At 40.8% G+C, this 121,896-nt stretch overlaps 2 protein-coding genes across 2 annotated transcripts; both read right to left on the bottom strand.

Moving 5' to 3' along the window:
• Positions 1 to 24,277: 24,277 nt before the first annotated feature.
• LOC141002057 (calcitonin gene-related peptide type 1 receptor) lies at positions 24,278 to 51,668 on the bottom strand. The gene is made up of 13 exons (XM_073473216.1): positions 51,561 to 51,668; positions 33,334 to 33,442; positions 31,931 to 32,084; positions 31,413 to 31,523; positions 30,606 to 30,718; positions 30,077 to 30,168; positions 29,848 to 29,974; positions 29,415 to 29,568; positions 28,666 to 28,726; positions 28,429 to 28,495; positions 27,154 to 27,372; positions 26,470 to 26,511; positions 24,278 to 25,131 (listed from the first exon to the last, which is right to left on the bottom strand). The coding sequence occupies exons 2-13, from the start codon at positions 33,406 to 33,408 to the stop codon at positions 24,913 to 24,915; spliced, it is 1,434 nt and encodes a 477-aa protein (XP_073329317.1). The 5' UTR covers positions 33,409 to 33,442; positions 51,561 to 51,668; the 3' UTR covers positions 24,278 to 24,912.
• Positions 51,669 to 53,683: 2,015 nt separating this feature from the next.
• tfpia (tissue factor pathway inhibitor a) lies at positions 53,684 to 97,795 on the bottom strand. Its single transcript, XM_073473217.1, has 7 exons — positions 97,681 to 97,795; positions 73,246 to 73,446; positions 61,588 to 61,764; positions 60,605 to 60,682; positions 59,438 to 59,500; positions 55,630 to 55,818; positions 53,684 to 54,489 (listed from the first exon to the last, which is right to left on the bottom strand). The coding sequence occupies exons 1-7, from the start codon at positions 97,766 to 97,768 to the stop codon at positions 54,410 to 54,412; spliced, it is 876 nt and encodes a 291-aa protein (XP_073329318.1). The 5' UTR covers positions 97,769 to 97,795; the 3' UTR covers positions 53,684 to 54,409.
• Between the last annotated feature and the right edge of the window lie 24,101 nt (positions 97,796 to 121,896).

A 121,896-nucleotide genomic window follows, 5' to 3' on the forward strand; every position in this document is an offset into this window, starting at 1 on the left:
CCTTGTGGACTCGTCAGCAGACAGTCGGCACCATGACCGCTTCCTTCCTCTATCGACTCCTTCCCTTTCTTCAGTCTCCTCACTGATGTTGTCTGCAACATACGTTAACAATGACATGTTTTTAAACCATCTTCAAAGTGGAAAACATGCTGAAGCTCTGTCTGGCCAGCTGACACTGTCTTGCTAGCATCACCGCAAAAATGTATGAGCATTTCCTTCTTTTCCCCTCGGTTTCCTGTGTTCTCAAAAGGACAGAGTGTGGGTCTTCAACCCCATTTCCCACTTTAAAAAACAGACACACCCAGAGTTTCTGTCTAACACAGTCTCTCAAACCAGCAGGAGACAAAAAGAAAGAACAGGAATAACTTACACACATTCTTCTTCTATTGTTCTGTCTTGTTTTCCCTTTTCGGCTAGTTTGGGGACAAGCATGGTCATTCATAATACAAGCATCACCCCGAGCAGTCACGGTGCCGTCTTAGGCTGAGAAGGACCAGCAACAGCAGAATGTTTTAATGTCTGTGGGTCAGCAAGAATTGGGAGTGACTGCAATGGATGCCAGACATTTTAATTTAAGGTTTTGGTGGCTACTTTCAGTGCCAGTCTTATAAACTTTTATGTGAATACTCTTTAAAGTTGCTTTAACGGTTGATAGGCCAGAATTTTAGTTAGTTTGGTTTAAAACATTTTAAAAAATGAAATAACATTATCAACAGTCTTAAGTAACAACAGCGTTGACATGTCAAAGTGCTGTGTTGCAGCGATATCTCCTGAAATTAGCAGGCTAATTAGCTAGTCCCAACATTTCCTGTCTGGTAATACCACTTTGTCCCTCAAAGGGAAATAGTGGGAGATGTAAACAAAATAAACTCACAAAATTCACGAACACAAGTACATTACACCCATCTTCCTTACTAAACAGAAAAAATACAATCGTACATCGTGCTGAAAGCCCCGTTGACAACAGCGTCTTCCCTGTGATCCCCGCAAACCGCATAATTACAACGTCACGTGATGGCCTGAAAAGTCTTTTTTCCATAAGCTAACACTGTGAAAGAAGCGGCTGTAAAACAGTAGATACATTTGTTTGAGCATCACAACCCTCGCGAAATGACTTGCTTGACTAACATAATTTGAGCCATTCGGAAAGTCTAGAAGATCTGCGAGATTAAAACATTTTATCTCTATTCAAGTCGGCGGGAATCTCAAGTGTGCACGCTCTATGGGCCCCACAATGAGGAAGATCAGGGTAATTTTATAGCTGGGAAGTTGAGCCATTTTGGCTTCATGCACCACTGAGCAGCTTTCATAGGAATTAATTGGGCTCCATGTCCAACACTGTATCCAGGATTTAATGTAACATCCTTGAAGCTAACGACAGCTACTTACAGCCAAAGACAGTGGAGCTGGTGGTTACTCTGGTGATATACTGGCCCCTATGGTTTTGGAGCTACTTTGAGTTTCCAGCATGCACAGCAGAGCAGTTAAAATATGTTATTAATCCTGTCAACCACAGCCATAATATCTCTCTGTCTATGTTTTTAGTCACATTTCCTGTCATGACTGAAAAGTTCTATTTTAGGACTTTTCTGTTTCAAAATATTGCCATGGACATCTGTGTTCTGAGCAAGAGTGGATGCACCTGTTGCTGAGGAAGTTGTAAAAAGACTGCTGATATTAACAACTGAGCACCGATTAATTTATAAAGCCAAAGACAGTGGTTTCCTCTAACTTTGGAACACTCTTCCTCTTGGAAAAATGGTGCTCTATTTTTATCAACATTTTTGATAAAAACATTTTTTCAAAAACAAAATGATATCACAGCTGGGAGAAGGAGAGAAGTGCCAGTTTGGCCTTGGGAGACAAAAACAGATGGTCGAACTGAACTGCAGCAACATGCCTGAGAAATGCAGTCATTAAGGTCCATTTCATTTCTGAATGTTACGTCTGAACAAAATCGTTTCGATGCGAGAAGTATTCTAACTTAACATCAACTAAAATGTCTTGTCTTTAACATTATTATACCAATTGCAGTCGTCTACTATGTACCTTTGATATGTGACCAACCATGCAAATCTTTCAACATAACAAATAAAATAAAGAAAACTTCTAAAACTCACAGGCCATTAGTTGAAGGGCTGTAATATGATCATGTTCAGTAAAAAGCCAAGATATATTCTGCACGAGCTGTAGACAAGACACAGATAAGCAATGGGTCTCAGCTGCAGAAAGCACAGCATGTTGCACAACCAGCGCCAAACTGCTCTTTATTACCCAAGAGACAAACAACAAATTTGTAGCTGTAATACTAAAGGCATCAGTTTTCATTCAGGCAGTACAGACGCTAAATGAGCATTAATGACAACAGAAGAAAAGGGAATCCAAATACTAATTATATGAAGTCCCCTGATAGTCGTTGTTAGGACTGTTCAGACAGTCTCGGATTCATATTGTCGATACGCAGATTATCGTCTTCATCTTCGTTACGTTTATCCGGGGTCGGTCAGATTATTATGTGAACCGTAATCATGTGTCTGGTCATCCTTATAGCAAGGCGATGTCACGCCCTTCTAGTGGACCACCATGGGACCTTATGTCAGAAAAAAATTGTATGGTAGTGAATGGTGAGAGAATATAAAAATGTAGTACTCCCTCCACATGATTTTCAATATATGTCAACACATGCTCCTTACATAAGGGATGTATTTTTGTGCGTTGGTGTTGTTATCCACTACCTCTTCAAATGTCTGTGCATCGCCTGTGACACATTTTATCCTTTGCCAAAATCCTCAAAATGAAACTTTGAACAATTTAACTAGAATTGTTATTAATGACTCATTTTTTCTGGACTCATGAATTTCAGACTCATGACTTCGGGGATAAGAGAAACGGTGCATAAGTCAGCCAGTGAGCAAAGACAGTTCTCAGCTGAGAGCTGGTCTGAAAACACTGACTGCATGTTATATAATACCTTTGCTTCATGTCTTGTTAAGTGGGAATTCATGCACAAGAAAGATAACCATAAAAAATGGCATGTTGTCACTCTGAGTGGGTTTTTCCCCACATCTTCTGCTTAGTAATTGGACTTCACAGCTGTGGCATAAAAGAATTGACCACATCTGTGCACTGGTGCTCATATCCATGTTCATTAAATGGATTAAACTGCTGCTGAAAATAGTGTGGGAAAGAAAAGGAGTGATCCCAAGGGTCAGAAAACCTCATGCCTTTTTTTTTCACATGACTGTACATTGACCTATGAGCTTGACTTGACCTAGCTCAAATACTAGATGTTTATCCTCCTACTTGTTTGAAGGGGAGGGTAAAGTGAGGGGCATTCAGTTGGTCGTAATCTGCAACCTCCCTGCAAGATGCCATTTAATCCAACACACCGGGCCCTACAGTCGCACCACCATAACATTGGCTATTTGTTGACGTTCGAATGAATCAGCTAGTGGAATGCTACTTGCTTCAGCATAGTTACATAAGCTATGGAGGGACTTAGATAGTCATAGATGTTGATTGGCGTTTGCAGTAGTCAATAGCGCTAAATATGTGTAACGCCCCCCGCAATGCAACGAGCAGTCTGCCAACTCTGGCAAGACTAGCAACTCCCAGTGAACATGACCAGAGGAGGCCAGTTTGACGACACAGAATTCAGTACCAAGGTGATTTCTTTTGGTAACCCGGGGGTTGAATCAGCAAATACGCTAAGCTACATTTAGCAGGTTGCGATCACTTGGGCAACAAAGCTAGCAGTAAGTTCATCAGGAATCATCTCAGTACAGTAACTGGCCTCCCTCATTCTGCTGGTTAGCAGTAACGTAAGTTAGCAGTTATTTTAGCAACAAGTAAAGCTATCTGTCCATTTCAGGCCGAGGCAGAGCAGCCACAGGACATCAAAAAATGCTTTTTCCATAAGATTTGATGCAGTTTCACCCAAATCAGGCTAAATTCAACTCTGGCAGAGGAGGTGTAGAAAGCATCTTGACCGGAAACATCACAAAAGACTAGACTACGGCTGTAGAGTCCTCAAAAGTTGTATTTTTGTGCAGTCATCCCTGAGGACCAGTCCGCAAAAAAATTCTTTGGCAGCTTCACTCTTTTCATACATCCATGTCAACGTCATATTTCTTTAGGGCCTGGTTGCGTATTGGTGAAATGTGGAGAAAGATTTGATAAAAACACTTAACGCATATTAACTTCAAGTGAACTTTTAACAAATCAGTGACAGTTTAAATATTCAGTCTGCATGTACTTCAAGGTCAAAATCATTAAGGGATGGGGTTTAGCTCGCCATTCAAAGACCGTCAAATTGCTGATAAAAGTACAGTACATTGAAGCAAATTGGAGAAATAAGACTGACATGTTCCTCTGGATAACATTTTGTTACTTATGAACTGCCGTGACACAGCAGGCTTTCAAAACAGAGGTTCGGGGAAGCTGAGGGGAAGCCAGTGTTCTATGAAAAGGAGAGTTGGGGGTTGTCCAGTGTCGCCCAGGTCCAAATCAAGGGCACGGGAACTTTTTCAACATGTGCAGGAAGTTTCCACGGGCCATCCCCAGTGCAGTCACACCACTTAGGCTGTTAATTCCATTTAATACCACCACCAACTCCCATTTCCTTCCAACAGTTGCTGTGAGTTTGTTTAAGAGGTTGGGTTGGTTCGCTGTATCTTGTTTCACATGACACTCCACTCTGCTCGATGAGCACTTTGGGATGCAGTTAATCTCTGGGATGGATGTTGCGCAAAGTCCTCGAGTCCGGCTGAATGGAAGATATCAGAACATTTTGTTTCAGTGTTGAATGTGAGAGGGGATGTGTGTGGACCCGACAATTATACTGGCACACATTTTTTGGACCACAAAGTAAATGCTTTAAATTTCAAACAGCCACAGGAGGAACGTTGAGAGCATTTTGCACAGCTTCCTGACACTGATACCTCGTTGCCATCTAAACAATGCACTACACAATGCATACTGTGTGATGCAACAGGTTAAAAAGGGTTTTCTGACACAGATTTGACCTCAGCATGATGTTCAGTTCTGTTCTGTCTCAGTGTCTCCTCTCTCGTTTTTCTTAGCTCCACCTTATCCTTCCTGCCCATCCTACCGAGCGCCTTGAGGACACAAAACGTTCTCATCTTCACTCACCACACCTACATTTCACGGCCAAAGTGCATTCATCTTTCACGAGCCTCTGTGCAGCGGCGCTTTTATCATTTTTCCATTCCAGGCTCACCCGTATCATCATTTTGATGGTTCGTGAGTCTTTGACTTCCTCCTCTTTTTCGCCCTTGAAAGGAACACGGCATAAAAGCTTAGATTCAAGATTTATTTCCGAGAAACTGAAAATCATCTAGCGCTGTGACAGAAGGGAAGGGAAGTCAACCTTATCTGTTATTTTGTCCGTACTCTATAACACTATCAATAAAACAGGAATGAGAATGGTATAGGAGACCTTGATGTGTTTTATTCTACTGCTTTTACCTTCACTGCAGCTCTCAATTTGAAAGGCTTTGCTCGAAATGATACATTTAGCACGAAATGATACATTTTAGCACGCTGATTTACTGAATGGAAGAACATAATGTACATGGAAATGTGTAGAGAGGCTACACTCTCTCAAAATGCTATGAGAGAATGTGTAGAATATGCTGAGACTAATGTATTACACTGACAATTAGAAAATGCAAGTATCAGACCTGGACGGGCCACATTTATTTTTCAATACAATCAAGATTGTCACAAGATCAGCAAATCACAGAGGCAGGAAACAGATTGTGACAAACACAATGATGCTTACTGTAAATCTTATCGTGGCAGTTATTTGTGACAGAAAAAGGCATGAATAGGTTCATTGTCTCTTGTATGGGACTGAGTTTGGATGAACGTGACCTCCTCTGCTGCCAAGAACACAGTTGATGTAATCAGTCGATGGGATGAGGTGATATGTATTGCCCTGTAGCGGGTCACAGATGCTGACACACCAAAATGTCCTTCAGTGCCACACAGGTTACAGGTTGCACGGGTTATAATAACCTCGACAAGTCTTCAAATGTAACAAAGTAGGTCTTTTGAGACATTTGGCCCATTCCTTTGAGCATTTTTGAAAAGTAAAAGCTGCTTGTATCAATATTTTTTTTATATTAAAGCCTAAGTAGACAATTCTAGAGAAAGATGGTTGATTATTCAGTCTATTTCCCAGGTTGTCAAATACTGCCGCTTTGGGTTGGCGTCCAACCTGAGCTGCTAACCCGGCCCCAACTGGCAATGAGGACTAAAGGGTTGGCAGTGTAGTCTATTTGTTGGTCAGTCCACCACTTTGGTCCAAATGGAAGTATCTCAGCAAATATTGGAGGGATTGCTTGTACCATTCAATACATCATGAATCCTAATGTCTTTTGTGACCCCCTGCCTTAACCTAGTGCCACCATGGGATTTACATTTGTGGGGTTTTTTTGGTCGAAAAGTCTCAACAAATATTGGATGGTTAACCATGATTTGCTGCAGACATCACACCCCTCCCAGGATAAATTGCTAAGGACTCTGGTGATCTGTTAACCATCCATGTAGCGCCACCATCAGGTCAAAATCTGCCAAATACTTTGGTTTATGACTACATACCTGCAAAACTAACACAATCCCTAACAGATTCAGCCGCATTTTGTATTTATTGAAAATAGTTTAAAGCTTAAGACCACTGACCAAGCTGCAGTATTTGACAAGATGGACTTGAGAACATGTTGGCCTAATTACAGCCTCACAAAGCTGCTTGTACGGCTGTAAACTCAGTCTGTTAAAATTTAAAATATGACAAAACAGAAATAAAAAGAGTTTACATCTTCACATCTGTTTTGTTGCCCGCTTGTGGCTGAGTGGCGCAAAGCAGACGCTAAATCCGCCAATGCCCCGGAGCAGCTCTGCACTTCCTTTTAAAGTTGAACACAGTGTAATCTGATGTGGCAGCTGTTTAAACTCCAGATGAGCCTGACTGTAGCCTCAGGTCCTCAAGCAGTTTTTTGTTAACTGTTTTACTGGCTGTATATTAAAGAGAAATGATCTGGCCTTTGCCATTAGGGCCTGTCAAGATTAAAACAACTTGCATGAGGAACTCTGTGTCTGTTTCCGTTTCACAGTCTTTATAGTTTTTTCTACCTTACTTTAATATTTATTTATTGCCTTTTATAATTCTGTCCTCGCCCTTGTTGCTTTTACTACTTTGCTGATTTATATTTTTTATTGTTTCTGAAGCACCTTGTAGCTGTTTTGTAAAGTGCTCTGAAGTAAAGACAACAATGATGATCAAGGTAATGATTGCAATTGCAAATATATGCTAATACAGTATATTAAATGGAAAAAACAACATTCGTAAGCGATCGGTGAGCCAATATTTCATCAAGTAGAGGCATCAAAACAGTTGAACTACTCCATTATAATGACACACCACTTATTATTCCTCTCGTCGAATTTTATTGTGCTACTGCTCGTTTCAGGAACCCCCTGACTAGGATATCAACACGCCTAACTTCACAATGCAGAATTGATAATGCACATCCGCTGATACCATACACACAAATCAATTAAAGGACATGATTTCATATTTTGTGCATGAGCATTGAGTGGGGGGTTGGCTGCACTATTCCTGAAACCCCATCAAAAAATCTGTGTGTTGAGTGCTTGAATTCGTGGGTGGGCTGCGGTGCCTTTTTTCCATAATGCAACACTGTGAGAGCAAATTCTATTTTCCGTGAGTTGACTGTCACTTAGAGTGGGCTCACAGGTCATGTTAGTCATTGTTATGATGAGTCATTCATGCTGCAGTGCTGGAACTTACAGGACTGAAACACTGCGTCAGATACAGAGTTTATTTTCTGCAAACACTACAGTAGATATCTATTTTGGATATCATCTGTGAGTCTGACATTCATGGGCTCTAATGTATAGAGTGAATACATTTGTGAGACATGTGACACATCTTTGCAAAAGAAAATCCAAACTCAAATTCCATCAACTAACTTTTTCTGGAACATCACATGGTCTTTATCAGGAGATTGAGTTTGAGCAGTTGAGGTGGAGGTGGATTAGTTTATATCCAAGTTTAGCAGCTGTTATTGTTTTATCCATGGAGCTTTTAGGACTGTTGGTGTTGCTCCTAGAACAACATGATTAATGTTGTTCGTAGACCATCGTTTCTCATCACAAGGAAGTGACAAAGGACAGTTTTCAAGCAAGCTTTGGTGACTTCCTGGATTGAGTACTGAACTCTTTCCCAGCAAGCAGGTTTGAATTCCGATTGGATACTACTATACTATACTTTTCTACCGCTGTTTCGTTGGTCAGCTTTTGGCAACAAAAGTACTTAGGTTTAGATAACAACACTACTTGGTTAGGTTTAGGCAACAACCAAGTAGTGTTGTTAGGTTTAGGCAACAAAAATATTTGGTTAGGTTGAGGCAACAAAAGTACTTAAGTTAAGGCAAAAGAAACTTAGGTTTCGTCAAAAAAATACTTGGTTAGGTTTAGGCAACAAAAACATTTGGTTTTGGCAACAATAATATTTGGTTTACGCAACAGAAATATTTGGTTGGTTTAGGCAAAAAGAAAAAAGAACCTTTCACAATTTTAAACATGTTTCAGAGGATAATGTGTGTATTTTTCGAGTCCTTTTCTCTGAGTAGCACAGCTGTGACATTAAAAAAAACCTGATTGGTCAGTTGCAGTGATGGTCCTGGAGCAACATTAATCATAATGTTCCAGGAACAACACCAACACAACAACATTAGCTTGTGCACGACGTGATACAACTGAAAGCTCCAGGACAAACTGGTGGGTGGAACACCAACATGAACTTTCATGCATGACAAGTAATTTTTAATTTTAAATTTTTTTTGGAATCTATCTCATCTCACTTGTTTTGCAGGATGTTGCACACTTGTTTAATAAATAAATACATTTTTGATGGAATAAACTCTCTCAACTCATAACCTGGAATAGCAAATCCCAAACTCATGTGAAAAAATGTGTTATATAATCCTGTGTCTTTCCCGATCTAAATAAGATGTTTTAAAAGTCTCCCTAGAAGGGAAGACTACTTAGGATGAAAGCTGCTTTGGCAGTAAGTGGTAACATAGTGATTTATAAAGTAAGAAAGCTTCTTCAAGTACTTAAAACATAAAAGCAGAGCTATTACATGTTTAGTTGTCTCGGTCGCTGATAGGTTCTTGTTCTGTTTTCTGTTCTTACACTCACTTAAGGCTAAGAGTTGAACAGTCTGAAATAGCAGAGTGTTAGGGTTGGGATTAGATGAGGTTTTCCATGTAGTGCAGCATACCGAAAGCTTTAAAGACAAGCATCTGAAGGCCACTTTTGAGTGCATTTTTGTGAATCCTTACCTGACACGTTTACATTCTTCAGACTGCTAGACCCACAGTGAGTCAGACCAGAACTACTTCTTGTCTGAGGTTTTGAAGCAATGATGAACTTTTATTTTTATTTTTCAGTCTGTCCTCCAATACAAAGCCTAGCAGCCCTCCCACACTGAAGTCAACATTAATTCAATATCGCTTCCTTAATTGCATTCAGTTACGAGCAAAGGGCAAAAAAGGGAGCGGAGATGTTGTAAACAATCCATCCTGTGTTTACAGTAGTTTCTTATCTGGGGTTGTGCAGGAGAATAAAATTACATTTTATTTGTTTTGTTTAGGACTGGAAAAGGAAAAAGGATAGCAAGTCACAAAATCAGAAGGGTTTATTGTCTAATCTCTTAATTTCTGCATTTTATAAATGTTTACACTGTTAATGTACACTGTTGTAATGCAGCTGCTATGTTTTATTATTATTTAACCATATTTAAAGTTATCTTTAGCCTCACTTTAACATTTAACTTCTGTTTCTCTGCCTGATGCTTATCTCATGGGTAATGGTTCCCAAGCTGAGGGTCGCATGGTTGCAAGATAAATCTCAGTGGGTTGCAAGATGATTAACAAGACAGGAAAGAACAACACATAATTTATGGTTTTTTTTTTCCCCGGCTTCTCTCAATCTTATAATAACCCATATTCTGGCTCATAGACCACTTGTGATGAGGATTTATGACATAAACACTCCGGCAAATTCTCTTTTTAGATCCATGGTCTTCTTTCCTCAGATGCTTTAATCACTTTTTCTGGAAACACTTGTAATATTTCACTATTCCCAATTTCACTACTCAGTATCCCAGTGTTCTGTATTATAAGGGGAAAAAACTACAGTACATTGTATTATTTATTAAGTAAGAGTGCCTCTATTTGAGCTGAGCTTTGCGAGTGCATTCATGTGTACTTCATGTTCCAAGGTGCAATGCTCATTCAGCCGATTGCTGCACAAACCCATCACATTTCATTACCATGACTCGACAGTGTATTACCATGACCTGCTCTCACACTGGTACTTGCAAGTCCTGCAGCACAATTTCTGCTGCGTGGTAAGGTGATCTCTAATGCCACTAGCTTATACTGGTATGTTGCTCCTTTCTACCTGCAGTGTGCTGCTGCCACGGGCTGCTCTCTTGGGCTCAGATGCTTTGCTTCAGGCTGGATGAAGGATCTCTGAAGGCACTGCCATCCCTTTGTATCTAAATCCACTGCTTTTACATTCAAAACCCACTCATATTACTTTTGTATTTGGTTATTTTGCAGTGTGTGCGATGTTACACAGCCTTAAAGCAGCTACAAGGATCTTTCACTTTTTGTTGATTCTGGCGGCCCCTGTAGACAAAAGTGGTATGAGCTTGATCTTGATATCGTGTTACATTGTTTTCAAAGTGAATGAAAGAAAGAGGCAAAACATTTTTAATACTATTATTTTTGAAAACAAAGCTGTTTGCAGAATGCATGGTGATAAGGTGATGTATCTATTTAATAACTGTAATATGACGATGGTAAAACAAAAGAAACCTTGTTGTAGTGCCACAGATCAGTTTCTTTCCTCTGGCTGTGAGACTCCTCAAAACTTCTCCATGAAAATAGTTTTAATTTTATGACATAAGGGCATCTGTATTTGAGTAACACTGTCCGATAACCCATTAAGAGTTCCTGGAAGTTCCAGAAAACAGACTAGAAACCCTAAATAAATCTAAATATTTTCTGTTTGGGAACAGAAAGCAGTAAGTATGTTTTGCTGTCCCTAATGTATTTTTTCCCTTCAGTTAACTGCACTACGCATCGGTACGTGTTACAAGTGGGTGGGGAACCATAACTATCTTAATGCCAACAAGCAAAGAGAGAATACACACTTCAAGGCAGTGGTTCCTCACAATCGCAGGAAGAGTCTTGAGTGCTCGTGGCCCTCACAGTAGTGAGCAACCTGGGCAGTCATTTCCTAGTGAGATAGGAGGGCTACACACTTAGCGCGTCTCATTAGCAGACGTCCTGAGCAGTCGGCTCCACAAACAAGCCACTTCTTTAAATTGTTAAACTGTGGCTTGCTGAATGACAGACTTTAGCTGAAGAAAGCTTGTTTTGTCTTCATGAACAACCACTTAAGCCAAGGTCAACGTGTTGTGCCCTGATGACATCATCCGTACAGTCAAAGCCTGTCTAAAATAAAGAATAAACATGGGTTCACGTTGCTTTGGCCTCATTCAACTCAAGTGAAATCTGGTCTATACAACAATATGATCAGGCAACACAACATTTTTTTGCTACCTCTTACTCTATGCCAACAACATGTTGTCTACAGTGAAATCAAACAGAATGAATGTTCCCAAGTCTTTTGTTTGTTCCCAAATCTTTTTTTCAGTTCTACACAGACATAATGTCTACACAGAAACGCGATCCATGTGTGGGTAGAATATCTCTGGTGGAAAGGTTGTCACTCATGTGTACATGCAGTTGAACAAAGAAACAGCGTGTGGGTATTTCAGTGTTAAAGTGAATAAAATTAGACTCAAGCAGACATGTTTTTGGAAACAAACAGTCTTGGACTGAAGGCTAAACAACGCAATGAGTTATTCTAACTTAATAAGGTAGTGAAGTAATGCCACGTACATGACATAAAGACGGAAGTTTTGCCTAACCTTAACCAAGTATACTTTTCTTGCCAAACCGAACCAAACTGCAACTGTATAACAAAGGTTCGGTACGTGTATGGCAGTAATGCTGCATTGAGCATTTGTTTCAGGAACAGTGATACAGTTTACCTAAACAGTCCTTTAGGTATGAGGCTGTTTCAGCTGAATCCCAACATCAGCTTACTAACGTGCATGATTTCATGGAAATTGTTTCGCTCCAGATCGACGTGGTGGACCGACCAACTGACCGTGCCATCCCCAGAACCCTGCAGCTAACAAAACCAAATCTAGTGCTTGGTTACTCTTCTATCGCTACAAAACTGCATCAGCATTACCAAAGTACTCATGTCTCTGGCTTAATATCTTGGCTCATTCGTTTTGCTGAATACATTTAAAACTTTACAACTGGAGCTCTTGCTGATGCTGGTGGTGTCGGTTGAGGTGCTGATCTCTTCCGGGTTCCAGGTGACAGATTTAGCATGGAGTTAAATCTCTAACCTCTGGTGTCAAATCCAAGGGCACATGGAAGCTTGTCCGGGTGTATGTTTCATTGCCATGGACACAAATGCACAACATGCATGGACTGCAGAACTGCACAATATGACATTTTCAAGGAATAAACACTTGACAGAATTCCCTCTGCATCGCACAAACTTGCAACATACACACAATTCACATCATGCAAAGTTACATTCATGCAAAAGGGACACACACATGCACTTATGCACATACAAAGCTATCAATACACACACACGCAAAAAGCTCTGTCGCAGCTTATCTTTCTATTCTCACTTTCAGCAGCGTCCGTGCCACTGTTAGGATACACCTGTCATCACACTCTCCGGCGTCAGCTGCCAAGCTGCTTTCTGGCTGATGTGCTTTAGCCGCTTCCTGGAAGCTCTTCAAGCTGGATATAGACCCACAGACATAGCACAGTTTTTTTACAGATTGACCAATAAAGCTGCCAGCTGCTGACAGACGCTTTATTAAGAAAAAGCAGAGTGGATGTTTAAAATGAACTCTAAAGATATTCAACAGTATCCTGCCCTGTGTTTGAGACAACTAAAATTGAAATCACAACCTAAAGCACTAGCATCTATCCAACTGTGCTGTATGGTGCTTTGAATGCACAGGTGCAAAATTCATCCGGAAACGTATCTGCGGTTGATTACTCTGTCAGCATAAACTCACCTGGAAGTTAGCCACATTAATGATACTTTTTAAAGACACGTAAACACTTTATAATTCGAACGTGGGGTATTTTATGTCTTAGAACAAAATGTGCCGAGTAAAACTTTTGCACACCTGTGGATCAACAGGCACAGAGGAGAAAACCGAGGGCCAACACAATCAGGACAAAAACTCCTGCACACTGTTCGCCACACTTGAAGAATGAATTTTAATAACATTTTGGTACAAAGAGACCTGATGAAGGTCTTTGCACCAAACATTGTTATTACAATTCATTCCTGATTGCGAGTGAGGTGAACTGTGCGCAGGAGTTTTTGTCCTGATTTAGAACAAAATGTGAAAATCTTATGCTTGTGTAAACCACAGACTTATTTCTGATATGTAACCAAAAACCCATTCAAGAAAACCCAGTGACTTTGAGACAAGGGAACCGGAAGTTCAAAAATGCTAACTGATTTTAGCTCATTTTTAGGGCTCATTCCTGCGGCACTTTATTAAGACTCATATTTACATTTCTTGTTAGGGTGCAGCCTCTAGTGGCCATAGCAATTATTACAACACTAAAGGAGGAAGTCAGGTGGAGTAATATAAAGAGTGACATTGCGTATGTCACATAACTGAAGTTACGTATGTAACATTCGTTACTGAAGTCACGTTAGTAACGTAAAACAATTAAGTTGTCCTAAACCTAACCAAGTAGTTTTAGTGCCTGAAGCTAACCACAGCAGCCAGCCTACGTTAAACCCGATACACCTGTTGCTTGAACGCTGTAATGGCCATGTTGTTTTAGGAACGGTGATACATGTCGTCTTGGGTGTCGCTGGCAACCCACCTATTCAGTCGTCTCGGTATGAGGATGCGTTGAGATGCACTACACCCAGCCAGTGCAACAGTATCCTCTGTCACATTCTCCTAAATCCTAAAACAAAAAACAATCTCTGTTTCCTGATAAACATTGTACTCTTGCTCTCACTCAATCCTCCTCTGACAAAAGAATTCAGTTCAAATTACTTCTCAGCAAAGAGGCAGCTCTCAGTAACACGTCCTCTTCTTCCCTTACTGGTCTCCTCCAGCGACGGGTCACATTAGCTGGCTCTAATCTCCTGCCAACACCAAGCGCTTGACCTGTAGAAGCAGGGCTTTTTCCACTCCGTCTCAATATCTCTGAAAGTCTGTGCCCCCGGTGACTTCTTAACCAAGTAACCAAGAATATGAACGTTATCCCCCTCTTTATCTAAACTTTATTTATTCAATATGTTATTTTTTAAACTATCATCAGGGCTCAATTTGATTCCCTGGAACAGAAAACACTGCACTGCCTCACCGTTTCACGGCCTGTAAACTTAAGCCTCCCGGGGTGTTTCCCAAGGAATGGGAAGGCTTGGTGAACCCCTCACCCCACACACAGTGAGAGGGAGAGAAGTCAACAGCAGGACTCTCAGATATCTGCACCTGCCCGTGTCTTGATCCTAAGGAGGCCCCTGCTGGGAAGCTATGGGGTATAAAGTGAAGTTTGAGAGGGGTTCAGTGAGAGATGCGGAGATAGACCGAGAGCAGAGAAAAAGAGCCGGGAAGAGGTCAGACGGAGTCACTCTTAATTTCCTGGTACATTATGTTGCTCAAGTAATAACTCAAATTACCCAAATAGCCAATGTGACTGTGGCGTACAGAAACACAGACAAACAACTCAAAACAAATGTTGCCGTGAGCAAAGTTTTATTACCTCTTCCAGTGAATCTCAACCAGCACGTTACACAAACAGGATTTCTGGACATAAGAACTTGAGAGTTACTCATGTATTGATGTTGATACATAGACATCAGGACAGGGTATGAATCATGTAAACAGGTCCCACATATGGTTGACTTAACAGGCTTGTCAGACCAGTAAGGGACTAGGGCCACGCTACCCTCTGAGAGGCTGTATTTATTAAGCAGAGCGTGCTTTGAGCTAAATGCTAACATCAGCGAGCTAATGTGATCACGTGAAAAAAGCTGGCATTGGTTGATGTTTACTGGATTCACCAATAATACTAACATTACATTATTAGCACTAAAGCAAAGTAAGGCTGACGCTAATGAAAATGCTTTAAGTTATGCATGTATTTATGAGAATGTTAATATTATTACAGCAGTTTATTCTCCACCTTATTCTAGTGTCTGCTCAAGAACTACTTTTATCTGCTCACCTTGCGTTTCCCTTCAGTTTTCCCTCCACCATTGATCTCTTTATTGCACGCACACCGGCCATGTTGTTGTGGTACCGAACCAGGAGCACTAATGGGTTTTTAAAAAAACAATGGCATAAATAGGCCTACGTTCAACAGGAGGGGTGGCATCACAATCAGTGTGCATTTCCAGGCGCTGTGTGATACTATAAAGAGTCTTGTTTCTCTGTACGTACGTAGCAGGTGCAGGTATGTATGGATGTGTAGCGTGAGGGCAGATTGTCCACTAGTTAACCGAGCACAGATGGCGTCGTTCTCTCACACGGGTGAAAAAGTAAAAATAAAGTAAAAGGATATGGCTCCCAAAATATACTTTAGAGGCTGTTAATACACATGGGTGACCCGCCCAAGTAAAGTCTACGTGTGGGAATCACTATATCGTTTGGACCAACAAACAGACTGACTGCCATCCCTAAAGCCTCACTGCGAGCCAAAAACAAGCTAGCACGATTTGATTATTATTATTTTTTTAATTAACCAGCTTAAATTTGCATGTTAAAATATTAATATTACAAGCTCAAGCCCAGTACAGTCCAGATTTTGCCCTTGAGCAGACAAACAACAGTTGAAACTGACAAAATAAACTTATAAAAGAAAGGCCTAGAGCTGCAAGCCACACTTAAAGATGACCTAAAGAGGCTATCATACAGAAGATAATGCCACATTCCCAAGGCAATAACAAACATTCCCTTCAGTTACAAATTGCATTGGACAGCTCAAGATGGCACCTTTACAAATAAGCGTTATACAGACACAGTTGGTCGTGTCAGACATATCATAGGTTTTTAGGAAGGAGTAGAAGGAAGCCGCTGGGGAAAAGGATGTTTGGGTTGCTCTGCCATTTTGTTGGCAACATGACCCTGACCGAGAAAAGCGTCTCTCAAAAATCTGAATGAATGGATGAGCAGATGGATGGAAAGACAGATGGATAGACGATAATAGTAATAATAATAATTGTTTTAGGAAGCAGTCGAGTGTGGCCAAAAGGAGAATGAGACAAAAGGGAAAACCTGGAAGCAAAATCATTTTACAAATGGGGTTCATGTTTTCTCTTTGAACTAAGTGCAACATTATCCACCCAAACATTTGTGGGACAAGATGATCCTGATTACAAAAATCCACGGAGTCAAATTCAGTCTTGGTTCCCTGACTCAGATCAGCCCTAACCTCAGGCTACATTCTTTTGGATCCCGCCCCGTCTGACCTGTTGATAGTTAATTTCCGAGATTCCCCAGAAGGTAAACAATCTTGCTTGAGCGTCGTTCCAGTGAGGCTGGCTGTTCTCCTACATATACACAACAGCAGCTATCAGCACAAGACAGGGTAAATGTTTTCATTGAGCTAAAGGCCTCCCTTTGTACCCACTTCCTCTGCTGTCATGGAGGGGTGCTGGATGGGGTGATTAGATAGCGACAGGCACACACGTTGGCGCCTTCTCATCCTGTGGAGCTGTTTCAGTGCGGCGCAGCGAAGGCTTCAGTCTACATGTAGTGTTGAAATGAATCAGTTACCCCATGCACTCCTTTTTTCTCAATGGGAAACTCATGTGCTAATACTGTAACCCCTAGCATTGTGAGGAATGTAACCTCTCTCGTGGTTGCAGTGCATGTTGGTCTAATGACGTGCTGGCGGTTGCTCTCTTTCCATGTCTGGAATGCAAATTCCACTCATTTCTTTGAGCCAGTCACTGGAGTAGTTGTTTCAGTCTTGATCTGCTTGTTTCATTGATAAATCTCACTCTGATAATGATGACTGTGATGCATACATATTGTACGTTTGGATGGAGGAACAAATGAAACAATCCACATGATTCAGTGTAACAAGAATGCCTCTCTGCACAGGGGTAATGATATATTCAAGAGCCGGTGATCGGGTGATATTTTTCTTTTTCGACCGTCCACAGGAGGAGTAAAGTTCATATAAAACGCATAGTGAACCTCAGATGTGTTGTTTTTGGAAAAACACAAGGGCCCAAATTAATTTTAGATGCCGCACATCGAGGTGACGACATCTGGGGAGGCAGAAAACGCCTTAACTTTAAAATATTCGCATAAATATAGAGAAGACAGAAAAGGAGATCGCCGGGAGGAAAATAATAGAACGACAAGACAGAGTCTGATCCGTCACATAACAAGACACTCAGGAGAATTAGCTTGCAAGCTGCTCAGTGGCACATGAAGCCAAAAAAGTTACATTTCCGGGGTATGAAATTACCCGTGCATACTCCACGCTCCGCTAATGCGAATGGTGATAAAATGATTTAATCTTGTACAGTAGCTCCTCTAGACTCTCCAAATGTCACTGGCCCAGATGATTCAGATCCCGCGGGGGTTTGTGGCAACTGTATCTACCATTTTACAGCCACTTCTTTCACAATGTAACGGGAAAAGTCTTTTTTAGACAGTGTACATCATGTGACGTTGTAAATACACAGTTTGGCCCTAATGTAAAATGGCATCAGAGCCGGGTGATGTACCCGGGAGCTTGGTTGAGGATTATGTTGCAAGCGAGCTATAGCTAACGTGCAGTATGTACAGCTGGAATATCAGCTGTTTGGGGTGAATTAACACAAACTACTTCATGAGTGGCTAAACTGGAGCTCTGGTGTTTCCAGCAGACACACCAAAAAAAATCCATCCACAAATTTCATTCCACTGTGTCCTTTTTAAACCTGCAATGATTGTAATTTGGTAACTTGGGGACCACGAAAACAACTTGTGGTCACAACATTGACATATCATCACCTTTTCAAGTGAACGTGAAGTTTCCTTTTAGCTCTATTTTGGTCTCCACCAACTCCTGAGAGAAATACAGTATCTTTCAGGTATCTTTCTGCTGTTTTGTGCTAAGCAGGTAGTGAACAGTTGGTTTTAAGAGCTGAAAAAATCCACCTGCTGCAGCCAGAAATGACTTAAAAAGGCGTTAAGAGGGAACCAAAATGGTCCAATTTGCTGGGAAGATCCATGAAGCTGAGGGGAGCTGCAGTGTGTTTATCTGTAGTTCATCAGAGCAACCCTTCACATTTTGACATTGTCATTCAACACATTGTTATTTTAAAAATATTCATTGTGCCGTATCCAATAAAGCACAGATATCTTGGCCAAAAACATCCTTCAACAATAGCACGTTAGGGACAGGGTGGATCTTCTTATTTTTTAAAGGCACTCGACAAAATTACAGAACAACTGTTAAATGCTGCGCCTAAAGTAGCATATGTTGGATTAATTTCTGGTGCTCTAATCTATTATTTATTTATATATCAGTGTACAAAAAAAAACCTGTCTCACTCCGGTCAAAAAGTGTTAATGAGAGAACAATATAATCGCCCCCGTGTTGCACTTTGTGCAGTGTACAAATGTATCACTGCTTTTGAGGCTAAGTGCAGGCGACAGCGCCCTAAAGCAGCCTCTCCTCGCTATTTACCAGCCAGTGGTGTGCAGCCTTAGTTATTCAGGTCACGTACGAGGGAGACAAGCCACCAGCAGAAGAGAAAAAGACACGAAAATGTCTGTTCACGTAGAAACTACAGGAAGCGCCCTAAAACCCCTGATAAGGGTCATAAGAAATTCCACATGTCAGCTCAGGCTGGTTGGAGTCAGTGGAGGGGAAATGACCAGTACAGGGAGTTATAATTGGGATACAGAAGGAGGCTGTTGGTGGAAACATGTCTTTAGCCTCATGGTATTCTGCAGACTACAGTTAGAGAGTCTCAGAATGAACTTTTGAACTCGTCCGAGAGCAGTTTGTGAAATGACGGCATGGCATTCTTGTGGAGACTCAACAATAAATAGGAGGTTCGCGGTCCTGTGCCGGTGGACGTCTTTGTTTTAAAGCAGATACTGGAACAAAAGACAATCACAACAAATCATTAGGATCTCTTTGTGAATGTGCACATATGCCAAAGCAAGAGTTTCTGGAGCATGTGGATGGAGCACCCCTGGTGCATAATCAAGCAGTCCCGCTTTAATAGGATCTCGTGATTTCATAAATAATATTTCATCACTAAATATTCCATGAGGACCAGGCTCACTTCAACTCTTCATTAATAAGTTATTGTTTCAGAAGAGTATTTTATTTCACTAACAGGATTATTGATGTACTTAATGTCAAGCCACACAGTGTTGTGTGTTTAAATATAGATATCTGTTATACCACCCACCTACCAATGATGTTTTTTATTTGTTTTGACCGCCTTAAAAGGTCAACATGAGAAGATTATTTCAGATGGGATAATAAATGAGCACCAGAGACACAATATCACTAAACAGACATCTCATCATAGTCATTTTATATCAGACTATGTACTGATGTCATTCCACAACCTGTGTTATGACCTTTTTTGAAACCCCGTAAAAATATACATTTCACGTGTGGAATATGTCACTGGCTTTCATCACATTTATCAGAATTTCCATCAGACAGCTGCACACTCATAACCCCAATACACAAATGTAATCTAACTGCCTTCGTCCAGATTTTATCAGGTGTCTATTTCAACCCGATCGCCAGAATAAATGTTGGCTTAGTACCTTTCTGCAAAACCACAGATAAGAACAGGACATTTCTTTATGTTGCAACTTTTTTCGGTTGAATTTTCTATTTCTCTCTTGTCACACGCCTGTGTTTATACTCTGGTTAGGTTTACACACAAAAACCACTTGGTTAGGGTTGGGAATACGTCATGGTTTGGTTTAAATCCCTGGTTTTGTCGCCACATGATGTGAAAAAAAGCAGGTTTTGATTGCCACAAAAACGTCAGGAAATGTCCCCAGGCGTCCTTACAAACATGTGCTGGTGTGACTCGGATGTTTGACTTGTAATAATGTAACCTCCGTCCCCTACACATGTCAACCTTGGACATATCTGTGGTTGAACCGTGAACTGAAAATTCAGGTCATAATCCCCCGGTGTCACATATCTTTTAATGATTTATTTAATTGGGAACCTGAATGGTGTCATGGACAGAGATCAGAGATTCCCCAAGGTCCTGATGTGTAACAGAGATTTCTCCAGATCTAGGTCACAGGTCATCAGGAGCTATTGAGCGCACCTGTGATGTTCTCCCTCAGATAGAAGGGGGATTGTGTGTCTTCAGGGAGTCAACACCATCAGTCGGCTTTCTGTCTTTTCTGTTTGAGTGAAAATCTGAGTTGAGCGTGTTTGAGATTTTTTTCTTTTGGCCAGTTTCCATACATTTTGTTTCAGTGACTCCCACTTCACCTTTGGTTTTTGGGTCCAATCCTTTTGTTAGTCTATCACTTTGACAGAATCAGTGTGTGGCTGTGGGTTTTATTCCCACCGCCACCAAGGGGACCAGTTTGCTTTGACCCTTTTTGTGATTCGTGCAGTGCTTTTGTTAGTTTCCCAACCTGCGACCCCCTGTCCTTCAGGTTTTGTGTTCTGGGGAAAAGTAACAATGACAATAAATAAAGTGTGTTGGTTCTTTTTGACAGCTACTGTGGGGACTCTGCCATTATAACACCTGACCTCTGTCTCACTGAGAAAAACACAACAGATAGGACCTAAAAAATGAAAATAACTAAATGGAGTTGAGCTATTGGTCACTAATGCAGTAATAATTTTCCTAAAAACACATTAAACCACCAGCAATTCAGTATCCTTGGGCTCAACCAACCATTACATAAAGTCCAAAATGAAGAAAAAACAATGTGTGACAATATATTTAAAAATAATAAAGTACTAGTGATGACGGCTGGTGCTGTGCTGTACTGTATTAGTATGCAGATACACACTAGAAAGCATTATCTTGTCTAGTTCAGTGAAATAATAAAAAAAAAGAGACATTGTACGTAAATATATACTGTATATATGTTTTTCACATCCAGAGAATAAAACACAACCAGTTACATTCAAACAGCAGTGTGGAGTCAATGTGTCAAGACTACCAAAGTTAAATACAGTACAGTATAAACAAAAACTACAGACATTGTCCATAATGCTTTTTTGTCATACTTTACAACATGTCACTGGGGACTTCACAAACCTTTTTTGGAGTCATGAGAACATTTCACACATAAATACACAACTTAAATGATACACAGGAGTTACTACATTTTGACAAAAAGGCTTTTCCACAGCTACTGTAGCTTCATAAATGATTATGATGCATCACATGGTAAATGACTTTGTTTGCTTCATAATGCTGCCATCGCACATCACTCACTTGCTGTAAATCTGCACGGTGACAGTCATAAACGTGGGCTGAAGAGTTTACGATAAAATGGAGAAACTGTCCTGCAGATCTGACATGAAGCACAAAGTGGAAGTGTGGGAACGAAGCCTGATTTCACACGGTAACTGTTGCTTTGATTACTGTGAGAATGTTCCTGTACCTCAGTCATTGGCAGCCAACAGAACTCTTTCACAAAAATCATATGTTTTTAATAATATGTCGCTTTTTCTGTTCGGGTAGAATCGAGCACTTGAAGTCATCACAGTTGCATTTAAAGACTGATGAGAAAATTAAGATAAACAATCCAAAATTATCATAAAAAAATAAATAGCAAGCAATGTGATGAGTGTTTCAACCAGCAAAGATTAAATTAACTGACACTTTTGTTGGAAGGTGATACAGAAGAGGATTAGGTCCACTATGCATAAATATTTTGAATTCTGACTTTTTCCCGCCATAATTCTGCTTTTTCCCGCTGTAATTCTGCTTTTTCCCGCCGTAATTCTGCCTTTTCTCCCGCCGTAATTCTGCTTTTTCTCCCGCCGTAATTCTGCTTTTTCCCGCCGTAATTCTGCTTTTTCTCCCGCTGTAACTCTGACTTTTATCTCAGAAGTTTCAGAACAGTGGCCCTAATCCTCTACCGTACACCTCCATACTTGAGTCACAGCTTCAATTTAAAAAAAGAACAAACATTGAGAAATGTGTTTTTGTTTTCAATACTCTTCATTAAATAGTAAGAAAACATGCCCTTTGAAAGGTTGAATGTGAGCCTTCACACATCAGAAATACACCGATCGGTGTCAGGAAACATGTCTGTTACTGTTCTGCTAATATGGCATGGATAACTCACACAGAAGGAACTTTTCTCTCCTCACTTTTAAAACACAGGCAACATAGAAAGGTTACAGAATCTAAAAGGTGATGGCAAATCATACAGGCTGATGGACACAGCAGCCCCCAGTTCGTAACTGGCTCCGTTTCCCACCCCTCCCTTTTTTTAAAACACAGACGTAGAACAAACAACTTCTTTATCAGCGTCCCACACCCTGTCACATAAGACGGTTCATTCATGGTTGAATGCTTCAGAGTATAATGTACTCATAAATACTGTATATATAAATCATGCACACGCACACGCTCGCGCTCGCGCTCACACATTCAATTTATCCACTTTCAGAAATTTACAAAAATATTTACATCTGCTAATAGTGACTCATGTTCCCAGCATTGTGGACAATGTGTTGAAATGTTTAAAATAGAAGAAAGAGTAAATAAAAGTTTGGGGTTTGGGCTGATGAATAATGATTGAATGAATAAATGCTTCACAATGTTTTTGTGTTTTTTTTGCAGTATTTTTTTTTTGCACAGCTTCTTGTGAGACATGACAATATAATCACATGAATAAGGCTGTGTTCACACTGACATTAGCACTGTCTAAGAAAAAGTGCAGCTCCCTCATTTGTAGTGAGGTCATTGCTTTTGTTGCAGCGGGCTCCAGCAAAACACAAAAATGCAGGATTGTTAAACCTGGCTCAACTGGACGCAATGCAATCCAGCATCATTTGGAAATACCCTGCACTGACTTATCAAATACAAGTATACACTCCTCTTAACAAAGTCCGATTGGCTGATACCTTCGTTGGTTTGGTACACACTGACAAAGTTATTGGTCGCTATAATTGTTCTTGCTCTCCAAACTAGCTGTGTAACAATCCTTTTGTAGCTCCACAGTACATGATGGGAACCAATATTCCCGTTCACATCTTCAGCCAAAGCTAATAAGCCTTTAGCTACGTGAATTAGCCAAACAAGGTCGGCATCCTCTCAAGTCATGTATGTAGTATTCAGGGTTGTTCGAATGCCATTGTGTGGGAAATGCCTCAGATACTGCCTGAAATGATGGAATCGCTAATTTAACTCGTCTGAACTCGTAGTCTTGCACTACAAAAGGATTGATTAATGGCCAGCATGAACAGAAGACATTGTTACAGCCAGCTATAATTCTTTCAATCACATGTGAGTAGTGTATTCATATGGATTTATAAAATCCAAACCAATCTTTTTCAAAAGTCGTGGATGTATCACTCAAACTGGCCTCGTATTTCATTTTCTCACAGTTAACCACACCAACGGAGCCCCGTGCATTTCTTTAACACAGCGCTGTTTTCAGTCCAAACACCTGGAAATGCTTATGTATCGGCTAAATCTGCGTAATTTGAGAAGAGTAAGGCTGAAGACAGCAGTGTATGGGAATGTGATGTATATATGCTCAGAGCCAGGTCTTTACACTTCACTGTTACATTCGAGTGCAATGAGAAGATATCGGAGTACATGTAAATTCACGACGGCTTCACGGTGATGATGATATTGTGTTAACAAAGTTACATTACAGCCAACCATGTGGTTTAAAGGATGCAGTAAGGACCACTTTAACACGCTCCAAACATTAGCATGATGAAACCTCCTTAAAACGAAGCCCGCAAGCTAACGGTGTGATCTGTAAATCATCCTCACACATAGAAACAAACAAATACATAGAAATTTTTATGTGAAGCTGGCAACAAGTCTTATTGGTATTTAAATGACTAAATTTGACAAAAAAAAGTAGCATGTCAAGTTTAATAAATACTGTATGGTATTTATTTCATTTCATAAACAAGAATACGTTCAGATAAATTAAGTTTAACATGTGAAAGAGATAATATAGCTTTAATATATTATTACGCACCTGTTAGACATCCTATCTTCGTTCTGATTTCTGTACTGAATATTAAAAAAATAAATGAGGCAGGCAAGGATTTCTTGGTTTGGCACTAACCATGTCAAAATAATTTTTACAGTGTAACCAAAGGCTTTTTGTGCACAACATGACCCCGAAAAAAGGACAGTCAAGGAGTTAATACTCATCCATTTAAAGACAGAAATTTGTCAGGCAGAGAGATAGCAACTATGGTGTGATTATCAGAATGCGTCTTTGTCCAGGTGGAAGCAGTTCAGTTGCAAATTGTAGACAAAAAACAGCGCAGGAATAGTTGTATCGAGCTCACCGTACAGTACTGTTAAAGGGGCCTCGGTCCATGTGACAGACAATATCCTTCATGTGGGTGAAAGCCTGCGTATAAAATCCTTTTCCCCGCTCATTCCTTCCGACATTGTATCTATGGGAAGAGAGTTTCTCCCATGGAGCTCCAAACATGCTGTAGTTCATAAGAGGGGGGATGGGGCGAGCACGGCTTGGGGAGAGTGTTGGTGTCAGGCGAAGGGGCTGTCTGACTTTAAGATGGAGGCGTCTGCGTCGTGGCAGCCTTTGCCGTTCATGTGTTCTGTGTGGCTGTCGATGCTGTAGCAGCCCTGCACCTCGGTGATGGAGGAAGCCGTGTAGGAGGCCGAGCGCAGGGCGTCCGAGTGGTTTACACTGCTGCCAAACTGGATGTGATACTGGTTCCAGTGCCTCCTCAGAACTGCTTGGACCTGAGCAGAGAAACCACATATCACATTTTAAAGTTAAAGTTCATGTTTCTTTCTTTATTTAGGTTTGAGAAAGAACTTCACTTCATGCATTTAAGGTACAAGTTCATCAACTTGAATAAAAAGATCAATATCAGTTTCATGTCTGTGTGTTAGGCACTGAGCTACACCCAGGACGTGATTAGCCTAGCTTAGCATAAAGACTTGAAGCAGAGGGAAAACTGCTTAAAAAAAAAGTTATTGGCAAACAAAAGCGAGGTGGATTTTTTTTTTTACTTTGGAGAGAGCCAGGCTGGCTGTTTCCTCTCCTCCTTCCAGTCTTTATGCTAAGCTAGGCTAATAGCTCCCATGACACAAAATGTTAAACTTTTCTTTAAAGTTTGTTATTTTTACGCGTGAATGCCATAATAATCTTGTGTCCATGCTTAAAGATGATCCATTAGCGTAGCTTAGTATGAAGACTGGAAGCAGGGGAAGGTCATTAGCAAACTGCCTCTGTCCAGAGTAAAAAAAAAAAAAACTAAATACCAGCACGTCTAAAGCTCAGGAATTAACGCGTTGTATAGAAATCTCTACAAGTATGTTGGCTACTAAACCTGCCTACCTCACTGTGACACATTTCTCCTGCTAACAAATATTTACATTCTGTGTATATGGATTAAACAAAGAGATACAGCTCGTTATTTCTTCAGCTGAGTAGGCTTCTTTTTTCCCACTTCGGACAGAGCGAGGCTTGTTGTTTAATGTAATATTGTGTTCGATCTCTCTCTTGTCTGCTCTTGATGTACACATTTGAAGCTTTTGGACTCTTCTCGTCCAGCAGGTTTGAACACATGTCTTCAGTATTTCTCTCTGAAGCTCATTCTGACAACCGTGTTTTGATCAAAGACCTTTATACAGCACATTATATGTGCCTACGTTTCTATGTATAGGCACCACAAAGTCTGTTTCTTTGAGCGTATAATGATTATAGGATTATAAAAAGAGGTTTTATACAAACCTGAATCTAATAACATCAGATAGCAGTAAAGCTCCATCATGCATTAACCCTTCTTTATAGCATGGAGAGGAGGTTTCTAGTGGCTCCTGTAACACATTCACTTCAGGCAACAACAAGCTATTTTGTATGCAGATCAATCACCTGCATAATTTATGCCAATCGGTTTAAAGGCCGTGGCTTGTTGTTGACAGTAAATAATGTTTAATCCCCTGCAGATCCCTGGAGGACTGAACCTGTCAAGACGTTCCCACAGTTTCCCTGATCACACAGGGGAAGTGTTGATGAGTGTGTGTCTGCACATGTAACAAAAAACAAAGTGAAAGGGCATAACCCCATCTTACTTCTCCATTGAAAAAGCAGAAGATGGTGGCCACCAGCAGACCCTGAAATAAAAAAAAAGAGGAAAATATGAGAGGGAGATCATATACACCTAAATAATTGATCTTAACCAACAACAATGAGTATTTGTAGGTGATATTTTAAGGTCCAAGGTGCTGTGAGTACATTTTTGTGAGCTTTTCCCCTACGCTGCCCATGCTGCGACAGTTCAGGAGGATCAGATAACACCTCTCTAACGTCCAACTGATTTCAGCCCTTTCTAGCTCAGATAACGTATGTCTTCCTTCCTGCTGCTCTTCCCTGCACTACAGCATAAACAAAGTCAAGAGGCTGATGGGAATGGTTGGCTTTTACAGAAAGCCGGGGAAATAATGAGGTTTAAATCCCGGCAACAGTTCATTTTTAGAAAACTTAATGTCTCTGGCATCGGAGGAGAGAGCCACAAGCACATCATCTAGATTCATAATAAATGACAACCGGACTGCGCAGGGACACTGCAGCGCATGCAACAGACAGTAAACTGTGAATACCAGACTAAAAATATACTCTGGGCATGACATAATGTACAGCTGTTTGTGTGTTTTAATGGAAATGTTCCAGGAAGTTGGAAACAATCACTCAGCCACAACTCAAACACCTGTCACATCACATAAAATATACGATGCAACTCAAACCATCACACCGACCTGGTAATGCATCAGTATGTGCATGATGTAGTCGTATATTTCAGAGGAGACCCGTCCCTCCGGCTTGTAGGGAAGCAGGACGTACTGAATTCCCAGAAGAGGCACCAGGATGAGGGTGGCTCTCACGGCTTTCATGTAGAGACTCGACTCCGCCTGATGGGTCACCTTCAGCTTGGTGATGAGCACTCGCACGATGTTCAGGAGGAAGAACAAGTTGACCTAGAAGGGACAGCAAGAGGACATCAGTAAATCAGCACAAAAAAGCATATTGCTAATTCTTACATACTGCACCTTTAAGCCCCCCCCCTCCTGAAACGCCCAGTCTGCTCTGACTGGCTGGCTCTCACAGGCCTGAGCAGGCAGCACCCAACATGTTTCTGCCTCAGCTCTGCCGCCGTTGTGCAATCACGGCCAAGCTGGAGGCGTGGCTGAAGGCGGTGACTGTATAGTTGTGACATCACAACCTTACGGACGTCGTGACGGCTCATTTAAAGGCAGTTTCTGAATACAGGCTGTGTGCATTTATGTGTGGATTGAGTTTTTTGGTACTTTAACAGTATTCATAAAGCAGCTAGACTTGCTTTATAATCAAAAAAGACATGAAAATCCCACTTTCTACAATATGGGACCTTTTAATTCCTGAAGGATATGTGCCAGTGAAGCTACTTACTACTGAAAAACACCTCAAGCAGACAGTTAAAGCCAAAAACACCTGACACAAACTCCTAATATTCTGACATGAAACAAAAAAAAAAGCGAATTCTCACATAATTAAACATCTAAACTGTCCAGTGTGACGAAAGTTTAAACAAAAAATCCATTATGAGGAAACAAAACCGAGACGTTTCCTCGGCACTGAAACCTGAACAAATCACTGCAAAAGCTTGTGTTTAAGTGCTGAACATTTAGTCCTGCGAGAGCCTTAAGGGACCAGTTTTCTCTGAAGCGTGCCCGGCTGTGCTGATTAGGTGAATTCCTAGAATGCAACATGTTCCTGTGGACCAGTGGGTGGATCGTCAGAGGGGCAGATGCATTGATTTCACAAGATAAACACAATTATGCGTGCTATCAAACTGTGTCCTGCTTTCAGGCCCCCTACGGAGTCGACTCAGAAGAAGGCAAAAGCAGATTTTTTTTTTTTTTCTTTCCCCATCATTGCACAATAAAACCAGTCAACCAAGAGAAATATGGAACAGATCAGCTCAGTAAATAGACATGATTATGATTTACTTTGCTGTAATTGATCGGTGTTGGGAATAGGCTGAAACTTCTTACCAAAAGCGCAGCACAGATGGGACCGTGGATGATGTAGAGTAGTGATGTTTTGGAGCTAATCCAACAGCTGCAGCAGAGAAAAGAGGACGACAGTTACTGTAAGTTAACACAACAGTAGCTGAAGTAACAAGAACAGCATATCTTATTGTTGTTGTTTGACTGTCATTTAATAAACTTAATTTAAATCACCATAAGCTGTAATATTGACTCTAACAGATCGAGCACTTGAATGCTTACTTGTCGTTGTAGTAGTAACTTCGAGCGACAGCGTGTATGCAAGCAGGAATGAGAGGAAAGCCTGCAAACAAACAAACAAACAAACAAACAAACAGAATTTATGATAATTACAGTTGCAGTTTAAAGCCCCCCTCCAGTCACCCTCCTACAGTTGAATGTTTGAGCTTCAACATCCAGTGTTGAAGTGTAAAACATTTCTTACGTGCTCATTGAAAATCAGATTTTAAGGGGCGGGGCCTACGAACATGATTGGTGACATCACAAATTGTTTGGAAGTGTAATGTGGAAACACTGAGAATGGACTTTACAGTGAAGTAGGAGACATTTTGTGTCCAGCAGGTCAGATTGATAACATTTTTATGTAGACAATGTAGTTTTGTTTATCTCTGCGTAAGAATTCTGACAGTCGGTCCAAACCAAAAGTTTACAAGATTACTGAAGCTGAGGTGAACTCACAAGTGAATGGACCCCAAACGACAGTAATAGCACCCAGGGAATCTGTTTACACTTGTGCGATGTTTATGACGGGCAGCTTGGTTAATAATTTCACCTTTCATTTCCAAATGAGCACTGCTGAACCTTGATGATGGCCAAATTAACATAAAAACCGTCTCAAACTGTATTAATCTAAATATTTAGCCATAAGGAGGCATACTAAACATTATTTTCTCTGTTTTAATAAACCGGAATTTAGAGATTAAGTCAAACTAACCTAAACAGCATCGACTCAACACAGTATCCTGACTTACCCCAGCCTAAAAGGTAGTACCACATCAGGTGCTGCTTCTCAGCGAACACGGCCACCACGATGAGAGTGTGCAGGTAGATCCCTTCACACAGCATCCAGAAGTAATTGCATCCAAACAGGTACAGATGGATGAACTGGGACACTTTACAGCTCGTCTGAGGAACACACACACACACACACACACACACACATAATGACACACTTGGATGGTGACTGTTACATCACGGTTTACTCTGCCTCTGTTATTTCCCTGTGCAGTACTTTCACAGTTATGAGACAGAGATATCGTGATTTCATTTTAGCGATTACAGAAATGAAAATGAATGCCCTTGTGCAGCTTTTACAGCATATCTAACCCCAATTTATGATTAAATAGAAGCTATGATTACAAAAGAAATGTAAAAATTCATATTAATAAATCTAGATGAGCTCACTGGATTCCTCTGCACCAGCTCCTGGTTGTTTGCCACGGCTGTCAGCCAAATGATGGTGATCACGGAGTTCAGAACAAAAGAAAAGAAGAGGTTTTTGTGGAGGGTGATCCTTTGGCAGCTTAAACTCCTGCAAGGAAAAGGCGACATTACATCAACGTGATATTCACCAGTGCAAAGGAAAATAAGTATCTGTCTATCAAGCATGTATTGGTGAGGTCAGTCGACCCACTTGAAGTGGAAGAAAATCCCAAGGGAGATGAAGAGGGAGGTCAGTGACAGCCCGTGTCCGATGAGGGCCAAATAAAACAGATTCATCGCAGTCTGGAAGGAAAAAACAAGACACAAATGAGATCCTCTCGATCTCGTAATGACCAGCTCATGTTGTCAGACAATCTAAAAATGCTCTTGAAGAGGAATCATATCAAATAACGTCCTATTTTATGAAAGAATGACATTAAAATCATGTCAACGGGTATTTTAAGTTTTACATATGCACATTTTTAGCCCATTTCAGCCAAGATGGGCATGAAATCTGTGTTTAACTGAGTTATTTAGTTAAATATACTGTATGTATAATAAATAACGGTGTACTGCCTCCACAAAATGATGCATGTAATGCACATTAGTGACATGTTACTATCCTCATCACTGCAGATGTATAGTAACTGCCCAGAGGTTTATTAAAAGGTCGGTGCTAACCATGACTCACTACTTAATAATCTATGTGCATCCAGTGCCATTTACATAGAGCGACGTACCACTCTGCCTTCTTTGGTGCGTTCGTTGCAGAGGGTGTAGTTGGTCCATGTCCGGTTGCTCTCCGGATGCAGGAACCAGTGACCAGTGTCGGTGCAGATCTTTGTAACCATCTCTGCGGGTAAAACGTGACACATGGATATCATTTAAAATTATTTAAATCCTGTAGAGTCTCAGAAGATGTCTCGTTTTTTTTTTTTTTTTTTTACCTTCATATAATAAATACAAAGGGGCTGAACAAGTAACACATGAAAGGGTGCTCAAGTTTCCTTCTGGCAGACAGACTGCTGAAGAATAAGAAATTCAATAGTTGTCCCCCAAGTTAAAATAATGTTCTGAAGCTCGAACAAACAAACACATTAATCCACATGAAACGATTGAGAGCAGTGATTAGAGGGACTGAATCTAATTATTCGTCTGCATATCCTGTTGAAGGATGTGCTGCACTCGAGCTTTGGCTCCGAATCTTCCAGCACTTAAAACTAATTTACTGCTTACGTGAAATCATGCAGAAACACAACTGCACACATGGAAACAAATGAATAGATATCCATAAACACAAAGAGCTTGTTGCCATGTCAATTTCGAAGGGGCACTTCACCAATTTTACACGTGAAGATCAGTTTATTCCCATGTCGTACTAATAATCTACCACTACAAGCCTGCAGTGTGGGGTTCAGGGTCCAATAAAAGATGCTATCATACAGTTATTACATTGATCTGTCTCTGTCAAGCCCCACTAGTGCCACTCTAAAGGTAACCCCAAAACATGCTCGGTGCCAATACACCTTTGGAGCCGCAGATCTTACCTGAAGGATCAAAATCCTGGAAGTAGTCCGGGCAGTGCTGCTCTGAGACGATGCCCGACTTTGTGTCGTCCCAACACAGCCAGCCGTCCCACGTGCGATTACACATGGGCTCTAAAAAACACAGAGAAGGTAGTTTTTCTCAGGTATTACAACAATCAAATGATCTGCTCTAACTCATGTCCTACTGCTAAACCAGTCGCCATCTACAAAGTAATATGGCATTTGGAAGTTTCTTCTTCTCCTCTCGGGGCGGAAACAGCTGATCAGTCATGAGTTCGATGTTTACTACAACAGAACTTATTCAGAACAGTTGTTTCCATCTCATTAAGTGCTTTTAATACTTTTTCCAGCGAAACTAAGGAAGATATTTCGAATCATGCTCTTTCCATCAACCTTCTCCGATGCAATACTTCAAAACGTGCAGAAAAATACGTGGATGGAAACAAAGATTCATTAAGCCCAGTGTATTCAATGTAGTTATTGCTGCCATTAAGTTGACATGAAACATAACAAGCTACCTTCTCTGTTGTTGGTGTTGTCCTTCATTATCTTCTGATAGCACTCAAACTGTGCTGTGACGATCTTGTTCCTGGTGAGCCCCATGTCCTGGTAGCCGTTGTTTGCATGCTGCGAATGGGTTTCGTTCACCTCCTGGCTCGCCTTCACAAAAATCTGCAAGGAAGGAGAGAAAAAGGTGGGTTTTTTGCTCTGCTTTTAGAAAAGATTTGTCTAAAAGAGGTTCTGGCCAATTTCTCGCAGAAGATAAATGAGGCGTGAACACGACTGAACAGTCAAATAAAGCAGAGATAATGTCTGAGGCATTAAAAGATGTTTCTAAATCTTTCCAATCTTTGTGCAATTAAAGATAGAGGCAATTTATTTTCAAGATGAAACGTAAACGTTTTTTTGGAGCAAACACTGAGATTTATTTCAGAAAAAGCACCTGGTGCCTGGACCCATTTTTGGGCCGAGTCTTCTGACTCCATGGGGACGTATTAAAGTGAGACAGTCATAACAGCCTACTTAGGATGCCAGCAAAAGGGAGTCTCCATTAAAGACTCCATTAAATCCATTAGCTCCATGGAAAACATGACATCTATGCAGAAACACTGCCAACCATATATTTCCAGCTCTATTTATTATACAGCAGACACCAACCAGAAGCAGCTTTTTAATCCTTCACAAGCTGTCCAACATAAACTAAGAAAAACAAGTCTGAACAGGTCAAATGAAGCCACAGCTGGAGAGTAAACTACAGCATTTCTAACATTTGGATACGTGTGCTCTGTTACTGCAAGAATAAGCATTCAGGCTGCTAAATCATAGAGCATTATATACTGTGTATGCAGAAACCTGATTGGTGACCAGCTGGGCTTTACAGTAAACTATGTCAGTGCAGCTTCTCAGGAATTAAGATCCTCACAAACCATCTCATACTGTCATGTTTCTACAGTACTACCAAATACAGACAAATCTGAGGAGTCCTGGAAAGGCCATGAAGGGAAAAAAATATGTATCAAGGCCACATTTTACTGCGCTGATCATTCGAATTGCTATTGCATGTGCACAAGATACAATTCAAGTTTTGGTTAATTTATGCACACAAGATAATTGTGTATATACGGCACAATGGGATGTGTGGATCATTTTCTCTAACTGTTTATGATGAAACTTCGCCAACTGCCAAATAATCAAAAGTTTGGAAAATAGCAATTTGGTCCAGAAACAAGAAGTAAGGCCTGGCAAATCTTTCTGGGTGTCAACCCTCACTGATTACGCTGCAAAAAGCACACTTCTATAATTGTATTTACAGATTTTTTCTCTCTATGCTCACTCCAGGGCTCCCTACAAATGTGATTTCTTCAAACATGTTGCTTGGTTTTCAATATTGGCCTGTTTGATTGCGTGCAGGTTGTCCTACCTTTGTTAGATCACACAGCAGTATAAGTGCCACCACCCCGCTCCGCCCGATGCTATCCATCTTCCTTCTGGCCATGTCAGACCTGGTTGATGATTGACCAGCTGCAGATCTGGAAAGAAGAAGAGAACAATTAAGTCCTGTCATCGAGGTGAAATGAAAGCTGCTCATAAAGGCCACTTCACAGCACTTCTTATCTCTCCCGCTGTTGATAAATGTTTTCTCCCAGCAGCTTTAATCAACTGAAATGTTGCTACTGTATTTGCCATCACTGCCAGTTAAAATGAGAACATATTCTTGGACTCATTTACAATAACTGTCATTGAGAGTTGCATAAGATCAAAAACATTGGATTTAAAAATACTCTGCCCTCACTGGTCATTTGCACTCGCAAGATTAACTCATAAATGAGATGGAACCAGGAAATCATTGTCACTGAAGGCCACTTAAATTCTCTTTATAAGAGTCAGAAAGAAGCACAGATAGAATCTTAAAGCCAGGGAGAGCACGAATAGATGCAACCCAACTGTACGTGACTGTACCACAACAGAAATTCAAGAGTAAAACACATTTCCTGAAAAGCAAAGAAATTGATGATGGATAAAGATCCGGGTAACCAAATCTTTATCGGTTAAATATCTGTAGTAAACACAGATCTAAAGTAAAGTACAGATTTGGAATACAAAAGGTTAAGAAGTATAAAGAGAGACTAAGTCTGAACAGGGAGGACGTCAGGATGGATCAAAAAGACGACTCTCCACACAACTAGGGCTGCAACCGATGATTATTTCCATCACTGATTATTCTGCAGATCGATCGATTAATCGTCTATTAAATGTCATCTAGGTCATCAAATTAATAGTTTTGTACAACCAACTGTCTAAAACCCAAAGACTCTTCATTCACTAACATAAAGGACAAAGAAAAGCAGCACATCCTTTCATTTAAGAAGCTGGAACCTGCAAATATTTCACATTTTTGCTTGAAAAATAACTGAACCGATCAATCAATAATTAAAATAGTTGGAGATTTATTTCTTCTTGACCACAGGATTGTGGGGACACCTGTTACTGGTGCTCTCGTTCATTTTGGGAGTCATTGGCCTCTAGGTATGAGGACGTGTTGCCTTTAACAGGAAACATAAAACACAACCACTGACTGTATATGTTGAGTCAGTCTGAGTTAAGGTAATTTGGCTCGGCGATCAAAGACCAACACAGCTGACAAAATAAGCAGCCGGAACAAAACCCCATCAGTCCCAGAAGGTTCTGGTTCCCTGACAAAAGACTTGTAAGCACAGCTGAGACCTAACCCCCCCGTCCTCTCACTGCTGCCGTGTGTTTCATCGTCATATCTCCTCTGCACTCTATCGTAAATTCTCCAATGTGACAGCAGTTTTAAATCAGTTAGCAGAGATGTTACACGTTTCATTTTCTTTTTTAAAGGTGATGTTTGTATCTCATCAGAGCAGAATCCCAGACAGGTGTTTGCGGCGGCACTGCAGGCCACTGGGATTTCATGTCACTGCTGCTGCATAACAGATGAGACGAAATTCAGATGGAAGCGTTGCCCCGAGGTTGTACAAATCCGCTTTGCAAAACGGTGAGTGTAACAGGCAGGCTTAAATTATCTAAAGCTACCTGAGCACAGCTAATGTTAACTATCAGAGAGTTACAGGGCTGCATCTTCATCATTTCTTCCTCTCCGGGTGCCATATGTGCTACTTCAAGACAACTTTTGGTTTGCATTTCGACACCCATAGTCGCGGCTTTCTGCCAGAGCGCTCCGCAACTTGTCTTCAGATCTATTTCCTGCTTTTACTGTGGTGTTTCTGTCATGAATGCACCTCAGCACGAGCCAAAAGCTCCATACCGCCATCCAAGGGTAACCAGAAACAGGTTGTTAGCATTGTTAGAATACCTGACACAAATCTGGGTTCTCGTTGCGGCATTGCTTTCAGTGTGAAACTATGTAACAAGCATTTTTTACACCTCGCAGCTGTGAAATAAAGAGACTGGAAGGACGGGCGAGAGAGAGAGAGAGAGAACCTGAACCGAAGATGACATACATGTAGGTACATGGTATCAGGAGTGGATTACATCCCATTCAGAGGTGAAATATAATAATATCTTTCATGCCCCCAAAGGAACTAGGTCATCTGTATTTGTATCATCTCAAGTCTTATTAAATTTGGTGGAATGGAAAAGCTAAACCAACACTGCAACAGGAAGACGGTAAAATGCACTTAAGAGGCAATCAACGACAAGATACAGGGTCTTTTTTTAGCTACAGGTGGTTGCTGTTTATTGTAGCTTACAAGAAAATTAGTCGTCATCATGCGAAGCCCTGAAATATGATCATGTTATAATATTGTTAATGCATCCACAGCTCTGTTCCTGGCTACCAGACAAATCAACGTTCAATATTAACGGGGCTATTAGCTCCGACACTTATGACAAGATCAATATGAAGATCTGTTTTCCTGCTGTATGAATGAATGAAAAGGATGAAGGCTGTAGGTGGAAAAATGTTCAATATCCCAAGAAAGAAACCTCCTCTTCAGCTCTGAGTGCAGAATTGACCCCAGTTTGCTTTGAGTGATCCGGTTAGTGCTCTGAATTTTTAAGATAAGACAACCCTGACTGTTTAATGAGTGGTTTGAACATTTGTCTGGCTCTGTGATCAGTGCTTTGCTGATTAGTTTGACGAATCTTCGGAGTTTTAGAATTGGACTTGACAGCTGATAAAGGGTTGAATGGTGCCTTTGTGTTCATAGGAAAAAATCACAAAAAACAGTCTCTGTTAATGACCCTATGTGACAAATAAAATACACTCATTAAAACTTTTTGATACAGTTTGTATTGTTGGAGTTTCGTCTGTAAAAACTGTCGGTGTCAAATTAATTCACAATCACAAATCACAATTCCCCAGAGCCCAAAGTGACGTCTTCAAATGTCCTCTTTTCTCAGTCCAAAGTCCAGACAGTCCAAAAGCCAGAAACCTTTCATTCACTATCATAAACTAAAAGAAAAGCAGCAAATCCTTCAGACATTTTTGTTTTTAAAAAATGGCTAAAACGGCTTAGTGATTATTCAAAATAGTTGGCAAGTAATTCATGTTAACTGATTCTTATTCTGGGTATTACGAACTCATGCATGCGAACAGCAGAGTTGCGTACATGCAAATATAACTTCCGTACCCATTCGTCAGTGACATGGACGCAAGTCATTTCTCACTAACTGAAGCTGACCTCATGTCGTCAGTGTTGGTGTTGCAACTGCTGCAAGTTCTCCACAGACTTCAATGAGTCACGGGAGATCCAACAGACGTCACATAACTTTCGACTGGTAGATACGTTTGTGAGAACATGAGGATGATTGCCACATTTTAATTCAGCTTTTCCAGCATTTTTTCTGTACACTGCAAAACGTCAATAAATGAGTCATGACATTGTGTCAATGTGCTTTCTACCCTTCTGATCGGCGCCTATCCTCGATCGATTGTAAAACCTGGAAACCTGTGCATCATTTTTTATTATATTCATTGTTCGGTAGCCAAAACAAACCACTTTTCACTGACGAGAAACAACAGTCTTGCAACACACTGTGAGAAGAGTAAAAGGAGGCGATGCGGGGGGTCGACGGTCAGTACATCACTTTCAGATTTGACCCAGTCAGAGTCTTCCTGCAGCTCTATTACTGAGGCGACTGGCCCCGCGCCTCAGCGAGTCTGCTCGGCGTTAAATCTGCAGTACACTGGGGAGAGGAGGGGCTTACTGAAAGTGGGATTGTAAAACATTATGGTGATGTGCAAATTAGAAACAGCCAGGAAAAGATCAGCTGCTCTGTCACACATGCATGCGTGCGAACACACAAAAAATGCGCACACATGCACACAGATGCACACACGGCGACCTACTTTGCCAAGTTCCCGAGCTGTTTCTTGGCAAAGGCTGCGTTTCATACATTAGCAGAGAGATACAGAGGATATATTTTGTCATATGGAAACACAGAACAGACCTTTTACAGAGAGCTTTCGCAATAGCTGCCTGAATGTTGTTTAAGGCTAGTCCTGATGTGTTTCTTAATCCATTATTTTTGGCTGCTGCCTTATTTTTCGTGGTCATACAGCAACATTTTTCTCATCCTAAAGGTGGTGATGCACAAAAAAAACTCCTCCCATCTCAGTGGAATCCATTGGTCATGGGAATTTCCATCATGAGTTTGTTCACTTCAGCCATGAATACCTTGTTGTTTATGATGGAGACAAAATAAATCACTTACAGTCAATGTAACTGATAGCGGCTTCATCGTGATTGGAACCGACGTTTAAAGGCCAATAAGGAAGAGCATGATCCGGCCGGCTCTTTTGTGATCAAAGACTGAAGAGTGGATGTTCTTAAGTAACTCCAATCAATCTCTTTCAATTCAATACACAGAGAATATGGTTTCAATTCTATGTGTCCCACACCAACCCGGTCTCAGTGTGGAACTCATTTATAATCATTTATGTTCACTGGAAACATTTAGTTCTGGTACAGGAGGCCATGAGATGTCTCGGCTTGAATCTAACAATACTTTTTTACTCACTTTAAAGCTGCTTTGAACTAGTTTTGGCCACTGGGGGCAGCAGAAACTCCAAAACCAGCTGACACACATGCAGTCCTGACATATGATCACGTTATAAAATTGTTACTGCATCTACAGCTCCCACACTTATGACGAGATCAATAGAGGGATCTGTTCTTCTGCTAGCTGTATGAATGAATGAATGAAAAGGATGAAGGCTGTGGGTGGAAAAATGTTCAATATCCCAAGAAAGAAACCTCCTCTTCAGCTCTGAGTGCAGAATAGACTCCAGCTTGCTTCGAGTGATCCGGTTAGTGCTCTGAATTTTAGTCTGGCACAGAAGCTGATGTGGACGAAATGCTTCTCTTAAGATAAGACAACCCTGACTGTCACTGCATGTTTATGACTGTTAGTGGCTACCAGACAAAGCAACGTTCAATATTAACAGGACATTTAGCTCTGATTTTAGTCTCCATGACCTTCTGAGAAAAATACTGTATCTGTCTCTGACACATTTTGCATGTTTAGACTGAATGTATCTTTCACAGGGAATATTTCACAGATGTATTCTAAATAAAAAAAGGCACATCATCAAAAGTCAACAAGAAAAGTACAACTTGCAAGATAAAATTGAGCTGTTTCTGTTCACTTCGGAGGCCAGAGCAGGATTTCCATTTTCTTTCAGGATCTGTAGTCATGCTGGTTTTTCCTGGCACCAGAAAATCAATCAATTAAGAAGACTCATCATCTTTTCTATGATCAACAGTTATTTTCTACAGCATTCTGAAGTCAAAGACTTTTTTAATAAATCAGGTTGTATATCAGGTCAGAACTCTGCTAAAGCAGCCACAGAGAGAAACAAGCTTTTTCTCCAGCCACTCCACAGATGTAGGCAGACATTAGCAGCGATGTGACAGAATCCATAATGAATACACGACGGCCCACGAAACCAAAAAACTCTGAAAATAACAAGATAAAAAACCTCATCCTGCATGAATATTCTTTGCTAATTTCAGCAGAGCGCTGAGAGAACAGCCTCTACAGAGGCACAACAATTGATTATTGGTCTGTTTGGGTCAACTTCATCCAACCACAAAGCAGCGTGAACTGTGGGTGGTCCACTATTATCTGTAGCACCGCCGAGGGTTTCACAGAAGTGGTTAGTCATGTACAATTTGCACAAGAGCTGACATCACCTATTACATCGGCCAGCGTGCGGAAAGATACCTGGGAAAAAAAAAACCCAACAGCCTATGCATCACAGCTGTTGTCTTCTCACGCCGTGCCAGAGCTCGGCCTGTTCTTCACTCCCTCTCGGTCCATGCAGAGATGTTGTGCTGTGCTGTAAACATCCTTCTGCCCCTCACAGGATGTTCGGCGCCCCATACTCCGAGTTCCGCTCAGTGGCATTCAGATGTCCATTAGGCTGCTGAGAGCCTATAACATCATTACCGCCTCTTTTCTATGGCACGATACAGGCTTAACTAGAGAGGGAAGCAGCCATGAGCCAACTGATGAAGTCCCTGCATGTAGCAGCACTGACAATCAGTATGTGAAGTGTTTGCTGTTTTTTGCTCTGCGTCTCTCTTATTATTGTTCATGTTTTCAGTTCTCCTTCTCACCAGTACCACCAACACACATTTCTGCAGTTTGACGATAAGATAGATAAGACGGTAGTTTTCATTTTAAGGCTGCATTAAGCATGTTTAATATGCATGGTCCATAATTTTTAAATTGTGGCACTTCAACAAGAAAAATAACCATTTAAACCCACTAAATGAATATTTTCTCTCAGTACAAACACTAAGAAAAATGCTCCTCTTCACCAAAAACCACCAAAAAAGACAATCTAAACCGATACTACACACGTCCAGCAGCATCTGGTGATCAGGCAAAAAACAAACACTGAACTGTTTGCTCAATTCAGTTATCAGTCTTTGAAAGCCAAACACAAAACTGGTCACTGGGGTAAGTTTCTTGTGCGTGCGGTAAACAAAAGACAAGAAACTAGCCAGCACGGGAAATAGCACAGTTGTGCCTTCTGGATCTGATTACAAATGACCTGCAGTCTTATATCATCTCGATAAACAGTGGGAGTCAGAGAACCTTTGGTTCTGGGTCATGTTCCAAGCACAGTTAGATTTATATAAGCATATAAATATAGTATTTAGGTTTCAAGTACAGACTGCACCTCCAGGAGAATCCAACATGTATCAGATGTATATTTCATTGTCAAATAGGAAAAGGAAATTAGTTGCCAACAATGTTAGGACAACCCATTCATCGTTTCAGTCGTTTTTAAAGCAGAAATAGCAAACGCGGCTCGTTCAAGTCTCTTAAATGTGACGATTTGCTGCTTTTCTTTGTCATTTTTGACAGTAAGTGAAGAGTCTTTGTGTTTTGGGCTGTTGGTTGGATGAAAGATTCAATTTGAAGGTGTCACTTTGGGCTCTGGGAATTTGTCAGAGCCAATACCACCTTATTGCAGATGGATCTTTCTCGCCTACAATTTCTTGTTGACCAACACATGCACCAATATCGTACAAGTTTTTTAGGCAATTAACAAACAATGTCATCATTCGCCATTCTCTGGTACTCTATAGACCAAAGAACAAATAGATGAAACATTCGACAGATTAATCGACAATGAAAATAATCGTTAGACGACCTCTGCCTCACACCGAGTTGTTCAGTAATAGTTCAGAGGTCTACAGCTGGTGGATTAAACGGGGGGCACGGGTGGTGTGGGGATAATATCCGAGTTCAGATGGAGCACGGGTTCATGAAAGAGGTTGCATTCCAAACAAGACCAAGCATGACTGCAACATTTCTGTTTACAATGAAGCAACTGAAAGACATGACATGATGTTTGGGGAAAAAAAACTATTTGTATGTAAGAAACAACTATGATCAACTGGATAAAATGCGCTGATGTCAGAATGTACACCACCCATCTGGCGGTGAATGCTCCCCCTGAGACATTTCAACACTCTCTGTATATGTGTTCTGCATCCCATCACTTGGATTCCTTCCCTTTTAGCTTGGACGCTCATCGTCAAACCCTACGGCGACGACATAAAGACCGCTTCTCACCTCAGGATGTGATAAGCATCAGATCGAATGTGCCTATGCCAACACCTATCCACTGTTTCTCACCATTTTACTGTATCATGATGCGTTTACTTGACACTGACAGCCCAGTTTCGCTTTACAGGCAGCAGCACGTGCAACACGTGTCCCAGGTTGGTGTCTTTATCAGACAGGCTTACGTTACCTGAACCGCAGCATTTGTTGGGAAATAGCTCGAGGAGTGCAGGTGTTAGAGAAGCACATCATCCGGATCTAACGAGCAAAACGACATCTTGCATCCAGCTGAATTGTCTGAGGATACATATGTTTGCTTTTAAAATCACATCATGGAGATACTAGAACAATATTTATAACCTCTCTTTGACTCTGTCAGTGGCTGCAAATTTAAACTTTCAAGTGCCTTTACTTTAGTTTATTTTAGAAGGGATGGTGCAAATTATTTAAAGTCCCCTAGCTAATGATTTAAAAAGGATTAATAATATAAACCTTGTGATGCTTTCTTCTGGTTTTTTAAAATTTGTTTTTTTACTGTTTTCTTGCATGTATTAATTATTGTCTGATAAAAGCTTCCATCTGTATTTCCAGCCCGTTCTCACTCCCAGTGCATCAAATCCAGCAGCCTGGTCAGCGGCCCTACGCTTCAAAGCGTTCCTGTAGTGCAGTAGTATAACGAGCAAGAAGGTCCACATCAGGGGGAGTTGGTCTGGGTGGTTGGTTGGGCCATGTTGTGGACTTCCCCTCCGGAGACCTGGGTTCATGTCTTGCTTGTGACCAAGAGTGGCGTAACGTGAGTAAACATACATAAATGACATAACTGACATCACTTACGTTACATGATACAGGTTTAGGGCTGGGTATCAGTAAGAAGTTTTGAAACCGATACAGATACCTTGACTTCAGTACTGTTTCCTGAATGAAACTTTTTCCGATACTGGTTTTATGATCTGTTTTTAACAAAAGATTAGCACATACATGTAGTGGCCCCGTCTCTGACTGCGAAAATATTGTTTTTCCTGCATGCCTCGAGACAGCCAAACAACAGCACTGATCTTGGCACGACAAGCATGCTGCATGCTTATTACCTCACTGAAACTGGTGAGATTAAACTCCTAAGGTATTGAAATTTGGTATCGAACGACTAGACATTTTAAGATACTCGATAGTATCAAGGTAAAGAAGTTACACTGCTTATTTTGACCCATTATTTGACACATTGGGAGTGAGAATGTGTTGGTATGTAGTCAATTTCAGTTTACAAAAATTGTGAGTGATTCTGACAAGGAAGTCTTGACCTGGACGGGGAGGAAGGAACGGGTTCAGCCTCCAGCCAGCCTGGCCTCCTGCTGTTGTCCGTCATTTCGTGAGCACAATGAGAGCTGATGATTGAGGAGAGCGGATAGAAAAGGGTTCATGAAACAGGAAGTTCTCAGAAAAAAAAAGCCCTAGCTGTCTGCGAGAGATGCTGGGCGCGGGAAAACAAGAAACAGGAGGAGAAGCTTTTAAAAACGATGTGGAAACACTCAGAGCTTCCTCTCTCAATCAACAGCACCAAATATAGCTTGTGGACATTTCTCATGGGCTCAGCTTTACATTCAGATAATCTCTCCCATGTGACTGAAAAAAAAAAATATGTCTGAATTAGACTTTTAACATCTCAGCCAGTGATGTTACCAAGCCCAGGACATGAGAGCAGACCTCATGCAAGCCCTCCAAGTTGCCAAGGGCACCACCAGATGTCAGGGAAAACAATAACAATCCCACACAGATGTGAGGGAGGAGTCCTCCTTGTTGCATGAAAAGACCTCCTCGACGCTCAATCCACCCGCCCTGACTGATGCACGCCATATTCTTTGCATTAACATGGCAAGAGAGGGGAGAGTTGTGCTCCAGTGGTCGCAGCACAGACAACAACCCAGATGCCTAAGTATTCATGTCAGTGCATTCACGCCCTCATTGCCAGCATGCCAACGTTCTCAGGGAAATGCACACGGCTCTGCTTACAACTATGGTGCTGAAATGGGGGAAAAGACTGCATTCAAATACCAATGTAGCTCATGAAGTAAGAAAGGAGAGGCTCATGCTCGTGCTAAATACTGTTTGGTGATGTCAGATGTACAGCCGTTCACAATGGTCATTCAAGCCCTCGAGGCAGCACGGCTAAAGGACAGATGATGCAGCGCAGTATCCTCAGGACTTATGAATATTGAAAGAATCTGTCGCACACGATCTTCTTCCAAAGCCAATGTTCAGCGCCAGTACAGAACATACTGTGTTCCCCTTTTTATAGCGAGACAGATAGGAAACGTGTGGGGGTGGGTTGGTGGAGGGAAGTGTAGTGCGACCAATGGAGCTCTCCTTCCTTTAGACACCAATCATTAATATGATAATTATATTTCAAACAGTATGCGCAGTTCTTTCCATAACCATAATCATGCCTTAATCATACGTTATCTGATTTGCACTGGTACGGTATTGTAGGGATTATAATTTAGGGTAAATGCAGGCAAACTGTGGTTCAGAATCATCAGAGATTAAAGCTCTGTCTGGCAAAAAGTTGAAACAATGAATACAAAAGCAATCAATCTGAAATATCAGTCACTCTGTATGAATCTGCCTGGATCTGTGTAGCTGCCTTTGTCGTTAACTTTAAAGCTGCAGTCACGTGTTTTTTGGCCACTTGGGAACAATGTTGACATGTTGTCATCTCAAGTTGATGTGAAAGTTAATGTCTTGGCAAACAGCTTTCAGTTTCCACATCCAGCAGACACAGAGCAACACCAGCATTCATTTGGAGTCTACTTTATGAATCAAACATTCACTTTCCTTTTGATTCTGATGTTGGTCGCTGACAGAAAATATCTGGCTGCTAAAAACTCCACTATGCTCACGAGCCAGTTGCTGTTTTTGTCAGTCTGATGTTTAACGCTGGTCAGGTAGCAAACAGTGTGTTTACAGTGAGCTGTCTGCTGCAGCTAGAAATAAGGCTGAATTTGCAAGCCGAAATCAAAACAATGAGCTGAAAGATGCTAAAATATTGATCATTATATGTGGGTTCATCACTGCCAGCAATTCAATTTACTTCTTTTCATCCAACCCACACTCCAAAACCCAAAGACTCTTCATTTACTAACATAAATGACAAAAAATGCAGCAAATGCCTACATTTAAGAAGCTGGAACCAGCAAACATTTGACATTTTTGTTTTAAAAATGACTGAAACAATTAACCGATTACCGAGGAAGTTGTATTTCAATTGACTAATCAGTTAATCAGTTAATCGAATAATCGTTGCAGCTCTATTTCCAACTACCATCAACTTGAATGGATCAGAATACATTACTCCTAAACTCTTGAAGTCTCTTGCAATTCGTCAATTCATAAAAGCTGATTAATATGTCTAAAATATTTTTGGCAGTTTACAGTGAGAGCTTTTTCCATAAGGAGTCTCTGGGAAATCAGGGAAAAATGTTTTGAATGGGTCAAAACAGCTAAAAAAAGACCATCACAGAGGAAAAATGTGTTCTTAATATTACTCCTGTGGCACATGAGTACAAAGTTTCATGTCCGTCCTCCAGGATGTGGTTTCACATCCTTATTAACCACATACAGTACAGCATGTACAACACGAGCAAACACTGAAACTGCACTTTCAAGCACCCGTAAACAGACTGCAACACAGGTGAGTCATGCTGCGCTGAATGTCAAGTACGTGTCAGCTTTTAAAAAGGTCTGTCAGTTTTAATGCGAGTTGTGAAAACATTATCAAGCGGCTAACAAATTACCAATGATGCCAAATATTCAGCGCCTGAACTCTGCAGTCGGTGCATGAGTCACAAAGCAATTTCATGTACCGAGGGGAACGGTTCTGAAAAACATCCAAACACGGCGGCATTATCAACAAGGAGCAGTGGGCACCAGTCACAGGCTCAGTGGTGGACATAAACACACTGTTATTGTATCAGGACCGCTTAACATCACAAAACCAACGTCCTAAAAACTGGACACAGAATTAAATGAACACCTGCTGTGAGTTCTGATCCATCATCTGAAAATGCTCATCAAAAAGAGCCCCTGTAAAGCAAGATTTGAGCTCATAAAACAGCAGGTGGTCGGGGGGGCTCTTGTCACAGGTTTCAGATGTTAAATTAATCAGATGGTTTCATTATAAAAACAGTGTGAGGCCAGGAAGAACAACAAGTACACCTGCAATGCATGACTGACTTGTAATGGAGTATTTTTAAGAAAAGGATCTGAGTACTGTACTTCTTTCACCGCTGGCGGTTCTGAACAAAAGGTAACAAAATCTTCCAACAAGCACCTATGAAACACATTCACTAACACGTTATATCAAGTTTTTAAATCCATACAATGAAAATTCGCCAGATTCCAGCATGTAACTCTGTAACGCCACAACTTGATGTTTTTACACTTTGGTCTTCGTACATATTGAATAAACTGGACTTAACATGTTAATTTGTGAGCATTAGAAGTGCTGGTGGGTGGATTATGTTACTGTATCTTGCAAAGAAGCTGGATTTGCAAACGTGATTATGTTATCTTATAAATCCAACATGCCAGGCTATAAATTAAGCGCTTGTGTCTGAACCACAGTGGTTCCGACCCATCGGCATCCTGTGAGGAACAACTGGCAGCCACAGAGATGGTTTAGGTTTGAGGACCTGCTAGAGAAACGACAATGGCTTCCTCTTCAAGAGGTGAACACAGATGCTGCTATAGCATCAGCTAAATCAGAAATGGAGTATATTCCATTGAAAGAAAGGCAAAGAACAGCACTGAAAGCAATGGAAGGATGTTTTTGCTCTTCTATAGTAAGGGTTAGTAGCACTCTCCTACAGTCCGTGTCGTAATATCATTTATACACTCATGTTTCACAAAGCCTTTTTCAAGGATGCCCTTTTTATAACCAACCATGACACTGTTACTGTTCCCAGTTAACCTGACTTTCACAGTCTTTCGTTGCCTCTTTCCCAACTTTTTTTTTTTAAGAATCGGCGCCGTCTTTACCCTACAGACATGGGAGTGACATGACTCTTGTGTATTTCCCATAATGTCAAACTACTTGTAAAACGGGATACACTACACTACACTACAAACACTACAAGTCTCACCGTCGAGAAGGGATCCGTTTCCAGAGGCATCTAGTCTACGCAAAGGAAAAAATAGCACAAATACCAATATAAAAATACACTGCTTAAAAATAAAACGGGCTCCTCTGTGCATTGCACCTGCATAGCTGCCTGTTATTCTCCTTGGTGTCAATGCAAATGTTTTGATGCAGCTTCAGCTTCTAGGCTGTTTTAAATAGCCTAACCTGCTGAGCATGTGCTCACTACTTAACCTGAGGCGTACAGTAGAGTCTGGTGGGAAAGTGTGGCTAATTCTGCCAATTCTTTCCACTACATGGAACCCAATTTTTTACAGGTCACTCGACTTTCCCTGTCAAGTGCATTAAGTGCACTGACGGGCTGACAGCTTCACACAACAGCAGCTTAGGCTTTCAGAACAGGGTTTTTTTGTTCCTTTCTGTGTGATATTTCCTAACTGAGTTGCTGCTTTTCACAGATTTTTTAGTTTCATGGCTGTGTTTGTTGCAGCGATTAGCAGTCATTACTCTGGCATACAGCCGGAAGGGGATTATCTGGCCAAAAAACTGCCCAGAGAGTTTAAATGGGTGTTCTTTCAGATTTTATCCGGGTATGGGGGAAATGTTTCTTCATATCGGAGGATTTCATCAACAACGCTTCAACTCAATTATCAGCTGTTTCTTCCGCTGGCCGTGGACACATTATAAACCTGGAAAGATGCCCTGTTGGGATCTCTTTCTGCAGGCGAGTCAAGCACCGTGCACTAATCCTCCAATTGTCAGTGTCATTCTATCCATCCGAACATTTCCAAAGCTCCATGCTCACATTCTGTGTTGGCAAGAAAGGAAATTCCCAGATTCCCAAGGTAAGATACTTGACATACTTTGATTAAGACATTGAAAAAAGCAACAACAACATGGAAGAGCAGTCAAACGAAGAGCTGTAAAAGTCCAGTGAAATAAAATATATTCTTGATTGCATCTCTTTTTTTCTATTTCATAATCTAACCACACAGCAAGGTCCTGTGAGTGGTTCCCTATCGGTATTGCCACGGCAAAAATAAACCTGGCCCTCGGTCAAATTCACTTTTAAAAACAGCCCCAAGGATGTCAAGGAATATCCTCCATGTGCCTGCTGTGGGCCCTAGACTTGACCTCCAAGGGAGCTATTCACGTCATTACTAACTGGCTCAGGTTTCTCTGTATGCCTGGGGATGGTGTGACAAAACCATTTAACTCTGTACATGAGTGAGCTGCTATGAATATTGAGTATGCGGCTCTTAACTCTCAAATACTATATAAGGAGGTATTAGGAAAATCTGAATCGGACAAGATAGCATGTGCTCCCAGCTTATAAATTTGAAAAAATAACCTTCTGCTGGAGCTTTTTGGTTTAACTAAAATAACAAGAGCCCCCCCCCCCAAGCTAGTCCATATTTTGTTTTCATCAAGGTCAGTCTATGAGCTGTGGTAATGACTACTATAAAGAGTACGGACAATAATAAACTGTAATTTGGGACTTGTATTAACCTTGCAAACCAATTAATTGCAACAATGTTGAGTGTTTTTTGGCGAAGCTTACGGCAGTCTGGGTTTGACAATAATAATAGTCACATTTTCACAGTAGAGTAAGTTAGCTAATTGGGGATCCAACAGAAAAATCTCTGCAACAGACATTTGCTCATAGCCGCAGATAACGCAGGGTGGATGAGAGGTCCAGAGCAGTGTATACTGGCTGGAAAGGGGAGCCTTTCAATAGCGATTTGGCATTTGAATGTGTCAGTGTGTTGCAAGAATTAAAAAAGAGGCACTGCAGGTTCACCTTTGGAAGACAAACAGGCTGACAAACACAGCCTCCCAGGGACCATTTCCTCTATTCCATATGCCAGAAGCCCCCTCCCACACAGTAAATCAGGAAGCCTGCGTGTCACTGACGGTTTGTTTAGCTCGCACAAACATGGAACACCCTTAGAAACCGCACAGCCTCTGTCCGCTGTCCTCTATCTGCAGCCCACACTGCCAGCCACTGCACTCAGACAAAAGCTCGCAGATGCTTGCCTCTGAAGACATTAGCCCGTGACAGGTCTCGTCCGGCACCATGTGGGCTGAAATGAAACTGGGGAGGAAGAAAAATGACCCCTCCATAATGTATGAGCGGAAAAATTACCTCGAAAGGTCTCACATCCCGGAAACTGAATCCAGAACCTTGAGGGGAGCACTTTGAGTCCGGGTGCTTTATGTGCATCACTGTGCTTTTGTGTAATATGATAAGATCAGCCCGGGGTGCACCGACAGGAAAAAACATATAATGTATACTCGGGTTGCTGATTTGATCCGAGCTGAAACACAATGAAGGTTCAACCCGAATGAGTTTGAAGGACAGTAAAAGATGCTGAAAGAGGATGAAATTGGCTCACGCATCCTTTAATAAAAACATGTGAGCGCTCTTGCAGTGTCCACAACAGGACAAGGAACATGGGAGGTAAATCAATAAGAAGCAGGGTGCAGGAGCCAAGTGTGCCACGATGATTTATGAGGGGTGAAGTTTCATGAGCATCGCCATTACTCTTGCGCCCGTGAATCGGCCAGCCTTTGCTCTCATCAGAGCTGGTTGCCAGCAGTGTTTGTAGGATCGTGGATCAGTTAAACACGCATGTAATCACCGCGCAGCCATTTTAATATCACAACAACTGCTGCTAAATGAAGGGTAGGAGAGAAAATCACACCTTTGCCACTTTCCTGCAGAAACACGATCCTAAATTCAACCCCTCAATAAAACACAGAGCTACTGTACAGCAGTATCAGCTACAGTTTGAATGAGATTCCACTGGCACAACCTTCTAGATGCCATTGCTTTAGGAATACATCCATCAGACCCATGGAGATGGCGAGGGCTTTGGGAGCTATGCTGCCAAGACCTTTTGTCTCACCCACGTTTAATAGCTGTTTTCTGGGCACTGGCAGTAAACACTCTGCAGGGTAGTTTGGGGGTTGAATCTGATGGTTTGCATGACGTTTCCCACTTCACAATCAGCTGATGTATAATTTGTGTAAGCCCTGGCCGTTGGGAGATGTCAGAGAAAAAAAAAAGGCCTCACAGACTCATCAGACAGCGCTGCCAACTGGCAGCATCGACGCGATCGCAGTCCAAAGCGCCCTGATGACGGACAGTGACGTGAAAACTGTTTGACTCGGCTTACTTTTTTGTTTTTTCTGAACATTTGTGACAATTTCCAAAATCATGATCAAGTGTAGTAACTTAGATGGTGAATTTAATGATTCACAGTTATTCACTTCCAACATGTCGTGTCAGTGAAGTGGCATGACATCCATACTGCACAGAGAAAAGTGAAATGCAAGTTATTGGAAAACCACGGATATGTTGAAACTTGTACATTTCTTTACGCTGCAACTTGTTGCTTCTTTCGGTTCAGTCATTCATTTTATCTTGTGAAAACACTGTGTGGTGAGATTGAGCCATAAACACCACTTTGTTAGGGTTAGGAAATGATCATGTTTTGGCTTGAAGTACCTGTTTTGCACGCCAAAAACAGCTGTAGACATTACAAGGTCTCCTTTAAAAAAAATAATCTGGTTTTGTTGCTACAAACACAGCCGTGGATGTCCCAACTTCCTGTCCCAAATATCTGGTTTTTGTCACCACAAACACAGCTGGAAATTGTCCCAAGATTCTCACAAAAATAGCCAGTGGTGTGCTCACATGTTGAAACACTGCGGCCCATTTGTGGAAAAATATGAATCAGAGCTAAATGAATGACAGTTGTGGGGCTGTTTTGCTTTGTTGCCAGGCTACTGTCAATCAAATCGGATCGAACCACACCCAAACAGTCATGATGACAGTGAAACCAATGTTTTTTAACAAGAAAGAAAAGAAAACTTTAAACTTGATGGTTGTCAATAAGAGTACATAGAAACCAAGTTTGCAGCATCTTTAACCAGTCAGGTCCAACAGTTGCCTTTTCCTTTCAAAATATTTTAAAATGACCCAAATCTGTCTTTATCTAACTGGATTTAGTTCCCTAAACTCAACCATACATGTTATGTCTTTTGTTGCAAGGGCAGAACTTGCGGGAGAAGAAAAAAAAAACAACTTTTTAAAGGTTATTTCTTCTTTTAAACATGCAAAACGATTCAGAACAAAGTCTAAAGGAACAGCAGCATATAAAAACAGGACACAAAAAAAACCTGTTGACTTTTAAATTGACTCTTGATTGCTGTGTTTTCCTTTTCAACATAATGGGCTGAATCAAACTGTAATTACTACACATAATAGGCTGTCTGGGAACACTTTCATCACTGCAGAATCCAGGAGAAATCAACAGCTTGCTGCACAATTTCTATCAGCGGTGAGGCGTTGACAGAACAAGTCCACAACTCCGCCACCTCCCTCACAGTGACACCAGTGCGTCTTTCTTCAGCCTGGCATCCTGTGCCAACTGTGACCACCGCTATCACATCCTCCTCCTACGCATCATAATCATCACCACCATCATCACCACCATCATCATCCTTTTCTCCTTTCACTGTCCAGCCCACAAACTTCCAGCACGTCCAAATCTGCCGCTTATGTAACCATGCAGATGATTTTACCAAGCAGTGACCACCGCGAACATCAAAGCCTCTCAGCTGAGTGGAGCTGGATTATTGTTTCCTGCCTGTGATTGATCCCTTTAAACACTTTAATGGTGATTATTCCATCTATAGAATGGATGTGTGGCCGGTTTGTACGTGAGCAAATCCGTGCCACCACAGCCGAGTCAGACATGCAATGCGAGCCGATGTAACACATCGATCCTTGAAGTTCACCTATTAACAATGCCACTCTGCAAAAAAAAAAAAAAACGCTGCGTAATTTTTATTCCGTTTTAACGGCTTTTACGCATTACGCATAAAGCATGATCCTTCTGTAGGCTCCAGTGGAGTGAACTCTCGACGTCTAACCTCACACATCGTGGGGAAAAAAGCACAATTAAGCTGGTAAAGGTGAGTGCACGTATCTCACGAGAGGTATGGATTATGTATTGGATATAAATGTTCGAGCACGACGCGCACGGATGGCCTAATTGTGTCCAAAACCTCCAATAAAGACAGCTGCTCCACTATATTCTATCACATCCATGTTTTTTCACTTGACAGAAGGACAATGCAGATTAACTGGACCCCAATTATGGATGCTCGTGCAATATATTCATAATGGATTCAGGGCATGACAGCAGCATATCCCGTTAATGCACGTGTCTCGACCCTGTAATCCAGAGGAGAATCCGCACATACAGTTGGAAAATGACCTCGATAAACACAAAGCGATGAACAAAAACGCATCAGCAGCTCTGCATTCATTCTACACGACATTACTGCAGCTCAGACAACATGGAAGTAACACACACACACACACACACACACACACACGCATAGCACACATTCACACTCGTGTCGGCGCGTCCTACCGGAGAATAAAATCCAACAGCAGCGCAGAGGTTTGAACCGGAGCTCACACACACAGAGACACACACACGGTCCAAGGCAATCCCCAAAGTGTCTTCAGTCCTCGGCGCGGAGCAACCAAACGCAGCGGATCTCCGGCTCTCAATGAGCGCAGCTGAAGCGGCTGTCAGGTTGACGTTGGAAGGCAACCCACTACTTCCTGTTACATCATCACACTGTAGCCCACAGCTGAGGAGCTGCGAGCCGTGGCGAGTTATTCACAGCGCAGGGATGGATCGACGCTGAACTCCCACTCTCTGATGCACACTTGTACACTTTGAGTTGTTACACTGTGCTTCATGCAGTCAGGAAAATTCCCTTTGTCGTTTTCCCCTACACAGTCTGCACAGCTTCCATGCAGCTGGTAGGGATGAAGTGTCTCACTAAGAGGGTACATTTTTTCATGATCTTGTCATTTTTCCAGCTGCTGGCCCACATTAGTAGTCCTGTAGTGGGTGATGGAGAAAAAGCAGGGCCGTAGACAGAATTTCACCTTCTTACGACATAAATAAGACTTTTAGTTTTGGGATTTTTGGCCCCCAGGAGGAGCGCCAGGCTTTGAAGTCAACTTTTGTAGTGGACATTACGTTAAAACCTGGACACAGCCACGGAGACAGAGCGCCGTTCATTGTCGGTGGCGCATGAAACCAAAATGTCTCGATTTCCCGGCGCTAAAAATACCCCGATCTTCTGTGTTGTGGGGCCCAAAGAGCGTGCGCACTAGAGACTTCCGCCCACCGAGCCGACTAACTTCCGGTTTGGTGCCCGGCTAACTTGAATGGGGATAAAATTATTTGAGGACAATGCAAAACCGAGTCATTTTGTGGGGGATGTGACGCTCAAAAAAACGTATCCACCGTTTTACAGACCCTTCTTTCACAGTGTTAGCTTATGGGAAAAAGTCTCTTTGGGCCGCAGTTCATCACGTGAAAATGCAATTACACAGTTTGGCCACTACGAAAACTGGCTTCAAAGCCTGGTGCTGTTCCCGGGGCTTGGGCCAAACCGTGTAATTGCAACGGCACATGATGCTCTATCACAATCTGAGCTATTCAGTCCAATAACATTTGGAAAGTCTAGAAGAGCCGCAAGATTAAATCATTTTATTTCTATTCAAGTTAGCTGGGTGCTAATTAGCTGGCAGAAGTCTCCAGCGCAGACGCTCTGGAACAACAATAGCAGAGTCGTATTTCTCTCCAGCTGATGACTGTGTCCATATACACCCTCCTTTTAACCACCATCATCTCCTGAGGGAAGTATGTGGCTGCTAAACGCTCCACCATGTCCAGATGTTAACTTTGTCTGTCTGCTGTACGCTGCCAGATCTTCTTCAGTGAAAGCAGCTTCCTGCAGCAGAACAAAGCTGTGGCCCAGAAAAAACAAAACAATGAGCTGAGAGACACTTGAAATGTCTACTCATTCGACATGTCATAACTCTCTGTAGGTTTGTGACACCTTTCACATCGCACATGATGTTGATAGAGAAATATTTACTGTTGCAGCTTTCATTGTTTCTATTGTATTGTTTACCATTTACTTACCACCGTAAGGATCTGAACACTACTGAAAAGATTTCTCCATAAAGCCAGAAGTTGAATGGCAGGGGAAGGCTGAGTCACTTACTTTTTGAAATGTATCAGATGGATGTAATTCATATTTCAGTACATCGAGTTGCAAAAATTACTGGATACACACAGGGTATGTCCTCAGTGTAGCTGCACAGATATGTTTACGGGACGCTTGACACAGTTGCGTTTCATTTTTTGACATTTTAACAAATTAATATTAACAAAAATTGTTTATCTTGTCATTTTCATTGATTGTTGTTGTGAAGCTGCTCAGCTGTCTCGCCACGGGTGGAGGAGGGGTGTTTGATGCACTGCTGACCAGTTCTCGTGTGATGAATAAGTAATGAAAATGCTTTATATAATTCATACAGCCTATAGAAACTATGAGATCGCTCTTATCATATAATTCCAATGTGTTTTACTGTCTTTTTTTTCTTTCTTTGTTGTGCTTTTTTCTGTGGAAAAACCTTGAACTTGTCTCAAAGACCGGTGGGAAATAAAAACCAGAGGAAAGAGAAGAATATCATTGAAGTTTATTATATAAACTCCTACAGTCCAGTACATTACAGCCATGGTTATAAAACAAGACAGTAAAGCTGATACTGAGCAGCCGAGCAGGACGAACGCTGACAAACTCTTTCTTTACACAACACTGCCTCCTGCTGTTCCTCCTCGCTAACAACACCCGCAGGGCTGCAACTGGGATTTTACAAAAACGGCACAACATTGATTAAAATAAAACAAGTGTTCATGTTTAAATCTGACAAAAATAAATCAGTCGTTGTCTTGTTCACATTGATTTTACAGCTGTGAGGTCATCTTGATTAATGTGTTAGCTGGAGAAGATGAGCCGAGAATAAGGCTCATCCACCGGTTTAATCTGCAAATACTATTGTTCACATTGATTAACAACAGTGGAGCTGCACCAAAATCATTGTAGAGAAGCATCAGTTACTGTACACACACACACACAGGGTAAATATGACGCAGAGGCATTTATCTAGCTTTGGTGTTTCCCATAAAAAATTACAGTGAAATGTTCAAACACAGATCTGCTGTGTGAGACATCATCAGCAAAACAATGTGTTTTTGTCAGTGAGATATATTGAAATAATGTGATTATAATTGCTTTCAGTCACAACAGAGCTAATTCAGGTAGACTTAAAATGATTGTTTTTACAAGTACACAAGCGCTACAGTAGATATGAGTTGAGCTTAAAAATAAAATATGGACATAAATACATTCATCTCCACAGATCTGACGCAGGGCCGACGATGTTGTCGATGTTTTTCTTCCTTATTCTGATCATCCTCTTCCCGTGAGCTGCAACACAACAGAGCGACACAGTTTTAAAGCTACAGTTGAAATAATTTTACTTTTACAGTCACCAAAATAAAATGTTGGCAGTTTATGTTTCTGCAAAACACGGATATGTGACATTCGCATTACATGTTTGTGTGCTGACTTTCACGTTAGGAGGTGTAAGTGCTGGTGGTGGTGTTACAGCGAGACGACACGGCTGCCAAGCCAGAGGTCACTGTTCAAGACTGCATTTCAACATTTGTAAGTTTAAAACCACTTTTCAGTGAGACACGGGAAATTTTCCAGGCAAGAAAACCAGGTATTTTATGCCAAAACCAGCCTGTTCTCACTCCCAATGCGTAAAAAAACAGCTGCCTGGTCATTAGCCCAACACTCTAGTGTCCATCCGGGGTTACTTCCTGAAGCACCCCTCCAGTGTAGTAGTAAAGAGCAAGAATGTCTGGGTCAGGGGGTACTCGGAGTGGTTAGGTGGACCAGATCCTGTTTGTGACCAAGAGCCAGAGTGATTTGTTTTTAATTTATGTCAGTGAATTATGTAAATGAGGTAACTGATGTCACATATGTCACTTACAAAACTTTCATTAGTTAGTTTCCTAACTGTCACCAAGTATTTTTCTGTCTAACCCTAACCTACCCAGTCCAAAAGTCATACAATATTTCATACTGTGTGAACTGTTGAACAGCGTGCTTTATTTTGAAAGTATAACTGGACCCTGTAGATTGCATTTTGTTGCTTACTTGAACCATGGAGCCTTTATTTTGAAAGTCTACGCGGATGTTGCTTATAAGTTATCGGTAACTTGACTGTGGAGACTTTGGTAGGTGAAGCTTTATAGTTTGAAGCTTCAGGACCACAGACCGAGCTGCCATGTCTGACGAGTTGGGACTGAGAACATGTTGTCCTAAACATGATCTTTTCTAACCCTAACCAAGTGGCTCTTAAGTTCAGTGTTGTCATAACATAACATTTAAAATTGAACTTAAAGAAACGCAAAGTTTTAATATATCCATGATTTGCAGAAACATACATCAGCAACATTTATTCTGGTGATTTAAACAATGCTACTAGTGAATACTAATCTTGTTATTTAATCACTACAATGGACACATGCATTTTTGAAATGATTATCATAACCATACCCTTTCTCCGTCTAATGCACTTCATGATGCAGTCCCTCCGGTGTGTGAAGTTGTTGTCGTTGCCCCCGCAGCCGCTGTAGGAAAACACCTGGCATCTCTTGGTCTTGGGGTTGAACGCGAACCTCCTCTCTTCACCCTGACATGTTCCCCGTTCCACAGGACTGAAGCACAGATTGGTAGGATTGAACTCTGTAAAACACAGTTAGATTCAATATCAGTCAGTGTGAAAACAATTAGCCTAGACCCACAATGATGTACAGGATCCTTTAAACCCATCCTTTAAGTGATGTTTCCATTTCAGAGGATGATACAGCAAAAAAAGAAAAACAGATTTATATTGTTCATTTATATGTTTTAACTCCACATGGGTTCATATCCACATACGGTTATACTTCAGTCCGACTACGGAATAGATTGCGTCCGGTGTCTGCAGGCTATCGCACTTAAATTGACAGATTTGAAGAAGAGAGAGTTGTTATCGCAGCCTCCCACGGGGCCCTGCGAGCTATCCGCTTTGATTTATTCCGCAGCTTTCTTCATGGAGAGAAACGCGGCCGTGCAGTCGAGTCGGAGGGAAAAAGCTTGTTAGCGATCATGACTGATCTTTCCCACACTGATTTCAAACAGCATGACTCCAATATTTCCCTCATTATTACTTCATTTGTTGGGGGTCGAATGGGACAAAGGGACGGATTAAATGTGACGAAGTTGTCGATGAATACTGATAGGGTTGATTTTTGACATCAATAGTGACATTTTTTACACAAACTTTTATTCATACTTATTTTCACTGTTAACATACAATTCAATGCTTTATAACCCATTTACTGGGCAACTGTTCATTGCAAAGTTGCAGCTGAGGTTTATAATAATTAACGAATAACGTGTAGCTCATCTATAATTATCTGGCTGGCCGTTGTAAAGTGGTATCTGATCTATATTAACATCAACAATCGCTTAATAAATGGTTCATAAAGCATTTTATTAACAGTGAAATAGCTGCTCATTAAATTTTAATAACCCTATAAATGTACCATTTATCAGTGATGGTTATTAAAGGTGTCACTGACGATCTTATAGCTCATGATGCATTGCTGTAGATTAAACTAGTTAACAGTATATAACGTAGTTAAACATCTACAGCAGTAAAATGACACATACATTAATGCAGCAGGAATATTAATCAATAAAAGATATAGTAAAACACTGACAGGGAACATTTTACTGCACGAGGAGTTTTCATACTGTAAGTGCTGATAATACCTATATTTTTACATTTTCTAAGTAAGGTTTTGAATGCAACTTACTCATAGTTGAGTATTTTCACAGTATGGTATTAGTACTCTTACTGAAGTATCCACCATTAACTCATTGCTGTGTTATTGTGTGCACTATTGGCATGTTTGGATTTATGCTCCTCTATCCATACACATCACAGCACCGCCCACTGAATCTCTAAGTGTACATCATCTTATAACCACAAGATGTCAGTCTTTGGTTTCTGTTTTGCAACATAAGCTCGGTACAGTGATGCAGGCCAATCTAAAAAATGCTTTTGTGACTTTCCAAATACTCCCATCATCAGTGAAAGCTGTTTATCACCTGGTATTTATATCTAACATGAATCTTTACTATACATCCTCCTCAAAATCTGTCTAATTTCAGATCTGAATAATTGATTGTTGCTCTAAGGAGTTTCACTTTGATGCCACTAAGAGATATTGATGCCATATGCTGTAGATCTAATCGCTGAAATACATTTTAAAGAAGTAGATTTATGAGAAGGCGGTGCCAGTGTGGTTCACTCATCCTGAATCTTTCACTCTCTGTATTTTCTGACATGAGTGAAATTGAATTCTTGAAATTATAACTCCTTGAATGAGTTTAGGGAAGCAGGCCAGGGTCTCCCTGTGCTCTCCAACTGCAGCACAAAAGAGCCTCGGTACACGACAACCGTGATATATGCCCCCCCTCGCTCCTAATACACATAAAATTAGTAATTGGGATACGTGACGAATGGGCTGTGAGAAGGAGCCACTGATACACTCAGTTTCTGTACTTTGCCTTCCACAACAGAAGCAATCTTGCAAGCTGTCCAGCGTCGATGCATCACTGCACCTTGGACGTTGTATTTCATTTTATTACAGTTACATTATTGGCAGCTTACACAGATTTAATAAATGAACTGGATTTGCTTACTTTGAGGTTTAAGCGGAATTCATAATTCAGCGTGCACTGGTCTCCACTCTGAGGACAGGCTGATTGATTTAATTACAACAGTTAATCTATCCCAAATGTCTGGGGCTCTGTGATGTCTGCGATGAATTAACTTCCTCTGGCTTTGTGCCTCGCTGTCTGCATTTATGTGAGCTGTTTTCTCATCTTGAAAGAGAATAAAAATATTAGTGGCAATTTATTTTCCTCACTGATGAAGATTTCTGAACTAAGCAATCTCTGATGTTGTTGTTCAGACTGAAAAAGTTCCTTTTATAGTTTGTTCAGACGGATAGCAAAGCTCATTTTTGTCTTGCATCATCATCATAGGACTGTTTGCACTGTCTGTGATTCATTGCCCGAAGCAGCTAACGTTCCAACTGTACAGATGTTAGCTGTGAGCTAGCAAGTACTATAGGCACCGACCGTGTGTGTGGTCAGTGTGGCAGCTCAGGGAATGGGAATGTGAGATCATCAACAGCAAATCACCCATCTAGCTCGTTAGTCGCCATGATAAAATGATGGCAGTTACTGCACATTTTTGACGGGAATTTGGGACATCTTCAGCTGTGTTTGTAGTTTTTAAGGAGACCTCTGGACCAGCCATGTTTTTTGCGACCAAAGCACGTATTTTAAGCTCAAATATGTTCTTTTCCTAATCTTAACCAGGTTGGTTTTTGCCTTAACTTAACCTAATGATATGCACAGTGTTGTCAAGGGATAAAATTAGAAATCTCAACAAACATAATGTTCAAGAACTTTGGTTTTAACTTTGTCAGTAAACAGCCAATCACACAACAAACAAACAATCAAAAAAAAGATCATATTGAGTTGCTGTGAGTGCAGAACCTGAGGACAAATAGACTAAATGTGTGATTACAGGAGAAGAGACCATATCCCCCCTGTACTGGCCTCTCTTCATTGGCTACCACTGAAATACAGGATTGATTTTCATTTTTTTACATTTGTTTTTAAAGCACTGCATGGACTAGCATGGACTCCCCTACTCCACCTCTTGACCCCTCAGATCTGCTGACCCCTGCTCTCCATTCCTTGCATCAAGCTAAAATCCAAAAGTGATAGAGCATTTTCAGTTATTGGCCCTAAGCTGTGGAATAGTTTGCCACAAACAATTCAATCACCCCCCTTTTCATACTTTCAAAACCCGACTAAAAACCCATCTTTTGTCCCTATAGATGACACAGTAGTCATCATGAAGATGCTTCAGCACTCTTTGGTTTTTATAGGTAGATAATACATGACAGCTGGGTTCGCTATCCTCCAAAAAACAGCAGCGCTGACCCAAAATGCACCGTGATTCCCCATTCCCTACTGATCTCAGAACACACTGAGAACTTCTGTTGTTTATGTTATTTTTCCTCCCATCTCGCCCTGTTTTCCACTTGTCTCTGTACAAGTGACACTACATTCATAAAGCCTTGGGATATGCAAAAAAAATGTCAACTCGTGTTGTCTCAAGTGTCTCCACCTGAGAAATATGTGTTTATTCTCGTCCGCTTGTGCTTTTCCATTGACTTTAAATGCAATCGTGCCACATCGCTGTCTGAACACAATGTAAGTCATACTGTCTTACCTCTTGGTTGATTAGTGTCGTTCGTTTGCACCTGAGGTTGACTCAGGCTTACAGTCTGTTCCCCTGAGAAACAAACACATCATACACCGAGATCAGTCATTTTAAAGAGCACTTCAACATCTTGGTTAATGTGCTTCATTGCTTTCTTTCCCAGAGTGAAATGAAAAGATCAAAACCACTCTCATGTCTTTGTCTTAAGAACAGAACTGGAACACGGAGGTGATTAGCTTAGCTTAGCATAAAAACTGAAAACTCGAGCACTTTCTCCACTGAGTTTCCTGACAATCTCACTCTCACGACAAGATTCTGGGAACTTTTTTCTTTTTTTGACAGAGCGAGGGTATCCGTTTTCTTTATGCTAAGTCTTTATGCTAAGCTAGGCTAATTGCATCCTGCCTCTTGCTCCATACTTAAAGGGACAGTTCACCCCAAAATCAAAAATGCTTATCAAAATAACCTTGCCATTAGCAGTTTCGTACACCCACCAACTGTATCATCATGCAGAAGGAAGCATGAATCTACTGATGGACCAGTTTAGATTACGTGTTGCAGTTGTAGTAGATAGAAAGAAAATGGTTAATGGTTTGAGTTTTTGGGTTTTATTTTCCTCTTCCTGTCTTTGTCTGTTTTCCCACCATTTTTCTGTGTATGCCTGTGTTTCATGTGTTCATTCGCCCTTGTGTAATATTTAAGTCTGTGTTTTTCCCTTTCTCTTCGTTGGTTTGTCTGTTTTTGTCCTGCGTCTCCTGCCTTCCTGTGTCTGTTCCCCAGACCTCCAATTCCCTGATTTGTTCCCCATGGTTTTATGTGTTGTCAAATGTATTTTTGGCGCTTTGAGTGCCACCTAGTTCTATTGTACACATCTTTTCGGCTGATACCTCAAAAACTTGGAAACTAATGCCAAACAATCTAGATGGATAGATGGCAATACAGAGTAAAACATGTGTATTTTTGATTTTGGGGTGAACTGTTCCTTTAACACACAAACATGGTGCACATATTCTCATCTCCCGTTCAGAAAAAATCAAGTAATATTTCCCAAAATGTTGAACCATTCAACACAAACGTTCGATCTAATGAGTGATTTTAAAATAACAATGACAACAGAACATTAACATATGAATCAAACTTGAAGTACAGGTACAGTGTGGTTGCATTCAGTCTTACCAGCGACAATGGTGGGCTGCAAAGCCATGAATCTTCTTGCGGACTGTGTGTGGACCTCTGGTGCCTTCGTTGGTTTTGCTATTTTGACAAAAAATAAACAGAAACATGAGATCAGAGCGTCTCCAGCTGTCCAAAGCACATTTTCCGTCAGCCTATATTTAGAACAGATCTCATTAATCCCAGTCATCAATCATAATTAATGTCAGTTTAATTTCATTAGTATTGGACTGTAAAGGGCGTTGGTCTGCAAACAGATATAATCCAGTAATAAAAGTGGACAGAGTCATCTATCTGAAACTGTTATCCATTAATAAAAGCTTTTCCAATTGATTTTTCAGCACAACACGGGCTGTTGGCAGAATTGGTCACAGTTGAGGCACTTGCTCGTTATTTTCCTTGACAATTTCAATATCTAAACGACTTCTAAGTCCTGCCTAAGTCTAGCGTAATTGAGTGTGCTTTGGTCACTTAAAAACGATTTAAATGCTAAATCAAGGTAGAGCGTGATTTCATGGTCAACCAGAATTCATCAGAAAGTTAATTTTCGGAGCTAGAACTATTTTGATTTGTCGCCGGGCTGAAATGAGTTTTCATTTGTTGTGCACCAGCTGTGATCTGCTGCACCATGGCTGTCTATGAACCCAGAGTTATATAAATTACACCATGCTTTGAGGTCAAAGCCGAGAAAAGTAATTATTTCTGTCTGGCCAAATTAGAAAAGCTCACAATGAAATGTCACACTTCAGTTACAAATCTTCAGCTGACTTGTAAGGCTGAAATGTAGATGCGGTGACCCTTCTGTGGCCTGAACGGCTTTTTTCGTCAATTTCCCATCAAATGACGGCATCTTTCTAGCATTCACGCCTGCAGAACACAATATACCCATCCAGACTTAATTTGTATTTCTGAATAGAACCATGCTGTCTGAGCTGCTTGGCTGTCACCCTTTACTGAAAAAAGGACAAAAGTTCAACCCGGCCCACCTGGGTTCAGACACTTGGCCTGGCACTCCGCCATGCTCCTGAAGTTGTTAGCATTGCCGAAGCAGCCGCCGTAAAAGAACTGCCTGCACTGCTGATTCCTGCTGTCGAAGAAGTAGCGCGTCACCAGCCCTCGACAGGGACCCGGAGCTTCGGCTAGATGACACGGGTTCTTGTCATCTGGGAAAGTGAGAGGGAGAACAAAGAAACAACAAAGACAAAGAAAACTCTTCATTACTGGAATTTCTCTTTTACATATGAGATTTGTTATACATTCAACTTTGGTCTGAAAAATTACATTTTTTCCTGACTTTTGCAACTGAGATACCGAACGGAAAGATGTGACTTTCTTTAATGGTTTGTTTCATCGTCACTCTCTTTGCATTGATCCATGTTACTTTTCACTTTCACTTTCATTCTGAACATAAAGCTTCAGTGATTTTCTAAAAATCAATTTCCTGTAGGAGAGTGAAGTGAAAACAAAAGAGAACCAGCAACACATGAGATACTTCACTGCCTCAATTGACTTTTTAGTTTTGCTTTGACAGCATTTAAAAAATGCTGTAGGAATGAGTCCTAAAACATTTTTGCACTTCCAGTTTCTCTGTCTTGAAGTCGAGGTTCAAGGTGATTTACATGTCATTATACAACACAGGGCTGCATAACGAAATAGAGGTTTGTGATTCTACAATGCCACAAACACAGAACATATTGTTACTATTTATTAACACGTATACACCCAGGAAATAATTCTGTAGAGCATGTTTTAAATTTGAGTGAATGTAAACAGCTGCAACAAGATGGTGATGGTAATGTGGTCTGCATCTTCATATTAAAAGTTAGACAACAGGTAAACACTGTCCGTCAACTGTGTTTGAGCACCAAGCATCAATGACGTAAACACAGAGTCCATCTCTCCTTGTCCCGCTGTAGTCCTGTAGTCCTGTAGTCCGGCGCTGTCAGCTCGAAACACAGTCTGGACAAAGAGTGCAACAGCCTCATACGAGATGTTGTGGTGGAGACAGGTCTCTGTAAACGTGTGCACAACGGTCATGACCATCCCATTTCTGCGACCAGACATTAGCCAGGAGCAGACTTTAATCCAAGCTGGATTAGTCTCTTATCCTCTCCTGCCTACGGCGGTCCGGCCGGTCAGGTTGGAAGGTCGATAGATGCCGTGGGCAGCGATTGTCTCATAGTCTGCTGCTCTTAATCCAAAACCTGTGCTTTCTTTCCAAAACTGATTTATTTATTGATTTTGGGCAATACGTGTTTCAACAACGAAGCAGAGAACATAACAGTGAAAATAAAATAAAAAATGTAGCGAAATTTGAAGGAGCTACTAGCAACTGGAATTAGGCAGGTACTTAACGTTTTATATTATACGAAAGTCAATACCCTACTCCTGAATTTTGAAGCTTTCATACGTCTTCAAAGAGGCGGTTGCTGACAAGTGGCTGAATGAGACTCCAGAGGTTGTCGTTAGCTTGCAAACTTTTAAAAAACTCAAAACTTTCCAAACTTGTCGTAGGAAGCCTAGCAGAGGTCACACTGAAGTCATTCGACACTGGTGTAGTTTATTTATGCGCTACCGTTAGCTTTTGGCTTCTAGTGATTGCATTTACTTGTTTCCAAAAACATAAAAATGGTTATTCAGGAGCTCATTGCTGAACTAAACATGTAAAGATCATGAACTTGATGTCAGCCACAGGTGTTATTTTCTGCATTAATCCAAAATCAAATGGAAAAATGGAATTTTTGTCAAGGGAACCAGGGTGATGCTAACTTTTAGGTTAGCCTACAAAAATGCCTCATCCCCACAGCACTCTATTGTACTGATAACGAATAATGAAATTGCTTTTTTAACCATGTAATATTTCACGACAAAACCAATGATAGTTTTATTGCTTATGACATATTTTGTAAGGGAACACTGAGCCCAATGAAAGTCAGGGCAGGGACATGATAACAAAGACAGACAGAGGAGAGAGCTATTCAAAGCCTGTGGAGAGTATGAGGTCCAATAAATGAACTGCAGGTCATCTTCACAGCGAGCCCACTTCCCGTCTCCCCGGCAGCACGGTGACATTTCCACTCCAGTCAGGTTTCACATCTCTGCAAGCTGAAAAGTCAACACTACCAGCAAGAACATCCTTATGTTCCCTTCTCCCCTGTGAATCTCCTCTGCCATGCCTTTCTTCTCTGCTTTCTTTTCTGTCATATCTCTTCTACCTCTTACCTCAGCTCTCACTTCCCACTTCTTGGCACTCGTTGCATACGTTATCAGTCTCGGGGTCTTGGAGAATTGGGGATCAGGGCGTTATAGCTCTGAGCTACAGTTTGATGATCATCTGAATTCTGCATCTTCCACCGTGTGAGGTTAATGTAAAGTTGTTGTCATAGCACATTTTTGTTTCCAGTTTGTCTGCTTCTCCTTCCTGCAATCCAACTTTTATGCTTTTGTGAGTGAAATGTAAAAGTTAGAGATTATTAAATCTTTGTACAAACTGCATTCAGATTCTCTTCAATCCGAAATCTGTAACTTTAAACGTTTGGAGCGCAGAGGACTTGACAGCAGAGTTGTTGTGGGGGGTTGTCAGGAACCCTGCTGATTATTTGAATAAGCCGTCACTAAACCTAAAATATTCACAAGCCAGTGACAGGCTCACGCTTGATTTGAGTCTGTAACACAATCACAGCCACGGTGTCAAACGAATAATTTCCAGTAGACTTGCTCGGTTTCTTGCAGACTTCAGTGGCGACGTCAAACCAGACAGGTGCGACCTGACAGGCCGTGATCAACATTTCTCAGCAGCTGTAGAGAGAGAGCATCTGATCGTGGCAAGTAAACTGGGTTGTATGGTCCGACACACTGATGCAGGATGATTTTTTTGTCAAAAAATATTTCAATTTTATATCCAGAGATGATTCTTTTACGGGTAAGTTGGCTTTTTTTTCAAACTGAACCCTATTTTCCCACGTTTTTGTATCTAAGTGACTTATGGGGACTACTTTTTTTAAGACTACTGCAGCTGGCAGCCGCAAAACAGCCTTCAGTGTAATCGCTGCGGCCATCATCTCTTTAAGTGCTTGCTTTTGCCTCTGACAGACTCAGATTTTAAAAGTCTGAAGACATGATTACAATGATTCCTCCAGAGACAGACCTTTTATTAAAGGAATAAGATCCTTTTTGTACAACCAGAAACAGCCGAAGCCACCAAACTCCATTTGCAGAAACCGTAATTTTGTCGTAATGGAACAAACTTCATTAAAACTCACCAAAAACATTTTGGTTTGTCTTGTCACTGTTCCAACAATCACCATGTGTGGTTTGTTCGAAATAAATCCTCAATTTTACGCATTAAATGTGAAAATATTCCTGCTCTACATGCTGATGTTTTTGTTTTAACTGCTTCTCTGTTGTGTCAGACTCACTCTTTCTCCTTTCCTGTTATTTTCACATTCAACTTGGTGAATTAAGGGTTTATTAGGAGCAAACCAGAGTTTACTTGGTTAGGTTTAGGCAACAAAACTACCTGGTTAAGCCACTGGTTTGGCTTAAAATAACTACTTCCTTAAAATAATCACCATTGTCTATTGGCTTCACACCTGATCTTCATCTTCTCCGATGGACTTTCTGTCAGTTTATACCACATTCGCTTTTTTTACCATGATCATCGACCCCTGTTGGTACCGCGTCTTCATACACACATGTACTTTTCAAGACTAGGCAAGGCAATCCTTGAGATTCAGATTGTTGTCTCCAAACCCCACTATGTTTTTATTGCTTTAAACTGCAACCATCATCCACTTATTTCCACACTACATGCAGTCATCATGGGTTTACACCGAGACGGAGACAATTAGCTGAGCAGACAGTGTGATTTGCTGCCTGAAAAGCACCAAATACAAACTCGGTCAAGTCTAAATTAGGATTCAGCTGAGTCCTCTGCCTCCTTACCTGTCTAAACCGAATGTGTCCCAACAGATGAGGGCTTCTAATGCGCCTCCCGGAGGTCATAAACGCTAAACACACACTCCATTCGGTTTATCTGTGAAGTCTCTGAATAACAGCACTCCTGTGAAGGGCGACCATGATTAAGAGGCTATCATTGTAACATCTAAATACATTTCATGAGGTGACTTTGAGTTAAAAGCGTGTGTAAAAAGACAAGAGTCAAAGGGTAGTCTAGCACGCTCTCTAGAGCCATGCGGCGATGAATAATTCAGAAACAAAATTCTCTATCAAAGCCGTGAAGGTGGAAGAGGTGATTTGTGTTTTGAGGAGAATTATCGGTCAGCTTTTTTTTTTTTCAAGTGCAGGATGTGAATTATTCTGTTTGTCGTTCCTGAGAGTTTTGGCTGCTCTCCAAAGAGAACCTCAATAATTCAGCAAAACAGACTTCAACATTTAGGACCGGCTCGTTTTCATGTTTTTCCTATTTTCCAATTTTTCCCTTTTTGTTTTCAGATCATCTCTCTCTGGCTTTGACACTCAAAGTGTACAATTGATCTACTGAAAAACTATTTACAGCAACTCTGCATCGCCGTCCCTCCCTCATCGCTCCACTTGCTCAATTGATTTCCCTCGGTTTCCTTCAGTTGCTTCAATACATTTCAACATACTTTGAAAGCGTATTGTTGTTTGCTTCTAAAAGTGCTGACACAACCTTTGGCCAGACCTCCCGTGGAAAAATATATATATATATGGCTGATGGAATAGAAATGTAAGCAAAATAAATGAACTCTGGTGTGAAAATAGCAGTTGCCACTGGATGGAGACAGACGTAATCCGATCACAAAGACATTCAGCTGCCATATCAGCCATATCCAGTCCAAAAATGGGTCCTACATAAATCTGGAAGGATTGAAGGCCCAATGTCGATGAGGGTTAAAGGTCAGTGTGTGAAGACTGAGCTCTTAGGAGAGAAATCCAAAAAAACCTTTGTTTGTCTGTTTAACAGCCTCAAACCCCCCAAAATTGTCAATTTAGGCCAAATAAAACAGCAAATCCCACAACTGCAGAGCTCGAACTTAAGGGATTGGTTGGTATACAATTAATTATCAAAGTCGCCTCATATTTTCCCAGTCCAGATTTCCCCTTAACAATCTACCCAATTCTGCCACCTCCAGCAGCATCACATTGTTTGTTCTCTTGGCTTTTCTGCCCCTTTTTTTTCTCCTCTGCTTCCTTTGTTATTTTTTTAACAATGCCTGTGCTCACACACTGAGATAAGGACCCACACAAAAAAAAAGTACGACTGTCACACAGAGGAACACTGTGTTTGTGTCTCTGACCTCTTCAAGCTGAGCTGTAAAAAGGGGACGTCAGACCGAAGGAAGAGTTTGGGACAAAATGGTTATGACTTATTGGGGTTTCAGTAAAACATCAGGCGCTGAGGAGAAAATGCTTTTTTCCAGGCTCAGAGATAAAGAAAAAGAAGGATGCCGGGATGTTCCTCGCATCGGTTTGTGACCTTTTACGTGAGCGATCTTTTAAGCTGTCTGGGAATGCGTCATCAAGTGTAAAAATATAGGTACAACAGAAGGTAAACTGATCGCCGGAATGATTTTGAGTGTTGAAACTGGTAGTTTTTGTAGTGCGGGGATTAAAATGTCAGTGATTTGGTGATAACAAAACGGCTGCAGAAGACGTGAGGCCTTGAGCGATGCTTTCTGCAAGTTGCGAATGAGGTGACATTTTCAGATGTCTGCAGCTGTTATACAAATAAAATAAATAAATAAAAAGGCTTCTTTAAAAAGTCACCTTCTTGTTAGTGTGACTGCACTGAATCAGATGTCAGTGAAGGAATCCAACGTACGTCGTTTCGGGAAAAAGAAGAACAATTCAACGTCCTATTGTACGGGCTGGTTTAGACTCATGCTGAAAATAATAATGGGTAGTATTGATCGAAATTAATAGACCTATGTTAATTTAGTTGAATTTTGAATTCATTTACAAATGCATCAGACTTAATAAGCCAGACAAGATCATTAATTTGACTGCAGTGGAGCTCAAGGCGACCTCATTTTCTCACTAATGGCCTCGGTTGTTTACAGCGATCACACTCATGTCTGATGCTGCTAGATTATGCAGTACAGTAATATACAGTTTTTGCAGTTAGTTTCCAAGAAATGAACATATTTCAAAGAGTAAGGTAATGCCAAGGATAAAATCAGCCCAGTGGCCAGAATAAAATGTTGGTGTAAACGTCTCTGTGTCATACGTTCACATTACATGTTACTGAGTGACAATAAACTGATATTTTTGACGAGAAGTCAGGACATCTCTAACCATATTTGTTGGGACAAAACTTGGTGTTTTCTAACGAGACCTTGGGACATCTCCTGCCAAAGCAGGTATTTTAAGCCAAAACATGATCTTTTCCAGTTGAACTTTACAGATATTTTCTTCCAGATCTTTCAGTAGCTGTATCACCTTCTATTAAGGTGATGTGGATAACACGTTCAAAGATAGCGGAACAAAAAGTTGACCTTTCTGCATCCCACTGATCTCAGAGCATCAACATGGCTGCCAAGTGGGAGATCACAGTTTGAGACAGTGTTTCAACATATAAGCCACCGGATAGTTTTAACGTGAGACCATAGTTTGAGATGGCGTTTCAGTATTTGTGAACCTGAAAGCACTGGATATTTACAACGAGACGTTGGGACATTTTCCAGCTGTGTTAGTGGTGACAGAACCAGGTAGGCCGAGGTAACTTTTCCGAACCCTGAGCCTAAATCTGACAGCATAGACATAAACATAACAAAATGTAAAGTTTCGACTTATGTATGGTTTTCTGAAACATATATTGCCAACATTTTCCTGGCAATTGAGTTCTCATGACAGCTGCTGAGCTAATGATGTGCTTCCTCAAGCTCCTGCATTTTGGATCCACAGAGCACATCTTCCTCCAGCTGAGCCAACAGAGAATATTCACGCCCCAGAGTTCCTCTTAGCCTCTGAGCCGGCTGACTTCCTTTTTGGCTCCACGCACACAAATGGGATAAAATAATTGAATCAAGTGGCTCTTGTAGACTGTCCAAATGTGATTGGAAGAGATTGATGAAATTAAAAGTGAAAGTTTGGTGATAGAGAGAGTCGTTTGGGGTATTTGTGACACACAGTTTCACAGCTGCTCCTTTTCCAGTGATTGTTTATGAGAAGAATCGTTTTTGGGCTGCAGGTGACACCTGATGATCTGGAAGGTAGCAGGCCAAAAGCCACCTAGCATCAGGACAGACTTGGGTTTTTTTCTTTCCATTCTGGTTTTTGACTTGCCCAGTAAGACAAAGTCACCACCCAGTGCAGTAAAATGATTCCACACATGGAAGTTTAGTGTAGATAAAAGCAACCACAACTGCGTAACACTGTTATGCAACGAGTCATTTTTTTGAGCCGATAAAAACAGGCGTGAAGCTGCCCTTTTAAATGCCATGATACGAATGCGTACGTCTTGTAGCTTACTCATAGTTTGCTCATGCTCATGAGTAAGACCGTCAACGGTGTGCTGATGTGTCACCTTCACATTTCTGTCCAGCTGTTTTATTTAATGTCACCTCTGGATCAGATACTCCCCCCACGATCACACTCGTCCTCACAGTGTTGACATGTTTGTGAGGAGACTGACGAGGGGTCACACAATGAAGGCATCTACCGCATATGGTGTCGCCCGCTGGATGCAAATTCATTCGCGACCCTCCTGTCCGACTGCCGTAACGTATCCCGTGGCATGCAATAAGAAAGTTGAAGGTTATTCTCTGCCGGTGGGAGAAAGCACTTTGTCACGGCACAGAATAACACGCCATCGAAACACTTTGATAGATGTGTTCTCGCCGTGCCATCGAGGGCATATTTCATGTTGACCAGAATAGCTTTAGTGTTAAAGATGTATTGTTTTTCCTGCTGTAGATGGCAGATACACTCACATACTGTACGCAGAGAAAGGCGTCCTCTCTGGTTTCCTTTTACGTGGACGCACAGTGTTTTTCACCTGCTGATCACAACACCCCTCCACTCACTTGAAGCGCTTCTAATCCAACAACTTCTCTCACTGTGGATGAATTCAACTCCCAGGAGTAAAAACGTCTTAATTGCCGTAGCTTTGATTGCTTGTCAAGAGCGGCGGCATTACTGACGTCCCACTTAACAAACAGCTAAGTGCAGCGTGGTGCGCGACAGGTAACACCATGCTTTTTACCAACAACTGCTTAAGGATGACGGAGCAAAGGTCAGCGAACGCGTCTCTTGCTCATGTTCATTCACACAGTGACCTTTAACCTTCTTCTTTTTAGTCCTCCTCATGTGCTTTTGTGTTTTTATGAAAAACTCAGATCTTACTGTTGTGTGTTGCTCAGGGTTTAACAGTTCTTTGTGTGTATTTACCACAGCGCAGCGCAACACAACAGAAAAACCTTCAACAGCTGCCACATAACATGCTGGAGGTGTTATTCTGTATGGAGGAGAAGAGAACTGAAGCAAAGTTGATGGTCAAGTACATGTTTTTTTCCATTTTGCAAAAAAAGAACACACTTATGTGCCTCTTTTACAAGTTATAGGTCTCTCACTCAGTCGGTAGCAGTTGATTTATTTCTCACATCAGCTCGTAATGACAATCTACCTAGCTGATGTAACACATCCAAAAAACGACATACTTATCCTGACTCCCCGCTATAAATGTCTGTTTTCATCTGCATTATTTTGAACTCGGCACACACCTGGGAACCCTGCCAGAGCTCCATTCACAATCCGGTGGGGAAAAAAAAAAGTATTTTTAGCTACATTTCACATTACACTCCCATTGGACTATAAAAGAAAACCACACACAGTTGTAGTTGAATAAACACCATTTCCTATACAGGCACAGATAAATAAAGAGAAACACACAGGGTAGATGTTCTCACCACAGATGAAACATTTGCAACTATCTGTTTATTATGCTCGTTATGTGTCCTCAGATTTATTGCTTTCTTTATGTACTTGATTGGTGTAATTATTTACACTGATAAGTTTTATCTTATTTTATTGCATGATAAAATATTATATTGCCTCTCTTGTATAGGGTGTGCGCATGTTGACATGGGCAGTCACCATCCTGTCACCGCCTACACTGCTTTTACATTACAATTAGGGCCCGTGTCCACATAGCGTCTTTTCCGGGCAGAAAAGCGCTGACTGTGCGCTCGTTTGTTTGTTATTTGACATCAGGACATCAGAGAAAGACAGATGTGGGCGCAGGACGTGATCCACAGGAGACAAAAATACCAGCGTCTCTCTGAAAAGTTGATAGATTTTCAACTCAAAGCACTCAGAGCGGCCGCACAAGATATGGCGATGCGCCATTTTTCTCTGCTGCTGCAGACGCTCGCTCCTCATTGGGAACGATTGAAAAAAGACGCTGCCGCTCAGAAAATAATGCTATGTGGACAAAGGGCCTGAAGCTATTTTTTGTTTAAACAATTGAAACTTATTCTCATCTAACATAACAAAACATCTTGATCGTAAAAGTGAAATATGACGGGTTTTTTTTTATTATTTTCAATATTAAAGCAACATTATGTAGGAATTTTTGTACTTTGAAATGTATTTTATGTGATTTGGCTCCAGTGCAATAACACTGTTGTAAATACAAATCCCAGGTTTTCTGTAACAACAATAATATCAATGGCTAATATCAGATGAGCTAACTAGCTAAGGGCAGTTACAGTTAGCAGCAGTTAGTGGTTACTATAGCAACGGGTAAAGCCATCTATCTCTCAGGAAAAACCTTGAGGCGGAGCAGCCCAGAGAACACCAGAGGGGAAAACCAGAAAACACTTTCCATAAATTTGATTCACTTTCACTGACACAGTTGATTCTGTGTGACACGGTGCCATAAAACACTCGCCACTTTTTCCTGGAGATCCAACCGCCCACGTTACAGAGTGCAAATACAAATGATGGAGGCACAGAGTGGGAGTGACAGAGACTCACTGCGCCGTAAATGATTTTTAAAGCTTTTAAAGGTAAAATATTTATAAATGTTGCCTTTATAAAAAAGCATAAATCTAACACACATGTGGCTCGTCCATGTGTGTTTTTGCTGTCTACTAGCCACCAACTAGAACGATGCTGCTCAGTTATTTCCATTGGGAATGCTGACTTTAAACCTGCGACCTGTAAACTGTAGTTATCATGTTACCATGTGTGTAGCCATCAAGTACACAGTAAAGAACCTTAATTCTAAAAACTGTCATGATTCAGTGTCTTGTTCTTGTGTTTTCTGTTTTATTTTGAAATTTTACCCTCATGTGTCACACCTCCTGTGTGGTTTTCCCTCCCAGTGTTTTTCCGCTCGTTCCCTCACCTGTCCTCTTCCCTTCTCAGTCAACCTGTTCCTGATCCCTTCGTTAGTGTGTCTGTGTATATAGTCTTTGTTCACCCTCACGCCTTTGTCAGTTTGTTCCATGAGGTCCGTGTGGTCAGATGTTTCGCTGTCTTGGTCTGTCTTCCCCCAGTGGTTTCCTCCAGTGGTTTCCTCGTGTCTCCCGTTTGGTATGTTTCTGATTTTGGTTTCTTGTTTCTCGTTTGATTTGAACTTTGCTTTTTGGTTGAACTTTGTTTAAGTTTTAGTTGCTACTTAGTTTTTTGGTCCTTGTGACTCATTCTTGGCTTATTGTGGATTTCTTGGTTCGTTTTGTATTTTCTGCTTTGGTAATTAAAGCTCACTTTTGGTTCCCCCATTTCCTGCCTCCTGTGTGTCAAAAAAAAATGACAAAGATGCTTTTGTCTACTTCTCCCTGAAGTCAAGGACTCATTCTTACAATTCCACAAATTTCAACCTTCAAATCAACAATGTCATTGTTATGCGCAACATGTGACGCTAGACTTCAAAACTTGACATTGCATAGCAACAGCAACTAAGAGAGGGAAGGGCTGGGCAGCTTGAAGTGAGGATATAATCAGCATTTGATGCATGGTAGCAGCGGTTGGCCTCCATGAGCTCAGCCTCTTCATCAGGCCAACCAGCTGGCCCCCTTTTTTTTCATTTACACCGTTGATGATTATCAGAACAGTTTCCACAAGAAGCATCTGTTACGAGGCGTTAAGGGTTAGTAATTTTACATGATACGTAATCGTGGTGGGAAATACTAAACATTCATTTACAGAGACATCAGTGGGGAAGTCCAATAGTTTTTGTTTTCATTATTTTTCAACACTTAATTCTACTTTAATTTGTCATCAATTTAGTATGTGTAACGTATGAATAATACAACACTGGCCGTCTCTCTCCTAAAAGTGCCCATATTTTTCATTAAACAGACGCCTCCAGGAAAACTGTTCAGAATTAATGTGCTGGCAACGTTCCATTTGAGCCGCATACCAACAAAATGACTTTGTAATAAGATTTTATGCCCAAGGTGCCAATAAAGTCTAATGAGAAACACAAGTCCTTGACAACAAAACTGATCATTTGCTACCAACAACAAAACAATGCATAACTATAATACATCCCTGTCCTGTGCACTATTATGAAAAATGATCCATTTGTATAAAAGATGATGGGGTCTGTGTTACTGTTGACTTCCAAAGTGGAGTTAGTTGGATTTGTTCAAGGTGAATCTTTTGGAAGCTGTTTCGTAAACTGTTTTTTAATGTACTCTTCAGGGCAGACCCACCTGAGACGACACACGTTTCCTCACAAGCTTCCAAGGTCTCAAAATTATTGGCGTTTCCCCCACAGCCTCCGTACTCGAACGGCTCGCAGCGTCCCGTGTCCACACTGAAGAAGAATCGGTCCTTGCTGGCCTTGCAGGGCCCCGGCTCGTCCCTCAGGGCGCACAGCTCGTTGAAGATGAAGAGCTCGGGCAGTGCTTCATCTAAAGGAGTGGGTAGAAAAGACAACTTTTAGCGCTCTGCTTCTTGTGGCACTGCGTGAAAAGGGTTTTTGTTATGTGTGTGTGGATGGGGAGGAAATTAGGTCACAGCATCAAACTCTAACCCCGGGCTTTGAGATAAGGTAAAGTTGCACGCCACTGTAATTTCTAAAAGACTTGAGTTCACGGTTTGACAGCCAACTGTTTTTGAGATCCTCTGTTGGGAGACTGTGTGAAAGATTTGCTTAAGGCAAAACATGGCCCGCTGTGTGACCTGACACGACATTTAGAGAGAATAAAGGCTGCACAATTCATCTAAATATTATCAAAATCACATTATGGCCAACTGCAATGTGCAGTTGTTTTCAGTTCACAGCTCGCATTAGGCGACTCGACATACGCCTCGAGTGACCGCTTGTGATCGGATCTCACTTCCCTGACTCTATATGAATAAAGATGGACACTGGATAAACAGACACTATCAGAGTTTCACAAAGTTTATAAAGTTTCTCCCGACTCAACTCACAAAATTGAGTGATTCTATAGTGGAGCCTGGAGAATTTCCTTTTCCCCTCCATCTACTTCTCTCCCTCTTTATCTCCTTGCTGTAGTAAGTTGGCGTTCAAGTTTGCCATCTGCTGCGGTGTAAGACGTTCTCAAAGTGTTGGAAATTGTTTTTAAAGGGGCACTTCGTAGTTTTGGAGAAGAAATTCAAACTCAATTTTACTACTTACAATATTGAGGAGGTGACAAAACTTAAAGATATATTTATTTTTTCCATAAGTGAATAAACACACTGTTCTCAGAGGAATATAAGGTCCCCAGAACACTGTTTGAAGCTAGGAAGGTGGCAGGGTCCACCACATATAAACAACGTAAAACAACATGAAATTGTGTTGTCCTTTTAAGGTCAGTTTGTTTATTCAGTCATGAAAACAAAGAGAGTTTGTTTATTTAGTTTGTTTAGGCTTAAAGAAAACAATCAATGGAGATCTTTTTCTTCTGATTAAAATGTATTCCTTAAAACTACGTAGTGCACCTTTTAAAAACTATTAAATATAGGTTATTGTGGTCATTCTAATTAATATAGAAAACATGAAAATCCAGCATCGGTCGGGCTCTACTCGAGATGTAAGCAAACAGTGTGTTTGGTGCGGACCCCACCAAAAGTAAAATCAAGATTATTTTACATTTTTCAGTGAAAATTTTAAAAACGTCTGAGCCCTGGAAGCAATAATTTAAAACACATCTGTTTTAGGCTCAAGCCTGCAGATGGTCTTTCGTTTATTTAACTTGCAGTGAGAATTAGGAACCATCAGTGAGCACCTGAATCTCCCCAGTAAACAAAAGCAGGCCGAGGCAGGTGGCGGCTGGCAGGAGAGGGTTTGAGGGAAGGCAGCAGCAGATATTTCACATAAAGCAGCACACAGCGATAGGATGCACTGCAGCAGATCAAGCAGTTCACTGAGCAGCTAGAGACAGGATGATTGGAGTGTCTTTACGTTGACCTGCCCTGCTGTGGAGCGCGTGTTTGATCGATGTATGTAGGGTGACTATTCCGCTGGAGAAAAGACCGAGCTCCCATTATTCATAACTGTCATGATCGGATACAGTTGTGGACGATGAATTAGCTCTGCATAGACACACTTCACTGTCATGCATAAAAGCTGGCTTTGTCAGATCCAGGAAATAGGTGACATAAAACCCTTTGAGCTCTTCCACTGTTGCCAATGTTAAATTACTAATCTCAGTGTGCTGCTGGGAAAATGGTTTCCTCTGGCCTCATCCCTGCTGTTTTTAGGTCAAGTCTCTGTTATGCCCGCCTGTAGCTGTGCAGTTACTTCAAAACACACTGAGAGGGATCTCCGTCCAAAGGGATTCGCAGACGCCGAGGCTCGAGTGACGGCGTTTTAAAATGTCTGTCTGCGATGCACATGTTAATTTTCAATAACCTCTGTGTTATGTGAACACTCATTGAATTTTTTAAAGATCTTCTTCAAATGCATTTTTCATCATATTAGCACAAATGGAGAGAGACGTATAAGGGGGGGAAAGGGAAGGGTTGAAAAGCAACTGTGGAAACAAGCTGGAAATGGTCTCCGAACCACGAATACATTCTGATTTCATCCTGTCATACATATCATATTGATATTTCTACACTGTGCATGGTTCAGATTACATGTTGGCTGTGGAAGCTGACTTTCATGGGGGGAGGTGCAGAGGATAGTGATGGCACGATTGCTGACTGCTTTCAAGCCAGAGACCACTGTTCAAGATGTTGTTTAAAAATTTGTCAGCATGAAAACACAGGACATTTTCCGACAAATCACGATCTTTTCCTAACCCTAGCCAAGTGGTTTTTGTGCCAAAATTAACCAGTAAACAAACAGTGATGTCACAATATAAAATTCAAAAAAAATTCGGATGTGTATCTTTCATACGTATCAACTTTTCTTTAAAACCTGTCATATCACGTTTACATTACATTTGACCAGACATTAGTGTAGAGGGGATGTTACAGCTAGTCAAGATGGCTGCCAAGCGAGAGACTACTGTTTGAGGCGTTATTTCAACATTTGTAAGAGTGTTAAGGAGATGTAGAAACGCTTTCCTGACATGTTTGTGGCAACAGAACGAAATATTTTTGTGGAGATATCTTGACAATTTCTAGCCATGTCTGTGGTGATACAATCCAAAACCTGATCTTTTCCCAACCCTAACCAAGTGCTATGTCTTTGTGGCTAAACCTAACATTTCCATAAGCATTGAGTTGTCAAAACACAACATTGCAATTTGAACCAAAAGAGACATAAAGTTACAACAACATAACAGAAGTTTGCAAACATGCACACTGCCAACATTTATTGGCATTTATTAGTTATTAGTACAGCTTCACAGAGCTGCTGGCATCGCTTTAAAGACTGTTTTTTTGGATTGAGCTTTTGTCTAAGTGCTAAAATACGTTGTTAATCCTATTTAATCATTTACCTCACATGTGGTTTTATCATCCAATTCTATTTTTCTTTCTGGTTGCACTGGAAAGCAGGCAAAACAAACATTAAATTCTCTTTCCTGTAAGGTACAAAGTTCTATCACAGCACATCCTCTAATGGGATCCACCCTGCCCTGTCCTATCAGCACAGCAGTCAACAAACAGTCCCCGTGCCAGGCGAGGTAATGAGGGCAACAGCTCCACCACTACAGCCTGCCGCCCGTCTTCACACGTCCAATTCTGACTTATTACCGGGATCGGGGAAACCAATCAAACACTCCAAATCTCCTTCCTTCCCAACCGGATCTGTGGTGCTGCTATAACACGTGGGAGGTGGGGTGAGGGCAGCGAGGCTTCCCTGCAGAGACTCGTGGTATTTTTTATTTACGTTCTTCTTGTCGTGTCTGATAAGCAGCACAAGATTGGGTCGTCTAGAGCAAGGGGAGAAATTACACAGCAACACGGAATCTGTCTATCAACCCCATTTTGGCTATGCAAACACTACGTCACTGCTGAACCTCACTGAACAAACTTTACACAGATGTAATGACAAGTCGAGATTGTTTGCTCTCAGTGGATGCCTCACGCTACCATGGCTACAACAGAAGAATTCCTATTTTGGAGAAAACACAACACAAAGTGGTGCAGACTGGTGTTTTTTTGTACATTTTTTTAAAATGAGACTGTTCAATAAGCCAGACTTTGGCCGTCCAAAAAGAGGGAAGAAAACATCCTTCCTATTGATTTCTGTCTTGTCTGAGACAGACCAAAGTACAATAAGCAGCGTGTTCTTCAATCACTCGTGTCCAGCGTCTAGACAGAGATATTATGAGGCAGTCCAACAGAAAAACAACCAAATTCCTTAATAGTAAAACAGAAGTTGTCCTCGAAGAACACAGACACATGCGTGCATAGTAAATCTTAAAAGTAAAATTTTAAAATGAGTGCAGACTTCACTTAGGGGAGAAGTTTATTCCCAGTGAAGTGCACAGTCAAATGGAGCCATTGCACAAACCACAGTACAGCATAAAGTTACAGATTCTGGAGCGAGCAGGCAAACATGGAAATCATTCTGTGAATTAGGGCTGTGCCATATGGTCAACTGACTTTGAGACTAGGGAACCGAGGTGCAATAAACTCTTGTTTTGTGCTAAATTTAAGACTCATCCCTGCAGCAGTCTATACCCATCCCTATTATATTGTCGGCTGAATAATGCACATAGCTACTCTACTTCCAGTTCCAGTCGTCTGATGCAGCTTCATACACAGACAGTTGACTAAAGGCTACATAGTGTTTAGAAATTAAAACATAGGAAGTGAAAAGCATTATTTATTATTTCCTCCTTTTCGCTGGTCCCCAACTCCTGAATGCCGAACTAGTCGCAGCCTGCAAGATTGCAGTATTTGTTCAATGATGACTTTAGGAAGAAATGAATGTTTCAGGTAAACTTGGGTTTTGCACACCACTTGCACTGGCTCTGAATGAAAACAATCTTTCTTTGCAATCCTCCCAAAGCTCCAGATCTTTTATCAGCAATCGTCCATATTGTTGAACAGAAAGTAAGTAAATAAATATAGTCCAACTCACACAATGCATCAGCAAAACCCTTGGAAGCCAACCAACAAATCAGCCAGCTCCTTGAAATATGGGCCGTGCTGAATAGGGAAACAGATTTTAGATGCGTCAAATTTCCATTGGCAGCCGGTCTCCTGAGTACTGCTGACAGGCTCCGCTCAGCCAAGATTTGCACACACACTCACACATTTGGATAAAGATCTGAGTTGCTCAACATGTGCACGGTGCCAAGCACCTCTGTAATTCCTGATATGGGCAGGTTGAGTCGGTTTGAGGCCCAGTCTCAGCTTGTTTAGTATACCAGAAGATTATCCCATTCCTCCATTTCCAGGTCTTTTTTTTGCAAAGGAGATTTAAGCTCCAACTGTACAGCAGCCATGGAGCAAAAAACATAAAAACTGTCTATTATTGATGACTCAGCGACAACACCAAAGAGCACAGACCGTTATTAGGATGACAGTAAAATATGATCAACTAATAAAACACCCTGAGAAAGTGAGACAGATGTCGACAGCAACAGAGGAAAAGAGCAGAGCGATGCCAAAGTTCTGACAGCTCCCAGTGGTTTTTTCCTCAACTGCAGCACTAACTATACGACTTCACACTGCATGAGAGGAAATAGTTTCTCAAGGGTATCTTCCTTAACATTTCCCATGCTGTGTAATTCGAGAAGGAAACTTAGACAGAAAAGTGGAAAAATGAAAGCGTATGCATAAAAACATTTGCCGAATAAGGATAAAAAAAGGTAACCGAGTTCAGAGACCTTTGTACCGATGCAAAGAAAACAAAGACAACAGGAATGGAGCGAGAAGAAAACAAGAATACCAATACAGATATAATTCAGTCATTCACGGTTGCTCCCCGACAGCACTGAGGTGTATACTGTGTCTGATTGGGCACTAATCTATACGCCGTTAGTAATTAATTACAGAAATGGTGGAGCAGAAATCCTGGTGTTTCTCTGTAAGTTGAAGAAGTGTCAGTGCTAAAACAAAAAAGGCAGAACACAGAGGAAAGGCAAAAAGGCCTTAGACTAAATAGCATGAGAGAGCATGTACCACAGCAGAAGAGGCTGTACTACTGTATGAATTTGTGATTTTAATATCAATACTTTTTACATCTAAGCACAGAGGGATAGAGGGATTGTAAACAGATTGTTTAGCCCTCTTAGTCAAATAATAACAGAACTGAGGTTATGTGCATAATGTAGGTATGTTTGCAATCAGAGTTACATAAGTAGTTATTTTAACCCAAATCATTATGTTTTTCTGAAGTACCAAACTGTGATGGTGCGACAAAGGCCCGGTTTGCCCGTCGCTGGTTTGCTGGAACAGTCATGTCATTATGGGAGTCACTGGCAATTTACCTCGTTAGTCGTTTAGATATGAGGAGGTGTTGATTGAGAAAATATGCAAAACAAAAATACATTTTCGTTTTATTAACTGGATTAACTTTTGATGAATTGGTGCAAGACAATTCAGGAGACATGAAATTTGCTTCATTCATCAGTAAAGCATCTGAGGGCAAATCTACGATCAATGACATCATCACAGTTATTTTTGAAAGATTAAATAACAGAAACTATAAACTGGCATTTGTTGACGCATTCGTCGACGTCACTGAAAGAGTAAAACAGCTGAGGGGAACATCACCTCAAATTGACTCTGAGCTGAACTCTCCTGTGTGCACTGAATATGTATAAATAGTCAAGTTAGTCAGTACTGTTGGAACAATCATCTCTTCAGTGACTCACTTCGTTAAATGGTTAGGGAGTACAAACTTCAGTAAATAAAGGTACGCTGCATTGCAACACTTGGTCAGAGGAGTACGCCTTAGTGAAGGAACCTAAAGGGTGCATCGTGTGGTATCAGAGTTGATAGGCCCGCAGTATAAGAAACGCTGTCAGTGTTTATCAGAGCCGTGCCCTGAGGCGAGTGGACAAAGGGCTGAGGGTGAGTCACGGCCTGTCCCAAGGTTTTTTACAGCTGGACTCAAAAACAAAAAAGGCTGCCTTCATTATATGTATTTGTGCGCTCCTGTGTGTGTTTTATTTGTCTCAAGGGCGTCTTTCTGTTTTGAAGCTCTGAATGGATTGCTGCTCTACCTTCTCTAAGAAATACAACTGCTTTTTTTGTTTTGTTGTTTCATGGAAAGAATTAAATTCATGCACTATAAATTTATGTGTTCAAAGCAGTAGTTTTTTTCTCTTAATGGAGAAAGTACAGAGTGCTTTTGAGTGAACCTTTTACTTTGAAAGAGTGATGCATTATGGATTATACTAGTTTTTTATGTCTATACAATGTCCAAAAATGCTCAAAATGAAGTCCTAAAATGTCTTTTTTGTTGTCCACAACCCCAAGATATTAAGTTTACTGTCACAGAGGAGTAGAAACCAGAAAATATCCACATTTAAGAAGCTGGAATCACATCATTTTCAACTTTTTTTCTCAAAAAAATGCTCAAAACGATTAATAAGTTATCAAAATAGTGCAAAAAGTATGTGACCTACTAACAAGCGTCTCCCAACTGAGGCTATATACCACAGATGTGTGCTGGACACAGTCACATGTCAAATGTCCAAGTTATGTGGTGTCCCTGTATGTCGTGTTAGAAGATGGCGAGCCCACAAAGGAAGTCTGAGAAGTGTTAACTGTCAGAGAAAATATTTCCTCACTCCCAGAAAGACCATTTCCAAGAGTGTGACAGGAGATTGTGTGGAGTATGTGATGGAGCACATGCAGCTGTTTGCTCGGGCCTATTTCCGGAGCCTTGGAAAAAAGTTGAAGCCACAAACCCACCTGCTGTTTCTCCGTGCTACCTGCTCGCTCTCCGTCTCAAAGTGACGTGAGATCATTTGACTGTTGTGTATTTTAAAAGATAAACACCCACTCTGTCTTTTATGGATATGAGACACAGCCCACTGCTCCAATGATACATGTCTCAACCAAACCATCTCCGGCCAAGCGTAAAAAATACAGACACTGGCATGCAGAGAGCATATCGACTAGGCAAGAGCCAATCTTTCCTTTTTTTGTTGTTTATGCATCTCACAGAATGAATTAACTACAGCTGAGGAAATCTGCTGGCGACAGTTATCATTAAAGCTCCTGAAAACAACAGTTGCTTATTTAAACTTTCATTTGCAGCTTTTTAAAACAGTTAATTATGTTCAAAAGTTCTAATTATTTATAATTGTGGCTCTTGAATTTTGATTTAAGCCCTTATAATGTTTTGTTTTTTCATAGTTGAAGTAATTAAAAACTGTATTAATATTTTTTTTGCTTGTTTTTATTTCCTCCGACATCTAGAAGATATTATATCTGGAATATATGACCACATTCTTTTGGTCCTTGACTATTTGTTCTGTTTTTATTCTTAATTCTGCTACTCCTTTTTTTTCCTCTTTCTCTTTTATCTTTTCTGTTCCTGTATATAAATATATCCGTCTTGAAAGTCACATCAGGGTCAGAAACACAGCCCACACAAGTATGCGAGCGCAAATGACAACTCCTGACAACTTCCTGCTCCCGAGAGGAGAAGAGGTGATGAAGGATCATAAATATGGACATGTCTCTGCCAGAACTTCTTCAAACTGTTCAGCCGTGGTTGTTTTGAATCCAAAAGAAGGGCTCAGCCTTCTCTTGTTGTTTCATGCAGTAGTGTGCATGCTCAGACTGCAGCTAAACGCTCGGATTACGGATTACGAGTCGTCAGGTGACGCTCTCCAGAACACAGCAATGCGCAAAGTTGATCTTGTGTAGCTGTAAGCATCTGCCTTGCATCTGCATTCACGTAATTTCTTGGGCCGTGTTTTTTGCCCAAACTCCTTCGGCTTGTCATGTCTTGACCACACAGTTAAGAACCCATTACCAGTGTTATGTTCTCCTCATACAAAATACCACCTGGACATCAGATGCATATGCAAAAACAGTGTGTTTTGTGGGGAGGAGCCGCTGCTCAGAGGTCAGACAATCATACAGAGTGCAATCAGTCTGCAGAGTGTGTGCCAATGATGAGACACAGCAGAGCTTCCTTTACAGGCGGAAGGCTCGAGCCTATAGCTGACACTTCTTCTTTCGGAAGAAGGCGAAGCAGAACGACTTGGAACCAGCTCTGTGGTCAGACATAGACAACGCACTGCGCTTGAACTCATTCAGGCAGTACAAAAGATTACACAAGGGTCAGCTTGAACTCATACAGGCAATACAAAAGTTACGCAAAGTTCAGGGTGTCAAACTGCACTAGAGCTAAAGTTTTCCATTACAGGCTATAACAGACCTGAGAAATAAACAGTCGCACGAATCTGCTCTGATCCGGAGCCGTTTACTGACGGGAGGAGAGCTCAGACACCAGTTTTATCTTCACTTTGGTTTATCAACCCGACTGAAGCGGTGATCCGTGGAGGAAACCACCGTTGTCTGTGTTTATGTCAAGTTACTGTAATGTTGACTGTTGACTGGAGCTGGATGGGAAAAATATACTACTATATAAAGAGAGTAGCGGGGAAAAGAAGACAGAGAAAGAGACAGAACCAGAGTCTCTGTCGAGTGCTGAATAGTGAGATTTGACTTATGCCACTGCTGACTAACGTTAGCTCATGGCTAATGCAGTACAGTAATCTGGCTGTTTGTGGCGGAGAAACACTGCATGAGTGAGGCGAATTAACACAAACGATGCTGAGGTCAGACTCACTTTGCTGGTGGTTAATACACCATTAAACAACCACCACCGCTGATGTAAATCTATCTGATGTGACTCAGGCACAAATGTTCACACATGAGCAAACGTTTTAAAGCGTTGACCTAAAATTTTGTCTCGTTTGCCGACTTCCCTATCACTGAAGTAGCTTGAGTGAATTTCGGGATTTCCCTCGGTTTGTCGTGCACAAGTACACAAATTAACAAAACAAAGACTTGGAGTTTTTCGACATTTTAATACAGAATTCCTGAATCTTTATAGAAACGGCTTCATTAACAATGACCATGTCTACGACACCACAAAATGTTGAGTGGAATCAAACTGGTGAGAGTTTTTTTTTATCGTGCAGCACTTTGGTTTCACTTTAGATTTCATGATAAGAGTCTCTGTCAGGCCGGATGGAATTCAAGTAGAGCAGAGCTCCTTTCACAACACTTAAATCGGGTGTGAAGATTGCTACTTAATGTGCATGACTCCCAGGCTACCAGCAGCAAAATAAGGGCTTGGCTCAGCTCGATAATAGTGAACCTGAAAACTAGAGAGACAATGAACCTGCAGATCATTTCAAATTCAGCTCATTAAGGTAATAGACCTCGGCCTTTAAGCTGCAATAGAGAGATGACCTCATTCCTGCAGCGATCTCGCAAACAGGCAGAACACTTCCTGTGGCGCTGCGTGTTGGGAGATCAAAGTGGGCCTCGAGCACCTTCTAAAGCACCATCTCCAGCGGATCAAAGGAATCCCGGGGTAACGCGGACACGTTTCGTGCCTCAAGGACAGATCTGTTGCCGTTTCTGCGAACAATTAAAGCTTTGAGAGCTCACATTGTGTGGTCGGGGGAACAGATCGGGGGCTTCCCTGAAGACTGACTGAGTGGTGAACCTACTTGGGCAGCGACAGGCCCGGTCCTGCACAGCTCAGTGCACGGAGCGTGACAAACGCTGGCAAGATTGGTGGGTTGATTGTTGCTGGAGAAGTGGAAAAACTTTGCCCTCATGACTCAGTCCAAAAGAAAAGATCATATAATACCTTTCAGCAGAGCCATTACTATATGTGTTGTGTCTGTTTTTCTCCTTGCCTCTAACAAGAAGCACTGCAGGGAAACCTCCTTAATTATCCAAAGGCTTGCGAGACGCATGCATTTTTAATCAGCGCCTGCATGTTGGTATGGCAGGTGGCGAGGGAGGAGGAGGGATGCAATGAGCGAGTTAATTGTCGCTGTGCAACTCGATAGCGTTTGTAGACCTATTTGTCCGTGCCAAGACAGCTTTAACATTCATCTCAGTTTCCAACAGCAACTTCTAAAGTTTTTTCTTTCTTGCTTGCTCTTTCAAACAGAAGACTGGACAGACAAACAAAAAAAAATCAAACTTTCTATCTTCCTTTTCACGGCTCTGACTCCCTTCCCGATATCTTAACAGCTGCAAAGTCGAATAGCTGTTTTTATCAACTGACTTTTCTCCGATGTCAGCTCAGTGGCGTAAATCTCCACGCTCCCCCCTCTTCGACAGCATTATCTATTCCTTGCAATATCTAAGTTGAGCCCCCTACCTGTTTCCCACATGTACCGGATAACAAAACAATAGTGAGAACTCGAAATCCCTCTCGCTTCAGCGATTCTGCCAAATCCGCGCGCTGACATTTGCAAAGTCTGAGCGCCGCCGAACCGAACAATCCCACTCAATGCCAATTAAAGTTTGTCTCGGTCGCTTCTCAGCCAATCAATTGGACAAAGTGCATTTCCTGGGATGTACTCTAACAGGGGTGTGTATGATTAGCTGAGCTGCAGCTCGGTGACACAAATCCTCATAGCGCTCATGCCTTTTGCGAGAAATCAAGCATGCATCTGTGGCAGCAAAATGGTGTCCGGGGCCTGATGGACGACTTCTCCGTCCAGAAGGAGCATATGGCAAACAATGATGCAGGCATAAGTTTGCCATAAGTTGCACAAGCCTGTAGGCGAGAAAGTACCACGGCACCATCTGCCAAACTGGGAGGGTCCCACTTACAAAACACTTACACGTGAATTATTCAGCACATCACTCGCAGTAACAACCAAATGAAAACAAGAGGAAGTAATAGAAAATGTTCAAAGATGGAAAAAATCAAAGGCTTTCAATACAAAGAGCAACAGCATTTTACAATTTGATTAGATTAAAGTCGCTGCTGCTGCCTGAAGTGAAACACGGACTCGGAAACAACTTCGACTTTAATTAAGAAATCTACATTATATAAACTCTTAACTACATAATTTCATTCTCACACAATGGGGGAAGTAACAATTTGTTGCGCGGCTGCCTGTTTGTGAGCCAGTATAGGTCGAGGGGAAATGTATTATCATAATGCTGCTCCCACAAAAGCCCAGAATTATTTTAAATGACACAAAAGAGAGCTGCGAAGAAGAGAGAAAAAACAGTGGAGAGAAAAAGCCACAGTGGGATTCAGTACCGGGCCAGCCAGAGACACAGTAGAAGAATTTTTAACAACTACTTTAAACTCTGAAATGTTTTACTTGCGTTTTCTCACGAGGTTTATGAGGCTTCCCAGTGATATCTGCTTTAATTGTATCCCGGGTGCTGCTCAAGTTTTTCTTCTCGCTGCTCACGTACCGAATGATTCACTTGTCTCAGATCTTTAAACATGTAAGGCATAATTCACACTAAGCTGCTTGTAAATTTGAATAAACAATTTTGGATAATCTCAACCAGAGATGCGAAGAAAAGCTCGATCACATGTAGTTACGGCGCAACGTGGAGGAAAATATGAACGGGCCTGTCGTACCATTTGTCTGCATAATGGGGGTCCAGCTGAGCTTAAGGCATGGCAGGTGGCTCACCTCTATGCAACCTGGTGCCGTCGTTCCACCAGGAGCCACCGGGAGGGTCATGCCCACTTATTCCCTCCCACACATCAGGGATCAGATGCAGAGGTGGGTTTCTTATCCAAGACAAACCAGGCAGCACAGAGAGCACAGTTTAAACACAGTAATTGGCTGTGTGGCAGCTACAGTCACATCTCCCGTGTATTTATTTAATTTATTTTTTATTTTTATTTCAGCTGCTACAGTATAAGAGCGTGTTAGACAGGGAAGCCTGCATGAAAAGGACTGACTTTAAAGGCAGCGTCGTTACCTCAGTGCACACACAGTGAAATTACGCTTTATCATTTAGATTGCAACATTATTCATCGCTCCCCTGGGAGAAGAGCTTCTATGGGGCCTCGTGTAACTGTAGATGAGCTCTAATTATAATAAGCCATGTAAGTTAATATACAACATTAACAAATCACACACACAATAAATAAGTATATGAGCCCATAAAGACACACACACACACAAGGTCCACTGATCCCAAACACAAGGCACATTATCTTCTAATGTAGCTTGAAAAGTGCAGCAGAAATATACTTTCCATACATGCAGATAAACATGAATAACATTCAACTTTTTTCATTATTTGTGTCAGTTAAATAATATTATGACAATATTTTTACCCTATAATTACAAATTATATTGAAATGAAGTGTTTGAAATCATTGTCGTCTTCTGTATTCAAATATTCCCTCTCTGTTGGAGTGACCCATTTTTTTGTAACATAAGAGAGAACTGCAGCTTCAATGATCTTGAAGAAGTCGTGACTAAAACCAACGCAATCATGTTCCTATCACGCAACCACTCGTGTAAACTCTGGTTGTTACTGTTGTGGTGTCATAATATTTTGAAATCTTATCTTTGATGTTGCTGATGTTGTTGAAGTGATCATGTATTGTCTGTCTTTTTTTATGCGGTTATGTTTATTTTCATAACAGTGCCCAGGGACTACAGATGTAGATTAGCTCATAGCTAACTGAAAAAATATGTAATGATTCAATGTTATTGAGAATATAAGGTTATATATTCTCTATATATTGGCAAATATACCAATTATTGCCATTTTTCTGACACTGTTAAAAACAAATTACCATTTGTTTTCCAAAAATATATTATTTAGTAATATATGGATGGATTGCAATGTATTGGAGATGAATGTTTCTAAGCAGCTTAGTTTAAACTATAGGACCCTTAATGTAAGCTAAGTGTAGACTGCTCATACAGTGGAGTGCCTACAGAGATGGATAATCCATGACCACTATAATTAACAATTAGGGATTTGAGCTGTACAGACAAATTAAACCGACAATATCATGCATCGTCTTAGTATTGGCTCCATTCAACAGCTGTGATTTAATACGGCCAAACATCAAAAACTAAAGCTTATGTAAAGATAAAAATCTCATCTCCTCACACTCGAACGCAATCGACCTTCTGCCACTGATAAAAGCTGTAGTAAACTCCACAACAGACACAACGTGGCCTTGCAGGAAGATGTGACGTGAAGTGTTACTGACCTGTGAGTGAGGCATCAGCAGTCATTTAAAACATGAATTTTAAACTATTCATGTTGCCGTCTCTGCAATAGTGAGATATTGTGTTATCTCACTGCTAGGTCATGAATTATATATGAATTAAATATAAGCCCATTCACTATCAACACCTTCACAGTATTGTGATGTGTGCGAGCAGCCCTTTGAGAGTGTCTTGTGTGCCGCCGGGCAACATTATTTGCTGACAGAAATCAGAAAAAGACAACACTTTAGCGGGTCAATAATTCCCACAGGATGGGGCCACGCAGCAGGTTATTGACTTACCGCTGACGGCTTCTACCACATGAAAATAATGACGGTTAAAGCAGTCTGTTTTTCTAAATGCATCTTCAATGTGCCCCATACAATGAAGCCATCATTTGTCAGACATTAAATGGACCCTCAAGGACTCCACAGGCTGCCCGCCATGAATGTTTGTGCCTGAGCCTCCTCACCTCTGATGTGGATGTGATAGCACAGCTGAATCAATGAGACGGACAGAGAGCGAGAGCAAGTGGCTCATTCCCCCGCCTGTGCAAATGTCATCCTCGACTGATTGTACTGTAGATGCACTCTTGATTAGAGGAGAGGATCGATGCAGCGGTCCTTTTCTGCAATGCAGGTTATCATTCAAACAATACAAATGAGAAAAAGGGAATGTTTCTTCTATCGGCAATCGGTGAGCTTTTAGTGAGAGTGAGAGTTTAGTCTGAAAGCACGGTTTCCTGAGAGGGATCGACTGCTGCTGCGGCTGCCGGGAGGACAACTAAGCTACGAATTATCACACATAAAAATACACTTCAGCAAATCCAGCTGAGATCCCACACTGTTTGTGTTTTTATCTCAATTTTGTCCAAATTGTCAGTCCTCTTTGACACTGTCACTGTGTCCTTGTCATTATTGCCGACATCTCAACAGAAAAGACTGGCACAATTTACTCTCAAAAGTCAGCCATTTAACAAAAAAACAAACAAAAAAAACGTGCAAACACTTCTTTTAAACCTGGAAAGGTACACCTGATCATTTCTTTATTTAAGCTGAGCTTGAGCTAACACTCTCTACATGAACTGGAAACTACTCATACTAATTGCTAGCTTATGGCTAACGTCTGTACAGCAGGCATTTCTTTGCCGAGGATGGAAAAGGGATGACCTGCCCAGCTCTGCCTCTGATTGGCTTACCCAAAAGTTAAACTTGTTTACATGGTTTGCATTCTCTTGTTATCTTTTGCTCGTTGGATCTCGGTCACGTTGATCCGTTTAAAGGTCTCGTATGACTGATAGGATCACCCGGATGAAGGGATCGTAGATGAAAATTAAATAAACCTCAGTGTGCTGGAGAAGAGTTGAGCAAAGCCTTCTGATTATGATGGACCCGCATTGAACCAGACACAGATGTGCCCTGTTTGCCTTTTAAACTTGATAATCAGCAGGGCTGAACTAAACAAAGGCAGATCCAAACACATCCTCCACCTCCACACAGCCTGTAATTCAGCCTCAACCGTTTTCCACGCTTCATTTTAGCCCTTCATTTACTCACATTTATCTGATACACTGACTCTGAGCAGCTCTGGAGTGTAAAAAGTTGAGAAATCTCACTTTCAATGACAATCAGCATTAAGAAGTCAAAAAGAAGAAGCCCATCGACCGCTCCCGTCTTGTCTGAACTGGCACAGAGTGAAGACGAAATGATCACTCTTTCATCGGGTATTTACTTGAGTGCTACTTCAACAAGTTCAGACCGAGTTCAACTCTTTCTTTTATCTTTTGTACGTTTAACTGACATTATAGTTGCTACCGTTGAGTCCAAAGCTCACAATTGCTCTGCACACAATCACATGATGATTTCTGTTTCAACATGACTGCAAAATATTCCAATAACACAAGCAATTGAACATCATATTTACATTTCTGGCATGTACATTGCTCTTTCCAAGGGACAAACAACAACTGTTATCTCCCTCAAGTTCAGTATCCTCTAAGACACATCATTTCCTGAAACTCTGTCCCTTAAATAAAGCTTACAATTATTGTCATACGACTCATGCAGGAAACTCCAGTATAGCCTTATCCGTCTGCCAGTTGAAACTTTCCAGTCTCGGAAAAGATAGCACTATCTTTTGGAACAAAATGAGTCATGAAGGCATGAGAAGAGCAGGACAACGTCCCTAATTAGTATCCTTGCGGGTGTCATTCACTCCTCTGTGCAAAATGGAAAATATTTATCCAATAATGTGTCAACATTCAAGAGATTAAAGCTTCCTGTGAGCCAGAGAGAGACACTAATAATGTATCCCCAGCTGCAGACACTGTTGTTCACACACTGCTCTTAGAGATACAACACACTGTGCATGCAGACAGCTGAAAGGACATTAAGAACAAGAGGCTTACTTCTGTCTGTCTTTTGCTCCTGGAGTAATTAAGTCAAATCAACAACAGAAAGTGTACAAATTATGCAGGCACCACACGGGCCAATTCTTAACCAACCGCCAGAACAGCAGTGGTTCAAGTTTATTAAAATGTGATCGGTGGAAGAAGAGCAGCGGGTCATTCTTTGTAGAAATCTGTTTTTCAATTAAAGAGTTTAAAACATTACATTTCTCAAACTGTATCCTGAGACTGAGAGTTCAAACAATTTAACCCTATTATACAGAAACCAAAATGAGTCAGAGTTGTAAGTAAAATCCTAGAAAGTGACTACTAGTCAGTGTTAGGGGTGGGAATGACAGAGTAACTCAAGAAACAATACAATTCACCAAATCCCAATACACCCCTCGCCACTACCCCTCCATTTTGTGCGGTCACGTCTAGAGGTAGAGTGTCTGAATTCACGTTGGGATAGAGGGATAGGGGGGAACACTTCAAACTGAGGGTTGCCACAGTAACACAAGAGAAAACACCACATTGGAAGTGTCTTGAGGGGTTGTCCCACTTCATAGGGGGAGATTTCAACTACTACCCCTTGTAACTCTATTCTGTTCACTCAAAAACAAGGGGTAGGGTTCAGACTTTGAAATGGGACTGGGCCAATATCTGTCCAACAGAAGAATACAAAATACCCCTAAAAAGGTTAATTGCAGGAATTATGTATTTATTCACTGCATTGTGGTGTCAGCTTCACAGAATTTGCATGAGTCAGCCTCTTCGTAAAACCGGCCATGTATAACTTTCCATTTTAAACTTGCACCTTGAGGCACAAAACACCCATACGGAGTACATGACATGTTCAGTGATAGCTACCTATAAAATGTACAACTAATGGGAGCTAGTTGTGGAGAAGCTGAATGTTTCAGTCAGCCACATATATTTCCAACAGCAACATTACATCGTAAAACTCATTTTTATCCATTTGGTCCGGTGCATCAGTACCAGCTGATTGCCCGTGAGCTGTGCTTTCTTATCCTGCTGGTGTGCAAACAAGATGGGAGAAAGATTTCTCGGTTGTCGGGTCTGGTAAAGATGCATCTCTAGATCTGTCATCGGGTGTGAGGCTACCCCGCTGTAACCATCTTCTCAAGTTAGTGGAGAAATGACCGAGGAGATAGCATATTCCATCTAAATATAGAGTCGAGCAAGTATCCTTTGCCAATTTTTGCAGGCGACAGTGCACAGGACACTCAGATTAACCTGTGGCTCATGCTCCACGGAGTACATTTGTCTTCTCCACTGCGGTGTCAACCTCGAGTTGACAGGCTTTTTCTCATACAGGAGACATATCTCCACCTCATTGCAATGTAGTCAGCCCTTTTATGTGGAAGTAGGTTAACAGTGACTCAAAGGTTTGGCGCTCAGGACCAATTTCCCTGGGGCAAAGTCTTTTGGTTGAGCATCTGTGTTCCACATATGACAAATCGCATGTGAAACACTCTATTGTTAACTGTGCATTGTTCAGAAAATTGCCTGGAGTTCACTGACTAACTCAGGGGACATAGCATCGCCTTTGTTTTCTTGTATTTGTTTCATTGTGTCCACTCATGCACAGAAAACAGAGTCAACTGGGGCTCGAGTTGGACAAAAAAGGTGTCCTTTATTTTATATTCTGCAGCTGATGAATCAGGAAGGGCGTATGAACTTAGGTTGCACTTTATGGTTGTGTAAGTCAAACAAAATTGCAAGTTATTCCAAGTCAATTAGATTATATAAGTGTCATCATGAGTTCACGACTCCCACTCAGCTAGGGGGGATCCTTATTTAGTTGTGTGTTCAAAGACTGTATCAGAATACAAATTATATATCAACCACATTGGAATATGCTCACTGTTATTTTATTGGGAGAGGAAAAGACAGACAAACAGATGATAACTACAGTAGTCAACCAGGGTACTAGCTGGAGGCGTCACTTGGAGCAGAACTGAGCCCTCTGCCTCTGATAAGTACAGTAATCTACAGTGATGCTGCTGGGAACAGGCTGGGAATGTCAATACTAGGCCACATGCACAAGTAGGATTCAATCAAGTCTGTTTTTCTATTTTAAAAACAACGTCACACATTGAGATTCTTGGTAACATGCGAAGCAGAAGTGATCAGGAATGTTAATAATGGCCATGAAAATTGCTTAGTTACAGCAAAGATGACTTATTTCTTGCTGTTACTATGATATAATTGATTTCCACCCCTGACCGTTATTATTTCTTTTCATGCAGTGGCAACACAGAAAGCCGGCTTCTTTAAAAATCTTCTGACAGCAACAGACATGCTGGGATAATGAGGGAAAGTCTACGCGCTCCACCCCATCTTTCAAGAGATAACATGCAGAGGTGTTTTTAAGGATTTACTTTCTATTATTCATTTCATAGGTCTATGGAGGGTCCAAGTCAAGTCTTAAGAGTATTTAGAGAGCAGTCTTTTTGAAGAAAGTGAAGTCCTAGTCATATCTCATGTCTTAAGAGGCCAGGTAGATGTCAAATGTTCAAGTCTTTGAAGGATAGGTCCAAGTCAAATCTCAGATCTTTAGACGGCAAGTTCAAGTCAAGTCTCAAGACTTCAGAGAGCAAGTTCAAGTCAAGTCTCAAATCTGTAGAAAGCAGGTCCATATCGAGTCTCAAGTATTTAGGCATAACATACTTCTTGACAGGGTAAGTCAAGTCTTAAGTCTTTGAACATCAAGTCAAGTCTCAAGTCTTTTATAGAAAGTCCAAGTAGTATCTCGGTCTTTAGATGGTCTTAAGAGAGCAAATCCAAATCAAATCTTCAAACAGCAAGCAAGTACAAGTCAAGTCTTAAGTCTGTACACAGTCCAAGTCATGTCTTGGACCTTTAGAGGCCAAGTTGGGTAAAATCTCACATCTTTGAGGCAAAACTTGACAATCAAAAAATCAATGTTTTCTAGTGTATTGATAATTCATATGGCAATTCCAACAGCCTTACCTTTACAACTGAAACAAGTCAGCATAACTGCAAATCAAGCCAAACTGGCTCTTCTCAACAAACTTAAACAACTGTTGTTGACTCACTATGAGTTACCTTCACCTAATGAACAAATTAACAGGACTGGTTTAGCTACTTTCAGATTTTAGGGCGGGCTGGTGACTCGTGCTTTAATGCTGAAACGACTTGGTATTCAAAGTTTAATAACTTAAAAGCCTCTTTTATTTTTTTAATTTTTCTTTCAGTGTTCTGTAGAGTGTTGTCAATTCTCGAAGCTCAATTTAGAGTTTTAATTTTGTGCAACCTCCAAAAACTGAAAGTTTGTACTGGGTCACAAAGTTGTTGTGTGCGTACTCATTATGTCATTAATTATGAACGGCAGTTAGATTTCCAAAGGACGAAACTCAAACCAGTTGAGCATTTCTCAATATTTATGGGTCGCCAAGTCCAGTCTCGTCAGCATTTTGCCTTAAAGTCTCAAATCAAGTCGAGCCCTCAGCCAATCAAGTCTCAAGCAAGTCCAGCCTCACAGCAGACTCGTCTTAAGGTGAGCAAGTTCTCATTTCTACAGCTCTAATTAAAGGTAAACACTAGGATGGAGTACTTGGGGACAACACAGACTGTTGAAGTCGGTCATTAAAAACCAAACAAAGAAAAGTTAAATGAGTTGGCATGACAAACAAAACCCATGATTTGCAAACCTATAAATTAGAACTGGAAAAAGACTGGATTCAAATAGAAAGTGAACGTGGGCATGCGTACGTGCAAACAGAGAACAGGAAGAGAGTAGTGAATTGCATCATTCAGAGAAAATACCTGTTTGATTTATTAATAATCTGTATTCTAATTCTGGTGTTGGCCTCAGAAACAGCTGCTGCTTCTGCTGCAGTGAAACTGCTTCAAGGTGAGATTCATGTTGAGACACAACAGAGGTTTTCTCATTAAAAATACTAAAGGCCTGCATCCTGGTAAGTGCAGAAGACATTAGACAACACCTAATTGGCAAGTCAGTGAAGTGTCTACGCTTTCCAGTTATAGGTGTACTCATGTAATGGACTCAAACGGTTTTTAGTGACAGTTTAGGCGAGTACTTTTCTGAAGTCTACTCCTTATTGCATGCGCTAATTAAGATGGCACATGCTCCACAGTTTCCTCTCTGTCTATGGCCCGGGGCTCCCTAATAAAAGGACCACTTCAAACAGCAAGTGAGCATCTAATTAAATTTCTCCACAAATTAATGAGACACAATGTTTACGCCTCCGTGAGACGATTAGTGAAGCTACCAAGACCGTGTGCCAGTGATACTGATGTTTAATTTCAAAGGGGCTTACCGAGTCCCTCATTGTTTTACCTCTCGGGAGCACCTAAATGATATGCAAATAGTCAAAACTAATGCTCCTCTATGGACAAAACCTTGCTGAAGCCCACTGTAATGTGAGTAGCCCAAATGGCCTCTCTGCACGTACCTCATCATGAGTCGTATTCTCATATCTGCGATGGATGCAAAGTATAATTGCCAAATGGTAATGTGTTTCTGTAATACTGCCCCGAGGCTCGATTTTGGTTTTGGAATATTTTTACACTCAGCATATTTGTCCTTATGCTTTAAGGTTAAAATGCTAAACGTGTGGTGCTTGCAAATGGTAGGCATTAATAAATATCAGCTGATGGCGTGTGGGAAACTGGAGCCTCTTAAAGGGTTGCTCCAACAATTTTTACACATTAAAGTGTGTTATGTTAACAGGTCTTGGGGAGTGCTACCGCATATGTGAAAAAAATAGTATAAATCCTTTCGTGGCTCCAGAGGAGCTGAGAAAACTGCCTCAAGTGATGTCACTCAGTTGCTAAATTGAATTGTGGGTAATGTAGGTGCCAGATTTTGAAAAGGAAGAAGAATGTGCGGCATCAAAGAAGGTGATTTTTCTGGTTCTGCTGTGTCGATCGTGATCATTTGTTTGTAAACTGTCTGTAATGAGTCCAACAGTGTTATTGGAGTGTTATTTCAAAGCTGGCACCTGCATTACACACAATGCAGCTTAGCCATTGAGTGACACCACTGAAAGCCCTTAAATGAAAATAATATTAAGTGCTTGCTAAAGAAAAGGATACAAGAATATTTAACATTGTCATGAATAAAGCTCAGATACATTTAAATTAAAATATTTTCAATTAAGACATAGTATGCCAAACATGTGATGTTTGCTCTAACAACACAATAACGTTACACTGTTGCACCAATTAGGCTAAGCTTTACCATTATTTCAAGGTGTAGTAAAATAATGTCTATCTGCAAAACCACTCAAATCTGACCTGATTCTGGGGGCTCTCGGGATCCTGTCCAAATTGTTGTCTGACCATATTTCATTTCTACGCAATAAAATGCATTCTTGGCCAGTTCAGTGCACTCTGAGGCTCTGCTGCTACAACCTTACTTGGTCTGGTATGACTGAAGTCTAAGAAGCTAATGTTAGCAAATTTTAGACAGATATTGATGACATCACTGAGTCATTTAACTGTCTTTGTGAGTCTTTATGATGACGAACTTTTCAAAATGTAAAAAAACGCAGAGGTCCATTTCCACCTAAATACAGCCGCTCCTTTGCATAAAGACTCTGGCTTGAGCTTGAAGCAAAATATGAAGAAATGGTGTTATCAGCTGAGGAGTATCTTCAAAGTTAGATCAAATCTTTTACTTTGAAGAAAAGTATGTGTGATGTTTTGTCCTTTCACCTTGATTATTCAAATGTTTTGCTTGCCTGAAGCTGTGGCGTCACTCCACATTGTTCAACAAAATAGCAGCCAAGCTACTCACCAGAACAAACTGCTCTCACTGCGCTGGCCTCCAAACTCTTGTAGATGTTATTTTAAAGTATTATTAATCACATATGAGGCTTTGTATGGCAGAGTGTTGAACTTTTAACCCCATGTATTTTCCTAACTTTGTGCTTCTTGCTTGAAAAGTCTCTATAAATACACCACTATTATCATTTTTATATCTTTAACCTTGCAATGTACCAGCTTCACTGCTTGGCTATTACTATGTGGTGTTATGATTAATATTATAGTAACTTCAGTAGTCAAGGTGGTTTCTGAGCCTATTGACAAAATATTACAAAGGTGCCGTGCAGTGTTGTCATACTTTAGTAAAGGTAAAGGTAAAGGTTTTGTATTAAAATATGACTTTGGTAAACATGAAAGTCACCCAAACAAATAGAAAAGTGAGTAACAGTCCTTAAATAAATGATACTTCAATGTACTTAAGTAGCGAAAGTAATTTTCTGGCATAAACGTACTTAAGTATCAGAAGTACAAGAAAGTAACTGATACATTTATTTACATATATATTTATTTGTATATACTGTATACTATGGGTCAGCCCGAAACAATATTCAGCATTTTTCTGATTATTGTTACTATTATAAAATAAATTCACTTAAAAACGTGCTACTTTGGCTCTAATACAGCAAGTAATCTGCACATTAACTAGTAACTAATGTTACCAAATAAACGTAGTGCAGAAAAAAAGTATTAAGTAAATCAGTAATTATTCGCCTCCCAAATGTAGTTGAGTGAAAGTATAAAGCAGCAGAAAACAGAACTACTCAAGTAAAGTATGTGAATCTTCTCATGATTCAAATCGATTTCCATTCTCGGGTGTCCGATCCAGTTCAGAGTAGATTTTTCGATTCTAAATGATTCTCAATTCAAAATTGATTATCAGTTGAATGAATGGAAATGGGGGGGCACTGCTTTCAGTCTCTTGCTCCAGTTGATTGCGTGCTAAACCGTTAATGAGTGTCCCAAATCTGCTGAAATACAACATGAGACACAGCTGGAAATCAAGATGAACAATCTGCAGCCTTTTTTTTAGTTTAAAAAGTTAACAGCAATACCACATGGCTACTTAAAAACAACAGGTTACATACACCATGCACGCAGGGAGGGAAGAACAAAGGGTGTCAAAGGGGCCCAGAGCTCAATTTTGCCCCTAGGCTCACGAAGAGGTTAATCCGGCCCTGGCCAAGGTGACCAAAATGTAACAGAGCGTGATGTGCAATCAGAACTTAGTTAATTCTTAACATTCATCTAAAAAAACTAAATGTTAATGGCAAACTACACATCTGTGCTGATTTATAAGAAGAAGGTTGGCTTTACATAAATATAAGAACAGGCTTTGATCTTGTACATTTCTTCTGAAGATGACAAAATGTCACATTTTCTCTCCATAAGAAAGTCCCCAGCTTTCAGGCTGTTTTACATCCCCTGCTTATAGACTGTTAATGTTCCATCCAAACAGGGAAATGATGCATAAACCCGTCTGTATGTCACTGAAAGATAAGAGAAGCTGACATTAAAGGCTTACAGTGAATCACCAAACTCCCCAACCGCCAACCTACCACTCTTGAAATGACCTCTCTGTCTTGCCCAGTTCAGCGTTTTTTTTCCTCTCGGGGCAGGAGGAGTAAGAAGAGGACTATCACAGATCCTTTCTCAGCTTGTTGACTATCTGACATCCAATCCCAACAGCCTCATTAGCGCCTGCCAGGCTGTTGTTGCGACATGACAGGGCAGGAGGAGGTGCCAGGTGGTTCAGGTGTGGGTCGTGGCCGCTATGAGAGCTGCTGTCGGGGTTGGACTTTGGTCCTACCTGATCTCTCCCCTGACTAATACGAGCTTAAGACTGGACTCCAACACAACAAAACAAACCCAGTAGTGCGTCAAATGTGGAAAGCACTGGTTACGACATGGATCGTGTATTACAGTATAAGTGTATGGAGTTGTATCATACACTTCTCCATTAGCAAAACTACAAGATAGTGATATAATGTGTTATTTTGTAAAAGTAAGCCAGTTTATGGAGACACTTTGAGGCGCTAATATTCCGTTTGAACGTGAGTTTATGCTTTTAATTTGAAAAACAAATATCACATGAATATTATAGCAGTGTGACAATAATAATAACACGTAGTAAAATGTTACACATCACATGCAAAGTTTAAACAAGATAAATAAGCTGAAGCCAAGAGTGTGAATATGTACAAACTTCGGACAAAACTTCCAAATTTACGCACGAGTTTCTGGACAAAAACTTTCCCTTGCGCCCGCCCGCACACCAGCTCACAAGCTGTGAACGCGGTGAAAACAGCTGAAATAATAAACTTCACATACAAACATGTGTTGTTGTTTTCTTTTAATCGTCTTACCTTCTCTGTGTCTTCTACAAGACCCGAAGCGGGCGACCAAGCAGAGCGAGACGGCGCACAAAACCCACCACTTGTTGGATAAAGCCATGCTGCTGACCAGGGAGGCTGATCCGCGCTGAATGTAAAGTTTGGAGGAAAACTTCATCAACTTGTAGGGCTGAAGTGAAGTGAGTGTGTGTGCGTGTGTGTGTGAGTGTGAGTGCGTGTGTGGGTGCGTACTTCCGTCTGATAACACTTTACCAGCCTGTAGGCTCTGTAAAAATTGAATTTCTCAGTAATTTCCTGGAGGGACGCGTCAATTCACCAAAAATAAAACCTTCCCTTTTAACTGGTAACGTTTTCTGGGGAATTAAACAAAAATTCAGCGGGGATTTCTTTCAAAATATTTCCTCTTATCATACTACCCGTCTTCATTTCGTATCAGTTTGGCCATATAAGGAGTGAGGCATCATCAACTTGGCTTCTCAGCAGAAAACCCGATACTCTCTCTCTCTCTCTCTTTCTTTCTCTGTGTCTGTTGGGAGCTGATGAACTGCTGGAAGAGGAGCCCCAAGTTGCATCTCTTCAACCCCTCAACAACACTTTAATCCACAGCAGTTCACCTCAGAGTGATGAGACATTTTCATCTGAAACCTATTACCCGGCCTCAGCTGTCTGCTTCATTCAAGACATTTGCACCTGAGCCGTGGCCTTTGGAGAGGTTCTGAAACACCTCTCAGCTCCTCCAGGCCTCCGCCGGTGACACATACTATAATTGAGCTTCAGTCTGTCACATATATATATGCTTAAATTATAGTCTGCAAGCCACTTTGTACCCCCATATTCTCCTAACTTGACTGATTCCATTACGCCGTTTTAAATACCACACTGGATTTATGTACAATAACGTGTTAAATACCGATGGCTGCACTACTGCCAAGGATGAAGATTTGATACACAGTTGGGGGCCGGCAAGAACAAAAAGTCTGGCTTTCACTGGCTGAAGATGGGTGTCGTCTGCTGTACAGATTGAAAAACCCCTCCGGGACTAATGTGAGATTGTCGGATATATGATTAAAATTGATTTGACAAACCTTAAGATGAGAGCAAATGCAATCCCAGATAACAAAATTTAGCAGACACCCTTATCCAACCCACATATCACATGGAGTGATTGCACTAGGGAAGATCCAAGCCCACCAGAATAGAACGAGCTGTGGCCCAGATTTGGCCCGCATTGCCCAAATGCCATCATTCCACGTGGTATGTGGGCCGGATGAATGTATCCAGATATGGGAATGGCATACTGTATGTTAAAGCTGTAGTAAACTGAGTTTACAACAGTTGTAACACATTTAAACCTCAACATTTAAAAAGAAAGTATTTTAATAAGTGTATTTTAATAACAGAAAGACGTATAAAAATGTATAATAAACTTACATTTCTATAGCGTCTTTAAAAACCAGAGTTACAAGATGCTTCTTGAAATACAAGACCGTACAATATAGATGCAAAGATGGCAAATCATAGAGAGATAAAAACAAAATAAAACGGCATTAAAACAAGTACTTCCAAGAGCAATAAAAATAGATATAAAAGAAAATTAAAACATTTGAACAGGCATGATAAAAAGGGAGTTGTTGGGAGCTTTGGAGCTAAAACAATAAAAGCAGGATCTCCCTTTCTCCTGTCTAAGCCTAAACTGTGTAAGTTTTAGGAGCGTTTGATTCTCTGATCTGAGCGTTCTCGGAGCGGAATGAGGGGTGAGGAGTTCTGAGATGTAAAGGGAAGCCAGACTATGTAGGGATTTAAAAATCAATCAATAAAAATCTTTAAATGAATTCTCAAACTTCTGCACACAGACACTGTCTCACCTCAGTGCTTAAATATCGTAGCCAGGATCAGGTGACCGAGCTCAGTCGCTACGATTAATTTGGCGTTTTCTGCAAACCATGGATATGATCACATTTGTACTTACGATAGGCTACGTACCGTAATTATAGCTCTACAAAACGTGTCATCTCAGCTTCCCATTACATGTTTATGACCAGAGTGTTATGTCAGGAGTGGAGGAGATGCAGGAAAGAAGGCTGCCAAGCCAGTGACCACAGTTCTAGACTGCGTTTCAAACTTTCAGTATTTTTAAGCCAGATCTGTACTGAACTGTACTCCTGTAGTGTTCTCAACTAAAATTGCTGTGAAAGTGAAAGATATAAAACTATATATTGCACAAACTCAAAGTGTTCCTGCTGTCCTCAGACAGTGCCACACGGGCGCCGACATGCTGTCTTTCCGGACAAGACTGAGACAAGCGGTCTTGGTACAATTCCCCAGAACAGCTGGGAAAATCTGTGCGGGGAAAGCTAATATTTGCTTCCTCTTCCTGAGGGTGCCTTCAAGTACACCTCCAAAAACCCCCAACTGCTCTTGTGGAGCTCGTAAACAGCCAGCAGCAGAAGACAGTGGTCATATCGGTCAGCTCCCAGGAGTGACTGAGTCTACAGCTAAAGGTTTGAACACATAATAACAAAAACATAAAAAGTGCTCTCTCTCTCTAAATGTCATTAAGATAATCCACTGTGATACTCCAATGGAAATTTTATTACCTGAATGAGTCAGTTGAATGACATCAACGCACCCTGAGTACACTATGACTATTTTATTTTGTACGGGCCGATATCTACCTGAGCAACGCTTTTCTTGTGAAATAGTGTGTCATCGTCAATAAAGGTTTCATATTATGAGCTGCGGCCTGCTGTGTTTTAAAGGAAGGAGTAGGGATTTATGGCAAAACAGAGAGAAGGCTTTACTGTCAGAGCAGTCTGCTCCATTCAGATTTAAAGCACAGTGCACATGTGGCTCCAGCAGCTGTCTCTTATTAATTACATTCATTTCTACTCCCAAATAGCAATTTTTGTCTTTAATTGCAACATTGCCAGTGCAGAAAGTAGGACAACACAATTTCATGCTGTTTTACTTTGTTTATATGTGGCAGACCCTGCCACCTTTCTAGCTTCAAACAGTGTTCTGGGGACCTTATTTTCCTCCGAGAACAGCTTGTTTATTCAGTTACAGAAAAAACTGCAAACTACTTCCGAGTTTGTATTATCACCTCATTAATATTGTAAATATTACAATTTTGAGTTTGAATTTCTTCTCCAAAACTACATAGAATGTCAAAAGTGACTATTTTGCAGATGCAATATAAACCCATGATAAAAATATTCTGCCTGAGTAAATAGTGTAACCAAGCCAATATTGTGTTTCCACCAAAATGCATTTTGTTTTCTCAGCTAAGCCCCATAATCTCTCCGATGCTACTGTATCAGAAGATCGACTTTGTTCTGGATTACCTCTATATCCAGACTAGGGAACAGTTCAGGCGTTGTAACGTTATTTGTAACAGTAGAAAATGTGTGCAAACTGATTTAAGATGTTTGAAGAAATAAATGTACAGTCAAATAAAATTCTGATTCCTGCACTGGGAACAACCTGAATCATCTCAATCCACGGACAGATTTGTTTTTGTTTTGAGCGTTGAAGGTTGAAAAAGGGCACAGAATTTCTTGTAGCACACCAGTTTACAGCCTTGGCACATTGTCTGTGTTTGCATGCTTGGTTGTACATTTATGCACATGTGTGGGATGTCAGTGGACAAGAATGTGCCTGTCTGTCTGTGAGACTAATCAGTTCAGTGCCATTACTCACCCTGTTCAGGGAAACAGTGCCTCTGTGGTCCCGCACGTTCAGCATGGAAACTCTTAGAGGGAGAGAAAGTAAAAGTCACATGGGCAAATCTGCTGCAAAGCTCTGATGGAATTTCCTGTGTGCTAATTTTCCCACGATATAATGACCTTAATATCTCTCACTTAAGAACAATGTGTTGAAGGAGAAGACTGCTGACACTTTGTGGCTTGTTTGAAATGATGTCACTGACTGTCGTCTGTCTCAAGGACCACCCGAATGAAGTTTCTAGATTTTACAGGGAAAGAAAGCATATAATAGAAATGCAGAGGCAAAAAGGAAACAATACATTTTTACAAATCTATTGTTCATTGTTATGTTCAGCTTAACATTTTAGACAGGGACCTACAATTTAACATTCACTACTCTACAGTTTCTTTTGGGATCTCATTTTAGCTGGCAGGTGGTTGTAAAAGCCCAAAAATATGCATACAAAAAGCAGCTGTAAGTTTTATGCCCTGCAGCTGTTTTAACTATAACAATTGTAGCAGCTAATATTTTCATGTCTTTTAGGACAGTTTCCAGCCTGGAGGTTTGGATCCCCCAAGGGGACACAAAATACATCAGAGGGATCCTGAGATGATGAAATGCTGGAGAGTTGTTACTCCAACCTTGAAAGACTTTTATAACAAAACAGTCTAAGAAACAAAACATCACTTTTTGGTTGTACTTGTATCTCGCAAGTCATGGATGTGAGCAACCCATGAGGTTCAAAACGAAACCAAAAGTGTGCTACGTTAACATTTGTACATATCATAGGCCAGCGTACGTAAAGACGACTGCCAAGCTAGTGACCGCAGTTCAAGACTGTGTTTCAAAATTTGTAAGGGTGGCTCCACTGCATATTTCAAAGGAAACCTTTGGACAATTTCCAGATATTTTTGACAAGATGGTCTTGATGACAAAACCAGACATCGGGAGATCTCCAGCTGTGTTAGTGTCAACCAAAGCATGTATTTTTAAGCCAAAACACAATATTTTCCCGACCCTAGCCAATGTTTTCTGTGCCTAAACCTAACAAGACCACACGTGCAGCATTAAACTGAAAACTGAACCTACAGAAAAACTAAAGGTTTCAACATATCCGTGGTTTGCATAAACATACATCGCCATCATTTATTCTGGCGACTTAATTGGACATCCGGTGCTGTAGGAAGGTGACATCAATGTGTCTACATCTGGTGCACATTAGCCTGAAAACTGGTTTGGCAATGACCAAACAGCTCCCTCTTGTGGAGAATCAGCAGGCTACTAAATATTTAGTACTGGGTTGTGAGTGAGTGAAAAAGATAAGGAACATAAACATTTTCTTATTTCCCAATTCCATACATACATACATACATGTAACTCTGCAAACAGAAGTTCACCCATTTTCCAATATGTCTGGGGTTTTTTGTAGGTTGAAGTCTTGGTCTTCTAAGCCATCATTCTCTGTCCTATCGCTGCTTTACCCCAAAAGACTTGGATTAAGCCCCCCGCTCAAGACTATTTCATTCTGTCATACCCTGTTTGGCTCAGATAACACTTGCAGCGCGTTAGCTCCATTAGAAATCCTCTGCTGCAGCCAAACATGTCTCAAGTTTTAAATGAAAAGAAGTTTGAAAATAGTCAGATGACATTAGTGGGACAACTCAGTATGAATGATTTAGCAAGGGGAGTAATGAAGCTTATTGTTATGCGCCAAGGGCTTGACACAAATAACACCCCACCATTCATAAAAGTCCAACTTTAAATGGGTGCTCCTTCACACTGTTAAACAAAGCAGCCAAGAATGTACTCCACAGTGAGTTAACCTCCAGATTAGTAATCAATTTAATGAGTCAGAAGAAGTCAGGCTTAGACAAAGGAAGTTCTGTTGGTGGTGGATGAGAAAGCATATACTTCAGCGGTGGCTGGCAGTGTGGATTGAAATATGAGGCCACTTATAAATCAAGGTACAGAGCATGAGTCACAGCTTCAACACCTGCTGGCTTTAATGTGAAACTCCCCTGCTGGATTCTGTAGCCACCTGGTGAACTTCATTATTTGTCTCAATATAATCTTTGTAACCTCTCAGGGGCTCGAGGGCCGGTGAATAAGCAGCTCTCTTTGATGTAAAAATGGTGCCACGGTTATGGTCCAAACAATTTATATCACCTACCGCAGCGTTACGAAATATCCGAACAGTTCATTCTTTCACAGCGGGCAGCCCCACCTACTGATACGTTTGAGACATTGAATCGGTTGTCAACAGTGACACAGAGGGATATACAAAAGCTCTCACACCTGGGGCTGAAATACAAGCTGCAGTTTCTTCAATAGGAAGAGGAAATCGCACGATATCATGCATTCAATAGGCTTCCGTTCATGACCTGGTATAACTGTAACTTGAAAACCATCTGAACCCAGGCTGCATTAACCTCAGGTTAAAAATATGAGATGCTTCAGTGGCATCTTAACAGGATGGTGAGTCATTTTGCATGCGGAGGCGTCTAATATTATATTTTACACTCCTGAATATGTACAAAAAAAAAAAAGCTGTTGACGCTTGCCGAGCTAAATGTCAGAAGTTAGGGCCGCAACAGATTAAAGCGCCTTGATGGATAAGTGCGTTTTAATTGGATTTTCTTTCCTCTGTGCAATTAGCATTTAAGTGATGCCAGTGAAAACGGGTAGAATTAAACACCATTAAGTATGACATCCTCACTGCCATCAAGTATCACAGTCATATAGATGCATCCACCATCTGGTGAAAGAACATAATTGGAAAAGCAGTTTGTACAGGGCTATTTCGCTTGATAGTTATTCAAACCAAAAACAAAGCAGTCAGATGAAGTTTCCCATAAGAACCTGTCCTTGAAAAACAAAAAGTTCAGCAGGTCCCAGACATTTTGAATGAGATAAGGACATGGGTTAAATGTCATAGGCTACAATTGAAATGTTAATATATCAATCAGGTTGGTCAAGTTTGCAGTCATTCGCCAAAGAGACTGGAAAAAGTTTATTTATTTATTACTTGTAGTTAACAATTTCAACTGTCAGTTCAGTTATTTTTCTTTCAGCTTGTAATATTTAGCCAGCTAGTTATGTTTATTCATTACTTTAAAATAGTTGTTTATCCATTATGTTTACCTAGTTACATTCATCCATCATGCTAGGTATTTTTTCCTTGTACTCCATGGCAAATGCAGAAGTAGACCTTGGGAAACGCTGCTCTAAATCATTTCAGCGACTGCACATTTTGCATCTGTTGTTGCATCGAGACCTACTTCAAAGAGGAACTATTTCCCTTTGTCATTAAAACATATCTCATTCTCAACATGAAGAAATCAGATTGCATGCACACATTAAAAGGGCAAGTCCACTAGAACTTGATTAAAATGGATTTACGTACAAGGCCAATTTCAAACAAAAGGAGCCTAGGGGAATTTCCAGCCCAGACAATTACTTTATACAGATATAGGAGTAAGCATTTCCCTGCAATTAAGGTCTTGTTCTATCCCAAGTTATGCTTATCTGATTGTGGTTACAGGCAAAACTGAAAGTAGGAAATTGAAAATCAGACGAAATAATGGCAATCATGAAGTCAGTAAATGTTACGCTTGTTCTGAGGTTTCAGATGACACGGCGGTCTCACTTTTGAAGAAATTGTTAATTCGAAAGCATAGACAGTTATAAGCTTCTTAGTTGGATCACAGATGAAAACAAAGACACACACACACACACACACACACACACACACACACACTACAACTGTTTATTCTGTGCTTGCAGCCATCTACCTCTTGAAAGGAAAAAAAAAGGTTTTGCTGTTGTTTTTATCCTGAGAGACTGAGAAAACCTTGTCGACGCACCGTCTTGAGATCAAACATCAAGCTACATTCCAGGAACAAGAAATGTACTCAGATTCAATTCCATTCTCCTCACACTCTGTTCGCACAACTGATAATTAACCACAAGTGCATTACAATGGACTACAAAGAAAATTCATTTTCTCGTGACTCCAGGTCTGATAAGTGGCCAACAAATCATTACGGGCCTGCAGCGGTAAGTACACCGCCAGATAGACGAGAAGTCCTTCAGTTAATGTGAATAGTTTAATCCTCTAGAGTTCTGAAGAAAGTTTTGTTTACCTATTAGAAAAAATTTAAATAAACACAGGTTTCAGCTGTGGAGGATTATTGATGATTTTCTATAGCCACAAAAGATGCAATTTGCAGTGATTACAAAGAGGAACCTGGTTATTGCCCATTCAGAAGATGTGCTAAGACAGTAAATTCATGTCTCATTCTTTGGTGGTTGGTGGTTTCATGGTCAGTTATTCCAACTGAGTTACTTACTGAGTTAATTTAAGCAAAACCACAAGGTTTACCTAAACCTAACCAAGTGGTTTTCATTTCCTCAAAACTGCGAGTGTATAAGAATGGTAAAGATTTGACACAAGTCGTTTTGGGAGTCACTAGCAATCAACTTATACAGTCATTTAGGCGTGAGGATGTGATATCTGCTCTGAATCCCTGTACGTTAACATGCCTGTTGGATCAGGGAAGGCCAGAAAGAGCTATATCACTACACTCTTTTCATTCCATAATGGTGTTAAGCAAGATGGCATATTATCTCCATGTTGTTTAATTTGCTCTGGCAGCTAAATGACTGTAAAAACCGGCCGTGCTTGTAGTAATCACATAACCTTTTAATGTTATGTTTGCAGATGATTTTGTTATATTGTCTGAAGGGACATCTACAACAGCTGTTGTGCCATTGCGTGGCGTTTATTGGCGATTGAATTCACAGCTCATAAAAGGATGTATTGGAAAATGCATTTGCCTGTATCGCTTTAAATAGAAATCTTATTTTCCCTTAAAAAAGCAGTTAAAAAAAACCCTTGAACATTTCTGATGGTTTATCGTAAGAAGCTGCCGGTGTGCAAAATCCCTCCCGTCTTAGAGATGATGAGATTGATGAATGCGGCCGGTTCACATGCAAATGCCCGAGAGGGAACATTAACCAGTCTGTCCTTCATTCAGGAGGGACATACTGAGAAGGCTATGCTGAAATAATTACATTACAGGGTGAAATTACAGGCCATCCTCCCGACAAATTTTGTCAAATGGCAGCAATTTCCCTTTGCAAACTATTCTGCTCCGCTGCACAAATAATAGGCTTCTTCTGAGGTGATGCAATCACACCATGCAATGCAAAGCCAACTCTCCCAACCTGTTTTAATTATTTCCCCCTAGATCGTCTAAGCTTTTGTCATTACAGATCCAAAGTTAGGAGATGAAATGGGCTGTGACCCATCTACTGGATAGATTCACACCCTAAGTGATAAGTTCAATATTAATATGCATACCATCTCCTTTGGTGGCAGTCTTTTAGGTGGAGCACTTTACAGTGAAAGCATTTGTACTATTGATGGCCTCAGTGTGAGCTTCAAGTCTAATTCTGGCAAACTGTACACTTGTGTGCTCTCCAAACCCAGCAGTGTCTTGAAATGCCAGTTGAAATGTCCCCATTGGACAATCTGTGCTGACTCACTAACTGTACGGGTTGCAAAGCATTTCAGAAAGCAAGATATATTCAAACACTGAGCTCAAAGGAACAACCCCCATTCCCCCATCAAAAAAGATGCTACTGTCATCCTGTGCTCCTGAAGTACAATGTTACTATTTAGAACAGGTTCTACAATGTCTGTTGCAAAAAGTACATTTTAAGTCGCCTTTGAATTGTTTAACTTGAGTAAAGGATGACTTTGTTTCCCTTGGCTGAAGTATCAGGGTGAGGTGGGATGTGATTTATTTATGCACTAATTGACTGAAGCTGTTGATAGCAAGGGCAGTCTTGTTCTTTTGTTCAGAATATAACTCTGTGCCCATTTGTAACTCAAAGGTATTAATCATGTGTCAGCATAAATGACTTTTCCTTGTCTTATGCTTGAAATTACAATGAGGTAGACTCACTGCCAATACGAGGCTTAGACGAATATATCTCTGTGCCAGTGGGGGATTTTTTTTTGCACATATACAGTATATCCGTATATTATTTTTTTCAGCAATGTTCTTTGTAAATGAATCAATATAAAATGTACTTCTTTTATAGAAGAGTTAAGAGTACAGAGCCGCCCGAGAGTCATGGCGAGAATTTTTTAGGGCTACTCGCAACAAGTTTTGTGTTCTCTCAATACTTTTTTTCCTTTCATTCTTTCTGAGTTATTATGGATCAAACACATCGACATCTTCGGCCTCTCTCCTGTTTCTCTGCTTCTGTTGCTGTCACACGGCCTCCAGCGCCGCTCTTCATTGTCAAAGTGTCTCTGGGCTCGTTCAGTAGAGCAGACAGGCTGGTACCGGGTTGCCCTGCCGCTGCTCCGCCACCCACCCTGTCTGTTCAACCCAACAAGCCCTGCTCACAGGATATAGCCTGTCGCTGTGGTATGTGGCATTAGTTTTTACTATATACTGTCCCTAAACAAATCAAAATTTAATAAATAAATAGAATAAAAATATTGATTAGTGCAACTGTAAACTCAATTAAAAACCTACCTATTTTCTTTACAGATAGCAGCGTTTTATAGATGGTAACAAGTATTTTCAAGTCTTCAGGTTTCAATTTCAAGACACTGAATGATGAACGTCAGTAAATGTGTTCTTCACAATGTGCGCAATATGAGACGGTTGATGTTTCAATGCGTCTGGAACCTGTCAGGTTGCCCTTTTTTAATCAATACTTCTCTCTTGTGTTACTTTATGACAAAGGTAGCGCGGACAAAGCAAATCAATCAAACGCTCCATCCAGCCTCGTAGGTGACCTCGCTGGAAAAAGAAAATCTGATATTGCATGGCGAGCGCTCATATGCAGGGCTTGTCATATAAAGATAACGTTTTTTTTTCTCAAGAGGGCGCGTGTGGTCAGGAAGAAACATTACATGGTTCCGTTATGTGGACTTTGCCTGTGAGGGCTATCTTTTATTAAATCAAACAAGACATCCAATACTTGTATCTGATGCAGCTACACACAATAATCTCTTGGTAAGCTACAAATAATAAGTGCCGCTCCCTGCAGACTGAAGGAGGGTACAGTTCATACCAGTGGGAGGTGCGAAACAAATAAACACAGTGTGTGAGGAGGAAACATTTTTGAAGAGATGAGACGGTTTAGGAAAATGACAACAAGAGACATGATGTAAATGGAGGCAAGACCACAAAAATATTTAGTTAATAATTAAGCAGTGCATAATTTCTGATGTATCAAGTCTTTGTTATTACTTATGGTTGCAACATACTTGTAGGTCTTACAGTATATGGATTCAAATCCTTAAGCATCACTATGAATCATGTATATCCGTCTGGGGCTGCATCGTCTTTTTTGTTTTGACCTGCTTGTCCTGTATGAAAGGATTCTGGTGGGACTTTACGTATGTGTGCCGTCAATACTTTTCTCAATCCCTCATTTGCTACCTGTCAGGCTTGCACAACATGACTAATGTAGTAAATAAATAAATCTCTGCCCTCCTCTTTTAAGCTCCCTCTGCCCCGCTCTCCCCTGTCCTTTCAACTAGATGAAAAGCTGCTCGGCTGCCGTGAGATCTATTTGGGAGTTACACTTCCTTAATGCATCTGCCAAGCCTTATCAAGAAGCATTAAGGAATAGCAGCGCGAGAGAGAAAGGGGAAAAAATATCTCTCATAATCAATGGAGTGTATGCCTTGTACCATAGTTATGGGATAATGTTTGAGCATGAATACACCTGACTGAACTAAACGTATCCAGACAGAACCAGCCATGTGGGGAAGCATTCATGTCCCACTGTGTATCAGACCTACAGAAATTGGAAATCTTTGATAAGTTTCACGCAACAACAATCAGCTAGCCAAATAAGGGATCAGAACAGCCCAGTCACCAGGAAAAATGCTGGCAGTATTTGCACGTGTCTAATGTACCATATTGTCATTTCTGACCGGATATTCATGTCATAAGGGTCGCGGGGACAGTGGCGGGGGTTAGTGACTGTAGTTCGAGACGGCGTTTCAACTGTAAGCATGAATATTTATCCTAAATATCCAATGGTGTTCACTACACATTAGTCCAACCAAATAGGTCGATTGCCAGTCACTCCAAAAACAACATAAATCACCGTTCCCAAAACATTACCGGTGTAGCGACAGGTGTATCAGAACTTCATCGTGCACTCACTGTTGGGTTGGGTTTAGGCAAGAACACTACTTGGTTAGCCTAAGAAAAACTTTGTGACTTACTTGTAAGCTTTAATTCCGAATGTACCTGCATAATGCATGTAAGTGCATTTACAATAAGTACATGAAGTAACTTCACCAGTTAGTTAAAAGAACTTGCTGTTTCCTTTTGGTTTCATACTGGACACGAACAGCAGTCTCTTGGGTGAACATCCTGTGCTTGTTTGACCAAACCATCCATCCATGACTTCCTTCCTCTGCAGACTTTCTCGCTCTTTAAACTACTCTGGCTGACCTCCCTCTTTACTGCTCTGATAATTGTCCACTAGAGGTTCAGAGGTGACCTATATGTTGTTTTTCTGATGAGGAGTGACTGTTTGGACATCTTCAGCCTCATTGTGGTGACCAAAACAGGTTTTTTAAGCCAAAACAAGATCCTCTCCTAAACCTAACCAAGTGGTTTTTGTGCATGTGTGTAAATGTGAATATGTGACACTGATCAGTTTATTGCCGGTCATGGCATGGCCGTCATTTTCTGAACCCTGGCTGGTCAAGTTTCAAAATATATCTGTGGTTTGCAGAGACATACATTGCCAACATTTACTGTGATGATTGGGTTGGATCCGACACACATTCTTAAGACTAGTTTCACACCTCAGGACAATTTACGGCTACCGGTTCATCTAACTTGCATGTCTTTGAATTGAGAAAACCAGAGCTCCAGGAGGACATCCAGGCATGGATAAGTAAATCCTGAAAAATCCACAGAAAGACATCAGCTTTTGCTTTGCCTCAACCACCTACTGAGCTACCATGTCGCCCACTCAACCTTTTTCACATCCTCAATTTGCATATCAATACTTCTACACCAAAATCTGAATTTGCCAAAGCGGGTTACTGCTCACATTTGACTCTGTTCAGAAAATGTCCTCAGACCAGGTTGTTGAATAATGGTCCAGATGCTGCATTTATTTTGAACTAATTACATTTGTCACATTGTCTGCCTCAGTTGTTTTCAGTTTACACATTCTGCCCCAGTGTTCACGCTCACTATGGCTGCTTTACATGCTGTTGAACTCTTCCTGTCTACTCTATTGTCTGCATTTGGGTTTTATTCCCAATTTTATTTGACAACTTTTGTCAAACGTGCTGAAATTCCAGTAATGTTGGTATGAGTATGAGCTGAAGAGTTTGGACACCTGATTGAGTCACTGATTGGAGCAGTAACGTCCTGGAGTCTCTTTCCTGCAGCAATTTTTTGTTTTTAGACTTTAGTTTTTGGACAGATTAAAAAAAAAAAGATCTTAGTTAATTAGTGAGCCTTAAACATGCATGGATGGTGGATTTTATCACTTTTGCAAAGGTCTAGGCTAATTGCTTCCCCTAGTTTTACTCTCATTATCGATCTTCTAATCTGTAAAAGCTAGAAGCTTGTTGTTTTCTCCCTTTACACCTGTTTACACATTGTTTACATTAGAGACAATGGTGGGAAGTAATAACATTTACTCAAGTACTGTACTTAGTACAATATTGAGGTTCTTGTACTTCACTTGAGTATTTCCATTTTCTGCTACATTATACGTTCACTCCACTACATTTATTTAATCACTTTAGTTCCCAGTTACTTTGCCAATCAGAGCCAAAGTAGTACATTCTTAAATTAATTTATTTTATTGACAATCGAATAAAAAACACACCATTATGATAATCAGAAAAATGCTGAATTTATATATGGATAGTTTACTTTTACTTGTTCTTTTGATACTTAAATACATTTAATTGTAGATACTTTTACCGAAGTACCATTCGTATGGGTGACTTTGACTTTGAAAGTAATATTTTAACACAATATCTTTACTTTACTTAAGTTTGATGTTTGGGTACTTCATACAACTGCGATATGTTTGCCAGTCAAAATTCAGAACCAGCTGGAGCAGTGATAAGGCTCCTCTGCAGGTGTGTGTGTGTGTGTGTGTGTGTGTGTGTGTGTGGCAGGATGCTATGTGAAGATGGCCAATTGGAGCAATACAGTCGTGGACTGAAGCCCGGATTTGGATGAGGAAAGAAGGAATAAAACCTAGATGATCAATGTGCATCTGCTTTAAAATGGCAGTATGCAGCTGAGGAGTTTTCTCTGGATGACGTGGAGACATAAAAAATGTGTTAATCTAAATTTAACACATATCTATAATCAATCAAATCAACATGTATAAAGTTTAAAAAATTCACTTGTGCCAATCTGTTTCCCAAAGATAGTGCTTCATAACTAAGTGTACGATCAGGTGGTGAAATGTTAAGCCAACACAACTGGGATGTCCAGGACGACCTGGTTACTGTTAGAAAAGGAAGTATTGGTGACAGGAGGCCATTACTGGATTAAAAATATAAGTTGTTCGAGGCCAAACAGCAGTATAGATGTTACATCCTGCACATTTTGGATTGAGTTGTCACTTTGCATGTCTTAGGAAGCTGCGTCTGGGACAGCTTGGTTTGTTTGTATGTAATTCTTCTGTTGCGAATGAACCTGCATTGAGTGAAGATCAGCAGTCTAGTGTCTTTGTTGAGTCCTTATCCAGTGTTTACTCTAAACCTCTGAGTTGAGGCTGCTGTGGGGCAGTTACCCATCAAGCAATAGTAAAACTCCCTGGGAGAAGAAATCCACAACTTTTTACTTTTACCCTTCTTGATTTCAGAGGAAAATGCTCTACTTTTTTCTTCACTACATTTACAATACAGATTAACCAAATGTTAACCTTATAATAAGGTGACCAGATTTCTGAAAAAAAAAAAAAAAAAACAGGGACATTCCAGTTCAGCGTTGTTAACTGGGTAACTGCTGTAATAAAACTATGGTGCAGGTTTTACTTAATCATATCTTTACTTTTCCTCCTCTATCTCCTCCTGTCCAGTCTTCTTCCTCTCCTTCCTCTCTGCTCTATCTGACTTGAAAAGATATTTGTGGTGATGTTGTGGATGAATTTCTGGCGAGTCTTAAAAAAAAATCATTAAATACCACCAGCAAGTAGTTAGTAGAAGAATGAATGAGAGTGATATGATGCTACTGTAGCGAGCAGCTCCCACTGTTGGTCAAAACAAGCTAAATGTGATTGAGACGTTAACCATAGGCTCTGCTACCTGCTCTTTTTTTTTTGCCTCACAAACTATAATTTCACTTTGCAGTCTGTTTTTAAGGCACGGTTAAAAACAGGGACATTTGCAGGGACAGCTCCAGCCGGGGACAGGACACCGAAAACGGCAACGTCTCGTCACCCTGCCTTATAAAATACATAGTGTTGTTTAATATTGAACTTCCAAATATAATAATGCATACTGTATGTACTGTAGTAGTGTGTATGTCAAGTCCACCTCCACAACAGTAAAATTCTACTTACATATAAATGCATCAGCAATAATAATCTAATAATACAGCAGTTTATAATCTAACAGTGATTTACTTTGATGTTTAAAGTGCATTTTTCTGATAATACTTCTTTACTTAAAGGGATTTTGAATGAAGGACTTTCACTTGTAATGGATTACATGTACTTTTACTTTGTTGTACTGGTACATTTATTTGAGTAAAGGATGTTTTTAATATCCTATATATAATTTCCTTTGTCACCAGGCCGTAGACTGTCACAGACCATGTCCACCTGTTCATTTTACTGTTTATCTAAGTAAGGGCTGTTTTAGGACAAAGTTGCGATGAACGAAATATATCTTGCTGCTGATCTACACAGTGTGTGGAAACCACGTGGCCACTGAGCAGGAGATGTTAGACCTCATTAACATATTTGACGGAGTGGTCCTGTTAAGGTGCAAACATGTTCAACTTGACAACTTTGACCGGTTTAGGAAAGTAGACGGCGTCTGTTGGCCCCGAGGGTGAAACTGTTTTTTCACATCAAGGACAAGAAGACACATCGACTTTGACAACAGATGCACGATTCTATAGAAACGACTTTCATCAAGCCGCAGATTAATACGATTCTGTATCTGCCAGAGACAGCAGAGCACCGACGTGTTTAAAATAAATGCATTATCGATTTGTGAAAAAATGCTGGACTTTACAGTTCAAACTCAATAAACCATAAAATCCATTAAAATTCAACATGTTGTTAGTTGTATTTGCTGAATAGGAGGGCGAGTATGACTTTCAACTCCAAATAAATGCACACACCTCTAGATAAAACCTACTAGTGCTTATTAAATCGAATTAATTCCAATTAATCAACTGTATTCATAACATAAATTTAATTTTCTTTTGATTACTTCAGTAAAACTGTAAACACTGTATAGAAAAATCATTTGTAAATGAGTGTTACTTTTTCTAGCACCACCGAGCTGTGTGAAAAATGAAGTTAGATAAAAAACCTTCAAGACCCTGTAGATAAATGTATTTGGTATCAGAGTGTAATGGGAGCGTCACTGCTGTTTACCTTGTGATGAAGGATGGAGGATGGAGGAGGCATCTCTTTGGCTCCTGTTTATAGATGGTATAAAACTCTATAAAGACTAGATGTGAGAAGTTGCACTGCAAGTGTTTTCTCACCATATTTATGATCTTTTTTCACCTAATAACACTGAATTGTATTGCTATATTTATTTATTCACTACAAAAGAGTTTAAACACTTATTACAAGCACTATTTTCCATTTCTTTTCATTTACATTTACACATCCTTGTTCTTGTTCAGTGGTGGTCTAAATGTTAGGGATGTGGAGAGACACAGTAGAAAACTAAGAGAGAGTCAGATCCAAACACACTGTTGTGTTGCCTCTCAACAGTAATCACTGTTATATCATGCCTCTACTCCCCCTGCACACGCAGTAAAAGCGAAAGACAACAGAATGGCATAGTGCATCTGGCGCAGACTCAGGCTCTACAGCACAACACTGTCTGAAATATTACCAACAAAATATGCTTAAAACAGATAAATAAGTAAAAGATTTAACTACGTAGCCTGCTCAACCACAGTGGACGCACACAAATCAAGGAGAAATGATGAAATAAACAGTCTGAGCAAGTCAACAACATCAGCCAGGCATGATGCTTCACTTCTGAAAAGCTCACGGTGGTATGGGAAGTCAAGACGGAAGAAAACAGCAGCGTACATGGCAGGTAACAAATACGTGCCCAGTGGAATCAAGGGGTTAGCAACCAATTCCAGTGCTCTCGCTGACCTCTTATACAACCAAACACGAAAAAACACTTGAAGAAAATGAAAAGGAAACATTCAAGTGTGGTGACGGAGAGAGAGGAGGGATTGCTAACTGCAAAATGGACAGGAAGTAGGTTTAAGGACTGCAGTCTCAAAACTCCATGATCCTCTTCAACTGTTTGATTGTTGTTAAGGATACAGACAAATAACCAATAAATCAGATGGATCAGTAATAGGAAGAGAGGAAAGAAAGCAAATTTTCCCTTTTTAGTTTCACATTATTTGACTTTTGGCTTCACCTCCTGTGCACTTTGGATGTGACTGATCCTTTTGTTTATATTTGCATACAGATTTACACTTCGAAGCAATTTACATTCAAAAATGAAAGAGGCACATTTCTCATTTCAGATAGGTTTGTTCTTGTGAGGAGTTGTGACGTGAGAAGCACACCAGACCCGTCAAGTATTAACATCAAAGAGCCGTTGAAAATGTGAAGTTGATTGAATTGTGGCATTTGCCAGAGCTTTTTTTTGTTCCTGCTAATTAGCTGCCTTGGTTTCCCTACATTATCACATGTATTCACATTTTTCCCAGCAACTTGAGAATATGACGCAATGTACCATTTACATTTTTTTTAAACATTTTCTCCATCGGTAAGCTTGTGCAAACACATTTAAGTGAAACGCAATTGGCCATTTGGAAAGGAATTCCTTTCATCTTTTTAAACACAGTGATATCCCCAAGGACAGCACACATAATACCTCGTACGTCTAATTCACTCCATCTCTGTCTAACTGTGTAACACACACACACCAACACAGATGGGACCGGCGCCTGAGGTTGGTAGTCGCGCACGAGCTGGAGCAGACAGTTGAAATGCTGCGCATTGGGGCCAGCGGTTGGCACTCTGTAATAGATGCAGCAGGCCAGCAGTTTGCTGGCTCACGCCCACTTTACTCTCTCCCAGTGGCACTGAGGATTAACCCGAGCCCTCCTGCTCTGCCATCGCTTCTCTCCAGTCAAGCTGCTCTCCGGCAAGCAGGCAAACAAAACGAGGCAAACACCTGGTGGAGGGGAAACGATGAGCTTACAAATTCCACTCAAATATTTATGCAAATTGAAGGCATAGTGTGAAGATACGCTGTTTTACTTTCTGTTAAAAACTTTAAGAATAAGAATTTATTTGTTGAAGCATTTCATCTCCTTGACTGAGATACATTTTGTGAGTTGATGCTATTGTACTGCATAGAAGCTAGTTAGCTCGCTAGCAATGCTGCTTGTTCATTTCCACTGTCGTCTTCATGGATCATAAACTGGTGAGGATGTAAACATTTAGCCAAACAGCATCATTTAGCATGATAGGTTATATGAATATATCATGTATATATCATATGTATAGACCATTTTACAGGCTTTGGTTCAAAAATAGTCTAGTAATATATTCAATCTAAAGAGGCAACGTTAGATGATTTACGTTACAGCTGATAAAAACTGCTAGCGTAGTTGTGATTTCAGCTGGCAGAATATACAGTTGGAAAATGTTCGGCCTCTGACTAAACTAAGTACTCACCAAAGACCAGGGTTCTCTCTCTCTTTTATTATTATTTTTTAGCTTTTATTGGGTGTGATTTTGGGTGTTTACTCCTCCAGGAGTCCCAGCTCTGTCCAAGGCTTTCTCCCCAGAGCTACAACATTCTGCAAAGCCTCAAGATGCATGCATATTTTTCACTGGAAGTTGCTCATGCAGTGACGTATCCAACAATTCTGAAGAAAGAAAGAGAAAAAAGATACCAAGAAAATTGAGCACACAACATTGAGGCACTGACAAAAAGAAAGTAAACAACAAAGTGATGGTGAGAACAATCCAAAGGACTATCAGCATTGTTCTTTGGAGCGCTCACTTGCTGAAAATGTTCACAAAATACTACCTGTGAAAACATGAATACAGACTCTGTGCTCAACCGGAATCTAATAAAGACATGAAGTTGTGGGTACTCATTAATGGTATGCCTCAAGATTAAATTGGCCACACAGTACAAGAAGACGAAGTTATCATGAAGCTGAAGAAAAGATGAAAAGGCAACACGAATCTGCCTCACAACATGACAACATTTGTCAAATTATGGAGGGACTGGGGAGACTATTGATCCTTGGAAGAAAAGTGAGCCGTCTGAAAAAAGATGGATTATGTCCATCCCCACTGTGTCATTGGAGCTGTCAGATAAGTGGCTTTGTTTGATGAAAAGAAGAACAAGTTTAAGGAACCCACCCCAGCCACAAAGTTAGGTCAAAGCGCTGAGACATCATGGAGGATGAAGATCTTTAATCCCAGAACAATGAAAGAAGCAGCTTATCCAAGAGTTTAGAGGCGTGTACAGTCTTACCTGCACATGAACATGACTGAAATGCAGAAACAATATACGGGAAAGTTGTTGGAAAAATGCATGCAACCCCATATTCTAGCTCACAGGCTTTCTAAAATATCTAACATTGACCATGGCACTATATGATGGCTGGTCAACTTCCTGACGATGAGGTCACACAGAACCCATGTTAATGTCATTCTGTCTGATCAACTGCAACTACTTTCATCAAATGGTGTGATGACTTATACTTGCAATTCAAATGTCTCTAGGACAAAAGAGATTCTTATTGATTTTCATTAAAACTCTCCTGTCACAGCACCGACTTTTATCAATGGCACAGCTGTGGAGATAGAAAGCCAGTGTAGGTACCTGGGCACCATCCTGGATGATGAAATTACCTCTGTTGCCAACACTGACTCCATCTGCAAAAAGACCAGTCAGAGACTGTTCTACTTGAGAAAGTTGAGGTGTTTTAATGTTGAGAAATCGCTCTCCGGAAATTCAGCAGATCTCTGCTGATAAAATGTTTTATTCATCTTTTATCACTTCAATCTTAACTTTCACAAGGATCTGTTGGTTTGGTAACCTCAGCATGGTTTACAAAAATAGGCAGGAAAATGTTGCCAATAAAAACATTAGCACTATATTGAATGATGTGTTCATCAACCCTCATCATCCTCTCCATACAGAGTTTCGATTCCTGCCATCAGGGAGGAGGTTTACTTTCCCTGGAAGAACCAAATCAAACAGATATGTGAGATAATTTGTTCCATCAGCTGCCGGGTTTTTAAACAAGCTGTAGATTGCAATAAACAAAGGACTGATGTACTCCTCGAGCTGTATTTCTTTCTTTTTTTTACCGCAGTGTTATTATGATGACCTCCTGAATGTTATCTATATAATGTCCATATTTATTGTATATTTCATGGCGATGTGTGGTTATGTCGACTACTGTTGCAAACCAAATTGCCTCTGGGGGATATTAAAGCCTTTACAATTCAATTCCAATCTAATCTTGGTAAAGTGATACTGGCACAGATTATCCTTTTCAACTGAAGAGGAGAAGGCGAGGTCTCACTGAAGCATTTGGAAACATGCGTCATTAGGGAAAACTCCTCACTTAATGAAGATATTGCAAAAGCGCTATCAGAGTTTAAAAACTCAGAGTGTGGAAATTCCAGATAAGTGTGGCAGGAAGGTGACGGTAATCCTTACTCCAGCAATGGTGCAATCTCTGGAGCTACTTCTGAAAGAGAAAAGCTAATGTGGACTGGGTGAAAACCCCTACTTTTGAAACACAACTGAGGGGATCTCTGTCAGTTGTCTACTTACATCATCCCAAATGTTTTCAAAAATGTCTAAACCCAGGGAAATCCACAAGTTTACTCAAGGTAACAGTGAGTTGGTTGCCTGTTGCTACCTAGTATAGTACATGGGGTGCATGCTCTACTAACTGAGCTACTGTGACGCCCTAATAAGACTAAACTTAATGTAAATAAAACATTAAAACCTTACATGGCTATGAACGTTTGTGCCTGAGTCCCGTCAGATTTTTCTGAGCAACGATGGTTGTACACCAGCAAAGTACGTTTGACAGCAGGATCATTTGTATTAATTTGCATTACTCAAAGCCAGGCTGCTTAACTGTACTTTAGCCTTAGGATAGCAGGCAACAACAACTTTCAAGGGTGTGTATGTCTGTGTGTTTAAATTCAGGTCAACTCTCAATGAACTCAGCACTCACCAGGGACTCTGGTTCTCTCTCCTTCTCCCCTCTCTTCTCTGTAACGTGGCATTCATGAAGTACAGTTAATTTCCCCTCCAGCTCCAGTCAGCAGTCAGCGTTGCAGTACATAAACATCCGGCAATAGAGGTCACCACCGCGGATCACTGCTGCAGTCAGGTTGATAAGTAGGAGTGAAGATAAATCTACTTTCAATCCTAAAAGTTAAAAAGTAATCTCTGTGCTCTCCTCCCGTCGGTAAAAAGCTCCAGCTCAGAGCAGAATTCGATGTGACTCTGGGTGTTTATTCCTTCAGAAGGTCTGGCTTTGCACCTGACTCTCTCCTCCTAAGCTACTCCCAACTCCCAACAGACACTCCGAGTGGCAGGAACTACATATTGTGCGCTTAACAAATGGCAAGGTGTGCTGCATTTGTCTTAATATTGTAGCAGAAGGGAAGTTGAATTGACAACACAGTCTTAATTTGAAACCCATAATATTGCACTCGAATCCAGCAGCTCAAACCTCAGTGTACTGTGGGTGTCAGCTAATGAATAAATCTAAATATTACCATTAAATCATAAAAATCATATCAAAATGCTGCAAGGGCTCCAACAGAATTCCTTTTGTTGAAGGTTATTTGCTAAATCTAAGAAATAATTGCCTTCCCACACAAATTAACAGGCATGCAAAGAATATTTCATTATTTTTCTGTATTAACAGCATAGAAATAACATACATAACACTACATTAAGCGACTTACAGTAAGTGCATACAACCATGTAAATACCAGCCAGCAATTGCAAGAATCATGCAAGAATTATCAACTTCATCAGAATATGGTGAATTACTCCAAGTGCTATATTTAGGAACAAATTATTCATTATCTGGGTCACAGTGAGAAAAATATTTTCCTCTAATGATGTTGTGAAACTCAATACATCTTCCACAACAGTGCGTCTTCACGTTATTAATGATCTCACCTTGATGTCTCTCTGGCTGACGGATCCCCCTCTGCTTCTCTTTGCTAACGGAGACTAAAGTTTCATCTTCGGCGAGTGGGCGAGTTCACGTATTGGTGATGCCGTGAGGCAGTGTGCTGATGCGTTGCCCTGTAACTCAATTAAGCAAGATCGGCCTCCAAACCTGAGGAATCAATTTTCTAAGTCAGCCGGGTTTTAATCGGCAGCAATGGATTCTGCAGTGTCAGTGGGTGAGGCGCCGTTACTCACAACACCTGAGGGAAGTGACAGCGGATGTAATGAGATTCCCAGTGCCCTGTCTCTCATACACATCAGCAACACTAAATAGCATGAAGGGAGCCAGAGATTATGTTTATGAATGTTCTGTGCATGGCAGCCTGCAGAAAATGGGGGCCTGTAAGCAGCGCTTGTTCTGTCTTCCATCCTTCATTTTTCCCCCCAAGTTGTGATTGCATCATTAAAAACATGCCCACGATTTATGTTTAGTGAGAGTTTTGCCCATAAATTAAATAGAAAAATGTAACTAGTGGATATGTCTATCCAGTGTGACTAAAAGTATCAGGAGTGCATACATTTTATTTTATTTTTTTTGCTTTGGCGCTGGCTGACAGGCTGGCAACATGTCTTGTCAGATGGTAGCATGGTAAAAAGGTGTGTGCAGTGAAGGAATATTGAGAGTAAGGAGTAATTATCTGAGTTTATTTAGATCTTCATTACGTAAGAAAAACACATTTTCCAAGTTAAACTTCGCAATCTTTGAACTTTTCAGCCTTTTCAGCGCTGCTATGCTGTTCACATCACAGATATGTTATATAATTCTATACAGCGTTTCACCTAGAATACCACACCAGCTCTTACAGGTCTCTTTTCTTTCTTCACTATAATTAATCTTGCAGTCTTCACAGAGTACAGTACCCTTGAAGCTGAGGTATTTTTGAAGATGCCCACATCGGCGCGTCAGCAAACAAACTGACAATGTACATGGTACATGCGTGGGTTAGATTGCTACGCAGGAAACTCTATATGTCAGTCTGACTCACCGGATGTAGACTGTTGGTATAAGTCTAGCCATTAGCCAACTATTTCAGCTGGCATTCTCCTCCCTTCTGCTATCTTTGTGTTTGCGAAATTCACACCACTATGGGAAACAAAAACCTCTGAGCTCACAGCCTACATGCAAAAATGGCAAAGTTACCCTAAACCTGACGTCGCTGCTAACGGTGAAGGACCTAAACAGGCTAGCAGCCGTTACTTTGTCTTTTGAGAGGATTCAGGCACATTCAAAACAAGTTCCCACCAACACTCCTGAGCTTTGTGATTGGTTTATATATATAAAAAAAAAAGCCAGAGCGATTTACGCAGAAGAATGCAGCAGGGATGACATATTTTTGTAGGCTAACCCAGAAGTTAGCATCGCCCTGCTTCCCCATCTTTTAATTAGATTTTGAATTATTGCAGAAAATGAGCTCTGTGGTAAACACAAGTTTATGATTTTTAAAGGATAAAAAAAGAAATTGATTTATCTGTGGTTTTGCAGAAACGTACTGAACATTTATTCTGGCTGTTGGAATTGGCCCAAACCCAATCCACTATAAATGACCAAACTGCGGCAGTGGTACTAAAAACGAATTAATTCCGTAAATCTTCAACAGAATTTTTCATTCTACACAGTAAAGTATTTCGTGAGATATACTACTTGTTGACAAAGAACAATATCCTCTTGGCAAAGAAAATTACTTTCTCTGGAAGGAAAACAGGCACTGGCTGCTGCAAAGCTAATAGTTGAGCCGAAAGAAACTCAAGTAGAAGTGGCAGTCACCTCAGGGTAAAATAAGAGTAATTTTCTGATTTGATCCGGCTCCTTGTTTATGGAATTTGCCCTTGAGCCGACCACAGATTCCATCATCTAAAACACACAGGAAAAACTTCTACGTAGTGAAAATCCATTTGTCTCCCTGAATGGGATGTCTCTTCTGACATCTGAGCCTCCTGTTTATGGCTTCCTCCGTGTTAGAGGCCATTTTAAATCGAGACTTATTTAAAAGAAGAAAAAAAAAGACGAAGAGAGACACCGACCCAAACGCAAACAC

This window comes from Pagrus major, chromosome 9, assembly GCF_040436345.1.
Source record: "Pagrus major chromosome 9, Pma_NU_1.0".
Classification (NCBI taxonomy): Eukaryota; Metazoa; Chordata; class Actinopteri; order Spariformes; family Sparidae; genus Pagrus; species Pagrus major.

Bases quoted from the DNA above. Each gene is read 5' to 3' on its own strand.
- LOC141002057 (XM_073473216.1), bottom strand. From the start codon at position 33,408: ATGGCCAGAAGGAAGATGGATAGCATCGGGCGGAGCGGGGTGGTGGCA. The intron at 30,169-30,605 runs GTACGTCGCTCT...TTTTCCTTCCAG, and splicing joins GCACCAAAGAAGGCAGAGTG to ACTGCGATGAATCTGTTTTA. The intron at 27,373-28,428 runs GTAAGAAGTTTC...TGTCCCTTCTAG, and splicing joins CCATCTGTGCTGCGCTTTTG to GTCAACTTGTTCTTCCTCCT.
- tfpia (XM_073473217.1), bottom strand. From the start codon at position 97,768: ATGGCTTTATCCAACAAGTGGTGGGTTTTGTGCGCCGTCTCGCTCTGC. The intron at 61,765-73,245 runs GTGGGTCTGCCC...TCACTTTCCCAG, and splicing joins GGAAACGTGTGTCGTCTCAG to ATGACAAGAACCCGTGTCAT. The intron at 59,501-60,604 runs GTAAGACTGAAT...TTTGTTTCTCAG, and splicing joins GCAGCCCACCATTGTCGCTG to GGGAACAGACTGTAAGCCTG.